Source organism: Falco rusticolus, chromosome 9 (assembly GCF_015220075.1).
Source record: "Falco rusticolus isolate bFalRus1 chromosome 9, bFalRus1.pri, whole genome shotgun sequence".
NCBI lineage: Eukaryota > Metazoa > Chordata > Aves > Falconiformes > Falconidae > Falco > Falco rusticolus.
In genome coordinates this window covers 26,695,360-26,839,538 of record NC_051195.1, presented here as the reverse complement: position 1 = coordinate 26,839,538, position 144,179 = coordinate 26,695,360, and the positions used below count along the sequence as shown (strand labels likewise).

Below are 144,179 nucleotides of genomic sequence, written 5' to 3'. Positions count from 1 at the left end.
TATGTTTGAAGTACTACCTTCATAACTATGGATGCTGACCAGAACAGGCTGGGATGTGAGGCAGGCATTTCCAAGAGACATCCTAGCAGAGCCTGTCTCCTGGCATCCTTGTGTCCAGAGTCCCCCTCCATGTTCTCTTCTCCTCCACATCTTTCTTTGTTGTTCCACTTCCACCCTCATCCAGTGCCCCCTGCTCAGCCCTTGCCCCCTCCCAGGTGGGCAGCAGCAGGATTTGGCCCCAGCTGCCCCCTGCTTTGCTCTTGGTGGGGTTTAGCATAGCGGCACTTGCTGAAGGCTTGGGCTGAGGGGTGACACAGGGCTGGTGCTGGGGCACAAGCACTTTCAGGTAGGCATTCATAAAGCTTGCAGCAGTATTCCTCAATTCCTGTTTTGACTGTTGTCTACAGATATTGATGAAAAGCTCCATTCATGACAAAGGCAGGAAGCTTTTAACATGAAAACAGTCAAACTGTTGTCACAATTCAAAGCAAATATGAGGCTTGGATAGAAACACAATATAAACATTCCCAGGAGAGCTTCTTGAGACTTGTTATGCGGAGCAAAGTTGGCACAGTGTCTCATTTGCAACACTAAAAATCAAATGTTTTTGTTTATTGTTTTTACAATATTGAAGTGACATTTTATTTGCCTTAAGAATAAGTTGCTGACGCACAAGACTTCTCTGCCCACTGAGTCACACCAGATGAGCTCTCCTGCTGTAGTCACAAGTGTCTGCTCGGCAGACTTGTTTTAGCAACTGAAAAATCAATAATTCATTCATAGCTGAGATAAAGAGCTCAAGCCCATTACGAGATTACCACCACTGTGAAGACTTTCAGTTGTATTCGTACTAAAAGAGGAGGAGACTGAGAGTGTTTGCTACTTATAGTTTGGTCTACTACCTATTTTCTTTTTTTGTAAGGTGCCTATCATCAGGCTATCTAAGTAACAATAAAATAGTCACTCAACTGTTATACTAAACACTGCTTTCAAGATAACTTAGTATAATGAAAATGAAACTTGTTTTGATGATGATAAAAATGTTTGTTCAATAATTTGTACCATAATTCCCAAGTGAACAAGTAGCCCTTGAGTTCATGAAGAAAAATAATTTCATTAATTGTTACTCGATAACATCTTGCAGCTGAAAAATACAAATCACTATGTAACTGATTACACTAATTTACATGCAAGAGGAATCGCTCTAGAGGAGGGGATGTGCAAAAGTTCAGAACAAAATTAACAAATGTATGATATTAAAGCGAAGGCAGCCAATTTTGAATTGGATTACAAATGAGCAAGTTTCCATATTTGCAATATATTGTAGAAACAATGGAAATAGGCCAAAATTGGCAAGCGTTTGTATATTTTTCTCATTTATTTAAAAACTTTTTACCTGTTACTACCACTATGGTAGCTACTGTCTCTTCAATCTTAAGAAGCTTATAGTCATCCATAGCATTTGGTTCTTCGTCTGAGTGTATAGCTAAAAGGCTATGGGAAAAATAATCCTTGTCAACTCCTGCTATGGTGAATCTATTGAGCATGTGAAAGACCAGTTTTAGGCCTGGTATTTTCTGCAGACTGTTACTCTGACGGCATAGTCATCGGCAATCACTGGGCTGTGTTTCCATTTATAATTTCTTCAGAGTCAAATCTCATTGTCCTCTTCTCCTTCCTGCCTGACACCAGATTACTGCTGTGGCTGGTCCCTGTTGGCGTGGCTGTACCCTAACCCAGTCTTCTGAAAGAATCCAATTAAAAAGGCTGCCGAAAAGATGTTTTGGTTTTGTTTTTAATAAATTGGTATTTCACAGACAGAGCGCGCTGTATATCCCTGGCTTGATTTGCCTGGGCTCAGCACAGTTGCACCAAGGCATCTCCAACACTGAGCGTAGCTCGCTGTAAGGTCTAGGTACGACCGGCAATGTGTGGGGTCCAAAAGGTACCAGAAGAAATGCTGACATGGTGGCTCTTTATGTGTCAAGAAATGCTGTACAGCGCAAATCTCTGGGAAGATCACCACAGAGATGTCACATTAATTTAATCGATCATTCTGTTTCCCCTACTACTTCACAAACTTGCAGCAGGAGCAGAAGTTTTAAAACCCTTCAGCGATAGGTAGCATTTGATTGCTTTTTAATATACCTCAGTTGCTTCTCTCCTGACTTGCTACACAGCCGAAGCTCCTCAAAAAAAATTATAAACTAAGTATAAAAAGAAATGCACAGAACAGGCAAAAGTTGACAAATACCCTTTCTTTATATCAGAATAGATTGTAATGTCCTGAGTCTGGAGCCCTTCTGGTGTCTCAGGAGGACTCGATGTTGGGGCCGGTTCTAGGACATCACCATGTGAGGGTGGAGTAGATGTCTGCATAGTAGGTGAGCTGTTGTGGAAGTCCCTGTGGAATCTCTTGCAGGCTGTAGTGATTTGCCTGTGCTTTTGACAATGAGTAAGTCAATTTTACAAATGTTAATCCCTGCCCCCCCCCCCCCAACAACAACTGATAAATGGTATATTATGAATTCCTGATATTTTGCATTAGAAATTGCATGTGCTTTAGACCTTCTACTTCCATAAGGTTTTATTTTGTTTTCTAGTCAGTTTGTATATGAAGAAATACCTCCATATTTTGAACATTTTCTAAATTCTGATTAAAAAAAAATTTGGTGTATGTTAAATACTCACATTTAAAGCTCACTTCCCTCACAACTTCCAGTGTGAGGAAAACTTGGCTGCTCAAACATTCACAAATTGAACTCAAAGTAATTATATTAAATTTATTGAAGTTTGAGGTGACGCTGATGCAAAATTGAGAGGAAATCTTGTTATAAGGAATCACATTTCCTATAGGATTTCTCCCTCATTGGAGACAGCCTAGCCTTATTTTTTAAAAATCCTTCCTTATTTCTCCATTTGGCTAAACTTTTAAATTTAGCTTTCTTTAAAATGTAACTAAAAATATTAGCTGGGAGGTTTCTGAGTTGCAGGGCTCCAGCTGCAGCATAGCTGCCTTCGGGAGAACACAGATCTGGAGCGAAGAATTAAGTGTAAGTTCCTCAAAGAATCATTTCAGAAATGTGTGAGTAGAACTGCTCCACAGTGTACTGAATCTTAGTCACTTGTGCTTCGGCTTTTGCAATAGCCACGTGAAAAAGAAAGGGTTATTTATTAAGAGCAGAACAGTTCCCTTTTAGTTCTGTAGCAATCATGTCTCTTTTTTTCCAGTCCATGGAAAGTGTTATCTCAGGCAGCTTTGTGCAGGAAGTTCTGTTTATCACTTCCTCACAGTTGCAGTTTGTCTAGGACTTAAATATATGATATCAGATTGCATCAAAATGTGGGCCTTTGTGTGCTTAACTCATCAAAGGAGTGGACCCTCAGGACTTGATATCACTTTGCTGCATATGCAGTCATGTAGCAAAACAAAGTCTATCTAAACAGGACAGGACTATTTCTGTTGGTAGTGTAGCAAAGCTAGCAGAATTGGTGTAGTTTCAGGTATCTGCACTGTTTCACTTCTTGTTTTTAAATTTATCACTTTTTTTAAATGTGACACGGTTTGCCTGTTTTTACTATGTAAACTACAACGAAAACCAAAATATTACTTGTACAATCAAAAAAACAAAAATACAAGCCCAGCTGGGATTCGCTTGGTGCGCATTGCTGTGCTGCCTGCTTACGTTACAAAAACACTCTAAAATTTTGTATCCGCGTGTTTTCCGCTGGCTGCTGTTCCTGCAAATCTGAAATGATAGATGGTTATCTAGGCAACTATGTGTCAAATCAACTTAACGAGGCTATAACAAATAACACCAACAGTTACTGTAGGAGGTTAGCTACGGCTTATGAACCTGCTCTCCCACCTTTGTGGTTATGTTTCTATTTTCTGCGCCCGGGCTAAAGGAGGTCCCCTCTTCACTGTAACAGGCTGCATTGCCAGATGTTCGCCTTTCTGGGCAGCCACAGGAAGCCTATTCAAACTGTGTAGCAATACTTCTGCTCTGAGCAACAGCTCCTCTACGGGGACTCTGGTTTTTAATACCACCCTCTCCCACGCCCCTCGCGGTATCTTACTTAACTGTATTGGCCCTTTTACTCAACGCAAGTGGGTTTCGTGTTAGCTGATAAGTGTCCTGCCGTTGCAGAGCCCGATACCGCTTGCCAGACCTGGAAGCTGCAGCTTCGGGGCTGTTTCTGCATCTTCCCACGTGCTTCTGGTGTGTGTTTTAACCATGTGATAGATGCAAAACTGAGAATATGAAGTTAAGTTGGTATCCGCCCTCAGATTCATGATGTAACGTGCTCACTGTTTACTAAAATCTGCTAGTGCTATAAAAAGGAGGGAAAAAAAGTTTAAATTACTCAGCAGTAAAAGATAAAGTGCAAGTATATTCTCTCTTGATGCATCCTTTCTACCTTGTGAAAAAAACCCACCATATCATCGATAGGACATGGACAGAAACTGGTTGAAGGGTTTTTTCCTCCTTTTTCTCACTGTTTTAACTGCTGTATGGGCTGATGAGCATGATTAAGAGATTACTCCAAATCCCATCAAGCAACTGCTGGGGGAGCCAGTCAGCGATGTGACCTGAGCGGAGCCATCCCACCTGAAGGAAGGGGCACCCCAGCCCAAACCTGTAGGGATGACTCGCGCTTCTGGCAGACCCTGGCAGGCTCTTTTCTGTCAATCTTGGAGAGTGAGCTGGGAAATAATCCAGTTTTCTAATTCCGCTGTTTTCGACTCTGCCTTGCTATGCCAAGGAAACCCTGCGAGGCACTTTATTTTGTCTTCCTGCCTTCAGTTGCTGCCTCCCACCACTTTTTCCACAGAAGGAGCGGTGTGGGCCCTAGCAATCACTCAGTGGAGCTAAGGAAAACTTTGAGAGGTGCAGGACGTGCTGGGCTGTGCTGTAATTTAAAGCATTGTCAGTCCTCTGTGGGGAACGAACTCTCACTGCTGGCTAGAAAAGAGGAAAGCACTTAAAACCAAGGATTTTTTTAAAACAAGCTGAACTTTCCTCCCCTTCTCTTTCAGTCTGATTATATAGCAAAAGTGAAAGTCAGGATCCCACCTTAAAAACTGCCCTGCTGCTCCAAAATAGTTTTACTTTGAAAATAACAATACTTTGCAGGAAGCAAATGCATGCTGTTGCCTCCTGAAGCATACTTCCATTTTCACCGTGGGGGGAAACCCCCTGCTTTTGTTAGTCAATGTGGATAATCAGTGCTGTGAATCAAGTTCACAGGTACTAATCAGCCATGTAGCTTTTCACATGCACACCTTTGTACAATGAAAACTAGAAGTTTTGTGTAGTTCTGCTTTGTGGAACCTCATACCACCCCAAAACTACCCTCTGCAACACAACTGCCTTTTGTGTGCGTGTGCCGACGACGAGATGTTGGCAGTTAACGGTCTTGATAATGTTGGTCTTGTCTTGATGTTTGTAATTACAGATGTTGCTGTTGTCTATATTGATTAAAGCAATACATTTTTCTTTTCTGTATTGGTAAAGCGTTAAATGTTTAAGTAGGTGATGGTACCCTATGTGTCACTAAGGATGTCTAGAGAGTCCAGGTGTCCTGACAGACTATGGTTTGAGGACTCTAGTGGGTGTGAATGGTCTAATCAACTGAATTACTAGATTCACTTTTCCAATTCAGGTCATGCTTTTAAATAGAATTCCTTCTTTTTTGTGTTTTGGGTTGTTTGGTTTTTTTTTTCCCCTCTTGGTCCTGATTCAAGGCCCATGTCTCTGCTCAGAAAAGCATGTAATACAGCATCAACTTGAAAGTTCTGCTTAAATCCAACCAAGATGAAGAAGCAACAGCTTAATGATTTCTTGGCCTGGGGCTGCTGTAGGACTCCCAGGGATGCTAATAACATGTTAATTTAAACTTCTTATCACTACACTAGCAAGACCATTCACACATTTTCCAGACACACCACAGGATTTAGGCTGTTGTCCTAATTGCTATTGTTCAGGCTGCTAGCTATTATATTTACCACAAGCTGTTTTCATCTTGTTGGGAGCCTGGTGCTAAACTGAAGAAAACCTCTCTTAGCGATTTGTTGCCTTCTGGAAGCTGAAGGAATTACAGTGCAGACGAGCTTCTATACAATGTGTATAAACTTTGGCTGTTATTTCAATAGATGATAAATCTGGTTTTAGGGAACCTTGTACCTGATTTGAAATGTAGGGCTCCATGACATAAAAGCACAGAACACAGTATTTCTGTAACTTTTTAAAAAATTTTTTTAAAGGTTAAACATAGCTGATTAACCAAGATATATGGAATCATGGTTTTCATGCCTGATCAGGTCTGAATTTATCCTACAAGGTCGTCTAACGGCGGATCCACAACCTCAGTTTGTGTCTCTTCTGCATCAATGACTGTCAGAGTTGAGTTTCTCTATGCCATAGAAGTTTTAACTGCTCAGAAGACCACAACATTTGCACTGTCATGGTGGTACCAGTTTGGAAGTAAGTCTCCAGGCAAGTAAGAGCAAAGGGGAGAGGCCCTTCTTCCTCTCAGTCCAAAAGAAATGGCTACCTCAATCTGTGACCAAATTTTCCTCGTTTAATGTGGTTTGGTGTTAGCTGACCTTTGCTGTAGCAGCTATCTGTTGCTGAAAAGCACAGTCCCACTTCTCTGTCTGTGCTGCAGTTTTCTGCCCCTTTTCTGGCACCGGGAGCCGTGGTTGTCTGACCTGGCAGTCAGCCAGTTAAGAGAGAGTCAAACCAGAAGAAAACCGATTCTATTGAGAAATCAGATTTATTTTCTGCTATTCTCATTCCTTAATCCAGTCTGGGGAGAGGTCAGGAAACTTGTATCCTGGGCAGCAGATCAAACCTTTGGGCAGCAACGCTCCATAAGTGGAGCTCAGTGGTAAATTAAGATTGAACCTCAAATGTCTGACTTTCTGAATAGCTTTATTCTCTTTCATATTTTTAGGTACAGTTATTAACCTGCTTTAAAAAGGAAATTCAGATCAGAAGTCATAGACTTTTATTAAGGGATTGACTTGCTTTGAAAAAAATTTTCTTGAGGATAAATCTTAAACCAAGCTTGAGGTTGCAAAAAAAAGTTTGGTTATGCTTGTATTTGTTTCATTTTTCACATTCTTCTCCACTTCCTTCTTTTGCTGGAATACTTCCAGCCTCATCAGAACCTGGAAGTACCAGAAATAAATCGGAGGCACCCATTTTTGCAACGCATGGGTTGTCTTATGCTGAAGGTCCTGGGCTGGAGTCTGGGAAGTCTGGACTCGATTTTCTGCTTTGCCACTCATTTGCAGTTTAACATTGGGCAAGTTTTTTAGTAAAATCAGCCTACGCCTCAGACTCCCATCTGTGAAACAGCCAATATCTCCTCACTTCAAAGCACAACAAGTTCATTTGTGATTCTGTGATGCTCTGATACCGTGGTGATTGGAGCCATTTGCAAGCACAGAGAGGCTCTTTTAGAACAACAACAAAATGCTGTTGCATTGAAAAAAAACATAGGATTTGGTTTTGTTTCCCAAATCACTATTTTTATCTTGTTTTAACCTGCTGGAGAACAAGCTGCTGTGTGTGTTTCTGGAGACATATATTACCTGAGTCCTAAGCAGCTCTGTGTGTGTCTGTTGTGGCACCATCACTCCTGGCCAGCTAACCTGGAATGGGATGTGCTAGGCAGCCTTTCTGCAGTTGGGGCCCTTATAGGAAGTTACTGAAGGTGTACTATTTTCAGTGAGGCATTCATAAAATGGGTTTTCTCTTTTAAGACCTAAAGGTTAGTAAATCTTGAGCAATAAGCAATAATTTCATGCTTTTATCTAGCAGTGTGACTTACTGGGCAGCGCGCATATATACTATATGTCTGGCTCCATATTTAAGCAGGGAAAGAAGCATTTGACCCTAATCTTAGAGAGTCTGGCTCTGTGGATCAACTTAGCATCTCACATACGCAGTTTCTGATGACCCTCTCTGACTCTTCTGCATGTACAGAACTGTATTCCCAGATGAACAAGACGATTACTTCATCTGAAGGGTAGCCACAGATCTAATCAACCTTGGCCCCAGTTAATGATCTGAAGACTATGCTTTTTAGGCTGGAGAATGGTAAATCAGTTCACTTGCCAGTTTTAATGAAGGATTTTTGCTCTCTAGATCCTTTATTTACAAAAATTAGTAGAATAACTGTAGCACAGAGCCAGGTGTTGATAAGGATTCTTCAATGCTACAAGAATCCTCAGCTATGACATTAAGACCACATGGTCTTAATTAAGGACCACAAGTCACATGGTCCTTCTCCAGTCAAAAGATATTAGGAGGCAATGATGTAGCTTATCGTACCATTATAGATAGTAGGTATGGATAACAAATTATTAACATGTTACCCCTTTTGCAAAAGTAAAGTATGTTGCAAAAGAAAGCCCTACAAGTAATCAGTTTCCCAGGAAGGATTTCATCCCAGCTGCCTCAGCAGCTGTCAGATGCCAATTCAAGAAAAGACAAGTATTAAAGTTTATTACAACATTTTTACAACATTATTAAAACGTTACTAAGTAATCGTTTGCATATTGGCTTCTCCCTTGTGCTTAACAGGAACCCAGGCTATTACAATTATTCTCAAGCGAATGACTAAGCTCTTTCAGTGAGTACAGCAGCTACTTAATAAAGATAATCCTTTGTCTTTGCTATTACACAATGAGTAAGCTGTCTTTTGAATCATAGCTACATACCTATCTAAATATATTACCATGATACAGATACTATGCTATTCTGTTTTTAATTTTTCATAGTATTCTCTGCTTTTATATTAAGTGGTCTTTGAAAAGACTATCTACAACCAGGAAGAACATCTGTATGCACATGTGAGTTTACATAGAGAGACTGAAGTTGAACTCAGAGGCCTTTTCATTGCAATATGCTCTAAAGATGAATGAAAGGTTACCTTGAACTTGAAGCCAACCCAACACCCGAAATTAAGTATTTTTTATTTTATATGGAAAAACTGGAAACTAGAATTGGTACTAGCTGCTTCAGAAGTACTACGAGAACCAGAAGCTGAGTAAGTTGGAGCAAGAAGATGTCACATTTACCATTCTTAGGTGAACATTTTCCAAAGGCAGGTATGGTTATTGGTTACTGTGGTACTATGACGTTGTATACAATTGACACAAGGCTTTTCAATATACAAGCTGGTTTTGAGTATGATTAGCTCTGTTATGTAGGCAGTCTTCTGAAGAGTTGCATTGGATAAATAAAGTAGTGGATGAATTTCTAAGATTGGATTCAATATATTAACTTTAAGGACTTCAGAGTTAGTTGCACAGTTTTAAAGAGCTGGACAGTAGTCCTTATCTGAGTAAATTCATGTCTTTACTTCCTTGCCTGGGGAACGCTGTATTTGATTTAGATAGGCCAATTCTATTTTAAAGGACTGATAGAAAGAAGGAGACCTATGTCTGAATGGCTGTGTAGCATTTGTTTTATGAAAATGTGGGGGTTTACGCTAAACGAGAGTTTTCTGTGGGTAACAGAAACACAAATGTTCTTCATGCCAATCATTGTTTCAAAATCTTCTTGTAAAGCTGTTTTGAGGGTTGGGATGGGAAGTTGGTTTGTTTTTTGAGGGTTCTTTTCACGTTGGACTAGATGTCTCTACTTTCAGCTTGTAGGTAGGATGCTCCTGAGTCCATAAAAGCCAGGACTCTGGTGAGCACTGCCTTCTTTACAGCCTGTCTAGACCTCTGGATATTGAGACTGTCTAGTGACCTCTTAGCTCTTTAACAATTGGTGTGGAGTGTATGGGTATAGGCCTTGGTTAATGGCATAAATGCCACAACTCACGGTCCTCACCTCTGAATTCTTGGCACTAGTCAGTGAGTGATTGACTCTTAAATTAACCAGCAAGTGCAATGAGGAATATCTCAGCAGGTCTGCTGTACTGTGCCATTAGCAGGAGGTAAATACAAGTGCACCAGCCAGACTGATGTAATTGTCTTTTGCTGTGCTTCGTTATATTCAGTGTAGGACTTGCTTTTTCTCTCTCTAGCTATGAGGTACCAGCTGTGTCCCCTTGCACAACTGTGCTCAAGCATGACATCAAAATAATCTAATTAAAATATGCTCATGTGTTACCTATAAGGGACTTTAGCAGAGTGGAATAGTTCTGGTCTTGTCTAAAATATGTCAGCTCTACATACATACCCCATCCTGTTTTCTTGGCAGTTGTCACCTATATGAAACAGCTTTCTTCATTGCAATGCCTGGGCACGTCTCAGGGCATGGCAGAAGCCACCACTTGGTTTCCAGAAGTCAGAAAGAAGGAGGCCACACAGCTATACAGCAGGAGATGGGCTAGGTGGGTGGATGGGAGCTGTGCTGTGACATTCGCCCACAAAGCCACTGAAAAGGTCCCGACCCCAACTAGTTTCCTAGTGTAAGTGCAGGCTCTGATGCCTTACAGAAAGAGAAGTCAACTGTACCTTGACACTGAGGTAAGCAAAATATGCAAAACAGTGTTCTGTAATTCACTAGCTGAAACCAGCAAATGTTAAAACAGTACCATGTGTGTCTCCTCCCAGAATGTAACCTACCTAAATGCAAAAGGAATTCCCAGGTATGGTATGTTCACCCTGTGAAGGACGGAGAATTGAAAGGCTCAGCAAAAACTGCTTCTGAGACTCTCTCAACGATGTTGAGTGCCTATGGCATGGCACTTTAAAAGACTCTGACAAAAGCAGCTCTGTGTCATACTCAACTATTTAAAGTGATCTTAAAATGCTTGCTATCTTGCAGCCAGTAGGAATGATGAAGTAACAGGCAGGGAGCCTAGGCCCCTTATTTCTTTGGAAGTTTTGGAATTGTTTGGGCTGTAATGAAGCAAATCCCATTGTGAATCATGAGCATCCTTTAACTCTGCTTGAAAGGGCTCACCCTAAAATTGAGAAGTAATCCTGTGTCTGGCCCTTTGTTAAGGTTTGCTGTGTTTCAGTCCAGTCACCAAAATACGCCCAAAAAACAAACAAAAAACCCCATTAAAAATGTTCAAATGACCTTTTAAGCACTAAACTGCCTGGATTTGACCTAGATACTTAGTAGCCAAGGGATTTTTTTTTTCTTTCTCATTTTTAATCCCATTGATGCTGAACTATTTTAAGCAGTATTGGTTAATGCCTTCTTTCTTATTAGAACATTAAGTAGTAATTTCCCTTCCTCTTCTTCCTCTTCACCTCATGCTTTATATATGTACTGAGAACAGCAGGTAACAAGGCAAGCCTGGCATCTGACCAAAAAGCGTTTTTAGCTAGGGATTCATTAGTGTGTATAAAAATAGCTAACCTTGTTTAAAGGCACTTCTTACACAGCAAGAAAGGGGTTCAATTACCATATCTCATTTAAAGTGAAGATTAAACATCTTTACCAGGACAGTGCACTAATCCCTCGAATCCTATTTATGTCAAAATGTAGTGCTATTGGCAATAAACAGCAATTTGAGAAGTCATAACCCAAGAAAATAATTGTCAAGTGACTTTAGAGCTCCCTATAAATTTCCTCTTCATGACTTGGGCAGTAGTGTTCAACAACAGAGTTAAATATTTGTATTAGGTGCTCCTGCCTTTAACAGACTAATTAAAAAGATGGAATTCTTTGATTCTATCTCAAATCATTTTAGTTCTAATCTCTCTCAGGCAAAGTCAGCTCTATAAATTCAACTAAATGTATTTTTTTTTTTCTGAATAGAGACTTTACAGTATAGCAATAAATTCAAGCACTGGGAAAGTAAATGCAACTGAAGTACCCTTAATGATGCTATTGTGTAGTTGTTAAGGTTATAATCCCATTACACAGCCCTTTACCTTGAAGGTTATAAATTCTTTGAGAAATTATTCTAATGGGAAGGGGCATTACTTAAAGCATTGTGTTTAAATATGATGAAAAAGGAGATTATTTAAGTTTGAAAAACCAAGTCACACTAACTGAAGTAGTAATAATGGAGGGAGATTAAATTTTTTACTATCATGCAGACCTTCTAAATTTTTATTTCCTAAGAAACTACACAATGGAACTGTCCCCAGGGTTAATTCTTGTTATTTGCACCACAGGCATACCTGGAACTTGCCATTAAGGATCAGGACCTCATTCTGCTCTATACCTGGAAACTTAAAAACCAGTACCTGAATCAAGAATTGTCAGTCTGAAAACCTGACCTAAAGCCCAGTGAAGTCAATGGGAGACTTCCTGTTGATTTTAATGATTTGGTTCAGGAGCTAAGTAAGTATTTCTAAGACAAAAATCAATATTGTCCTACAGTGGTAATGTTTTCATGTGCTCCTATTGATCCTTTTGTCATAGATTACCTTGGCACTGTCAACACATAAGGTTTTAACAAACTGATTTGATTTATTAACAACATTTGATTAAATCTGCAGTAGCAAGTATTTATCAGATGTCAGCAAACACAGGTTCAGCAGAAGGATCACCACAAAAAATGAGTTGTTGCACAATGCAAGCTGAAGTTCAATAGGAACAAATTTCCTTTAAAACCAGTTCACGTCAGAGCCCTGCTTGGTGTGCCTAGCATAAGTTGGGTATTCAGAAACTTTTTTTTTTAACCAACTGTACCATCAGGTCTAAGAAAAGGTACGCCAGGAGAGGTAAGAGCTTAACTTGCCTCCTTACATGATCACGGTGAAAAGAACATTGCCATGACAGTGTGGTTGTAAAAATTACGCCAAAATTCTCAAATCAAATTAAACTTCTTAGTCTGCCAGTTATGCTTTGTGATTTAATAACCCATCTTCTTCTAAACAATTCCAGTGAAATGCTTCATTCTGTTTCAGAAATACACTGCAGTGCATTGCTGTATTTACAGCTTCTGACTTACAAATGTAAATCCTGGGGCATCGCCAACCGGACTGCTTGTGCCGGTAATATTTACAATGTGATTGTTCAGTTGACAGCCCTGTCATTTAGCTTTGCCACTTTATAAAGGGACTAAAACCCTTCAGTCATGTCTTGAGAATGATTCTTTGAAGTCCAGCCCTCTAATTCAATTTGATTTTTGTATGGCTATTTGAAAAATAAATGGTTCGTACAATTGAACAATTACATACTAGTGATCTAGTGGTGCACAGCTTTCCTACTACATGACCGTAATCTCCTATTTTAGTACATCAAACTCCTCCACATGATGTTTTTTCTCAGTTTACTAATAGTTACTAGAAAAATCCCCAAGTTTAAAATATCATTTTCTCCCTTTGAAAGGATCTTTTTTCTGGAAGACTGTTGGAACCCTGTCAAAATTTTCCTGATGCAAACCCAAAACTACAAGTTCTATCTGACATAGACTAGGATGGGTTACATCCATTCACGTTTTCTAAACCAATGTAAAGCTTAATGTGCTAATTGAATTTGTATTCATTTATCTCATAACCTGTTACAGTATGAATATCTCGAACAGTTCAATCAATCATAACAAAAATGCGGATACCATGTAAATCTTATCAGGATCACTAAAATAATGGGACTTTTGTTTACAAGGTGTCGATTGGTTTTAGAAGCTTTGATAATGACTCCAGACAGTCAATAAATACAGAGACTTTTACATTGCCAGTAGGAGCCAAACTAAACTATCTAATCTTTTTTAAATGACAGACAACACAATGAACTCTGAACTTAATCCCCTCCAAACACTAAGGAGACAGTTTAGTGCTTAAAGTACCATTCAAACTCAAACTCTGCATTTAAAAAAAAAATAAAATCATTAAGCATCTAATTTAAACACACAAGAAAAATCAGAGTTAAGGCTGGTTTTCCTTCCCATTGTGCCTGGGCAGTGGTCTGTGGTGGCCTCCAAGTCTGCCAGTTGCTTGTCTTGGGCAAGGAAAGCACCTGTGTGCCTTTGTAGTCAAAGCATTAAAAAAGCCCAACAAACCAACCAAAAAATCTGAAGCCTTAATTACTTTGTGTCTCTATTGAGCAAATTTTTCCCTAAGAAAATGGAGGGCAATGTTATACACTACATTTCAAGTGACAGAATTTACACTGCTGGGCTCATAACCTCTGAAAATGACACATGGCCTTCAAGAGGAAAAGGGAACTGTAAATGAGAGATGGGGGGAGAAAGGTAGCAGGTAGTGGCTAACATACAAGTTTCTTGTGGGACAGCATCTCCAGGAATAATTAGTCACCAAGAAGACTAATCATGGAAAGCGCATTTCTCCTTTACTTGAAATCTAGGAAGCAAGTCAAGATTTGTTTTATAAAGGGACGCTCACCGTGATGAAGCATTTCTCTAATGCCTGTTAATACAGAGAAAAGATAGATATATACTTGTCTGATAACTACCTAAAATGATAAACAATAAAAGTATAAAAATAATGAGTATATAAATATATTAAATCACCTTTTACTTCAGCTTGACAATTTTTCAAACAAGTAATAGGATCGTCTGACTGCAGGACGGTTTCTTCTACTAGTAATAAAGTAAGAGAAGAGAAAATCAAACTATCCTTGAGTTATCATTATCAATTCTAGTGACATAATTGCTTTTTAACTTCTTTTGAATCTCTATGCGCAGTGCAAATCTGAATCCTCCCAGTACTGGTGAAGATTCAGTATTACCCTGTTTTCAATGGATTGCATCTTGCAAGTCTCTTACTGGTTTGTCTTATAAATGTACCTCTCTGGCTGACGAATGGAGGAATTAATCCATGCTGACCTTTTCAGTGCATCCCTCTTGCTGCCTAACGTAAAGCCTGACATGACAAATGCTTTGGTTTTATTCTTAACATGACCCAAATATCTTTATTGTCTTTCCTGGGTAATTGCAGATAAATTGTGTTAAATCTCTGCATTTGTAATTAATTATTTCCACTGAATAGATAATATTTCCTGAGAGCTTTTTTATGTGTCTCTATATCTCAGGTAGATCACTGTATGCAAAGGGGAAAATACAATTTAAATCATCACTTGGACTTTAAATAATAGGTTTTTAAGTACTAAAATCTGTTTACTTTGTTAAACACAATTTGTTTTTCTGCAATTTTCTAATCTTTTTTGGCTTAAGACAATCTCATTGCCTGGTAAGTTACAGAATTTGCAAGTGAATGGTTTCAAATATTTTACATTATTAACAACTGCTTCTCAAGTCAGCGATTTCTCGGGTTCCCACTATCTGTGTTTTGCCATGATTATTAATTAAGCTATACTTTCCTGCAGTGCTCATTGGGCACGCTGTAGCTACTTGTTGGTTGAGTTGTCACTCAGATGAGCTACGTTATCAGGACAACTTAAATCTTGTAATGGATTGTTATTGAGAGATGTGATGTCTGTGTTCTCAGGATGAGATCAACCAGCAGAGGTGAGAGCGTGAGTATTCATTTTGCATCAATACCTGATATTTTAAACCATTTTCTGAAGTCTGTATTTACATTAATTGCACACAAGCTGTATCTAGATTTTAGGCTCCAGTTTTGCTAATTAATTTTGCTGACCTATCACAACACTTAAAGATGTTCTAATAAAAAAATTTCAAAATGCTTTCTTTAGAATCTTTTTAATAATTTTGACTGACAGGATTTTGGTAATCAGTACTTTCTCTGGTGGTCATTTGTGGTAAAATTAGTAGAATTTCATGGCACTTTATTTCATGACACTATTGCTTTGCAATAGTATATAATAGCACAGTTGCCCAATTAGTATTTTTCCTGAGTCAGAAAAAAGCTATATATTTTATTATGGGAGAAAAAAAAAAAAGATGCTGAACCAGCACATTGCCAGGTGCTGTGCTGAATGAAAATCCCCACCTGTTAACTTATTTGCATTCTATTTTTTTCCTTCTTAATTTCTTTAAAACCTTTATTAGTCGTTCTAATAGATTGCTTCCTAAATCTGCCCGTTTAATTACTATGCATTTAAGTACTGTAGAAAATCTTATAATGGGAAAGTTCCTGTTAAAGAGCTACACAACTGCTTGTGAGTAACTTCTAACTGGTATCCAGTTAGAGTAGAACCTACAAGTGCCTATAAGATACACTGCAGCACCTTTTACTCTCCCGGGCAACTTGGTACATGTTCTCTCCCCCATCCTCTTTTCTCCACCATGTGCTCCCAAATGCATTGTGTTTGGGCAGTCCTATCACAATTGATGTTTTAACTAAGATTAGTTATAGGCATTTGTGGGTTTTGTCTCTTTGTACCAGTGGTAGCAATTAAAGAGTTCAAGAAAGCTGAATGGTCCCTGCTGGTGTTGTGGGCAAAGCATCCTTGGCATGGGCCAGATGGCACAGGACTTGTGGGCTCGCCATGTTCACCCACTGTGGATTAGCTATAATGCAATATATACATAACACAGCCCTACCAGCCCCTCCTCACCCTGGCAGAGTGGCAGGGACCTGCTTGGCTCACCGCGCTGCTGTTGTAGCTGTCCTGCTTGCAGAGCCAAGCTGCCACCGTGCCATGGCGTGTGCCCTGTGAGCATGCTGGGGGCTTGGGGCTCGCTTGGTGCCACCCCTGCCCCGGGTGTTGGATCTGTCCTGTTGCCTTGGATCTGCCTGTGGTGATTCAGTCTCAATGTTTAAAGCATCAAGCTCTCCTGTCGTTCGCAACAGCCTCCCAGCGCGCTGCTAGCCCCCGGCGTGGCTCAGCTTTGGTGTCCATAGAGGTCCTGGTCTCCTGAAGGGGAACCATGTACTGCTTTCTGGAGGAAATCCCAGCCATGACACAGCCAGTAAGATTCCTACCGAGAAGGCAGATAAAGGCCCAGACTACTTCTCCTCTGCAAAGAACAGCAGTTACTGTATCTTTAATTCCCAACTGTGCAGCAATTTCAGAAGGAGTACTTACCAGCTTTCCAATTTTTTAATTGATCAGACCCTTCCCTTACTTTGCCAGATGGCATGGGTATTAATAGCCATGTAACACTAAACCAAATCTGCCTTTGTTTTTGTGATTTATGCTTTTTTTTTTTTCTTAAACAGGAAAGCATTCATTATCAAATGTTGTGAGAACAATACAGTAACTGGAGGTTATTTTATAGAAAATACTGTTGATTGTTCCTCCCCTAGAAATCTTTGTTGGCAGCTCACTTCCTGCCAAATGAATCAGCAAAAGCTGCTCATGAAAGTTGTTAATATATAATACAATCACCCAGCACTGCACTTGCTCCTTATCTGTGAAGCCCTTTTGTGATCAATGATTCACATCGCCTTTTGATTATAGCCTCTGAGCACAGTTTCTTAATATAAATTAATGGCCTTGGAATTTCTAAATAAACATTCCCTTTTGTTTAGCATCATTTCCTATTTTCTTACCAAAACAGAGTCTTATTCAAATTGTTCAGTTTTCACTGGAAAAAGTGTCTGTGGACTGGAATGTTCTCAAAAAACAAGGAGTTCCTTTCAGAGCTATTAGTGTTGATTTACAAGGTCTAATCTGCTACGTTAATTGAATATAGCTAGGAAATATTAACAAAAAGCAGCTAGTATGGTGTGATACTGTAAGTAATGGTTCCTGTATTCATTTACTGTAAAAAAAATAATAAATGTTTTCTTTTGAAATATAGTGCTATTTGGCAATGGGGCTTTTTTTGATTTTTCACAGTAATAAAACCCAGGTTATCTAAGTAGGAGACATTGTCAAGATACCTGCTCTGAATTTTCTTATTGTTGTTAACACTACTCAATAGTTAGGCATGGGCTCTTCAGCAATATTAATTCTGAAGATTTCCTCTGACCAGATCTGACTAGTAGGGTAATTAAAATGCCAACCATCATGCAGTGGTAAGCTAATATTAACTGTCCCCTCTTGCAAACTTCAGTGAAGCACAAGTGGAGAATGTAGCAGAAGCCTGACCTGCAGAGAACTGGTGCAAGAAGCTATCTGATAATATTCCTTTTTTTAAGGCAGAGTTGTTTCACTAAAGTCAATTAGGTGGAGTTCTAACTAAAGTGAAGTAAGAACCCGAGAGACTGAAAATGCCTACAGAGACATTTAATTTAATTAATTGCTAGCTAAAGTGATCCAAACTTATATTCAGACAAGGGATTTATTTTTTTTTCCCTAAAAGCATTTAAAGAATATAGGCCATGCTAAAAATTATCAAACTTCTGAGTGGGTTGTTCTTGGTGCTTTCAATTAAAGCACTTTAGTTTGCAGTGAGGATGGGCTCAGAGCACACACGGTGTCTGTCAGTCACTGTGGTCCAACTGACACAGTAACTTGCCAAGCTGGGGTCACCTGGCCACCTCCAGCCAGATGTCCATCATACACTCATGCTAAGCTCAAAAGTCATTTTAATTTCTGACTCGCTCATACCCCAAACTAGAACAGGGGCTGGTTCTTTCAAGAAATTTCTCCTGGGTTACATAAGGTATTTAAAAAATAATTGTGGCTGTCTAAGACTAGATGCTCTTCATGTGGGGAGAAAAAAAGCCCTTCTGTTCCAGAAAAGCAATGTCCTCCAGGGCAGCATCTGTAATGTAGCTCCTCACTGCCTATTAGGAAGCAAAGCCCTCAAATTTCTGGAGCACATCCTTGACTCAGTGTTAAAATTGATGCTTGTTCCTTAAAAGCACTAGTAAGCAGAGATATTTTTTTTTTTTTAATGCATCAGTGTTTTTTTCTGGACAATGATAAAGAAGCTACTTCATAAGCTATTACCCAATGTTATTAAGCAGTGTCTCCAAGTCAGAAATTCAAGCATTGTGTTAAAATATAGTAGATGTATTTATTTAGTCTGGACTGTTAATTACTTGTTGCATGTGCCTGGAGCTGGGACTCAGCATTTTTTCATGGTCTGTACGTTGCAATGAAAATGAAATAGCACTTGTTCCTCAATGGCACCAAACATATAAACACGTATGATGAGAGTGGTTCTCCTCTTATTCCTGCTGCTGTCAGAAGTGCCACTGTTCAGCCAGGAGTCTCGATGGCTTTATTGACTTACAAAGATAACATCAGCACCAGCTGAGGATCTCTCCTGATTTTTTTAGGCACTTAGATGTTATGAAATGTCAAAAGTAGCTAGTGATGTGCTGCTCTCCTAATGGCAGAGATGTGTGTTGTTTTGAGCAATTTACTCTAAAAATAACAATTTTTAAATGTAAATGTGCAACAATGTTATTTCCTCAGTCTTTTGGTGAAGTTTGTTATATACACCGTCCAATTCTTAAATCCAGTGTACTTAAACCAAAAAGCAATGCATTTACAGATTTTGACTACAATTCAGGAAGTATAATTCACTTAAATGCTCTGAAAAAACAAAGTCATTTCCTTGCTGGTATGTAATATACTGGCAGTATGGAGTGATCAGCAAAGTCAGCAGCCTTAAAAGAATACATTTTACCAGATGCTTGCTAAAGAGATTTTGAGTAGTAAGGCACTGTAGAGAGACAGTAGCAATTCTGTTTCAGGAAAGTCAGATTTTTAGTCACGGTAGTGCTTAGAGCACTAAAACAATTCCTAAACATTTTACTTGGCTTATGATGTGTATGTAATGCCTGACAATAAATGCTATTTTTAAACAAATAACAATTTTATATTAAATAAACCAAAGCACAGTTTGTCCTGCAAACCTTTACCATAACAAAATGCCTTTGGGACAATTAAAAAACACACTCATCTGCAGCAAATGGCTGTGAACTATACACAGAGGCTTTCTACCTAATCGGGGAAAGGTTATCTTACAGTTTCTAAAGGTTAATACTAAATTTACTAGTGTCCAATCTGAAAAAGTAGTGGATTATGAAGATCACAGCATAGGATGTAGGTAACCACTCTACTTTTTATTAAAATTACTTTTAAACTCCTGTTTCATACACAATTGCATGGTTTAATCTCAAAAAATAAAAAATTCCAAGAATAATTTTTTTTGGTATAATAAACAGAGAGGTCTAGAAAGGTACCCAAAGACCCTTTTCATAGAGAACAGATTGCTGTCTTCAATGTGTTGCAGCCAGCTCAAGCTGATACTTTCCAAGTACTCCATTCAGCCTGGCCTATGTTGTACATAGGTTATTACTGTATAGGTTACACTGAACTACCTGCTCCTGCAGAGCTACCCTTGCCATGTTTGCTTGGGTAAAGGTGCCTGGTTCCTGGCAGCATAGCTTTGAGCGCTGTATTAGTCTGAGCTTCCCATTCCAAACTTTCAGTAGTATATTTGAGAAAAATCATTTTGTCCTGTTCGAATGGGCCAGGCTGAGCTAGATGCAGCGCTACTCTTGATGGTGAGGTACAGGTAAGTGCACGTTGGTGATTAGAGGTATTTGTGGGTGGGGTGGGTAGAGAAAGGAGTGAGACACAAGTTAGAGTTCCCTTCTTCCTCCTGGTAAATCACTGGTGACAGTGTCCGCCAAGAAGCTCAGGTGGCTATTCAGGTTTCAGATTAAATAAAATTTCTTAAAGCACATCTGCACCAAGGCAAAATATGGCAGCGGTAATTCCAGCAGCTCCCTGTCTGTCTGTCCCTCCCAAGAACCATCTGACAGGATTGTTGCCACCATGCTTCATCCAAAAGGCAGGCAGAAACAGGTCTGGCCACCAGAAAAGAGGCAGGCACAAGGGCAACAGGAGCAGCTGGCACAGGTTCTAGGGAGAATGAGCTGGTTTACAAGGGTCCAGTTTGGGGATGATCTCGGGAAAGGAGGCAGCACCAGAGCAGAAGATGCCAGTGAAGTGACTAATGCCGTTGCTGTCCTTGCAAAGGGACTTAAAGAGGAGATATCTGGGCAATGACCAATGAAATAATTTGTTATGGATGGCATTGCATGTGAAAATTATCTATAGTAATTCCATTTGAGGTGGAACGTTTTCCCTCCTTCCCTCTTTTCCATGAACCATTCAAAATGGATTCCAATTCAACTGGGAAAGAAAAGTAAACAAACCTCTGATGACTTGATGCTGCTAATCTTTCATTGGTAATTTAAAAGAAAAAGTAATCTATGCTGGAATTACATATCCAGTAGGGATGACTATATACTACAGCACATGCTACTCTTGTTGTAATTGGCATGTGGGTAAAACATATTTTTAAAGCATTTTTAACACAGGCAGGCTAGATTTAAACCAGGAGTTCTTGGCCCTTTGGTATCCCATTGGGGTTGGGGAAGAGTAGGAATTAAGGGAGGAAAGAGGGAAAGGATGTGACAAAAGAGGTTTTGCTCTAGATAAGCCTCTGCATCCTCCTTCACAGTCTCGTTGATATTTGCCTCAATTTTCCCTCTTATTCTATACAAAGTTGTGAACCATTTTTACACCTTCAGCAAGAAATAGATGCTTTGGTGTATTTTTTCAAAGGAAAATCTCAGGATGATTGGAAAGATGGCAGCAGCTGTCTTTACAGCTCACAGGCCCTGAGGTTCTACCTGTCCAGGCAATGAGATACCTCCGTCACAGAAATAGCGAGAAATTAACAAGCACAGAAAATATTTTCCCTTTTCTGTCAGGGGCTTCCAGCAGACTAATACTTTCTCAGGCTTCTTGACCTGGTTAAATTGCAACTGGTAGAAGTATGATGCCTCAGAAATGGTAATTCCCACTCTTCAGCATGGGGAGTACCATAAATTAAAAAAAAAATTTAAAAAAAAAAAATTGAATACTTAGCACGGTCGTTTTAGCTGCGGCCTCTAAGCATGTTATGTATAGTTGTGAAGACACACTATTTTGCCAGAAGTTGATGAATGTATCAGCTTGTGTCACGTCACAGTACTGAATTTGCCCTTTTGGCTTTTTGCAGAAAAACTTTATTTCCTTTGACAGGTCAGTTCCCTAAAGCCTTTTGGGAGTAGCCCCAAACAGAGCTGGAAAAAGGAAAAGCTCACATACGACTGAAAGATGTAGACTTTGGGCATGTCTAATTGGCACTGGGATTATGACAAGGTGGGGAGGAGCAGAAGACAAGAAACAGAAAGGGGGAGCACAGGTCAGATGGACAGCTTGGGGAAGAAGCAAGATCACCTGCAGCAGAAAGGGCTTTTGGCAGGCATTGATGGACTCCTGCCCCCCGATCGGCGGTCAGCGACAGGTCCACCACTACATGTTGCATCCTTCTCCACATGTCATGGTCTTACACAGGTTCAGCGTAGGTGTAAACCACTTTGGAGAGCCAAGCAGCTGGGCCTGCTGCGGTTTGGTCTAACTCTTATACAGAGGACCAAGGCGCCTCAACCCCCACTTCCACAATGGAACAGACTGTGGCACCTGGCTATTTCTTTGTCATTTTCACTTTTGTATTTGTTTGCTTCTTTTTACATTGTTTTTCTTTTGTTATTAGACATATTTATTTCCAGGCAGCTGTGATACCTGCAACATCTGCACAACAGATTCAGAGTATTGTTTATTTTTGGTTGATTTATTCCTAAAGCAAGCTTTGTGTGGGTTTTTGGGAAAGAAGAAATTGTACCTGAAGCCTCTGTAAGTATCAAACTCACTCAAAATAACATAAAAACATTCTCAAAAGCTCTCTGTATAAAGCGTCATGCTCCCATTGCTGCATCCTATTTTTCTTGCAAGCCATGGTGTGTGATGGCTGGGTGTAGACGTCCAAGGTATCTCGGATCTACCTGGCCTGCCTGTGCCCTGCCACCGTGGCAGCAGATGTACTTTCTTCTACCGCAGGAATAAGCTTAAGCTTCAGCTTAATCAGAGTAACAATTTTTGCAGTTTACTTTCACAGTGTCACCTCATAATTGATAAATTAATACTCAATCTGGTGTCTGTTAGGATGGGAAGGAGTGGTTACAATATCCTTTCATCTGCATTTGTGTGACATCCAGCGGCTGGATGGGTCAATCACAGGCTCCCATTTCTTGTGGAAGCTGTAAAAATGGCTCACAGCTCTCTTCAGCACACGAAAGCAGGAAATGTATGGGATATTAATGCTAACAGCGCAACTGTTTAATCTTGGTTTAAAAATAAACAGGTGATTAAAGCAGCTTGTTCAAGGGAAGAGGTTACAGATTTGTATGTGTCACTCATTGTAGACTTTCGAGTTCTTTCCCACTGCTACTGATGAGAACGCATCTCCTCGGTGCTCGTGCTGGGCATGGAGAAGTGAATAAACAATACATCACCCTAGTCAGAAACGAGTAATTTCTGTTTTCCTGCATTTAACTGTTGATTGCACCATGAGTGTCAAGACTTCCATCAATTTTGTCAGGAGCAGTACTGAGACAGGAGCCAAATTTTAATTATAACCTTTGAAATAGCCAAGATAACCAAATATAGTAAGATTGACTATACCATAATATTGAATTAGGCTTCTAAAAAGTTGTTTAAATTGAATGATCTAGAACTCCAGTCTTAAGTTTGAAATAATTACCTGAAATTAAAGCAATTGGCGGCAGTTGTGCAAAGTATTTTCTTTGCCATCATCATAATGACGACTTGACAGCAGCACTGCTCTTAGCTTTGTAGTTTATCCATTTTATTTTTCTTCCATGCAGGTAATGAATTAGTTTTGTTTATTGCACACTCATATAAAAATCACAGTTATTGCAGAGCATTTTTTTGCACTCTGTTATTATACAAATGCCAAAAAGGAAAAAGATGAGAACATAAAAGTTTCTCTGCTTTTCCAGTTTGCTTTGCAAGGGCCATAAACCCGCTTCATAAACCCAGCTAATTTCTTGTTGTGTGCAGGCTTTTTACACAGCAAAAGGAAAAAAGCACTATTAAAAAAAAAAGATTAATCTCATAAAACTTAACAGAAATATTGAGCATTAATATCTAGTGTCTGAAATTACTTTAAAATTGTGTTTTCAAACTGGCTAAATTTCAGGGGTAATATTTATTACTGGTGAACTATTTCCAGGATGTCAAAACATTATTTTGGTAGTAAATTTCATGTTGAGATAAATAAATCTAACACACACACACACAAAAGATTGTGCAGGCCTGGGTACTGCATACGAGACAAATGTTACCAGCAGAGACAGGAAAGCAGCAGCTGTGCACCATTCTTGGACACAAAGTCCTCAGGAGTCACGAGGTTAGCGCAGGATCTGTTTTTTCATGCCTGGTTTTGCTGACAACGGAGTCGCTTAGTCAACGATCATAATGAGAATGAAAGTCGTCTCCTAAAGTGAGACTAATTTTATGCTAATCTATGGCAAGGAAAAGCAAGTCAAATCTGTCAGAATTGTATCTAGAAGAAAACAAAGATCAGATATATGAAAATGCCCTTGCTGAGGTCCAGTCCTTTGAGCTGCCTCTTGGAACCACCCTAAGGTATGCATCTTTTACATAATATTATATAGTTTATGATGGGTTTGTTCCATTCTATAGCTGTTCTTTCGGTCAGCCCAATATATTAGAAACTTTGTTTTCCTGACCTTGAAATCCACAGGAAAGTTGAACTTAATTTCAATGTGATTGGTCCTAAATGAAAAATACAAACCAAGGTCACCTACTCAGCTCTTTCTTTTTAACCAGGACAAAGCTATCTGTTTACTGAAGGCTGGCTGCAGATTCTCTGTGAAGGAAGAAATTACTTTTAAATATGAAAACAAGGGGAAACTTGCTCTTTTGTGTAGCTGTGGTTTTAGTTTGAAGTTAACAGCTACATTTTTAAAGAATTCATTGCTTCTTATTCTTAAATTTTTAATAAATGCAGCTTTTTTTAATCACTAAAGACACAAGTACTTGTTTTACTGTTGATATTCCTAAATACCTGAAGATTTTAGTATTTTTTTTGATTTGCAGCTTATGCAAACTGTTCAATGGTAAAAGTGCAAGTGAAAAAACCTTCCTCTGCATATTCATTCCTACAAAAAAGTAATGCATAAAATATACTATGTGTCTAAGTATATTGTCAGTATCTGTAGAAGAGTTTTAAAAATAGCCTGCCTGGCACCGTGGGTGTCAGGTTGCAGTGACTATTAGGCTAAAGAAAGAAAACTTAATTTACCGTGAAAATGTATGTATCAATCTATTACATCAGTAATTTGCTGATGGGAAAAAAAAAAAAAAAAAAAAGGAACATGGGAAGATTGTTACTGCATTTGAGTGATTTCTTGAAGAAAATACTACTGCAGCAGTAGCCTGTAGGATTTTTCCTATTATCACTTTGCAGGCATTTGTCTGCATTTGGAATATTTGGAATAATCCTTGTTGATTTAGTAGGTGCCATCAATAAATTCATCTGAATCAGCACTGAATATTATAAAACCACAAGCGCAGGCAAGGTGTACGCAGTCTGCAGTGCCATTTATTAACTAGCGTCCAGGTGTAGTTGCACCAGGGTAGCGGAGCCGATGAATTTGATTACAGTAACTGGAAGGGTGCCAAGCGATCGTAGCTGGCTGGTGTCTATAGACTTTGATGTATTCGCAGTTGTAAGCTGCTGTCAGTTCCTCACTGGAGAAGCAGCCATACATCACCTGAAGTTTTACACTTGAGGCCTGTTTCTTTCATGTTGGTTTCCCACTTGTGGACAGATAACTTTGCCCAGAAAGCAGGTGTATCCTGTCTCCTGAGCATGCAAAACCCAAGGACTAGCTCATCTTTGGCCACAAACCACAAAGTGTATAATTTAAATAGAAAATGGGCTATTGCTCCTTCATTGAAAAATGAAGTACACATTCTCAAGGGCACTGGGAAGCAACATGTCAGTTTCTAGTAACACGGCAAGCCAGTGCACAAAAAGGTGCACTTCTTGGTGGTTCTACCCGACCCCCAGATTTCTGTCACATAAAGAAAGGAAGGCGAGAAGCCGGTGACCTAACCCAAACGCAGAAGCTCCCGCAGAGCTTTCGCCTCAGGGGCCGGTGCCGCCGCCGCCGCCGCCCCCCTGCTGGGACTGGCACGGCGCGCGTGTACGGGAGCGGCAGCAGGTAAACGCAAAGCCAATGATCTTTTTTTAAAAAACACCTCAAGAAACAAAACAGAAGTAGGCTAGAGGAAAAGGTCAGTTTTGACCCTATAAGCCTTCAAGGCGTCCCTGCAGCGCGGTGCAGCGGGCGGCGGGAAGGGCAGCCCGCCCGTCCGCAGCGGGGCCGGGCCGGGGGGTGGGTGTCCCGCTTCCGTTACAGGGCGCTGCGCGGGTGCCCCCTGGCAGGGCTAGCTGCCCGCGATCTCCAGGGGACATCAGCGCCCGGAGGTGCCCGGGGGATGGAGGAGCTTTGCCGGGATCCCCCAGAGCAGCCCTGCCCCTGACAGGGGCCTCAGGGCACCGGCGAGCTGGGGCGAACCGGGCGGGCGGGACCCGGTGCGACCTGCTCCTCCTCGCCCCAGCCCCGGCCGCCCGCCCCCCTCGGCGACGGTAAGCCCTCCCCAGCCCTGCCCTCCCCAGCGCTGCCCGCAGCCCGGCTCCGCGGCCGCCTCCGCCCCTGGTCCCTCCCCGGCGCCTCTCGCAGCGGCGCGGCCGCCGGGTCCCTCCCCTCCAAGATGGCGGAGAGTCTCCCCGAGCATGATCGGATCCTGCAAGAGATCGAGAGCACCGACACGGCCTGCGTGGGACCCACCCTGAGGTGAGGGGTGGCGAGGGCCGCGGCGCCGACGGCGAGTGGGGGTTCCCGCCCCGCCAGCCCGGGGAGCCCCGGCCCGGCCTGGCCCGGCCGCGCTTTCTGACAGCTCCTCCCCAGAGACACCGCGGGGCCGCTCCGGCGGGAGAGGCCGCTCCGGGCCCGGAGGGGATGCGCAGCCCTCGGGGCTCACAGCGGAGACCCGGCCGCTGCCTCCGGCCCCGGGCCCTGCGGGGGCGCCGCGCCCCGGCCCCCCTGAGGTGCTGGAGGGAGAAGGTGCCGCCGCGGCGCGGTGCGGTGCGGGCGGGCGGGCGGGCGGGGAGCGGTACCGGCGCGGCCGCGGGCGGCTGTCATGCGCGGGCCGGCGGCGCTGACAGGGCCGACGGTTGCTGCGGCCGTGCGCCAGAGCCCGGGCTGGCCTTCCTCTGTCATCGTCTGCCGGGGAAGCGGAGCGCTGCCCGCCTTCCGGCGGGGGTGGGCGCGGTGGGCCGGAGCGGGGCCTCGACACGGGGCGCCGGGTCTGGGCCCGCCGGGGGCGGCCGGGTGGGGGGCCCCTGACGTAACCCGGCGCCGGCCTCTCCGGCGCCCGAACGGGGGAGGCTCCTGCCCCGCGCTTGGGCACGGGGCATTTCCCGGGGTTGTGCCGGCACCCCCGGGTCAGCGCCGAGAACGGGACCGACAGCGTGCAGCGGGTGGGTGTTCTCATCCGTGCCTGCGGGGCTCCTCTCTGTGCAGCCGGAACCTCCTGCCTCTGCCGGGTTCCTTCAGGAGATGTGTGCAGAGCGCTTCTGAAATGCCATGACTTCAATGGGTTTTGTTTATTTTTTGTTCTTTTCCCTCCAATTCCGTATACCGCCAAATGGCGTAGCCTGCACGTTGAAGAAAAGGTTTTATTTAACCTCTCCTGTTGGCAAGGAAGGTGCTGGGGAGGGAAGTACAGGGCCTGGAGGGGCTGGGTCATGGCGGAGGTGCAGGGGGAATGGGCATCTTCAACCTGGAGCTGTGCTGGTGCTTCCCTGATTAGAGATCTCTGAGAGAAGTGGAAGAAGTACAGACTGTGAATTTGCACGTTATCTTTTTGGGAAGATGTGGAGAGCCTGCATGCAGGCAACTGGAAAAGGCGGTTTGTGTGGCAGCATGATTCGAAGAGGTGAGCACCATGGCGCTGCTGGCTTTCCCTGCAGAGGGGATGGTGCCTGCTGGAGAACGCGGGTAGGGCTGGGAAAGGACGAACGCGGCGTGTGCAGATGGGGAACCCAGTGCCAGAACTGATGGAAGAGAAATGTACATTGCACGTGAAATGAGTCCCTTTGGATTTTGCAGCGAATGATTTTGTGGTTGTCTGTGTATCTCTGCAGCAGGCCTCCAGTGCTGAGGGCTGTGTGGGAAGTATCAGTCTGGGCATTTCTGCGAGGCTGGGCTAATCAGTCTTCAATGTGGTGGGGTGGCGCAGACATCACCCAGGGGCTGCTTGTTGGGTCAGCCTGATCTTGGGGGCCAGCCCAGAGCAAACTGCGTTCTGATCTCCCCTTCCTGTTCCTTAAACACAGCTGGTATTGGGAATACAGTGTTAGGTGTGGAAGCTGAGCATCACAAGATGCTTCACCTGTGAGAGTTTGTGATCTCGGGCTGAGAGAGAGTAGCAGAGATGGTTTCAGACTTGAGTTGTCCCTGAAGGCAGTTTAGCCATGTTTCAGCTAACAAGCCCAGGCAGGTTGAAGCTGATGTCTGCAGAAAGCACACCAAAACAAAAAAACTTAGCAACAAAATATTAAATAGAATTGAAATCTTGCTACCATCTCCAGTATAGAGCTTATATCAGAGGAACCTACGTTAAGGGCTTGCAGAGATCAGGCTGCACAGTAGAAGGCAGCATGTTTAGGAACCACAAATGATGAGGGAGGGATGTAAAAGGGGGAAGGGACAATATGAATCTCTTAGCCATATTAAACATTAAAATGTGTCAAAATTTGTATAAATATGAACGTTTAGTTTTTTAATTTCCTTGCGTGTTCCTGTCCTTTCTTTTCCTGTTAGTATCTCATCTGTCTTACCAATTTTGTTATTATACTGACTTTGTAGAAGGGGAGTTTTGCATTGCTGACCTTCAGAATTTTTAGAAAAGAGGTGCATGTTGGTCTGATTTAACCTCTAGTATTCATTTACAAATCAAAAAATGAGGCTAAAAAATGGTTACACCTGGCTGAGTGTCTTGAAAGAAGTCCGGCCAACATCACAGAAATATGCTGCTATTTTACAAGAACAGCAGTGTTTAAAATCAAAATTGTAGCAATCTCTTCATCTATGTATGTTAAAATTTGTGAATTGCTGTGTGAAACTGAAAAGTCTAAAATCCCACATCTAATTTCAAGACTTGTTTCAGTGAACAAAAGCATAAATGTGAAATGGAACATTATTTTCTGCATGAGATTTAGGTTTTACGTGCTAAACAATATAATAAATCAAAGAAATTAAATGAGTAATTCTATGTACAGTTGCATAAGGCTACAACATAAAGTGATCCATCGATTTCCAGTCGTAGAAGACATTGATGCCAGTTTTCTCATGTAATGACTGAAATTGCATTCATTTCATTACGTGAGATGGAATGTTTTTGTAATATATGGTCTGTAATGCTGGGAGAATATAGCATTGTGACATGAAATGAAGTACCAACTTAATGTACTTAAACAGCAGAACAAAAGAAGGGGCTCAAAGTGAGCAGTTTGGATAAGTAGCATGAGGTAACGCTAAATGCTGAAGATCGTAGGATATGCAAGATCTGACTTATCCTTAATTGTTCATATCAAGATCTTAATATCTTCCTAATGCATCCATGCTTCACAAAGTGTAATTTTTTTGTGGGCCATGTGTAGATTCCATGGAAACAAGTTTCTGGTCTTGTTTTTCTTTAGTGTTTTGTTTGCAAGTTTGGTATAGCTGTCTCTGCCAGGGTGTTGTTTCCTATGCTGCTAGAAGAGCAGCATCACTTGTGCTTATGATATAAAAATTAATAGCATATTTTGACACATAATGTTTTTGTGTGTAACTTACAGATAAGGAACAACATACAGACTGACCCTGCAGGTGATTTTCTAGGGCTGAGATCCATCCATGTATAGGAATGTGAAATGCAGGTTCTTCATAGGAGGAATGAAAGTACAGCTAGTACAGTTGGGCTTATTAACTATTTAGGAGCATAAGTTAGCTCCTAAAGATTGCTCTGCATCTCAAGAAATATAAAACGAAGAGATTGTATTTGATTAATTTGTATTTTATTTTATTAATTTTCTTTTTAAATTTTAAGTGGATGAATTTATTGACTTGAAATTTCTGGTATTTAACCTGCATTTCTAAGTTTAGTGACACACACTGAATTGTTATAAATAAGACTTAAATCAACTGTATAACATAACTTTCATTAAATAGGCAGACTGTGTATAAAACAGACCAGGACTGACTTTTTCAGCAGACTCTGTGAAGCTTTTATCAACATCTTTCTAGCTTTAATGGCTAACTAAATGAGATTAATGACAACACTTGTTAAAAGCTCATCACTCTCACCTTTTTATATAACGTGTTAATATCTTACAATTCATGTCATATACATACTGTTGGGCTTTGCAAAACCAGGGAGAGTTGTCAGTGCATTTCTAATATTTATAAAGGAAAAAGACAAAAAAGAAAGTCAATGTCCATATCCTTCTCTCGCTCTCAAAAAAAAGATAAACACATTAAAAAGTTAACAACAAGAAACTTCCAGGCCCTCACTGAACTCCACAGAAATACCTATTAATAAAATTCCAAGAATCATTTTTTAAGAGTGTTTTCCATACTTCTTAAATACTCTGTCAGACATGCCAGGGTAATTAATAAGATAAATTATATTCAGAAGAAAATAATTGACCTTGCCTGCTGGTTAGCTATGTTGGTTGAAATAGGTCAAAGTGGAGCTCAACGGTGTAGAAGACTCTGTTCTGCCAGCATCCTGATATCCTATACTTATGAGTCTCTTTGACCTTGTGGTAATGTGTAATATTTCAAAGCCCATTTTAAAAAATTAATTAATTCTTAAGCTCTAGCTTGGCAATGTATTGCATAAGCATATGGTAGAATTTTTCTGAGCACTTCATCTCGTGAGCTGCACATTGAGTTTGCAGTGTTCTGTGATCCCCATGCACTGCCTGTCAGAGGAGTACCTCCATGTCCACAATCAGTTGACTAAACAACTAATACAAAACTAAAATAAAATTTAAAAATTATAAGGGAATCTATGATGGCAATTTTGTAGCTAAGGTGAAGTCGATGAGGAGGTGCTATGTCTATTGATGTATCTGTAAGTGGGATGTACTCTGTGGCTTTGATCCACAATCGGAGCTCAGAAAGTGCTCCTTGACAGTCAGTGTAAAAATGCTTTGAGACAACCTCTCTTCCTCTGCTCCTGAGATCTGCCATCACCGAGCTGTTGCCTGGTAGATGTCAGAGCCCCTTCTAGGTTGCTGGAAGTTCTGCTGGCCATGAAACTTCTTTGCAGAGTTATTAGAGGGTTTCCTATGAAGACATGTCACTGGCATGTTGTCTCTGGCTACGGGAATCACACCGCCAAGAGATGTTAGGTTGATGAGTTTCTGTCTGATGCCGCAGTATGCTGCGATGACCTTCCACTGACCTAGGACTGCATTGCACTGGTAAAAGCTGCACTGAGCCACCCGGCTGCAAAGCAAAATCACCTCTGCATGGTGCTGCTTTTGTAGGTTGAATAGAGTTTGGAGGTAGGATGTGTATTTGTTGTGAGCCTTATAAATGTGTATGGATGAAGTGTTAGAAGTGATTGATAACTGTTCATCCTGAACTTCTGTCCTTGTGTTCTAGAAAAGCTGAAAGTAAAAGGCACGCTTCAGTAAGGCATCGTTAGAGGACCAAATCAAGGAAGTGAAGGTAGCAATAGTGGTCCAGGCAAGACTGTTTTGTCCTTTCCCGATCAAAGTTTCTAAGAAAATTTGGAGGCAGAAATACAGAGTGAGAATCTCTGCTGCTTGAGTTGTGGTACACTTTGCAATTGCAGGTGTTTTGCCCGGACTGGGGGCTATAATTTGTATTTTGGAAATACTCATTTGAGGGGGGTCTGTCCAAAGCCAAATGAACAAATACCCTTTGGAGTATGATGGGATGCTCTGAAACCTCAGTGTAACTTGTTTTACTGAAAGCATACATTATTATTACAAGCAGGTATGATTTAGTTGTATGAATCTGTATCTTTAACAGAATGGTTACTAAGCAGTAGCACAGGCAGACTTCTCTAGAAGTGGGAAGACAGTACAGTGTTAACACAGTCACAGGCTGGGAAGTATTTTTTCTGAGCACTTGCCAATGGGCTGTGAGGATTTGTGATGTGGTTATCCAATGACAAAGTGTGGTTGCCCTCATTTTTTGCACTGTGGTCTTACTTGTCAGGTATGGTTGTCTAAAGGCATTTTTCTGTGTTTTCATTATTTTGGTTTTGGACTGTGAGCCAGTAACTCACCTTTTTCTCTATAGTTTAATCTTTTAAATATAGAGCAAATGTAAGAAGAGTCTGAGATCATCAGCTGATGCTTTGAGTCAAAACTGAAATAGTTTGATCATGTATTTCAATTTCAAATAGTATGATAATGTTTTACAGTATTGTAGGCTTTTTTTATGGTTTGAAAATCAGTATACTGTTTTTTATCTCCATCAGTGGTCTGTCTTTAAGCCCTGCTCAGTTTTCAAATTGATGTGTTCATTCTTTGTTCCTTTTCAAACTGAAGTTACAAAGTAGCCCAGAGGAACTAGAAATTCTGTGTGTGTTAGCTGTGGTCTTTTTTTGGATCAGGTCGCGGAGTGTACTTTGATGTATATTTATTTATTGGTTTACCTTTACTGTAATAGCTAACTCCCATTTTGCAACTGGGTTGCTATAGAGTAAGGAGAATGACCTGCTGGCTTGTAGTGTCAGTTGCACATTTTGTTACTTGGTGCAGGATCTGATGATATCCTGAGTGTTTAAGTTGAAAGGCAGCAGTCAGATAAAGCAACTGTCTATGTGAGCAGGTCTATCACCATGTATATTGCTATAAAAAAGCAATATTTTTTTTATCGCTACTCCATTACATAGACTCAAAACAGTGTAAGAAGAGTGCGTGTTGTAGGCTGATTAATCTGGTATTTATATATTCAGCGACAGAACTGCAGTTCTGATTTTTCTGTAAGCTAGCCTGATAATTCAGGCAGATCTGCTGTTGGTGGCAGAAATATTTTAGAAGAAGGTGAGGATTTGCTTCCATTGCTGCAAGTTTCAACATAGTACTCAACTTTTTAGAAAGCCTGAAACTGTTTGTGGGTAACGATACCTGCACTGCATTTTTCTGTTGTGCAAAAAAATCTTTAGGTTCAATGCTGATTAAGTTTGTCATGAAATACATGTCTGCAAATCAGGTTATCTTGATCTTTTTAAGTATTCATGCATCAGCTTCTGACTCAGTTCTTGCTGTGTATTCCAAATGGGCAACTGCCAAGTGAAGGTTTAACCTAACTAGTAACCTATATGAATAATACTTCTGAAATAGTTCTCTCCAGTTTCGCAAGCATTACCAAAGAGCTTGAAATTGTTCCCGTGTTTAGGAAACATATTTCAAAATACAGTAAAGCTTTTAAAATAGAGATCATCTGCCGAGAGATCCAGAATAGTGTACTTGATACGTGGTTCATGCAGTTTGTATTATTGTGTGTCATCTAAATTTAGCCTTCTCATCATATGAATGGCTGTTCACTGTTACATCAGTTAAATTCAGGAAGGCCAATCGTTATTGTTATTCATGTTGTTTCTTCATCAACTTATTCCTCAAGCTGATTTTATTTAGTGTCTGTTGACCCAGATTTTGGACCTGCCATATGCATAATTTTACATCCTTCACAAATGCCAGTCACATGGGTGCTTTGTTTCTTGCAGATTTTTTGGTGAAGCTAACAGCATATTCTGTACTCTATCTTTCTGTGTGCATTGCTGAGCCATTGCTCTGAGACTTGGCAGTTTCCTCAATACAGATGTCTACCTGGGGAGCCTTAGCAGAATTGAATTAAATATAAGCCTGTTTCTGACCTGTAAGTGCTAGAGCGTTTGCACATACAAGGCTGAAATTACAGCAACTGCAGTTCAGCAAGTTTTGTCATGTTGCATTTTATGTATTATACTACTAAAACAAGCTCATAAAAATCTATGAGGATTGATATTTCTTAAATAATGCTTCTCAGATAATGCTAGGAATAGGATACTATTTCTATGGGTTGTAGTAAACTATTAAGTACTAACTTGTTCAAAAACATCAACCTAGCTTTGCATCAGCATCAAGTAATCGCATCAGATTTTATCTTACTGAAGGGCTTGCTATGGCTAGTTGTAAAATCCAGCTGTTGCCAGTCTTTCTGGCTATTATTTGGCGATGCTGGAAATGCTCAAACCTAATCCCTGTCACCACATGTTCGATTTAATGTTCAGCTTAAAGTGTGTTCAACAATGCGTCTCTTCCTCATCTTGTCAGTGCCTACTAAGGAATTACTTGTATGCCTGACAAACTGTTCTATGCAGGAAGGATTTAATGATCTCTCCTGGAGCCTGGCTGAAGCCCTTCCTGTACCTCAACCTTTGCCAGTAATACCAAACTAGTAGGGAGCTTAATCACTGACAGAGGTACTAAGAAGGAAAGAAGCAGGTTTTAGAGTGCATGAGCCTTGATGGAAGGATTTGGGGTTTGACAGAGAGGAATTAAAAGATGTCTTTGAACAGTTGTGCACTAGAGACCTGCAGAGAGGGCTGGGACCTTTTTTTTGTTTGTTTTGCCAGAGCATGAGAAAGGCGTTCAGCCCTAATACTGTGAGTTGGATTTCCACTGTCTTCAGAGGAAGTAATTTGCTTGCAAAACTGCAGTGTAACTTGCAATTCTCCTATGAAGCAGAGTAATACACAATTAATAATGCATATACTGTAGTATGTTTACCTAGGGGGATAATTTTGAGGCATTTCAACTTAAGAAAGAAGTGTTTAAACTTTCAAGTATTGTGTACTTCAATTTTAATATCCTCCGCTCTCCTTTCTGTTACAGACATTTAGATGTTTGTGTTGGTAGCAGCTTTCACTGGGACTTTCACAATTTGCCCACTTCCTTATGTGCAGAGTAACTTTGAAGGATCTCCACCCCACTGATTTCAGCGAGGCAATGTTTTATTTTGGGTTTTGGTTTTAGTTAATTTCAGCATAAAAGTAACATAGTTAATACTTTTTTATACTGTATGTTTGCTCTGTTTTGTTTCATAAACTTAGGAAACTCCTAATTAGGAAGACAATGCATGCTGCCGCCTCTTGAAATGCGGAGTTTCTGTGGGGTGCATGAACAGATATTCTCTCGGGCATGAACGGATTTTCTGCCGTGTAGTCTGTTTATTGAGCAGGTAGAGGACTGGAGTAAGGTAACAAAGACTAGTGGAAGTCAGTTGCTTCAACACTGTTGGCTGCTTCCTAGCAGGCAGAAACATTGTGAGTTAGTTTTGGTTGGGCTTTTGAATTAAAAACAGACTTTTTTAAAAAAATCTTTCATTTTCTTCAGTGATCCTGGAAGATGTGCATGTGCAAAGGATGAATAGTACAGACTGTTGATCTGTATGTATTATATAGCCTATGCAAGCTCACAGTGTTAACAAACGTTAACAATATGTTTGCAGAGGAATGTGACACATCAAATAATTATCTGGTTTGATCTGTGTTGTAATATAATACATTCTTAATCCAGCTGGTTTTGAAACTTTTTTGTTATTGGATATTTCATTTAATCTGGAACTTCTTGATTTCTAAAAGAACACATTTACATCTGTGTAGTGGTGTATTCAAAGCTTATTGAAATAAGCAACTTAGACATTTGTGTCCATTCTATTGTGTGTTCTATTTTGTATGTCTCGTGAAGGCTCTACTGAAACAATTGGTATGTATTTATCTTGAGGATTATGTCTAAAGTGCCGCAGATGAAGAAGACATATTAGCTATAGGTTGTACTAGATGGCAAAGTAGTATTATGTGTAATAGTGTCCCATGACTGGGACATGTGTAACAGAAATCTGATCAAATCTTTAAAAAGAACTTCAGAAGCTCACAATTTCATTTATAGATGAATCCATTGCTCCTAAAATGGAACAATTTGTGTTATAGTCTGTGAAAATTAAGGGAAGATGAGAATATTGCTATATGGAGTTCAGTTTCTTATTTTATTTTCTATGAAATAACATAGGTTTCACTGTATTGTTTAGGTATATGAAACAAATGGTCAAACTCGATCTTTTGTTACATGGCAATAGCTAATACCAAAGTGAATGAAGCTGGCATTTTCTTTTTTTGTGGTTTTTTTCTTTAAATCTACTATTACAACACAAAATTTGATTAAAAAAAAAAAAAAAAGAGTAGCGCAGCACTTGTTTTTCAGTTTCTTGCTTCATACATCAGTAAGTCGCACAAAGGCTTAGCAGGAAGAGGCATCTCCTTGGTCAGCAGTGCAAAAACAGGAAGGAGGAAGTCTATTGCAAATCTGGGTTTGCTGATTATCAGTTCATGTTTCGCTGCAGAGGATGTCCATTAACAGCCATCAGCGTGATCCATTGCTTATCCAGCATGAACAATGACTGCTGTAGTGCTGCTACTACAGAATATGGGCCCTACTTATAGGAAGTAATGTTAACTAACAAACTGTACTCAGCCCTTTCCTGCTCATAGAAACAGGATACTATTAGTGAGAACAATTCACAGAAATTGCACATCCAGGAAAACCAGGCAAGCAAAGCATAACAGCTAAACTAAGATTAATAAAATCTTTTCTCTGATGAGGGCATAGCTTGAGTTCTACATTGTTCTGGCATGTAATACGATCTTTTAAATAGAGCGGTAAGATGTAATTATGAATAAGGATGGCAGAACTGGACCCTAGGTAGCCTGGCATAGAAAGGCTGCTTAGGTTTTAAGAAATGTGCTTATTACCATAACTCCAGTTGAATTACAGGAAACACCTGGATATTATTTTATAAAGCTTTTTAGGGTGTATGCAGCAACCTATATAAAATTACTCCATGGAAAAAACCTTACAAAGTTTGCAGTTTGTGTAAACAGAAAATATCTTTGTATATTGTAGGACAAAGGAAGTTTCTGCAGTGTTTCCTGTGAAAATGCAGTTTAAATGGAGTGTGTGATACAGTATCGTGCTTAGGAATGCCATGGTTATAGTCACAATGACAGGTCTGTTTTAAGGGCAGAATCTAATTTGCATGGTCAGTGTTTTGTGCTTGCATTGGTCCCACTGAACTTCATTGTGCAAATTTGAATTTTAAATATTATTTCATTTTATAACTTTTTTTAATATCTCTTTCCCACCACCCCCTACACCCAATCAAATCAGAAATGGAGGGAGAGGGCGAACATCTACCGGGCCACTTCTTACAGCATGTATATGGGAGCTAGTTGAAAGCATTTCTAGCCTCGGTACAAAATTGGCTTTGGTAGCAGGATATAAATTCTAAAAACATGATTTTCCACAAGCATAGTTCCTTCATTTTGAGAGTTGGTTTATTTGTGTGTGTGTTTTAAGTATTACTTTGAAAAATGGAATAAAAACTGTATGTCTAAGTTTCTTTATTTTGTGACTTTGTTTCATCAAAGTGATCAGTGAAATTTATTTCTGCGCCCCGCCCCCCTCCCCCCAATGCTGAATCTGAGGCTCTGCAAATGAATCTTTTTCTCTTGCATCCTTTGGAACTCAGAAGTTGCATGGTCAGGCTTACGTTCCGTGTCAAACTTATACAACTATTGTGCAGATATGTGTAATTCCCATCATCATCACAGCATTCATGGAGATGTAACTGATTGGCACTTACTAAGTGATTATCAGTATCGTGAAAGGAATGTATACAAAAAGTTTTTAATTGCTTCATATGTCTTGTGTAATCAGGAAATAAAAGATTTTGTGGCAATGTGGGCAGGGGTTGGGAACCTGCAATTCATCCTAGGAATGGGACAGAACAGGATGTGTTGGGGATGTGTGAAAATGGTGGAAGGGGGCAAGTCACTAGTGAGGAGCTACTTTGTCCGGTAAAGAGGTTGATATTTTTCTCTGTTTTCTGACATGGGGTTTTTTTTTACTATTTTTAAAATACATGATCTGTTTTAAGAGTCTTTGCTGCTGTTAGAACCTATTATTATAAATGATTAATAGGAAAAAAATTGTTCACTCTAAAACTTAACAGTAATGCTCCATAAGCTCGGAGATGTTTCTCCTGAATATGGGTTGCAATTAAAAATTGAATTGTTGCCCATTTATAAAAACAAACACACATACACAAAAGCAACCCCCAAAACCTTCAAGAAATAATAGAATTTTTTAAAACCCAAAAAAGGGTTGTTAAATATTATTTTTTTTGTTATCTAAGAGACCATTTTAGTAATGATTTTTAATTGCCAGTTATTTATCCCCAACCAAGAATTCATATTATCTTCAGCATCGTTATTTTCTTAGGAAAGTATGGAGCTTTTAATTTTAATAAAATAGGCTCTTCAAGTTTTTGCCTGAAGCCTGAGTACATGAGTAGTTCTGCTTACCTTTGAAAAATTACAGCTATTACCATAGATACAAGGGACAAAATTACTTCAGTTTTCATTTTCATTACTCTTGCAATTCGCTTTTCCATGCTAAACTCCCACCAAGTAGCTTACAGTGGAAATTGTGTTCAGGGTTCTGATTATTCTCATTTCCGAGTGGGAAGGTAACATAGATGTTGAAGACTGGAGATGAGGAGGGGAAAAACAAATTTGGGGTATTTACTGAACTCTCAAAAAGTATTTTTAGGCTCCTCTCCTTTTATACTTACTCGTCTATATGCACATCCTTTGGCTACCTTTCCGGTAGTCTGGTCAATGTATTAAATTAATTTTTGGGCTTTATGATTTTTTTTGGACTGTAACTTTTTATTTCCCTCCTTAGTGAAATGCAGATCCTTTCTTAATCCCATTTGCACTCAGGCATTTAATGTCGTGTATCCTGGTTGCGTGCCCAGAAAATATTTATATGAAATGATAGCAGAAATATATTTTTGAAGCAGTGCTGTAACTGTTTGTGAAGTTTGTGGCTTAGAGTGATAAAGCATATGTACGGAGTTGTCATCTCAGACGATTTGAGGATAATTGATTTTTTTTTAAATTACTATTTTGTGAAGGGTCAGGTTGAATTCATGGCAGGTTAGGTTTTATGATTCTTCGCTGAATTTTAGCTCTCTGGAGATTAGCCTTTTTGCTTACTCAGCAGCTGGTATTTTTGTGCATAGGATGGTGCCCTCTGGTGCTTTGATAGACTTTTACATGTAAACACAAAACTGTCAGTAAGACCTATTAAGTGCTTACTTTTCACATTGTGTTTCAGTTTTCAAAATAAAAAAATTAGTTGTTTTTTTTTTTTTATGGTATAAAGTAACCTTGTTAGATTCTCTTCAATTAGAAAATGGTTGCATATCTGAAAATTCTCCTTCATTTTTTATTGAGATCTGAATTAAAATCTGTTTATGCTTGTCTTTCTCCCTTCAGCCCAGCTGGTAAGACAAGATCAAGGTAAAAATATTCCTATTACAATAAAACTAAGTTAGCGACTGAGACATCTTTCTGCTTTACGTTAAGCTGTTTCTGACTATTCCTACTTAATTTTTTTTTCCTCTTTCGAATACTTTCTGCACTATCTGGTATTTATCTAGAGTGGCATTAATATGACTCATACTGTCCAGTTGTTGGGGTGAGTCAGAAAAAAAAAAAGTCTCTGTCTATATACAGATTTCTGGGACATACAGACAAATAGCCTGCTACACATCACCAAAAAATCCTTCAGCTCTGCTTGTGCTTTTTATGGGTGCCCTGCTTGCCCCATTAATTAGGAATGAAAATAGTACCTGCCCTGTCACTGATTCACAGTACTGTTGTCTAACAAGTCACTCAAGTTAATGGTCTCTCTTTGTGCCAAAATCAAGTACAAACTTCTGTCTCCAACATCAGCAATTTTATCTTCTTCTTTTTTTTTTCTCTAATTGCCCCCCCACCCTACCCCGAAGACTCATCCTGCAGAAAAGCTTGCTTTTCAGAGTTTCATGGTGTGAATCAATCACTAGTAGTCTATAGGTTCCTATAGTTGTTTAGATCACAAGTTGAAAGCAATTGCAAGACAAACTGATCACTTTTTTCAGTTTGGCTCAGTTCAGGTCTGCACTGTATTTCAGACCACCAATGTCCACTTTAGGAGTTGGTAAAGCTGAAGAGGATCTTGGGGCTCTTCATTCAGACGTGTATAAGTGTAAACAAAAATAGAAAGAACTATATATTACACAAGTAAAATTTCTCTTGATAGCCTAGGCATGTTTGCCCCTTTTTATGACACTTCCCACTGATGTATGTGTAGCAACTGGAAGTGAGAGAGAGATTTTTAGGGTAGGTATAATTGCATGCAGTAGTCGTCATCTGAAGAAATGCATCTGGAAGGGTTACCACTTCCTTACTGTTTTCCCAGCAGAACTCTGTGTATGTGTGTGTGTATTGTAAATTCTGTTACTTTTGTCTTGTAATTTAAAAGAATTAGCTATAGGATGCTTTCAGGATTCCACCTCTCTCTCCACAGTATAATAATATTGGGGATTTGTCTGCCTGATAGTTTAACTCTGAAAAGTGTAGAATTGCTGTCAGGATTGCTTGCAGTGCCATAATCTGTTGAAATGTACACCTTCAGACAATTATTCAAAACTGGCAATTACTTTATTTAGATAAGTGTAAGTAATCTTTGAAATACATCTATGGAAAATGAGCTTCAGTATCAGAAATAAACCATACTGTACTATGTGTGATGTTCCGTAACGGGTAGATGGGGCATGCATGGCCTCAGTTTTGTTTGCAGTTTTGAAAGTAAGTTTAATTTCTGTCCATGGCCAGAGGTGGCATGGGTCTTCTGAATACACTTGCAAAAAGGCTAGTGCTTTAGGTCAGGCTGCCTTCTAAAGCCTCTGAAATAGCACGTGTATAGTGTCCTAAGAGTACAGCACCTTGAGGAAGTTAGTAAACTTAATTAATCATCTTACTTCTCACCTAGATCAGAGAGTTGTGATACAAACTGTGAATTTCTTTTAAATACTGTGATGATATATTTCTTTAAAGGTAAGCAGTTCTGTCTCAGGAGTTTTTTCACGAGTGTGCTGAAGAGGGTTGATTTGTTACTGTTCCCACAAGATGGAGCTGTCTACATATGTAATTAATTTGAAATTTATACTACTGGTGCATCTTAAGGAGCTCTATCAGAATACTGTTTTAGATGACAGATCACCATTTTATTAGTATCCCTGCAGAAAACAGTACAACATAGCACATAAAATAGTAACTATTATTTTAATAAGGTAGGGTAATTCTGTGGTTAAGGCAGTGTGTGGGGATGTGTGCAGTATTGATTTCTTCCCCCTCCAGTGTTAAACATTTATTCTCTGTATGATTTTGAATTAAATATTGTGATAATACCCCTGAGAATTATCAATCAGTATTGCATAAATTATCATTAGACTGAAGTATAATTAGCTTTCATATTGAGAAAAAAATAGTAAATACTGATTTTTGTAACAGTGAGTCCTGTCTTGCCTATGCTATATCTTATGTGCTTCCAGAATTTCTGGCTGTGTTGTCTGGAATTGTTTGATAACATTTTAAAGAGAGATCTCCTGATCTCGAATTATTTTCCTTGGTATTTTAATAGCATGTTTGCCAGTGTTAGCAGATCTGAAATTGATAGAAAGGTATCAAGACAGCTATACTGAACTGCAGCTAGTGGATATGCCAAAATCGTCAGGCTATAATTAAGCGCAAAAAGATGTTGCATTGCTACCACCAAAGAAAGTTTGGTGGTACAAACTCAGGTATGGAGTTCCTCTTGTACCATCTTTTTACAGTCTTGTTCTCATTTTAGGTATATTTGGTCTACTGTGCTTTACTACTTTTTTCACTTATGGTTACGTTGCACAACTCCGTTATAAGTACACAGTGATAGATTGAAGTCTCTTGTCTTTGTGATAATGATACTTCTCTCTCACTTCCCTTTGAAAGCATTGGAAGGAGACCTAAACTTGGAGACTTCTTCCACCCTTAAATAAAAGGCTGAAGGAAGCAGTTATAAATTGAACTTTTCTTCTGGTTTTGCTTAGCATCCAATGCAGAATAGATGGTGAGTCCAGCCCATTCAGAGGCAGCTCATGCATGCCCAGTATCTGTGAAGGCAGTATCTGATGCTTCTGGTCCTCCTAATGTTTTTATTTGTTGCCAGGAACAGTACTCTGGAAACAGATGGGTGTCCCTCTGTCCACCTTGTAGTGGACTCTTACAGAGACAGAGCAGCACTTCTGTAACTGGCTTGCACTGTGTATTTTGGAACACTGCAACATCAGTTGTTGAACCTTTTTATCATCCCTTCCCCATTTCTTTACAGGTAACAGTGGTACGGTTTACACGCTTCCCCCTGTGCCTTCAGATGCAGAACATTAGGTTGCCTAATGAGAGCTCACTCAGTGCTGACTGTGTGTCTTGCACCTTTCTTTCTTCCCAGGCCAGTTTGCTGCTTTTCCATCCATCCAGCACCAGGTTTTGTGTGTAGGTGTATCCCACTGGCAGGTTTGGGTCACTCATGATCTTCCACCACAGCTCTGAGGTTTAAACCTCAGTCATCCTGGGCAGCCTTGAGGGGTCTTTTCCAGGCCGTCTGACAGGAACCTTTAGGAGGAAAAGCTGACTGTCACACATTTGCTCCTTCCAGGTGTTATTTCGAGCTGTGATGGTGGAAAGGGTGAGGGGTGTTTTTCCTTTTGTGAACTACTTCATGGGTCAACAATCTTAGATTTTTTTTTACCTGGTGCACTTTGGAGAAAAGAGCCTGCCTTTCAGTACCCTAGCCTTATTTTCCTATAAGTGAAAGGAGGATATTCTAGCAATATTTTATTGAATAGATTTTTCCCTGAGAAAATACCGATAGCAAGCAGGCAATCAGGAATTGGCTCGCTTCTTTTGGCGTGTAGGACAGCTTACTATCTTTCTCATTTCTCTGATTTGTTGCTTCTCTGAGTATTGTCAAAGGGAAAAAGAACTCAAAAAGGATGAAGAATCTAGTTACAAGAGCCCTTTCAATCTCTTCTATACCCTTTTCTTCCTTGGAAGGTCAAGTTCTTGTCAGACACTCAGCTATAGGCTTGTTGAACGGGTGCTGATGACCCCAGATCTTGGCAGAGCACAGCTGTTTGGTTAGAAAAGAGGATCTTGAAGAATATGGGAAGTCATACTTCTCTGAGAAGACTGGGAATGAAGTACTCTCTCTCCACTCAAGAGTTTTAGAGACTTTGACTCCCTGTTGCCCAAGTGTTGAACTTAAGACTGTACTTCTGCAAGCAACACTGAGAGCATTGGAAGTTAAGCTTCTTTCCCCTCCTACCCAACTTAAGATTTTTTTTTTATATATATATTTTTTATTTTTTTAAAGCAGCTTCTCCTTACAGATTTCTGGAGAAAACTTTGTAATTATGAAAGGAAATTAGAGGCTAAAAAACCAAACAGGTTTTTGATCTCCTGACCTTATTGAACACTTGTAGTCTGCAGTACAGGCGTGTTTGTCTGTGTGACTATGTCATAGAATCATTTGGATTGGAAAAGACCTTTAACATCAAGTCCAACTGTTGACCCAGGACTGCCAAGTCCATCACTTAACCATGCCTCTAAGCATCGTATCTACGTGTTTGTTGAACGCTTCCAGGGATGGTGATTCCACCACCTCCCTGGGCAGCCTGTTCTTCACCACCCTTCCAGTGAAGAAATTTTTCCTCCTATCCAATCCAAACCTCCCCTGGTGCAGCTTGAGGCTGTTCCCTCTTGTCCTGTCGCTTGTTCCCTGGGGGCAGGGCCCGACCCCCCCTGCCTACAGCCCCTGTCAGGCAGCTGCAGGGAGCGATAAGCCCCCCCGAGCCGCCCCCTCCCCAGGCTGAACAGCCCCAGCCCCCTCGGCCGCTGCTCGTGCCCCAGCCCCCGCCCCAGCCCCTCAATGTCTGTCTTGTAGCGAGGGGCCCAAACTGAACACAGGGCTCGGGGTGCGGCCTCACCAGTGCCCAGTACAGTGGGCAATGGCTGCCCTGGCCCTGCTGGCCACGCTGTTTCTGATAACAGGCCAGCATGCTGTTGGCCTTGTATTGCCACTCATTCCATCTGAAAAGCTGCCTCAAAAATCACCTGTCTTTGCTGTTGTTGCTATGTCAAATTATTTGGAACTGCCTGTGCCTTACCTTTCTTGGGAGACTTCGTACCATTGTTCCTGGTACAGTTCTCTGTAATACCTCTTTTCTTGCTTCCTCTGCTAAAGTCTAAGGCTTGTAAATTGCCCTCTCTCTCCGTTGCTCACCCTCACACTTGAGCGTTTTTCCATGCAGCTTTCTGTGTGTGACACAGCTCAGCAAGCTACGCCCGTGATTTCTCCAGGAGTCATGTTTCCTGCTTGAGGTTTATAGGTGTACTATTCAAACAGTTAGTAAAATAAACCAAAAGACCTGATTTTAGCCATTCCTGAAAGTTAGGTCCTATAGAGGCAGCAGCTTTAGGCATGTGCGTGTCATGGTTTTGGTTTGGGTGATGTTCAGCCAGGCAGGCGGCAGCAGGGAGCAGTGGGATTGCCTTCTGCCAGGGGTCCAGCACAGTGCTCTGGTCATTCTGGCTGGAAGCACCTTACCCTGATTTAGTGAGATAACTCTGGTGTTAGGAATACCAGAAAAGCAAGTTTGTATGTTTGCACTTCTTTATATTTAGCAAAGAGTGGAATTTGATGGAAAAGTGATCCATGCTATTTGAGGTAGTCAGAGAAACCAATTCTTTTGTACCCATATTTGAGCATTAGGGCATAAATAACAGACCAGTGAGACTCAGGTCAACCATGATGTAACTGGTTAAGCACCTGGATTAATGCCATAAGGGCTGGGTTCAGTTCTCAGTTTTGCGCCATCTCTTTCTTTTAATGCTGATTTTGGTGGAGTGGATCACAAATGATGCCACTGTAACATCAAGTTTGTGTGCTTTTGTTTTTAAGAAGTAGATTTCAATAAAAATCCTTACGTACTGTTTTTAACTGGGGGAAAAAGTAAACTTTGATTTTCTTATTTGTATTTAAACAGGTCTGTGTATGATGACCAACCAAATGCACATCAGAGGTTTATGGAAAAACTAGATGCCTGCATACGTAACCATGACAGGGAGATAGAAAAGATGTGCAATTTTCACCATCAGGGCTTTGTGGATGCTATTACAGAACTTCTTAAAGTTAGGGCTGATGCAGAAAAATTAAAGGTAAGGAACTAGTTTTTCAGAGTTTCATGTATCATTGTCTTTGAATTTAAAAGAAGGATCTTGACTCTTCTACTGAAGACTAAGAGTTGAGTGATTATCCATACACTCTGATGTTTGCAACAGTTTTTTGAAAGTGGATTATTTATGATTTGTGATTGGAGCTGTGTTGCTTTATCCAGTAATTTACATTTACAAAGCTGAATATTTTATTATGTCTAATTCTGATTTTTTTTAAAATGTACGCTTTCAGAAAATGTTACCGAAATTATTTTCCCCTTTTTAAAGGCTTTCACATAAGGTAAAGAACAATAAATGGTAAACCCATTATTTCTTTCATAGGTCTTTTTCTAATCATGTGTTTATATGTCAGACCTTAGAAAATTCTAAAATCTTGATTAGAAAAATAAAAATATTAGAATTATGCATGAAAAATAAATTTTCTTAACCTTGTAATGAGTAGGAGAGTAGGTGGAATTAGTAGTTTTCATTAGAAATGAGAACTAAGTTTTACTTCCAAATCAGAATGCAGAATATTGAATTATGAGATCTGTCCCTTTTAGCTCTCTTTACACTTTTGAGAGCAAAATATGCACACCAGACAGAATGAGCATAGTTCATCAGAGGTTATGATTAGAAGAGCATTATATAAAGGATATTCAGATAACAAGAGACCAAATACAGCGTCAATGAGGTCATTGAGCATCTTTGTTCAGAAATTAATGAGATTTTTAATAAACTAGAATGTGCTTCCTTATTATGATGACCTAATGAGTCACTTACTATGTGGGAAAATCTGAGGTCGAGCTTTGCCTGCACCTGCAGCATTAAAATGTTGCTGTGGTTTGGAGATTTCCACGTTTGATGTTAATCAACCACCCAGTGTTTGCATTCAGCAAAGTATGAATGTTTAATTACCATAAAATGCAATCACCATTTCTTACAGACAATGAATGGCCCATAGAGCTCATTGAGGTTATCAAAAAGGGACCAGTGGTCAATTGGGTCAATGATTTGAATTGTTTGACAGACCTACAGAAACAAGGAAAGTTCAAAAATCCCAAGTAAATTTGAGAAGTTTGCCACAGAATCTGTTAGAAAGAACTGTCATAAGTAATTGAAGTTAACAAAAGCCCTTTGCGATCAAAAGTTCAAGTTCAAGCTGTAGAGTTAATTTGAATTTGCATTTCTTTGTTCTAAGTTTCTCATGAAGCATGATCTGATTACAAGGGTGAGCAGTCACATCAGGGCAATATATGCATATTTGTCTAACAAAGGTGAAATTATTTTTAAGGTCCAAGTTACTGATACCAACCGAAGGCTTCAGGATGCTGGGAAAGAGGTGAGAAAATGATGCTTCCTATATGGGCATTATGAGTATTTGTAGCAAATTAAATTTTTTTGCATAATCTAATTGTGAATTTCTTTCCTTTTTTTTTTTTTTTTTTTTTTTTATTTAATCTCTAAGGTGATAGCCCAGACAGAGGAAATCATCCGATGTAGAGTTCAGCAACGGAATATTACAACAGTTGTGGAAAAACTACGGTTGTGTCTTCCAGGTGAGCGTGACCTATAGCTAAATATGATAGCAAATGAAAAAAGTAAGTCACAACAGCCAAAATGGAAAATAATTTTATTTTTTAAGTTGTGGTCCTGTAATATCCAGCTTAACAAAAAAAGTAATGGGTTTTACAAAGTTGTCAACATGTAGGTTCCATGTCTTTCACAATATTTGACGTAGAGCAATTATGACACCTTGGGAGCAGGCAGCGAGACAGATGCAAGTGATGCAAACAATGTAGCCACCTACAGCTTTAAATGTTGTAATATTTTTAATATGAAAACTAATGACTTTGTTGCTTAAGAACGTGGTTTTAACTGTTTGAATTCTAGTGAAAATACTAATGATTCTGTTTTGATGTAGTACTTACAGCTCTGTGTCATTACAGGTGTTTATTTAATAAAATATAAGGGCTCTAAATGATGTTTCAGAAAGGTAATGTTGGAGGATTGCACAAAGCTCTACAAGGGTTTTATTCTATTTGTGATATTGGTGTAAAACGATTTGAGACTTCTTTGTAAAGTCTTGTTGACTTGTTATGGGTACAGTAGGTGGTACTGTTGCCATTTAATGGAGACAGGTCATAGACTGGTAATGCAGATAAAGTTATGGTATGTAGTAAGTTAATGCATATGCTTGATATATATGCTGTCTACTGTTTTGTTTCATCTTCATTCTTTTTTATTTAAAAGCTGTAAGAGTTCAGTTCTTTTTTTTCTTAGCTGCATTCTGGAACATTTTTTTGCTAGTTTATTACATTTATGTTGCAGTAGGAATTAAATAAGGTAAAATTAGCATATCCTTTTCTATCATTTGTTTTGTCCTTTGCAGTATATATTTTCCTCTTTCATTAACTAAAACTGCAATAAGATCCATGGCTTAATCTGCTTGTTTTTATGCAGTGCTGGAAATGTACAGCAAACTGAAAGAACAGATGAATGTAAAAAGGTGAGTGAACTTATTTCTATGAGTAAAATACAACATTTGTAAGTAAATGGATGGAATAGCAAACACAGATGTAAACAGGTAAGTATTCTAAGTCCTGTAGCTTGGTACGTGTAGTCTTCTTTTCATAATACCTTGTCTGTGTTTCAAGACTGTAACCACAAGTGAACAAATGTTATATTAAATATACAGAGTTTTAGGAGCTTAGTGATTGCCATGAAAAATAATGTTTACGTAAATAAACATGACATGCAGTGAAATTATGATTATAAAATGCCAAGGAGAGTATATTTTTTTTAATACTTGAAAAAGTTTAAGGAGCAAGAATAAGATCCTTAGGGAGTAAAGGTCTTTCAGAATACATTAATACCTAATTAATCTATCATCATGTATTTAAATCAAATTCATTTTTCAAGAAAAAAGGACATTTCACTCCAGATAACTTTCTTTAGCATAGAGATACCAGATAGGTCTAATCTTTTGTTCAAATGGAACTATGAGAATGAAGTGCAGAAAATATTTTGTGGTTTGTTTTTTTTCCCCTTTGTGACAGCTGGACTTGTTAAAAAAAAATAAAACCATAATTAAAAATAAATTGTTAGAAGAATAGTTTCTAACTGATGTGTGACCAGTTGCTCCTTCTTCTGTTGTGTCTTCAGTTTCCATCTTCTCAGAGAGCCACACACTGCTGCTGTAACCCCAGTATCCCCAGTTCTCTCTCCATGGAAGCTTGGCTGCCCCTGCCCTCTGTAGCTGTTAATCCTATCCCACTGGGGCTGCTGCTACTCCCTTGCACCTTGTGCATGCCCACCCCAGGAGCACCACTGCTGGTGTTTTCTTCTTCATGATTTCTACAGCATCATTACCACCTTCATCCGTGCCTTCTTTTCGTACAGCCTCAGTCACACCAATTGCTCCGTGTCTTCCCTTGCTGGATTTGTGATCATTGTCATTGCCTCTTTGTGCACCTGGCACCACTGCAGCAAGCTCCTGCTAACAAGTCTGTCTGGACCTGACTGTTTCCGTTTGGAACTGGCTATGCATAGTCAGGTGTCTACAGGGCTACTGTGTAATCTAGATTTACTTCTGGACTGTTTGTCTGGATTTCTTTTGTCTGGGTAGCCAACACCTCCAGCCATACCACCGGACATCAGAAAATCCTCAACAATGGGTGCTGTATATGAGTAAATGAGCTCTAAAGCCTGTGTGCAGACATGTCCAAAATGCATCAGATCTACTGTACACATCAAATCAATCCACATTGCAGAAAATCTGATGCATCTTTGACAGTGTTATGTATGCTACATGATACTTGGGCACACATGCTGTCTGGGAGGTCTTCTGCAGAAGAAGGCTCTGTAAGAGCCTTAAGAGTAACTTAATAGCTATGGCACTATTCTGTCCCCTTATTACAATCAAAACTTGCTAGACGTGAACCAGTGTGGTAGATCTTGTCAGCTTGACTACTATATGCTATTTCCTCTGAACAGGACACTGGTTTGACATCTGCTTAGAGCAGCTGGCAGCACATTGTAGTGTTTTTGAAGCAGCTCAGCAGACAGCTGTAAACAGTCCTATGCCCTTGCTACTGTGATCAGAGAACAGACTACAGGGTGTGCTGCCTGAATTGCACTGCTTCCTTCTGCAAGGTAGTCTGTAGTGTGTGCTACCTTTAGCGTGTTGAAAATACAGAAGCACTGAGATCAAGGCTTGCATTCTGTCATTCCCTTGCTGTCAGGCAAGACAAGCAGCATCCCAGTTTTACAATTGAAAGGGAAGTTACAGTTCCTAGTGTCATTAGGACATTAGGACAAATTCTCATCATGCAGAGATCACTTAGGTTAGATAAACTTACAGATGGCTTTTAGCATTTTGATTCCACGTTTGCTAGCAGTTTTGTAGAGTCCACTGATGGTTGATGTGCTTTCTGAGAAATCATCAGCATTCTTTAAATCTAAAACTAAGTTTCTATTATTTAAGAGATTCAGATCTGATAATTTTCCTGTGGACGAGTTGCCAGACAGGAAGTCTTAAAAGTCAAAGGACGATACACTGAATTGAGGGGTTTGGACATGTCATTGTCATACCATAAGAAGATCTAAGAGAGAGGGGACATGCCATAGCTTTGATGTATCATACCTTGAAATCACATGGAGTGCGGAAGGTTTAGACTCTGCTGCAGGCTACTGCTCCAGCTGAGATATCTCTTTCATTAGCTACGCTACAGTTACTACTTTGCTTGTGACTTACATTTCCCTATAATACAGCCCAGAGGTGGCTATCCTGTGAATTACTTGCAGGTAATTCAAATGGTAATTTCCTTGTGGCTTAGCAGGCCACAGAACCAGAGAGTATCCTGGCCTTTGTCACTATGTGATTGAGCAATAGCAAGTACATCCATAGCATCAGTGCAAAGACCTGATAGCTGATGTGTGCAGATACAAGGTGTTTCAAAATTGACCTTTCTGAGTTTTGCTGTGAAGCTTTCCCGGAAGAGTCATAGAGGCGCATTCACAATCTGTGTCTTAAAACAATGATGAAAGTTTATTTTAGGCAAAGATGGTTTTTGGCATATGCCTTTACTGAGCTTTGTAAATGCAGCAAAGCTTTCATTGGTCTTTTTTAAAAAAAAGACTGCTTTTATTTTTTTTAACTTTCTCTGCAGCCTCTTAGAATATATCTTCATTTTTCCATTTTCTTAGTCTTGCACTATGAATAAAACTAACATTTCTAATGTTCAAAGGCAAGGAAGACAGAAGTGTGGATATTCTGTTTTTGGGAGACAGTTGTTCTAGGATAAAGATTGGAATTCCATTTCCTTTTCTCCATGGCAGATGCCTTTTAAGATAATGCAGGATTTTGGGTCTGGAATACATACTGGTTTATGCAGATGGGATGGAGGTTTACTGAGGAGTCCGAAAAGCCATCTATTGATAGCAACTTACGGTCCCTACAAACATGTGCTAGATTTGAACTGATGACCTAGAGGTGAAAGTCTCTGTATCCTATTTATCTGTCTCTTGAGCCATGGATAACACAAGTTGACAAGAACTATAGTTGTGAGAGGAAGTAACTGTGGAATCTGCTCCAACCAGGCACAATTGGCTGGAAAGAGTTATGGAGGGTTTAAAGTCTTAGCTGAGGAAGCACAAGGGAGAGGTGTGGTTTTTCTACTGCTGTCCAAAATACCCAGTAGGGACTATGCATTTAGACTGAACAATCTCAATCTTTAATTTTAAGACAGAGATAAGGTCTCACACATTTTATACTGCTCTGTTACCATGGTCTGTGCATTTGGATTTTGATATGTGTCTCTGGAGAAGGTTCCCAGCTGCTTCAAGTGATTGTGGTCTAATTGGGAATTGTTAGAACTGGTGGTTTTGCAAGTCTTCTTCCACAATAAGTATTACAAAAAAACCCCAAACCCTCTATACAATGAAAATAATTAAATAAATCAATCTGCTAGGGTTGCTGTTGAACCTTCTCGCATCTACTGTGAGAAGAACTAAACAAAGAGTATGGTCTTTCAGAGTGCCCTGAAAGCCTTGGATTTGTTTTCTGACCTTACTATAAGCTTTCTTCTAACTGTGGGAAGGACAGAGTTGATTAGTTATTTGGGTTGCTAAGTCTTACTGAGAAGGTCATGCAGCCTTCCTGTGCATAAACCTTCCAAACATTCAAGTAAACCTTAAGACATAAAGAATGCAAATAGGAAGACTTAATAATTTATATAATTTGATTCTACCCATGTCTGTCTGGAAAGATAATGGAACAGAGAAAACTGTGATCTGATTTTGGTTTTCTGCATTGTTTTGGAGCCATGTCAAAATGAAGCACTGGATTTTACCAACTGCAAATCGATATCCCCATAGCCATCATGGATCTGGCAAAAAAACCCATCAAAATATGTACTTGATACTGAGCTGTCAGCTGCTTGCTTTCTCACCATTCTCATGACCCTGTTTGTTTGACAATTTCTGTTTTTAAAAAATCTCTGACCACATCATTATGAATGAAAAAGGTAATCCACAGATCTTGGATTTTTCACACAGCAACTTTTTAATCTGATTTTCAGAAATACTAAGCTTTTGATGCACTTTACAGAAGTTTCAGAGTTGGTAGTGCCCTGATCTCAGTTCATGGTCCTTTGGGGAAACTGATAAAATTGGTATGCTGGGGAAGTTTGAAAATTAAGCTTAGACTTGTTAAGGCAACTAGATTTTTAAAACAAACCAAGTAAATAATTTTTCTTGTGGTGGAAGGTCTTCAGTTGCAATTTCAATATATCATCTTCAAGATCTCTGTGAATGTGACTTTTCCACAATATTATTCCAATGAGCTTCCCTTAAATTTGTTTGGTAGAATACAAAAAGTTTTTCATATTTACTCAATGGAAATGCAGTAAGCAGGAATATACAGTATTTGCATTTGAGGGAAGCACAAAAGCTGGAGTACACTACTATTTTTTCTTCATAAATTAAGTTTGTTTCCTTAATTAAAATAAAGTAAGAATTTTAAGGTTATTGTCTGTCCTCGTGTTTTTTCAGCAGGAAGTTTTGGGACATGGCTATACATTTCTTTACTCAAAAGGCTTTTGTGAAAATACATTATGTTCAATAAAATTCACAGCCTTTGAGTTAATCTGGCTCCTGTCCTGTGTAGCTTCTGGATTGCTCCAGTTTAACTTGATGTGGCTTACTTAATAAGTTGTGGTATTTCTCTTAATGATACTCCACTGATAAAAATCCAGTCCTGCTTCTTGCTAGTTTTAGAAGCTTCCATTTTTATAGTTGGAGATGTTAGAAAACTGTAAGATCGATTTTACTGGTTCTGAGGACAAGATGGATCAGTCTTATCATATGACCTCTACTGGTGTTTCAAACTTGTGTCTTCAGTTGCTAAGCTTACATTACAAATTTTGCGCTGGGGAACATATTATTTTAAGATTAGCTCAGAAGAATAGACAGAGGACTGCTATATTTATATAAAAAAATAACATTGAAGATGCTTCTTTAACTTATTTGTAGTCAAATGGGTCATCCTCACCTTATATATTTGATAATATATGATTGGAACTAATAATATTGTTGTCAAAATTTTCAGCATAGAGTTAAATCTATGGAATGTTTTTAAAGCAAAACATACAACTACATCAATCCATGAAATGATAACGCAAAACTTTTTAGTTTAAATCCTGACCTGCAGGTGACCTTCAAATTAATAAGACTTCGGTGCTTTATCAGAACAGATGTTAAAAGGGCAAGGTCCCGAGCTCCATATATATATATAATTAGTGGGGGACTCTAGAGTGGATTTAAAATGGATTATGTTAATTTTGATCTCAGAGGCAGCAGTCAAAAACCTTCCAGATGAACTAACAGTGTTCTGATAAGCTGATCTGTATAATTTAAATAAAAACCTTTTATACGATTTTGATGCTATTATGGTTTTATTCCCCAGAAGTCTCACCATGTGGCACTCCTTGTCATTTACTATTTAAAAAACCAAAAACCACACACACAAACCTCCCAGACCCCTTCTTATCTGCAACATTCCCATTGCCCTATGTATATTTTATATAAACCAAGTATATATTAAACAAAAGCTCCTAATTTGCACTTGAAACCTCTTTATTTGCAGTCTCCTGAAAGCAGTTGTGTTCTGGAATAAAAGAGATTTTTCCCATCCTCCAACTGTGCTGAATTGTTAGCTTAGAAATATCTTGATTGAGAAAACTGAAAAGAATTTATTTCAGAATGGAACAAGAAGTTACGACTGTAGTATTAATAATTTTTTATTGCTCGTCTACAGAAGGGGAGCCAGCAGCTTGAATTGTATTTCAGTTTGAAAGTGTTTACTCACTATATCTGCAAAGTAATATCCAGAAACAAAAAAACTGGAAAGGACAGTTTTCCAGGTTTTCTTGAACATTTGAAGGGACTTTGCTTATATCCAGCTTTTCCCTTTCAAAATGGTTTGGTAGTTTTCCAGTACTGATTGTGTAGGACTTTCAAAAAGAAAAAGAAACTAAGATTCCAATACAAAAAGCTAAAAACAGGCTAAGGATATTATTCTGCATTTGTGGAAAGAAAGGATTGGAACTAACAGCAAGTTAACTCAGTCTGATCTCAGTTTTTCTACTTTTCCCATTCAAGACCAAGCTAGAAGGCATTGGTTCATCTTATTCTGTTCTAATAAGCCAAACTAAATGCATTTTTCCAAAAGCCTCCTGGGCTGAGTGGCTGGTAAGAATACTGCGTGAAGGAAACTTACTGTCACATCTACAACTAATTTCTGTCATATTCATGTTCAACCTGTTTCCTGCACCTCTCTTTAAAATGCTGTCAACATCATGGATTTGTTGATCATGGTGCTTCTGTTTATTGCCTTCTTAGTTTAGCTGTCTATCTCAGAATTGACTCACTTCTGTTTTGCTTCAACTTTTCAGTAAAGTAAAAATTTTCAGAAGCATTCTGCCTTAGGAGCCTGTGTGGCATTTCAAAATGAAATAGAGAAGGGAATTGACTTCAGGAGCCTGACAGCTCTGAATCACCTCCTCATGGTTTTTAACTCTCTACTGATTATAAGAGGGAGCATGGGAAATCAATTTCCCTCAGTTAAAATTTCATTCTTTAAATGTTTCCCTAAATCAGCTGCAAGCATCAAAATTTACTTGTATGCTTACAGGCCTGAAGTTGGTAAATGGTTTTAACAAGTCTTGGCCACAACCGCTGTAATCTATGAGAGAACTGAGAATGAAGACAGATAAATAACTGTAGTAGTAGATAGAGTTGATGTCTTGGTGTTTGGTAGCTTTCTGTTGTCAAAATTGTTTGAATCTGTCTGTGGGTTTTTTATATTTATTTTGCAGTCAAATCACTTTTTATGCTTAGTTTTAACGTAAGTATTTCTTTAAAATCATAGTCCCTTATGTAAAATTTCACAAGATAGCTATGATCATACTGTACAATATCTGCATAGTGTATGGACATGAGAGGAGGTATTTCTTTCTGTTTTGGTTTTTCTCTCTCTCAGGCTGTATCTTCCATATTTCTTGTACAAATGGTCTGTAGACTAACAGAACGTGGCATATTAGAGAAAATTACGCAGTCTTTGTTGTTTTGGGGTTTTTTAAAACCCTCTGACCTTAATGCTTATTCAAAGTAGTCGTTTTCTTGGTGGGATATACTGTATTTTGTCAGAAGAGTGAATAGATTCATGATTTACAGCAAAATATGACATACTGCTGGAAAAAATACTGCTTGAGATAAGTGTATATGTATCCTCCCCAGCTATGGATGGTGGAAAGAGGGTGGGTGCAGATGTGTGTATATGTTCACTTATACCTAAAGAAGGCAGATAGATTCAGGCACACTTTTCCAAGCTTTTTTTCATTGTTTGGTGCACATACTGCAATGTTGGGTGATGGGCAGTTTGTGTTTCAGAAAAAAGAACTCATAAAAAACCCTAATAAATTCAATCTAGAAGGGAAGATAATTGTTATTACTTTAGTGCCTCTATTTTGCAGGATGCTCCCTGTGGTGTTAGGACTCTGTTGATCAGAACAGCTAATACCATAGGAGTCTGTTTGAAATTTTGACTTGACTGAGTCACCATAACAATCCAGTATTTTTTGCCAAAATAAAGCATTATATGGATGATTTTTTATTTCTTAATTTTTCTAAGAACAGAGTAATTTTGCTAGATTTATATTGATTGCATGTATTATTGATACCCTATATTTGATGAAGTATTTTATTAAAAATTTATAAGAAGGTACATAATTTGATTTTAATCTCTTTGTAGATACTATTCTGCTTTAAAAACAATGGAACAGCTAGAACATCTGTATCTTCCTAGAGTTAGCCAGTACCGGTTCTGCCAGATAATGATAGAAAATCTTCCAAAGCTGCGTGAAGAAATAAAAGAAATATCCATGTCAGATCTCAAGGATTTCTTAGAGAGTATTCGAAAGCATTCTGACAGAATTGGGGAGACTGCCATGAAGCAGGTAAGCTGACCTAACAGGATGAGTTCGGTCCTGTTATCTACTGAAAATATCAGTGTTGATAGTCTCAGATTAGCCCAAAAGATTTGTCTAAGGATTACAGTCATCACATAGATCTCTGAGTGAAGGTGAAGAGTTGTGAAATGCTTGCTAATGTCTTGGCTAGTTTCTTCTCCTGGACGTGAAGTTGTCAGTTCTAGTGGTCCCTGGCTAACACAGGAAGCAGCAGTGTGACACCTCAGTAGCATCAAACTTTCTTTCCAAATCTGTATTGGCATCCTGGACAAGAAGTAGTTTCCTCCCTGGGAAAGGAAGGAGAAATGCTATATATCTCAAGTTGCAAAAAATTGTCAAATACTTTGAGTAGTCAACTAGACAAGTCTGTAACCGAGCAGCTACTACGCTAAAACAAAGAGCAGCCTGTCTGGCCAGCTGGCGAGGGTGAAAAAGACTAAAAGTGTTGAGATAACTGCCTAGTTCTTTCAAAAGTACTACTAATACAGAGGGCTGAGGTGAGAGCCAGGAGGAGACTGGGACAGCTGGAGCCCTTGCCTATTCCATCACAAAATAATTTGCTACTTCAAAGCAGTGGTGCTGGGCAAGCTTTAAAGCAGTTAATGCTTTTGAAATTTATTTGGAGAGCAAGTAAGGTTTTCATTTCACTTTTTGTTCAGCAGAGCTCAGGTTGGGTTGCCATTTTGTCATGTAAGGTTCTTGTAAAATGCACTGTTGATTATTATAAATTAAACTTAATTGCAAGATTATGCTGTGCTGCCTTGTTGTATTTCTTTCAGTAGTAAGGACAATATAGTGCATTTGGCTTTTGCAGCTGCCTGCTTACTAAGGCTTAACTGAAGACAGCAAATAAAGGGCTGGAAGCTCTGTGATAACTGTACATCATTGACATATTGGTTCTCTGTTTGCATTTTATGATCAGGAAAACTACAGATTACTTTAAAATTTTTTTTACCTTTAAAATTGTGTTCTGGGGATTAGGGGAAAATTATGCAGAAATTCACTATTGAACTCATTTATCATCCCAAATCGATTAAAGACAAAATCATTGGTTTAGGCTGAGGACACGTATCTTGGAGTTTTACTGATGTGTGTTCAGTAGCACCACCTGTTTTCCATGTCAAAGCATATACTTAGCCATGATGAAATTTGCATTACACCCCTCTTTATTGGTACTACTCTTAAAACAGGCACAGCAGCAGAAAACCTTTAGTACCGCTCTTCAGAAGCAGAATAATGTAAACTATGGTCGGAATATGCATTTAGGTAGAAGCAGAATTTTGGAATCCAAGAATGACATTACATTGAAGCGAACGTTTGAAGATGATGATGAACATGAAGAAGAGGTAACTTTATACTAAATCAGTACATCTTATTTAAAGTGAATTTTGCAGGTTTATTGAACAAAACTTGCAGTATACTGTCTGTAGATGGTCAACATTAGTCAGGAAGAACAAGAGAACACCAGTCCAGACAGCATTTTGGAGGGAAAAAGTGCTGCCAAAATATTAGTTGTATTAATGCTAGCTTTAGCATCATGTTTGGCAACATTCAGTTGTATAGGATTGTAATTATTCTGGAATTGAGTTGCAATTTACATTATACATTACCTGCCCACTGGAATATTCTGCTATTGCTAAAGCCAGCATTTCTGTGTTGAGGTCTTCAGCTTGTGTTAGTAGTATTTACGCTATCAAATAGTCAGTCTTTATAAACTGAATAAAACAGCGAGTATTTAGACATTTAATTCTGGTGCTCTGAAAACAGTGAAAGGAGTCTGGTCTTGTAACAAAATCTAGTACTGCAGTACAAAGGGAGGGGAGAGTTGAGTGATTAATTTACTCTTTTGTGATGTAACTCATCCATTTTTGGGTCCTTATTAAGTGGACAAGTTCTATTGGTAATGTGTCATGTTTTGCAGATGATGTGCTTTTTATGCTTCATAAACTTTTCTTTTTCCTTTCCTTCTTCAGGTTTTAACTGCCCAAGATCTTGTAGACTTTTCTCCAGTCTATAGGTGTTTGCACATCTACTCAGTTTTGGTATGTATTAAGGTGACCTCCACAAGATATTTTACTTTTGAAGTTGGATGTTAATTCTCATATTTTTCATACTCTTAATAGTTTCTAAGCAAGCAAGCCTGTTGCTTCTCGTAGTAACATTTCTGGATGAATCAGCTGAGATGGCATGTTTTATTTTATGTGTATAATAAAGAACACACAGCAAGACATTAACTACTTAAGTGTTTTAAGAATATATGTACCATATGTATATCTGCCTCAATAGTGGTATCAGCACTTTTGCAGTTTCCCCAGGTGTTTCGTGTTACCCAGATGTTTGGGGAGATCTGATCAATATTACAAAACAGGAATATTCAGTCTGAATCTTGTGGAAATCAGAATAGTAGAGCAAAGGAGCAAGCAAAAACTGGAGACTGGGACAGGCTGTGCTCAGGCAGATTAGATTGGATTCAGTGGTAGAGACACAATAACCCATTTTAGCTGCTGTAAAAGGGATACTAACAAGGGCGAAAACTTTTTTGGGAAAACTTGGTAACAAATTACTTCTTATTTTCTCACCTTTCCTATGTCTCATTTAATTTTGTAGTCAGATTACTTACAGAGTAAGTATCAGGAGCATATAGATCAAATACTTTTAAGTATTGCTAATCCTACAATCTCAGCTGGACCTGGCTTCAAGCATTCAGGCTGGGTTATCTTCTTTTTACAGAATCCTTGCAGTTGTGTAACATGGAAGCTTGTATTTTGAAATAATGTTTAAAGTGTTATTTCACTGTTACTTTAAAAAAAAAAAGGAATACAAACAAAAGGATCGCTAATGTCAGTGATTGTTCATCTCAATGAAGGAACAGGAGGGGCAGAAAGACAAGCTGCCAGAACTATTAAAAAAAAAAAAGTAGACCATTTATTTTTACAAAGGAAATAAGCATGAAATAACATATAAAAAAGAATGTGCAAAGTTAAATACATGAATTGACAACATCTGCTTTTTCTTCTGTTAGTATAATAAAAGAACAGGAAGTAAAATTGATAGATGACATTTAAAAGTAGTATGTGATTTTCACCTTGACAAGGATCCTGATGTTGAATCCTTGATCCAAGGATATGCTCTTTGGGTTTGCACAGAAAGTTTACCAGCCTCCAAATTTACTGGAGACAGAAAACAATTTGGAGTGCTCTCTGATATAAAAACACCAGTTGTTGATATCTTCAGAATAGGCCTTCTGTCCTTCCTACCAATATAACCTATTTAATAAGCCATGGTAGCATTATCAAGAATTGTGGATTAACCACTTCTTGGAGTCCTTCTTGTTTACTTCCTGGTGTAAACCATCTCTTTTGGAGTTTAGAGAACTTCATGATGACACCAAAGGAGTGGAGTTGATACCAGGTGGTTTATTCATTACATTTTTATATCAAAAACTTATCTCATAGCAAATGTCACCTTCATAGTGAATTGTCTCTCTTCTACAAAGTTGCAGAAAATACTCTATTTTTACAAAGGGCAGAAATTTTCTACTCTGCTGTTTCTTGTTGAAGAAGAAAGCAGGATTTTATATACCTCAGAATACTACATAGTTTGTGATTGCAACATGGTGATTGCGAGATACATAAATACCAAACATAGCTTGTGTTTATTGATTGGTAACCTTTCTTTAGACTAGAAACTTCTGGACAATATACATAAAGAGCTTTTTTTAGCCCATATATTATGTGAGAAGCTGTATATTTAAATTCTCGAGAAAACACCCTTGATCCATTTGGCATGTAGTGTTACCTTTTAACTAAACACTGTATAGCAGTACAAAATAAATGTAAATATGGTGTGAAACAATATTTGATACATGAACAATATTCCTAAAATTTAAAACCCAACGTGAACTCATTTATTATTTCTATTGATATAAACTCATAAATTTTTTTGAAGCTGGGTGAAAGAAATGCATTGCTTCAGTATATATTATCTTGCCTTTCCTTTGCTTATTCAGTGAGTGAATCATCAGGGCTGTTGCTGTGTTCTACTGATTGTTTTAGAACATCTGTTTAAAATAGTTGTTATGCCTGAATTGCTGATCTTGACCCATAGGATAGCACAGTCTATAATCATAAGATATTTTACATCTCCATTTTCGGTGTGGATTTGAGAAGAACAGCTACTTTTTTTTACTTGAGAAGCTTGTGTCAGGACTGAGTAGAGATTTGGCATTGGAGGTATAATTCATATATTCGTAGTGGCTTTGTGCATCTGAAAACTGCATATTTGGGCTGGAGGCGAATGGTTAGTATGTCTGATCAGTATGTGTAAGTACGAATTAAAGCACCCTGTGTAAAGTTTGCTGCAACAGAAATGTTCTGTTTCATGTTCGTTTCACGTGGATTTTTTTGCTTTTAAGCCAAGTATCTTTTTTACTTTCAGATTTTGTTAGGTTAGCAGTATTTCTAAACATGGTGAAATATTCATTATGAACTTAAAAGTTCTAGATTTAAACTTTCTTTGTTATATCTTATAGAGGTAAGTATTGCTGGCTTAGTAGTATACAATCTCTGTAATAATTTGATTTTAAGATTTTTTTGGAAACCCAAGTAATGGAATTCTAAATAGCACTGGCCTAATCATAGGTTCATAAAGTAAAAACAAACCTTAAAAATGCTGATCTGCTTTATTCTGCTTGCATACAAATTACATTGCGTTCAGTAGGTAGATGAGTCAGTGTAGCACTGATTTCAGATGGACAGATGGTTTCTACTGAATAGTCGTCTTAATGAGATGAGTAGGATGTCACTTGAATTCCTCACAATATAATCGTTAATCACAGGGGGTATTGTATTTTTTAGGACCATGATCGGAGAAAAATCCAAATCCATGCTCATTATATTTACCAATTCCAAAGAGAATAAGCAAATATGAAATAAATCTCATGTGGTTTTTTTCCCAGGCAAAGCTAATGCAGGCAGTGTTCAGATGTATCATATATTCACAGAAGCATTTTTGTAACTTAACTTTACAATGCAGTTAGTTTCTTGAATAACCTAGAGAAACATTTTAGGAGACAATGGGTTTTAGTTGTAGAGTAATAGGTAATATGTCTTGTCTATAAACATTAATATACTCTGAAAGCTGTAGTTTAAAAACATAAATATTGCTTAAAATGCATAGTATTGTTTGACAAAATGTGGGCATATGAGCGATTTTTTTTCATTTACAGTACATTCTGTAGGCGACTTTAAAAAAAAGATAATTTTAGCATATTTCCTGCATGCGAAACTTTGCTGGTGTCAGCTGGAGGTCTATGTGTGGCATAAATGCAAAATATGTGGCTTAGTTTAAGAGAATTCTGCACTTGAGTGCCTTTTTCGTACTCAGATAATGTTCTTGTTTTAACTAGTTTTGTCTTGTTTTAGGGTGATGGAGAAATATTTGAAAATTACTACAGAAAACAAAGAAGGAAACAAGCAAGATTAGTTTTGCAGCCACAGTCAAGCATGGTAACCAATACTTTTGGTTTTGCATTGGCTTGGGTTGCAGCTAATTCTTAGTGGTATTTCTATTCCTAAACTTGTTTTCTTTTTCACTGAAAGCATGAAACAGTAGAAGGCTATAGAAGATACTTCAGTCAAATTGTAGGGTAAGTTTTTTAAATGAAGATTTATTTCAGTTTTACTATATTGATTCTTATTCAATCTCAGTTCTTCCATTGTCAAAAAACTTTCTTCTGCAAGATGCAGTTTCTGCACAAATCATGTGGGTGGTTGTGGCTGGATCTAAGCAGGGAAGAGCATCCAGACCTACCAGTATGATGCCCTACAGGGACCCTTCAGCAGCCTGAGCTCCAGCTGGTGTGAAATAAACTTTTCACATTTTGACTTCACACTGGGCAAAGCAGAACACCAAACTGACCAAAGTGGCACTGCTCGAGTGGAGAAGGGTTTGACTATGCTTGTGCGTGAAAGGGTAAAATTTGCTCTAATATTAGAAACCAGTAATTTAAGCATTTTTTTGTTTTAGTTTCTTTGTAGTAGAAGACCACATTTTACATGTAACCCAAGGACTGGTAACTAGAACATACACTGATGAACTCTGGAATATGGCCCTTTCCAAGATCGTTGCTGTTCTTAGAACACATTCAGTAAGTGAGAAGTCTTTATCAGTATTGCAGTTTAAATCCTCTTACTTCAGAGCTGTGTATACTTAAAGCTGGGGTAGTAACAAAGTGAAAAATGACGTGCCTCTCATGTTTTCTTTCCCTTGTGATTAAAAATTGCTCAGATTTGGGAGGGAGCCTGCCAAGCTTTTGTTTTTCCCAACAGTATCAGGCCGTGATCCGCAGCCATGGGCTATTTGCATAATCCGCCACTGATTTACAACTCACTGGGTCTTCCAAACCTTCTCTTAGTCCAGCAGTTTAGAATATGCAGAGTTAATCTGCTGTTATTATTGCAATCCGTCCTCATTAGTCTCAACTGACCTCTTCATTAGATCAGATTGAATAGTTCAGCACTGAAAGCACCACCAGGAAATAGTTCCTAATTATCATTCCAAATGCAGTGTTTCCAAAATAAACTCTCACCAGCAAAACCCTTGGAGCTATCTCTTCAATGCTGTAGTAGTACTACATTTATGTTGAAATAAAAGTACTAGAAAAATTCTGTATCAGCTGAGTATTTCAGTACATTCAAAGCGTGTCTCCTAAAATTACATTTCTACCTTAGCTCCAATGGAATACTGTTGTTTACTCAGACTGACTGATGGTAAATTGCTTCAGAGTGTACTATTAGTATAATTTTTACTATTGGAAAAAACAGAAGAATTTTTATCTTTCCCTTTTTAATGTTTGCTAGAAGCAGTTCCTTTATGCAATGTTATTTTTATTTTTATTAAAATTGATCCTTAATTCAAGAAATATTTTAAATTTCGTATGTACTGATGAAAAACGGGGAAGAAGTTCAGGTTGCAATCACAGTTTTATCATAGGACTTTTACTGATCACTGGTACATGAGATGTTGTCATACTTTTAAAATCATTTGACAGGATTGGGATAAATTGAGATATATTAAGCATTTTTTTAAGCTAAATACTTTGGAAGTTAATTGTCGATGTGTATGGTTTTATACACCTATGTAAGACTATGGTAATTTAAGGACTAGCAGTAATGTAATCTCTGAAGAACTCTACAGTGTCTTGTCGTGTAGTTGATCACTATTTGATCACAAAATACGTAACTCCCATCAAAACCAATTCTGTCACAATCTCTTGCTAACATCATCCTAGTACAGACTAATGTTTTGGTAAGTGTATATTGTCTTATGAGGTATCATAAACCAAACCCTTACTTTAATAAAGTATGCTAAGGGCAAACATGAAAGAAAGGTGAAACTGGCATATATAGTCTCTAACCAATACTATATTCTCATGCTACTTTGAATTATTTTAATATCAATATTTTTTACTTTATCCAGTATAACAAACAGTGAGGCTGAGGTGAAGACCTTAGTTGTATGACTCCACATCTCTGAAAATAATATTTCAGTCATTTAGCAGAGTAAATAAAGTCTTGACTTTTTACCATTACATTTGTAATTTGAACTTCTTTAGAAAGTGTTTTATAGTCTTTTCCCCAAACAGCTGGGAAACTGTCTGATGTGTCACAGCTAGCACTAGTTAGATCCAGGCTTGGTGTTCATAAGAACATCCTGTGGAAATTTCTCTGGTGTTGATTTAGCTAAGCATTTTGATGCGTGGTTATGTTCCACTGAAATAAATGTAATTTGCTGATTTTGAATCTCAGTACGACATACTGATATTTATTGAAACTCATGTTTTAGTTTACTTTTTATGAGCATTTATATTACTGATAGTTTGTATAAATTCAACAAACACTTTTACATAGCTAGACTAAGCGAAGACAAGTGAGTTAGTTATTTTTTACTAAGGCACTCAGTCAGGTAAAAGGATAAGGCTGGAGAACAACCTTCTGTGCTTTAATACTCTTTGAAAACGTATGTCCCGTATTTTAAATCTTTGTAACAAACCCAGAATTTCTCACTTTCAGTCATATTGCAGTGATCCCGACCTTGTTCTGGAACTGAAGAATCTCATTGTAGTATTTGCTGATACTTTGCAGGTACATACTATATTAGTAATTTAACTGAAATTCCTAGAGACAGATTTTTCCTTTAGGTGAGTAAGTGCAATGCTTTGAGTTTTCCTGAATCGTATATACGAATCAAGAACAAAATCACACAATAATATTTTTTAAATATATTTATTTCTTGCCTTGGTTCTTCCTTTTCAGTATTATCAACTTAATGTATACATTCTGGGCTATCCAGCTAGTATCCAGTTATTCATATCTGTGCAAAATTAATGTTAGCTTTGTAATTTGTGTACATTTTTGTCTTTCATAAATGGTTTACTTCTGATCTTAAGCAAGAATAGCATTGCAGTCATTAACTTTAGCTGCAAGACTAAATGAACATCATTGGCAAGTATTCTTGCAATGTTTAATAGAGTGATAAAAAAGATTATTTATATGCATAAATAGCAAGTTAAAATGTTACAGAGAAATGGGACAAATTTCTGCTTGAAAACTGAAAGTATAGGATAAAGTATTTGGCAAGAATTTACTATGTAATCTTCTAATTGTAGTGGTGTGTTGAAAGTACTAGAATTTATTTTATAGAAGTAACAAGATGGAGTAAGTCTCATCTCAGAGTCATGAAGTGATGTGATAGGAATAGAGTGTATTCTTGAATTATGCACTCTTTTCATTTTTGTACCTTAGGGCTATGGTTTTCCAGTGAATCGACTGTTTGATCTTTTATTTGAGATAAGAGACCAATACAATGAAACACTTCTTAAAAAGTGGTCTGGATTGTTCAGGTGAGTATTTAAAAATAATGGTGCCTTTTGTATTTCATCTGTTGGTTTTGTCTAACTGTAAGGGGTTTTGTTAGATTGAAAGAACTGATTAACTCAGTATTGTGTATGAATTTGGGGTTGGATAGGAGTAAGATAATCATCACATGTAACTAATATTTAGGAGAAGATCCATCAAGTACTGCTTCGGTAGTTAATGGAGAGGAGAGTCTCCAAAGGGACATTATTGCAGAAACATGCAGGAGGCATGTCTTTTTTTCTTCATTAGGAACCTAACAACTGTAGGCTACTGCAATAGGGGCATTAGGATCCTAATTTGGATTGTCTTAGTGTTTACAGTTAGCTGATACGTGTATCTCCCTGACAGACTACTGACATTGCCAGTATGTTTTCATGTTTTTTTAATGCAGGTTGGTTTCCACCTATGCCTTGGAATCATTTGATGGAGTAAATTGCAAACCCAGGAGTACAGCAGCCTGGGACTGTGCTCCAAAGCTTGTTTGCAGATAGGGTGTGATGTCTAAATATGCAGGAATTGATTACCATAAATATGTTACATTGTATTAGAAAAACCCTTAAAATTAAATTGGCCACTTAAGGTTCTCAAGCTCTCTAGACTCCTAGCGTAGTCATTTGACTAGTAGAAAAGTCCAGAAGGTACTTAAATAACACTGTGGCCATAGACCTAGTTGAAGTTCTCTGGATCATCTCCATTGACTACATGTAACTGTCGTACCTAAGTGAGATGCTCTGAACATCTGCTTTAGTGTAGGCTACCATAATTACTGTGTATCTCGGTATGGTTTATCCTGGAGTAGACTAGCTGATCTAAAGTTCCTTTGCTCTATTATGCTTTGAGTCATACATATTAAAACACTTTCAGCTATTTTTTCCTCTGTGATTAGACATTAGTATAAAGAGTGAGCATATACGAGGTACTTTCAAATTAAAACAGTTTGGATCTCTGAAATTACAATGATTGCAGCTCATAACTTTTTAAAGCTGCACACCTAAGTGTGGTAGTAAAATTTATATTTATTTATGTGTTTTAGCACTCAAAAATACTGTAAATAAGTTATATATGTCCTAAATTTTTTTTCACTTTACTAATTCACCAGGGATATTTTTGAAGCAGACAACTACAGCCCTATTCCTGTAGCAAATGAAGAGGAATACAAAATAGTTATAAGCAAATTTCCTTTTCAAGATCCAGAACTTGATAAGGTAAGGAAAAGTTTTATGCTATTAAAATTTGCTGAAAACCAATTAAGGACACTTGGGACAGTAATGATTTTTGCAATTAAAAAGCAATTAAAATTTGAAAAGCTAGGTAGATTAAGAGGCTAAATCACCTCCTTTGTGTGTAATTGTCTAGTCATAAGTAAATATGAAAATTAAAGCTTTAGTCATTTGCTCTGGTGTCTAAGTGAATAATGAAACCCATTGTTTTGTAAACAAATTAATAATACAGTTTAATTGATACATCTTTATGTAATTATAATACAGTCTGTCTTTAATTAGTTAAATTTTGTTGCAACTCATTGGGTTTAGTAACTCATAGTATGTTATGTGCTGTATTATTGCAAAAATACATGTAAAACAGGGATCAGTTAGAGACAGCAGCTTTTGTATTTCACTTTTAAATTAATTATTTGTGTTTGAGCATGTGGGGCAAAATAAACGTGAAGGGACTGTAAATAATTCTGCTGTACTAGCGTTCCAATAGGATGTTCTTTCGTAGCCTCAGCCATTCTTTCACTACAAACTCCAATCACAGAATGATGATTAGTATGTTCTGCTATTCAAATGTGGTTTTGGTAATACTGATGAAGAAATAACAGGCTCATGATGCAGTCTGTAGAGGGGAACTAAATCTAAGAACCACATGACAGTGGCGGTAGCTTTTGTAGAGGGAAGCTGGTTTATACATGATTCATCACTACAGATCTCTGCAAAAGTAAAAAGATACCCTGATTCTGTGATTCAGCAGGGATTTACCAGGCAAATGTAACAGCTGCATGTCATTAATACAGTATTGCAGTGAAGATGAAAAATTAAAGGTAGGTTTTGTGCTGATTTTTGAATAAGACTCCAGATTGCTTTCTAGAGGCTTTCCTCCATTCAATTCATTTACTAGGCCATTATAATACTAAAAGAAGATAGAATGGAAATCCCTTACAGTGTTGGACACATACCACACCCCAGATACTGTTTAGCATGACATATTTTGCTAATAAATCGCAGAGATTTTTAACTTGCTCTAAATAATTTGATCTGCTAGCCTCTCTCACTCTATGTATGATGTATTAGCATGTGGGTGTGGACATTACTTGTGTAGGCATGTGTAGTTACACATATGTGCTTAATACAAAGCTTTGACTCTTATTTCACAGAAGGGAAATATATTCTCTGTACCCAACGATTTTCATTTCTATTTATGACAGACAGAGATATTTCTGGTTTGTAGTTAGCAGCTCTTTTTGTAGATACTTTATGGGCAGAATCTCACTGCTGCTTAGTTTTTGGGCTGGTGAGCTTGAGAATAAAGCTGGGAATCAGATTGGATTCTGTTCCCAACTCCATCATTGACCAGCTGCATAGTGCTGGTAAGTCACTTAACATCTCTGTGTCCCTGTTTATTCATCTGTAAAGCAGGGAAAACATTTTTTTTTGTGTATCTCTGAAAAGAGCTTTGAAACCTGTATGTAAAGCAGGACATGATTAGAAATAAGGCAGTCTGAGACTTTTTTCCTGTTTCCTAGCAATTTTTGAAGCAGTTTAGTTGACTTCAAGCAATTTTAGCAAAGAGGCAGAAGCCTCAAAGATAATTGGCTTCCTAAAAGTTTTGTCAACTAGACAGTGGAATAGAGGAGAAAGAATCACTAAGTGACCTTGTTGAAAGAAAGGCTGCGGTGTTATTTTATGTGTTATTAGATAGCAGGGAATCCACATGGAGGGGAAACTTTATAAATGCTCCAACGTCACTTCTGTTGGCTGCTGTTTATAAACCCATCCATTTCACCTCTCTGTTGTTGCCTCAGGCTGTAAGACACTGGGAGATCCTATTGGGTGGCTTAATTTAAGCTACATTTTCACGTTTGTGGTTTTTTTTTTTTAAAAAAGTGTAAGTTCAGTCTAGTTGCTGAAGGAGCCTGCGTAGTTGATAGAGAGGAATAGACACCCTAGAGGGCTAATTTCATTTGATGCATCTCTAATGCCTTTTACAGATTAAGGGGAATTTCACCTCTGAAAATGTCTGTTTCTCTCCATTTAGTGTAAAAAGAAACAAATGTGTCTCATTTTTAACTGTAGGTTAGGATGAATCACCCTCACATCTTACAGTTAAGTTTATCATAGGAGTTGCTTGCAGCACATTAGGCAGAATTATGACCAGAACCTACTAGATATTTAACACAGCAAATCCAGTCTCACCAAACAAAAGTGACTCTTTTGTTTAGATTGAATGTGCCAAATGGTTTGATTATGTCATCTAATTTTACTCCCTTTCTGTGTTCAGAATTTAAACAGTTGGTTGTAGCTTTGTTGTTTTGTTGGGGTTTTTTCTTGCTGCCTACTCTAATAGTCAGACAGAAAGTGGCGTGTCCTTCTGTATTGGCCAGACACTGTAGAGGATAAAGAATCACTTGTCTTAGATCAATGAGTATATAAAGGTTGAAACTCAAGCCCTGCTGACAGCATGTTGTGATGATCTGAAATAGTTGTATGCAATAACACTTGTTTTATCTGTAGAAATTAATTGCTTAAATCAGATATAAAGATACTTGAAGTAAATCTTACTGTTTAAAAAAAGTTTGGTATCATTGTTAGTCAGGCACTTACAGGACATGGTTGTCACACCACCTAATAAAGAGGTATGATTAGGAGAATGTCAAGGTGATCTGTTTTGTCTGGGGTTTTAATATGCAAATGTTGAGCTGCTGTTGCTTAATGCTTTTTCTTTTTTAGAGGGAAATTGAATTCTCCAAGGAAGATACCAGTTGTTAATCATTTTTCTTATGCATTAGTCATAAAGTAAATAGAAAATTGTTTTGCAGATGTAAAAAATTATGTATTCAATGCAGAAATACCTATTTGGTATGTTTGGATTTAATTTACTTCTTTTTATCCTCCTAAATACAATATCAGCTGTAAAATTGAAGTAAGCAGCATGGTTTTATTCTTACAGACTACTAGTATTTCCCACATGTTAATTCAAATTATTGAAAAGTATTCAGACTGCTTTGGTTTGGTGAATCATCAAGAGAAAGTAAATACATTACAGTAAATATAGATGCCTAAACATTCTGAAGATGCTTTGAAAATCCCAGATACACTGAACTTCTCAAACCTTTTCTTTTTCTTTTGCACTGCTTTCTTTGGCAGAAAAAGTTTGCATTTTTGAACCTGTCATCCCACTTACATCTATCTTGTTCGTTCAGATTAAAAGCAGTTTGAGACCTGTTTTTTAATGTGTGTTTGTAAATTGCTTTCTACAGACACATCCTAAATTACATGAAGTCTCCAAACTTTACTGTAATTTAAATAAGTGATAAAGTTCTGTTTTGCTTATAAGCTATGTAAACAGATGTAGAAGTCAGTTCAGTGCATACCACTGTTTGTATTTGATGAAAACCAGAACGGCTTAAGATAGTTTAAAATATCGATATTGTTAAGTGGCTTTCTAATTCTTGCATTTAATACCAAGCTCTCCTTAGAACCAGATTCAAGTGTAAGATTATCTTTTATTTTCACAGCAATCCTTTCCAAAGAAGCTTCCAATGTCTCAGTCAGTGCCTCAGATTTATATCCAGGTTAAGGAATTTATTTATGCAAGCCTTAAGTTTTCAGAGTCACTTCACCGCAGGTAAGCTTAAATTCTCAGGAATGTGACTATAAGGTAACCTATAACATCCAGGTGACCTGAAAATATATAGTAAAATGAAAATACATTTTCTTGTGCACTTGCTAGCGGTGTTTGTTTCATAATTTACATATAATTTAAATATAGTATTCTTTATATTTGTGATTCTCAATTCTATAACATATATTTTGTTTCTCTGTGTGTGTATATATATTGTATACTATATGTGTAGGTCTGTAGGGTTTGAACGCTGCTTGGCATGGTAAGCAGTCTTAAAACACTGCTGGGTTTTTTTTTTTAAACAGTACTGCCTGGATTGAATAATCTAGATATTTATTTAACAAAGCACATAACATTTGAAAAACGTACTTTCATACTCACCATTTCAGAAGTAATTGTGTAGCATCCCTGATTACTTTGAGTGGTCTTTCCCTCCTCAGAGCTTTGAGTTTCCTTAGCAATGATTTCACCAGCAACAAAACGTGCTGTCTCCATGCTCATTCCCTCTTCCACCCCACCTTTTTCTGATGGAAAACATCATAATTCTCACATTCCCTTTTCTCTTGTAGCCTTCAAAAGCTTAGTTTTAATTACACAAAAGAACATTTGTAGATCTGAAATCGGGAAGGTATTTGTGGACAGTCACCCACTTCTGCACTGTTAAAGATGTAAATGACTCGTTTTCACACATTCTTAATTGATACTGTTTATAATTTACACGTACTAATGAGCGCATGGTGACCTCCTTAGTAACTCATTAAAACCCACAAATTACTCTTTCCAAACTGCTGTGTCAATAAGCATGCCCAAAATCTAAAAATAACAGATTTTGCTTCAGCTTTGAAAACCAGTTAATGGATAATTTAGTAGGTGAAAGAAGTGTTCTGTGTGTTAGATCACAGAAGACTTGGAGCAACGAGAAAATAAATTCACTTAGGGAATTCTTAACGTTAGAAGTTACCTTTAAGGGAAAAAAATGACAATACTTTGACAGTAATACTTAATATTTCTATGTACAGCATAGTTACAAAAATAAACTTTTTTTGTCAGCTCAACAGAAATAGATGATATGCTCAGAAAATCTACAAATTTGCTGCTTACAAGAACTCTGAGTAGCTGTTTACAGAACCTGATTAAAAAACCTCATATAGGTTTAACAGAGGTAAGTTTTAAAACATGCTCAGAACTGTAATTTTAAAGACAATGAAAACTAAAACTATTCTTGTAAATGTAGGTATACTGTGGTATTAAGATTTGTGTAAGAAAAACAAGTAGTGTTTGCTTTAAAGTGGAAAATTTAAAGAGGTGAAAGATGAAGTATAAAAAAGCATCAATGTCTGTTACGTAAATAATAACAATACAATATTGGGTCTAGTTGGAAGTGTATTTACACAGAGAGATGACAATGGAAGAGTTCTCTCTCCTGTATGATAAACAGAGGTATGCAAGAAATACGCCAAAGACTCTTACTTCTTTGGTTGCATACTGAGCATAGTTCATGTGTTCTGTTCCTGTCCAGCAATTAGTAGCACACTGTTGAGTTTCTTTTCCTTCCTATAAAAAAAAGGGGAGGGGGTGGTGGAAATCTCTCTCATGTGTGTATAAACCTACTGGACTCAGAAATTTCAAATCTCAAGTTCACTCTAACACATGAATTTTTTTCTATAGTAATTGCAATTAAAATATTTTGGTAGGTTTCTGCATGTTGTTTCTTCATCGGGACTCTCGGTTTAACTTGTTTGTTGGACAGAATAAGGCGTTGTTTGTTGGAGAGAGTAAGGCAGGCTCTGAACATTCACTGGCGGTACCTGCAATGCCAGGAGGCAGCAGGTACCTACTGAAACATGCTGAGGAGAACTTAGACTGTTGCCGTTAGAGCAGTGTTATGTCATACTGGATGTTGGTTTTAAACTGCATGAACCTCTTGCATAGATGAGACAATTTTTCTGAGATGTAGTTTTCTATGTTCTTGAAATTGGTACAGGAATATTTTCAAAGATAGGAAAATAAATTCACTGGTATTTTTTGCGGTGTTTTATTATGAAGTCAATATGTTTTATGAGAAAAATGTTAAAAAGAAAAAAACTTTATTTTACCAAGCATTACGTTGTGTTCACTAAAACAGACAGTATGCAATGAGAATTAAGATATAATATACTGATATTTCAATTAATGTGCATTATGTACATTGTCTAATTTGTGAACTGGATGCAAATGCAGGTCCTGCTTATAAAAACATTTGTGTCATGTATAAGCAGGTTGTTACCATTATAGGGGAGGGAAGGAGTTGACAAACTTATATTTGAAATTCCCTAACTTCAGAATGCATCCTTCTGCAGACAATATTGTGAAATCCTTTTTTGTAATAGCAGTATTTTTTAAAATTATTTTAATGATAAAATTAGTGATTTACTTTTGGCAATGTATATTCCTCTTCCCTTTTTTAATTCTAAAATATAATTTGGATTTATTTCACCAAGTACATGTCTGCAGACTAAATTTTTAAAATGTTATCATTTGTATGTAAACTATAATATTACTCTGTAGTGGTATCTGAAAGCAGACATGAAAATTAACAGGTAATACGCGGTAACCTGAAATACTGTAATTAATTTCTAGTAGTGTTGTTGCTGAAAGAGGTAATCATTTACAAAATCAAGTAACGGTGGGGGATACAAAAAGGATTTTTTACAATAATTTTTTGCCTCTTGCAGCTTGTTCAAATCATTATAAACACAACACACTTGGAACAAGCCTGTAAATACCTTGAGGATTTTATATCTAACATTACAAATATTTCACAAGTGACTGTTCACACAGCAAGACTTTATGGACTTTCTACATTTAAGGTATGGTATATGTCATGCTTTATATGACTATGTCTAAAAAGTTACATTAAAATCACTGTAAATGAAGCATTTTAAAACAAAAGGGGTGAAGGCAAAGCTGCACGCTTTCTCATTTTTTACTCAAACAATTCTGAACTGTTAAGAATTCAGTTGTAACACTGAGCAGATAAACACTGTTCTTTGTTATCAGTATGATCTGAAATATGTCAGTACATCAGAAGCATCAATATTCTTTCAGATGCATCTTTTATTAAGTTATGAAATTACAAGCTAAGCTTAAGTGCACCAGAAGCTTTCAATAGGTTAAGCTCCAGTTTGTGTAACATCTCCCCTTTCTGAATGGAATCAAGCAAAACAGCTAGTTTAATCTAAAATGTTTGTATTATTTATTTGATTCTCTACAATAGAAATATTTTGTGGTATATTTTCAAATTGTGTAATTTAGTAATCTAAAAGCAGTATTAACCACAATTCCGTTATCTTTTTAGAATTTGTATTTTATTCAGATGTCCTTTACATACATAATAATACTTTACATAATAATAGAAGTCCTGTCCTTGGTAGAACAAAAACCATAACCTCGTCTGTGAAGCCCCTCTCCACAATATTAGTCAAAAGGCCTTAGTCCTTTTCCAGTGGTAAGGCAGACACGTATTGTTAATGAGAAACCTGCACGTAAAATTGAAATTGCTGAAGACAACTTATATACCTAATGTCAGGTAACTCAAGAGGACTGAGATTTATCCCTGAGATAAATTAGTAAAAAGTCTGATCCTTGCTCAGGCTGTTTTATGTCATAATGACCCTAGTAAGCTCCAAACCAAGATGCCAACAACTGGACTAGCTATGCCTAGTGCAAAGATGGTGTGGTCTCAGGCCACTGAATGGCCCTACAGCAGAAACCCTGGTGCTGTGGCACTGGGGCAAATGTAAAGATGGTTGGAGATCCTTCGTGTTTTGATGGTGGTTAGGCACCAGGTACTTCTTTCAAGCACCAGATGGTTGTGTACATTGAAGAACCAAGTTTCAGCATTCATATACATAAAATATGACAGAAATTATTTCATTGACTGAGTAGCTTTTTTGGTTTAGAACAGAAACAAATGTGCGTACTTGGGGATGGTTGGGGGTTTTCTTTCTGAAAAAAACATTCTCACAGAAGAATGATCGTGTATAGGTTACCTTGTGCCATTAATTCAGCCAGTGCATTGCTGACTTAGTCGCTTGGGGCTTCTATACAGAAACTTTTGAAAGAGAAACAAAACAAAACAAAAAGTCATCAGGGATTCTAAAGCAGCTGCAACTTGAACTTTAGGAGGTTTTCAGTGTACACTGAAACAAAGGAGGGTGATTTCTTGTATTTATGGGATAAAGAGGACTAATCCTATTGAGAGTAGGTCTGTTTTCTGTACTGCATTTTTTTTGTTGATGCAATGTAGCCTATCCTATTATAACATCCCCTCTGGCATAGATGTTAAAAGGTGGGTGAGGTGGAATAAGACATCATCATTGCAAGACGCTTCATATTTCCAGTTGATTGCCAACAATTTTCTCATTAAATGTCATTTGTTTTGCTAAGAATTTAATGAAGAAAGCAGGACAGAAGGGTTCTAGCCTAGCAGCTGTAGTTAGGTTACCATTGCTCTACCAGTCATTTTATTAATTGTGCCCTGTCCCTAGAATGCCTAGTTTGCTTATGATGTACCGATAGTGCAGTGTGTCTTTGGATTTGCACATCTATAGATTATTTTCAGGTAAGGTCAATCCATACTCTTTTTAACATTCAAACAAACACTTAATGCAGCCATAGTCTTAAATTTCATTAAAAAGTAAGTTATCCTTTATCCTTCAATTTAATTTAATAAATGCAGTTGAAAGTTTGTATTATATTTTGTGCCGATAGCTTATGCTGTAAGTTCTGTTTAACTATCCTATAAACTAAGTTGTCTTCAAGAGAATCACAGAATATTATAATCTGTGCTTAGTGAGCTTAGTATCTATGCACCTTGGAAAAATACAGAATGAATGCTCAGAAACACGTAAGAATCTTTTCATTTTTTTTTTAATGGTTTCTCTCCTGTCTCCCTGGAGAACTTGTAGCACAATGTTCTCTATTTATAGTAGAAAATTCTTTCTTGTTAATCCCTCTTTCTTTTGCTCTCTGTTTTAATGAAAAACTGCTCATAGTTCCCCAACTGCGCTCTCACAGAGTTTGGTATGTTCTACTGTTATTAAATTTATCTCCTGGTGGCAAATCATGTCACCTCCATTCTTTCCGAGTGGTCAAAAATCTCCTTTTATTAGCAGTATTGATCACATTCACATTCCATGAGATGATTTTATAAGTAATTTTTAATAGAAGCCTTCAAAACTATTTCATGGCTACTGTTTTAGAGGAGTCTTTTTCTCATTTTATTTTTGTATATAAAATCTCATTTTAAGATGTTCTTCAGACTTTCCAAGCATTGTTTCACATGGGTGGAAATAAAAACCAAAACAAAAATCACCACCACCACCAAAACTTGTTTTGTTTTATCATATAAAAAAATTGTGTTGCTTTCAATATTTATAGCTACATTTTCCAGCTTTGGATGAGCATTGTTTTCCTTTGTTTAAATCAGCAGTCGCACTAAGTGTAAATAAATGTATTTGCAGATCTAGCTGATAGAAGTTTCTGAGCCCAGGGTCTTAGCATTAAGCTGTGTACTGGTTGTTGGAGAGCCAGAAATGCAGCATCAAATCCTGTGCAGGGCTTCAGGACATCATTGAGAAAAAAGCCATTTAACAAAACTCTGTCATTTGCCCTTTTCACTTTATAGTGGGAGAAAACCTGGTGAGCTTTCAAAAGGTTTTGATGCAGTTCTGTCACCACGTTAGAAGAAGAGATGGAGTTGATTCATCTGCCTCTGGGAGTCATCCCAAACCAGAATACTGCTAACACTTTCTTGACTTGTGTATGGGATTCACAGTGCTGCTTCTCAGAAGTAACTTCTGGGTTTGAAATCCAATTGCTCAGCTGTTCACAGTTTTCTCAGGGAACTGAGGAACACACCTTGCTTAAAGTACTGGCAATATGCTGCTCCAATTATAAAGGAGTAACCAAAGCAAAATAAAAGATAACCAAAAACAGGCTTTCAAAACTAAAACCGAAGAACTAATCTTGCCATTGCCTGTTTATTATCTTAACTGGTAAAGATGATACAACCACTCCATAAATGACTTAGTTTTAAACAAAAAAACCCCAAACACCCAAACCCAAACAAACAAAAAATTTGAGCAATTGCACTAAACCTAAACAGATATATTTGCAAGTCCTGTCATTATAGATTGTTGCAACTGAGGTCTTACTTTTAATAGCAACTTTAAATTTAGACTTGACTTTAAGCAAAACTTTTATAGGCATAGCCATCTACAAAAGTGTGGATGTCAGCATACTCCTTTATTTGACATATTAACAGGTTGTCAGATTCTTGTGTGTTGGATTAGGAGAGCTGTTCAGTGGAGGCTTTTAGAAGTTGGTTTGGCAGTAAAAATGCTATTTTTAGGGAATTGTACTTTGATATTTATACATGGCAGGGCACATGCTTTCTTGCTTCCTCCTGAAGTGCCTCATGGCCTGGGGCCTGAAGACTGCATTTGACATACCCCATGTGATGCCACCTTTAAGCTCAGTGCATCTTGAATTTTTTCTTTTTGCCATTCTTATTTACACCTTTCTGAACTGCCGTGTTTTGAGACTGCTTTCTCCCAGAGGAAACTGGCAATGGGAATGTCATCCACCTTTAAGTTGCTCCAGTATATCCAGCCTATTTTTACTCTCTAAAAACCTCCAGCAACTGACCAGTTCACTTTAAATCAAATGTCTTACTTGAATCATTTCTCAAGATCAGTGAAGAAAGTTTCAAATTGAGCCCAAATTAGAACATAGACTTCATCAAGTATCTTTAACCTCCTGGCTGGCAAAAGCATGCTTTTCCAATACAATATGCCTTAACAAGAGTTTGTACGTAGATCCCATTGCATCTATGAGGATGTGTGCTAAACGAACAAGGTAGATAGATCGCATCGTAAACACACTTCACAGTAAATGTTAGACTTTTCCTCTTTACTGTTTCAAAAAGTAGAATCCAGGTGGTGGCAGAACAAAAAGTAGGGGCAGGAGGAAGTAGGGGAGTGCTCTGAATCGCAGTGGTGATCAAGATATTTAAAGAGGATCAAAAATGATGAATATTCTTCAGATGTGCGGCTTTAAGAGATGAATTACGTAAAAAATCATATGTTTGCTGGACTTCTAGATAAAATAATCAGATTATTTTATTATTTTCTTTGTAAAAGAGGGCAAATAAACTTTGTGTCAGGGTTGATAAATTTGTAAGCTGAATTTAAGGTGATTGTGAATAGAGTAAAGCAATTGCTTTGTTCCAAATTCAAATTAATTTCATTTGTTTCTGAGAATTTAGACTACCCTGTAGGCATATTCTGTTATAAACACTCTTACAGTATACATTATGGGAGTATTGTAAAAACCATAGCCACAAACTTAGTGTAAGACGGAAGTTAAAATACTGATTTAAATATTTTTTGATTCTAAGACAGACATGAGTTCAGTTTTGTGGATGAATATAATTTTATCTGCATTCTAATAATATTTTAGAATTCTGATGATTGCACATGACTTTTTTTCTAGGATGCAAGGCATGCTGCAGAAGGAGAAATATATACAAAACTTAACCAAAAAATAGATGAATTTATTCAAATTGCTGATTATGATTGGACAATGTCTGAATCGGATGGAAGAGCCAGTGGATATTTAATGGACCTTATTAACTTTTTAAGAAGCACGTTTCAAGTTTTTACTCATTTACCTGTAAGTGTTCAAAATTAAGTTTAATTTCAAACTATTGGAGCATCATTTTATCCTTAAGTACTAAGATTTTGAAGATAGATGTTATTTTTGCACTGTGCACATGCTGGCAGATGTATTTTTTAGTACAGATGTATTTTCAGATGTGTTTCAGTATGTTGATGATGCTCACCCACGGTAATACTTAGAATACCTTCAAATACTTTAGTAATACTGTTAACAACAGCTAATTTACAAATAGTGTAAGAACTCATGCAGTTTTTTAGAGCATCAGATAGCCTCTTTAATTAACCATATTGCTTCTGCGTGCACATGTATTCGTTCAAATAGCGCAGAATTCATGCAAATCCTGCAGCTGTGCATAAGAATATGGAGTTACTGGATGTTCCAAGGTTTTTTTTTAGCTAAATAATTTTGATTGTAATTCTGAGCTTCATGGGAATGAATCCTTGTTCATATTCAAATATATCCTGTGTTAGTTTGTCCCTGGTAAAAGGGAACTGTAAACCTGTTTTATGTACCAATTGTTACATTCCGTTGTTTGATTTCCCTCTGCTTTAAGACAAAAAAAACTATTTCTAGTTTGATTTATAGTAGTTTATAGCTTTATGTCTGGAGTAACTTTCAAGCTACATCAGCTTTTCATCAGTTTGTCCTTGGTTACTACTGTCACAATGGTGTCCAAGTGCTTTACCCACATCTGATGCCTATAAAGAATAAGTCCTCAGTACATAGAATGTTTTGCGGCTCCAGACTGGAAGTAAAAGATAATCTATTTACATGCACAACAAGGTGTTGAAATTTCTGGTATAGTGGACTTGCCCGGTGTTCCAAATGTGAAGAGGCTGGGGTTCTTCAGTCTCCTTTTTTCTACTGACTCAAAGACATAACCCATTCAAAATGTATCACTTAATATTGATGTGAATGTGGTGTATGAGGAGGTATGTTTCAGTGAATAGGTTTTGATAAAGAATAGCACATTTGTTAGATAGTTAAATTCATTGTAACAACATAAAATCAGCGTAAACAAACGGCACTGCTTCTCAATGGTCATACGCAGCTAAGGGATGTGCAACTTCTAGAGAAGGATGTACAGAAGTCTGTTGTGAGTGTGTGTGGTGATACAGCTGTTCAGAAATGAGCCACAGACAGAATGATGTAATGTATTAAGAGGGATGGAAAGAAGCAGCTGTGGCATTAGGACTTGAAAAGTGGGAAAGGAATAGAAATATGTGCGTGGGGGCACAAGTCAACCTTTGGAGAAAGCTAGTACCTGTGAAGAGGTTGTTCTGTAATTTCAAGCTCTGGTCAGGTACCAGGCAGGGTGTAGAACTATATGAACAACTGGTCTGGTCTGGCAAGAGGATTCTTGTAAATTTTGATCTATCCTACATATTGCTCCCTATTCTGGTTTGGCCAATTGTAGAAATGTACAGTCCTATGAATGCTGTTGTGCGTGAGATGTGGAGTTTACGTGGAAATGTGTATACAGTTTCATTACAGTGATTCTTGTTAAGATTTGTAACAGTAAGTTATTTTCATTAAGAGAAGATTTATAGTGAAAGCATTTTCAAAGATAAGCCCAGAACTAGGTTCCATAACTTATTAAAATACTAAGTGCTTTGGAGTGCTAAACTAAGCTAGATTCTCACATGCCATAGTTAAATTTGGAGTAGTTTTAGTATTCATTTTCAATTATGAATTATTCCATTATTGTCACAGTGTCATTTCCATAATAATTTTTGTATGGCTGGCAGAAACATTCCACTGCTGAAGACAGTTTCTCTGAACTTTTTCTGTAATTAGAAATCAAAGAACAAAAGTTCTAGCCTCTGGCCATAATTCTAGTAAGGAAAAGAGCAGGACAGGTAGAGGAATCGTTTCTCTTCCTACCTTTGCACATCTGATCACGTTGGAGGGCACTGTGCAAAGGCTAGAGCACTAGTCAGCCGCACTAATTCTCCATAGCCTCGTTCAAAGGTCAGTGACTTTGATATTGTTTCAAACTTGAGTCTTCTTGCAGAAATGTTTTATGTTCTTTAGCAATTTCTGTTGCTGTCATTGGGTTTCTGTCATTAGAGTCTTGTTCTATTTTAGCTGTATGTTTAAGCTGTGTAAATGAACAGGAATGTATTTCCTTGTGTGCATCCGTGTGGGGCTATATTGAAGTGTTTCTGTACCAGTGTAGACATAACTTTTAAAAAATGCATCTTATGTTACATACATGTTTTAATGTTCCAATAAAAGTAATGCAAATTGTGTAGAGATCTAAATCAGGTAGACAGTGATTTCTGTTTCACTGAAACTACACACTTCGTGGCACAACTTAGCTGGGGTATGATATCTCCATTGAATCACTGGAAATGTCTTGCGTCTCTGAAGCTTTTTTTTTCCTCTCAAGTTTTATATCTTAGTTTTCTCCTCTCTGTGTGTTTACTGTACTGAAAAAGTGGTTTTGGAAAAGAAAATATCTTTATTCCACTCTGCAGTTATATTACCATTAGATTTATGTTAAAATGCACTAATGGATCATGTTATATTTAGATTCTTACTGTCCTGAGCCATTCTAAGTCTTGCTTGAACAAAGTATGTTAATGAGGTACAGATAGCCTCTGTAAGCCACATGGTAAACATGGCATTTACTTTTTGATCAAAGCGTTTTGGAATATATTATTTCTTACCATGAAAACTTTCTGGAAAGGCATACAAACAAATGCTTCATCATTTGAAGTTTGCTACTTTGATATTTTGGCATACAGTTCCTTATTATAGAAAAACATTTTACTGACAAATTAGTACTATTTAAATTATAATCTCTTTGGTATGCCTCAACAAAAAACTATATAAGTTCAGAGGTTTAAAAAAAATAATTTAAGGAATTATGTAACTATAATTGTTCTTTTTGGAAGTTTTTCCTTACCTTTTATTGCTACCAATTTTTTATTCTTTTTTTTTTTTGATGTTGACAGTACATCTTAATTTTTTTGTTTTGATTGCCTTACTGGTTTCCTTCTCAGAATAACAACAATGACCATGCAGCTATGTCGGTAAGTAAATGCAAGATGAAGAAAAAGCATGTGAACTGAAAAACTATGAACTGCCTGCAGGCTTATTGCTTCGATTTTTAAGTAATTTAATTAAAAGAGCCTTCTGTTTTGCTGATGACTTGCTATGTACCTTGTGTGGTTGCATGCAGGGATCAGGTTATTGACTAACATTGGGCTTTCATACACTAGGACAGCAGGAGCCTTAAAAACCTTGCAGAAGGTTGGTAAGGTGTGCCTTGCATCCCAAGTGAGATAATTTAGAGGAGACTATGAGATCTTTTGGAAGAGAGGTCAGATATCAAAATGCAGCTATGAGGCATGCATACAGAATAAGAGTAGAATGATAAAATAGAATAAGGAATCAGTGAAAGTTCCATCATTTCTCTGTTGCATCTGCCTGGGGTCAAGGGGAATGTATGTGCTAAATTTATGTATATTTTTTTTAAGAAGATGATGGATTGCATTTAAGAATTCTTCCATGCCCTGATTATTTTCAGGTCATCAGTTTTTGTATAAGGAGTTTATTTTGATTTGGCATAAGCATTTCCATGATAATTAAAGTGTTAATATTATGCTGTTGAGTGGCTTCTGAATACTGAATTTCTGAACTTACTTTTACTAATTTTTTCCAATAATATGGTTGCATCTTGTTCATTTAAGCAGTGTACAGCAGCAAATACATACTGTGCTTTTCACTGTTCTAAGTGAACAAATGCGTAAGGCACGTAAGAGTACACAGTGTGGGAATAACCTCATTCCTTGCTACATTCTGGAAGGCAATTGGCTGAGTAGTAGCTCTGTGGATCTGGAGAGAAGATCTAGCAGTGGACTTTCAGGTTGTTAGGAGCCTAGAGCACATGAGTCACAAATGGAGGTTTAGGAAGATGGATTATTTAGTCTGTTAAAGAGGAGGCTGGGGAGAGATCTAGTGGCAGCCTACAGCCTCTTGATGAACAGACACAAAGGTGATGAAGCCAAACTCTTCTTGGTAGGACTGACAAATTCACGTGTGGCTATGGTCACAGGTAGAAGCTTGGGAGGTGAAGCTTTGACGCTATGGAAGAAGTTTGCCCAAAGAGAGTAGTGTGGTGTTGGAGGAGTTTACCCAGAAAGGCTGTTGAATTCCCATCCTTGGTTGTTTTAAAGGCTCAGCCAGAAAAAAGGACAATGGACTTGAACTACTGTTGGTGATAGTCCTACTCCAAGTGGGAGGTTGGACTAGATGACACTGGTGGTTCATTCCAATGAACACCTCCATGATTTGAATACTCAGCCTCATGTTGAACTATCAAGCTAATAGAATATTATGAGCACTACAAGTATTGAATATTTTGTGTTCATAACTTCTGGTTAATGTTGAGCTGGTGTCAGTGTGCTGGTTGTGTCCTGACCAAGCCCTAGCAGAATTTCAGCAATGCAGAGCACAGACTGCATTTGCTTTTGGAAGGTTATAATTTGAGTCATGGAATTTTTAACGGTTTTGTTTTCTACAGTTATAACAAGTTATACAGTCTTTTGAGTTTATTTCTCTTTTCAGGTTCTTTTACATCCCCATTTAAGTTCATATTGCAGTTTATAGTGCCATTAGATACTTCAAATGAAAAAGCAAATTAAAACTTTATTATACAGCCATTAATCTCATTAAATCAATTGGGTGATCAAATGTGCTATTAAGGACCTGTATTTTTGAGGTTTTATTTTGAACAGTTAAAGAAATAATTTACCTTATATTTTCAGCTGAGTTAATTTGAAATTATAGAGGGTGCATCTATATATATATATATATAAAAAAGTGTTTTAATCTAGGTTTAGAATTAACTGAAGTTTTATTCCAGATAGGTGCTTTACCAGTAAAAAGTTAGTGTTGGAGTACTCTTTGGAAAAGAATGACTATTGACAATTAATACAAATTACTTTCAAGTAGGTATTTTTTATTATTTTGGTAGAATTCAGGGCCACAACTGGAAGTAAAATTGATTCTTAAAAATTGCATTGGTGTTTTTTAGTGTACTTACATTTTAGCAGTAGTTCAGAAGTTGGGTTTTAGGCCTGATGTTAAGTAATAGAATACTTCAGTTATTATGACTGCTAAAATCTGTGTGTTCAGTTTCTTTGCATTTTCAGAAAGTTTTTCATTATGTCATTTCATATTGTTAAATTAATTCTTCAGCTTAACTTCTTAGGTTTAACAGATAAGTTTTGTTATTTCCTTTTATGCTGAGGACGGCAGTTTGTGTTATTTTATTGTGTCTGTGATTGGCAGCAAAAGCCTAATTTCACAGCTTGCAGTGAGGGTGCAGGGGTGGTGGTTTTCTGCAGCTATATTCAAAACCTGTCAATCAGCAGCCTCCACAGGCTACTCAGAGAATGGGTTTTCTTACTGATTTCTCCAAATGCTGCTTCATGCTGTCTTTGATTGGCACAGCCTGGCAGGGAGGATGGATGAATCTGTCACTGGCCAGTTAATTGTGTTGCTGGTCTCAGCCTGACATCAGGTCTTTGACTCCTAAGTGGCTCAATACAAAACAAATTAGCAGATTGTAGTCATATTTCTCATTCTGTATGCTTTGACTTTGTTGAATGCAGTCCATAAATCATATTGACTGACACCGTAGTGAACGATGAAAGCTGCTTTTGAGAACTAGCATAGGTCTTAGAAAGCGGTACTGCCAAGGTGCCATAGAAGGATGCATATGGCTGACCCTTTGGGAATTTCCTAGGAGCCGAATGTCTCTTTACTGCAATTGTTCTTGGGAGAAAAGCTTTTGGGTCCTATAAAAAAGGATTTAATATGTCAGCAGATTCTCTTTACAAGCTCCTTTGAAATATAAGAAGTTTGTCTAAGGGTTTTCTCTTTTTGCAAACTTGTATTTCAGCAAAATGTGAAAGCTGGGTGAAAAAACAGTTGGCTTTAACACTGTTAGCAGGTGTTTTTGCTTGTAGAATAGGGTCCTTGTTTCTTAAACTTTGCATTGGTTTAGTGGAAGAATAGGTTTTGTAGATAGCAGCAATTAGCATAGGCACAGCAGAGATAATAGTAGTGTCTCTGAATGGAAGGCAACTGGAGGGAATGTGAGAAACCTGCTGCATCTCTGCATGCTATTGAATATAGGCATTTAATTGCTAGATACAGTAACCACAGCCACCTCCCCCTTAAAAAATAACCATGTAATTTAAAAAACCCCAAACTGACAAATAATAAATATCAAGAATTAGATTTCTTTAATTCTGGAAAAGAAATATGTTATTGCTATGTTCATGAATCCTTAAGTTTCCTCTTCAAAATATTTTATGAAAAAATGGTAAGGAACTACTTAGTGGATGGCAGAAATCTAGAGATCGATTTTTAAACAGATCTCATTTGTCAAACATGAATTTGAATTTCATTCTTTTCTGAATATCGTACATCCAATGTATTTTGAACTGGGAAGCACTGAATTTTGGAGAGGATAACAGTAAAGCTCACATTTCTCTCAGTTAAAATTCAGCATTTTGATTGATATACATAGCTTCGTTTTTTCTCTAGATTTAAGAAAATGGAGTGATTGCATTGAGTAAGTATAAACTGTGTACAGAAAACTTCTATTATTTGCTGATATGTCATGTGAACAATAAGCCTGTAGTTCAAGTTACATAGTTGGAAATAGTTTAAATGTTAGGATGTTTCCATTTTATGAAATTTAAAAATAAACATTAAACATACATGTATCGATACTTATTTAAAGTTCAAGTGGCTTTTATCATGTCATTTCTGTATTGTAACCATTATCTTGTGCTCCAGTACTATTGATATTTGCCAGATCATAACAATTAATTACAGATGCTTGTTAGAAATACAAAATTCTGTTTTTTATTTTAAATAAGAGGAGTACACATTGTTTGCATATAAACTAAGCTGAATGTTAACATTTTTCTTGATAACCAATTAATCTGGTTGAACTTTTATTACATTGCAGTGGCAGCATAAATAGGACATGGAGCTGATTTGATGGAGTAGTACATTAAACAGATGCACTAGTTGTTCCATTAAATCAAAATGACATTTCCATTAAATATTTCAGACCTACTACACTGCAATTAAATGAATTGTGGCACGTTGATTCCCCTTCTCACCTCCTTTTTTCCTTCTTTTTTCTTTTTCTTTCTCTCCCACCCACTGCCCCCCCCCCCCCCCCCCCCCCCCCCCCCCCCCCCTTCATACTGATATTGTTCTGCTTGGGGAATAGAGCTGCATGTCTCCCGGTGTAATTGCCGTTGGGTTTGGGAGACTTTTAAGCATGCTGTTCTTGCATTGTTTCTTACATTCCTTGTTGTCAGTTCATCTATTTTGGTCAAAAGTGTTATCTGTTTCTCTGAGATTTTCAATTAAGAAACTGACATCTCATTTTAGACATAAAGCTCCTAACAGTTCAGGGTGTCCTAATGCTAAAGAGGTATTAGCAAAAGCCACTTAATGTTTCAGTGTGACGTAAGGAGAGTGAACACTTTCCATTGTCTTGTCTACATTTTAATTATGATTTAACAAAAAATGAATTTTTGAAGTACAACATGAAATGTCAATGCTATGAGCAAGTTGTCTTATTAAGGGCAAGATCTGGCTCTTCAGATCTTGGAGCAGAACTTTCCAAACTTTTTGGGACAGTGAACTGCTGTCTGTCCTTATCATTTTTCATTGCTTGTATGTGTTTCTGTGAGTCAACAGTGACTTGATCAACCTCACTTTGCAGAAAACAGCTGGGGAACCATTGCTTTAGAGAAATAGGTGTCATCACTTTACTGATGGATATATGTAAAACAATAGGGGTGTGTGCTTCAGCGGGTGTATTACATAATTACGATTTCTTTTGTGTAAGCGTGTTAATAGTTACCTTTGTTTCAATACATATTGTAACATAGACATCCGTTGAAAAGCATGGTTTAAGTACATGAAACTTCAGAGATTCATATAATTGCATTTGAAAGCCAAGATCACTCTGCTCTAAAAGATTGCAGAGCTATGAATAGAATGGTGCCATCTGATCAAGTATCTGGTCTTAATTGATTTTCTTAATTTTAAGGCAGAATTTCCACATCTTTCATTTTTTCTGTACTAAATTTTTAATAGCTTATCAAATTAATGTCTGATTTTGTGCTTTGTTTTTTGTTCTCATGTTTGGAAAGTAATTTGTCTCGATTACATACACAATGTAAAAAGAAATGCTACTAACTAAACTGGTTGGAAAATTATTTCTATTTTCTACAGCAGAGGGCTGTATTTCATTTTGTAAGTAGTTGATTACTGACAGCACTAATTTATTAAACACCTGAAAAGATGATGGATAAGCATAAATATTTTAAATAATTTAGCTACAAGCTTTGAGATGGAATTCAAGCAATTAAAGTGCCAATAATTAGTACAAGCTGTTATGAGAAATGCCCCAACTGAAAGCACTGGTTTTGGTGTGTATAAACTGTGGAGGTTTTTTTTACTGACTGTTGTTAAAAACATGCAGCATGTTGATTTTTATTGCATTCTTGCTTTCATTCTATTTGGGTTAAACAAATTAAAATACATAAATCCACAAAGCTATTGAGCAACTTACATTGTTATTATTTTGGAAGTGTCCTTGTGTCCCTGGAGACTGTTAGATTTCTGGAAGAAATATCAATAGTTGCTTTAACATGTATTCAATTTAGTACCCTGATTGATTTAATAGAAACCAAGCTAACAGGTCAAAGGAATAACAGCAAGTGTGATCTTTCTCCTTCTAAGTCCTGCATCATTAAGTCTTCGAATGTATATTAAAATCAAATCCAATAAGCAATTACTTAATGATGTGTCATTTGTTTCTATCTTAAAACTTGTTGCTCTTTCTACTAGGGAAAAGTGGCCCAGACAGCTTGCATGTCAGCCTGCCAGCATCTTTCAACATCCCTAATGCAGATGCTACTGGACAGTGAATTAAAACAAATAAGCATGGGAGCAATTCAGCAATTTAATTTAGATGTGATACAGTGTGAATGTAAGTAGATGTTCCAGAATTCCTTTCTCTATCTATCTTAATACTGCAAAAAAGTTCTTTAAGTCATATAGTGATATTTTTTCCATAATCTACTAAAGTTTTGTCTTAAAAAAAATGTTACAGTACAGCTTCTTGTGAAGTTATTTATGAGTAAGTATGTTAACATCTCTGGGAAAATTTTTTATGGAACTTTTTCAACTCAAGTATCTGAGAAGTACATCTGTTGTTACTCCTAATGGGATCATAATCACTATATGCAGTAAAAAGACTATAATCTTGTACAAAATTGCCCAAACCCACTACATAAATATTGGGCTTTTATAGTTCAGCAAAAAAAAAAGTCAAATGTCTGTGAAATTTTAAGTTTTCCCTCTTGAGTTCATTCATTATGATACATTTTTTAAATGTGCTGTTACTTAGGGTTTCCTCCCTCCTAGAACTACTACTGCCTTCCTCACTGTGCAGAATAATAGTACTCATTTAGTACTCATCATCAGATGATGTTTTTATTCTTGCTTTTCAAAATATGGCATCAACATTATTTTATAAAACTGGTTCAGTCCAGCACTGAGGGCAGGATTAATTTCCTCATATTTTGCATGGAGCTCACCACTGAGGGTGAGCTGTTAATCTGCATGAAGTAAGTTACTGCTGTAGCATTGTTGTCATGCATGAATAGGTTTTAGGTCTGGTTTATAGTTGATGACTGAGATACGGTGAAAAGGCTCACTAGCATTTTTTTCAGTGTATATTTTTAAATTCTTACACTCTGTTTTTTTGAAGTATCTTTCCTTTATGGGTTTAAAACATGGAACTCAATGATTTTGGTGACAGCTGTGAAATGGGACAGTTCTGCAAGGCATATCCTGAGGTTTTTAGTTTGGACACATGAAAAAAGTTGTTGACTACTCAATTAGCAGCCACCTGTGGGAAACTGGTAATTTGCTTTCAAGCCATTTGGTTAGATTCACAAAGGTTTCTTGTGGGAGTCCAGGGACAGTTAAAGGGCATTTTTGACATTTTAACCATACACTTGTCTTGCCTTCTCCTGCCTTATTTGTTACATTCCAGCTAAACTCTGTAACAGGTAGAGCAGACATCTTTCTGACAGTCCTTTGTTACACAACCTTAAGGCCTTTCCAGTGTGTGGATGGAATAGACTGATGGGATTATCAGGGTCCAACTGAAAAAATGTTTGTAATCATGACGTTAAAGTTTGTTTCGTGATTGAAGAAATTGTCCAAACAGATGATGGTTTGACTTTTGTTTACTCTTAGTACGCTTGATGTTGCAAATTTAATAGAGTTCTTTTCAGTTAGGTAGGTATGGGTACGTGTATGTGCATTTGTTTCCTAGATGTGAAAAAATACCAGTTGTAAATGCAGAAATTCCGTAGTATTCATAATACTGACACCGTAATCATTCATCTAGACAAGCTGAATTGGTGCACCCACTAAACGGTCATCTGCCTTCCAAATTAATAGTGTAACAGCAAAGACAGCTTGTCCACTACCATATTATTCTATATTCTATAAATTTTCTTCTAATATTTAAAATACCATCTGTGAACACCACAGTACTTCAGTACTCTGTGTAGATTAACCAGTGCACTGTTTTGCTCAGGAATTTCTAGCGGTACAGGGGATAAAATGCATGCCTTGCAGGTGACTTTCACAGTATGAACAGTATGTTCATAGTAAATTAATGAGAAGTCCCAATGAATCTGTCTGTCATCTGGTCTCTGGGTTGTTTTCAGACCTTTTCCTTCTCAGCCTTTGTCCTGTTATGTACCATCCTAACTTCTGTTACCACTCTTTCTACCATGTTGGGTTGATGCACAGTGGAAACTTCCATCAGTGAGGAGATCTTGGTAGAGTTTTATTTCATATAACTTTATCACATTTCATTATTTTAAGATTAAAATATAACCTTAAGACAACATATTTTGTAATATGTAGCTGTTACACTGAGCATACAGCATGGACAGGACATGGGAAACCTTCAGCCAAAATGAGAAAGTTTCAGAAAACTAGTAACTTGAAGACTGAAAAACGCATTCTTTGCACCATTGCATAACTTGTAGCATAGGCTGTACAGATGCAAATAGAATACACTTTAATCCTGGCTTTTTGCAAAGCTTTTAAAGCATATTAGAAAAAAATTGGTTTTGCACAGAAACCTTTTGAGTAGTTTAAATATAATTATGGAAGCTTGTCAGAGTAGTATGTTGCAACAAATGACATCTTACAATCTGTGGAATAAGGGATTGACACAAGATTTTGCTCAGACTGCTTTGCTGTTGTGGTTTCATTCATAAGGTCCATCACAGACACATTCCAGGCCTCACTGTGGTGCCTGTGATTTATGTTCTTGCTCATCACCCTCCCCCAGCTTTATTCTTTGACGCTTTGGGATTAACGGATACGTCAGTGACATTTCAATTAGTGCTTAGAGTGTGCGAGTAATTCACAACTGTTGGGAAGTTTCCTACTGTATTGTATACATGGGTTTGACATTTTACTTATAGACACAGTGGGGGATACTCAGATTTATTTTGAATTACGAAGTTATGTGAGGTGTAGAAAGTTATGAATATCTGAAGATATATTTTTTAAAATTCTTGGCAATATTCTAGATATTTATTCTGATCTTTAACATTGCATTTTTATACTTTCAAATATGAGCTGGAAGAGATCTAAATAAAAGCAGGGAAATGTAATTACTTGTCAGACTTTTTCTTTTCCATTAAAAAGCAATCAACAGTTGAACCAACAATCCAATCTGTTAATGAGCAGCAATCTGTTAAAGTCAGTTAAGTGCTGAAGTTCTTACCCACAGCAAATAGGTAGAATAAGTGGACTTCCAAAAAGGAAGGTGGAAGGAAAGGCAGTGATATTGTGATGACCTCTGGGATTTCATTGTCCTGCACTGCATTTCTGTGTAAAGCACCCAACTTTAAAAAGCAGAGCAGAAAATCTGGAAATATCTGATACTTTTGCTCAAGAAGAGAAGTGGTATCAGGTGGTCTTCCCTGATGGTTTATTAAAATAAAAAAAGTTATCATCTTCTTGCTCTGCATCTAAGTTTTTTTTATTTTCCTTCAAAACGTTCCAAAAGCTTTCAAATTTATATCAGATTGTCCTGTTCTAATTGAAGTATTTCTCCACTTCCTCTACATATTTTATCACTTAAAACAGCATTTTACCTCCATATTTTACACCATTCTTTTCAGTGGTGATCTTCCACTGGGATAATAGGGATTCTTACAACAGTATTCAGAAAAATAGAATGTACTAGGTCCCATTGAATAAAACCCAATGAATAGTCTTTTGCTTGGACATTGCATTTCAGTGCCCTGAGGAGAGGAATGAGTTGGGGAGGGGAGGTTTTTGCTCACTTTATGACAAGCAAGGTGTACTAGAAAAAGAACTTTTCAGAGACACCATCCAGACCTAGATACTTACATCAGATTTTTATTAAGGAATTAGAACTTGTCAGAAATTCTAACTGCTGGAAGAGTTACGTGTAATTTTTATAATGTATGTATTTTAACATAGGTGAGTTGTGAGACAGGATTAATTGGCAGAAGAGGCGGTGTGGTTGAGTGAGCATCCTTCCTCACCCAGACGTGAATCTGTGCAAGGATGAAAAGGTTCCGAGTCCTGTCTGTAAATGAGCATGGCTAAGCGGAGAATTAGCGCAAAGCAGGTTGCACTATACCTTCCTAACCAGCCCTACTGGCTTCCTGCCAGTCCCTCCTTTTTCACCCAAAGTATGGAGAGGTGCAGTATGCAAGAGCAAGGGAGATGTTGACCCAAGTGCTCTCTGTTGAGCATACATGAAGGTAACCTTCAGGTGGCCATGCCAGAAGCTGAGGAACCCAAATCCTGGTTTTCCTTGAGAAGGCTTTCTACTCTTCTCTGGAGGCCCCTCATTTTACCTGCCTCCTCTTCCATCTGGGAAGTCAGGTTAGCTTAACTCACTTGAGGCCATCCTTCATCTGCCGGTCACATATGGCAGCGAGGGAGTGAGGGAAGCAGGGAGATCTCGCTGGTGCTGGGGGCAGGGCTAGGGGCTGCTGCCCGGCCAGCTGGCAGCTCCCTCAGCAAGGCTCCCCTCCAGGCATGTTTGAACAGCTGGAGCATCCAACAGGGCTGCAAAGTGGCTGCAAAGCTGGGCTGCTGAGATAGTCACCTGAATCTTCGCTCTTCCTTTAAAAAGGCGTTTGTGGCTTTGCTGTCCTGCCTGTGAATCAGTGTTATGAGGCTGAAGTAGAACTGTCCTAATGTAGCTTTTGATCCACAGCCTGGGTCTTGATTTTTAATTTCTGCCATTGAGCAGCAAAACTGTCAGGAATTAAGTACTGAATTCCAGGACCAACAGAGAGGCATAGCCAGAGGATGGCTAAAAGATGGGTTTGGAGAGAATAAAATGAAAAGACCTGTTAATAAATCTAGAAGTGAGAAATTCAGTACAAGTTACAGGTCAAGATGTCTTAAATTCCATTTTAGCAGACACAGTCTTTTCCTTAAGATATCCATTAACACATACATACATCAGTTCACATATATTCTGTATATAAAGTGTAATGAAAAGATCAAAGCATTCAAAAGAAAATGGGCTGAAGTTATCTTTACAGTATTTAAATTTACCATTCTCGCATATGTGTTACCTCCCCAATGTCAGCAAAGTGCAGGGAAAGAAGATGTTTACAAAAACCTTGTGAATAATAGATTTGTGTCATGTGTATTTGCATTTAATTTTCCTGAAAACATTGACGTTTCTGACTCAAACTGCCAGGCAGCCAGTTGTTTGCCCCTATGTGTGACAGTTTAATGGTGATCTTTGCATTTCATTCTCATACATTATAAAATTCCTGAATGCTCTTACGCACACTATAACAACCAACGAACCAGCCCCCTACCCCTCCAAATCCTCTTTAAGTCTAGAATGAATGTAGGGGGTGAATATTTTAAAAGATGTATATATGACAATGTTTCATTACTATCTGGAAAAGGACCCTTAGGACAAAGACATTAAGAATGTTAATCCTGTTCTTATAGTATCTTCCTAAAACACTGTGCAGTAGAAAATATTTAATTAGCTTTTAAAAATTGTTAGCAAAACTTAAAAGCTCTGAGCTGATGGCGGAGGGGGAATTGTCTGACCGTTACCGTAAGTAGATTATCTTTTTGCCCTTTGAACTCATGAAATTGTAATAGTGAAACAAATTCTACTGTAGTCATCTGTCAAAAATGACCCAAATGTGAGAATAAATGCTTGTGCTATAATGAGTGTCCATGGTGTTGTAAATGCATTCGTAGCATAAAATTGTGAAGAGAGCAAAGCCTATACAATAATTAAGTTTGGCACCTTTTGTGTTTCTTGTTCTGTAGCTGCAATGGTAGTAGGTACTATGCAGAGAAGCTAAACCATACTCCATTATTTAATGCATTAGGATAAATTCCAAACTGTGTTAGCCTGATGAGCTGCAGAAAGGATGCAAAAATTTGCCCTGTGGCCTGTAAAAGTATCCCGCTGTAGGAAGGTATCTTGCAAAGTATAAAGTGCCACTAGCTAACTGAAAAGTTTTGCTGCAGGTCACACTTTTCAGTTCTGTAACCATTCCTTTGCCGTAAAGCTGCCTTCTCCCAGTGCTACCATTGTGGAGGGGCTGGAGGAGGCTGGATTCTAGCAGGGGAAGCTGGTCTCAGTGTACTGTGTGTGAACGGGAAGTTACACAGGATCAGATACAGGGGGGCCTTTATCTTTCGAGAATTGTACAGGTTCTCTTTCCTTGTTCAGGGGATGGAGAGAAGACCCCTTCTGACCAGCACACGCTTACCCTCAACCCATGTATCTCTTTTTAGCTGTTTGCTATGGGGCATTGCTAAGAATGCCCTGCTATAAGATGGTGTTCCCAATTTACACGCTATGTTTGGCTGACCACAGGGGCCAGTGTCATAGGCCTGTCTGTCCCTCCCAGTGGCTGTGAAATACCTGCAGAAGACATGATGGAGACACCCAGCCCTTTAGCCTAGGGTGTTCAGAAGGCTGCTTTCATAGGCCTGGACTTGTTTTGGTTTTCTGCAGGTTGGTGCTTGTACAGACTGTTTTCTCTTTGCTGCTTTTAAAGAGTTTATTATTAAGCAAACTCTCTCCATAAAATGGTGGGTTTAAGATACGCTTTTTCTACTGTCTTTTATTGGCCATCTTTTTTAATTAAGAAAAGCATCTTTGTGGTAGATTGAAACTCCCTGAAAACTCCCCTAGAACGTTGGCGTTACTTATAAAGTAGGAAAACCAGACAATTTGAAATTCAGGCTTGAATGCAGTAATTGGTGAGCATTTCCCAGCTGTTACCAATACTTTTCTGTGACATTGCAGTGTTCTCCCTAGGGAGTTTGACTGCTATTGCTTATTCCTTTAGTTGACTGACAAAGAGTCAAGTCATATTCCAATCAATTAATTCTCCTCTTACATGACTGTCCATAAAAAAATTTGCGGTACTATAATACAAGTAATAAATTCTGCCTCTATCCCTAAAGCTACTACTTGGATACTATATTCATCTACTGTTAAGCTGTTCTTAGGTACTCTGAGATGGTCTTAGCAGCTTCTTGTACCACTTAAGTAAGAATCTTTTATTTTCATTTACAATTGCATACCATTAAAATAATAATTTTTAGACTTGTGACTAGTCTATCTAAATTCGTATTAGTCTGCTTTAGGCTGAAACTATACATTCAGAAGTAAATGATTGAGCCCATTATTTTACCATCATGTTAGCTCGGACACCGATGTCTTTCTGGATGTTACTTTCACATAATGATCCAAATTTTCTAACTAGCCATTAAAGAAAATTTTATTAAGGATTTTGTATTACTTTTAAATGTTAGTAGGATTCCATGTGGCACAGTAGAGTTGAGTACTGGATGTGGAAATATTTTTGATACATATGTTCTGTTTCCTCTACCATTGAATGACCTGTTTCTCAAACTGAGAAAAAAGTTACCTTTCAGTGCCTCAAATGATACCTCTCGAAAACTATTACAGTAATATCTACTTTGTTTTATTAAGGGATCTAACTAAAGAAAAATTCTTTTAAACTCATTTGAAATAAGATGTCTAACTTGAGTGGGGATGTGAGGCAGTGGGTGTTTGTGCAAGTTTCTTTGTTACTAACGTGACTGGGATAAGAACAACAAAAAGTATATTTATATTTAAGTTTGACTATCATTGATAGTTTCCTGATTTAAACAAATAGCTGCCTTTTTTTCATTTCAGTATTTTTTTTGTATTTTGAATATAGTTTTGCCTTCCAATTTTGACAGCCGATTTTGGGGTTCAAAAAGAGCAGAGTTTTGTTACTGATAGGCTGGTTAAAAGATGTGGATGGGTATTTCAGCTCTGCTCTGACTGTGGCACGTAGAGCTTTCCACCTGTCATCTATACATTAAACTAACTCCCACCTTAGTGTTTGTCTTTTATTGGTGTTTGGCTGGAGGTGGGGTTTTTATAGTGCGGATGCTGTAACAGAAGCAGATGTTTGAAAATATGTTGACAGCATGAATTGGTATTATTTTGAAATTCTTCGGTAATCATTCACCTCAGGCCAAAAAAAGGTGTTGGCTTCTGTGGTTGTAGCATTACTACTGGATTAGAATTTTATGTAGAATTCTTAATAATACTCCTAAAGCTATTATTCTTTGGGTTGATTGGAGAAAAGATGGGAAAGTTGTCCGTCAGTTTGTTTGGTTTTGATCATTGTGAGTTTAATCTATTTCAGTTTAATCTATTTGTGAGTCAAACTAGTTTCATTTTAATACTAGCTAGTATTTATATTGCATAGAGCTTGATTTTCTGTTCGATTTTTTTTTACCAACTCTACATCTGTAATATTTTTAAACTTTCTTTGCAGTGTTTGCTAGTTCTGAGCCTGTGCCAGGATTCCAGGGAGACACCCTGCAGTTAGCTTTCATCGACCTCAGACAAGTAAGACACTAGTTGTTGTTTTTTATCCTACTAATTTCCCCTTTTGACCAATGCTGAAGTTATTAAATTCAAGAACCTTTCATGTTTTTGCATTCCCATGTAATTAGTTTTGAAAAGCAGCTATTTGAAGTGTTATTAGTGGCACTATTCCCTGTAATTTAGGATAAAACTGTTTCTCCAATGTGTTGTTAGGGGGCACTGTGCTACTGGTGGTACTGTTGCGTGGCTATGAGATTGAATTCTGGTCCTGACAATTTTGTAAAGATCCTGTGACGCCTTTTTGCAAGAGTGTACATGTTGCCCTGGTGTGTGCTGGCCAGATTCCATTCTGAGCAATTGCTCCTGTCTACAAAACTACTCCCTGGAGAGCAGATTCGAGCATGGTATTATTTAGCATTTCCTTTCCTTAATTTGTTACATAGAATTCTTTTAACTTTTAAACTGTTAGAAAGCAGCTTTATTCCAACTGGCTGATCTTTATTCTATATCAAATCTAATTTTAAATGCCTGAATATTGGAAGCACTTTTCCACGGTTCTTGCTGAAAGAAAGGTTTTTCCAGACTAAAATCTACTTACCTTATTTTCACGTAGTTATTTCTATTCCCTGCTCTCTGTAAATTCTGATCCTGTATCCACCTGTAGCAATTACTTTTCAAAAACTTTTCATACTTGAAGTAAGCTTTTAGAAAGGATTTATTTCACAAAATTGCAAGTATAAGTGTCATTTAAATAGTGAAATGAATAAATAAGTGCGCATGGAGGGTCTTTAGCTTTCTATGCGTGTTCGTGATATTTTTCAGCACCATTATGAGCCTGTCAGTCATCAGAAGAGAAATGTAGAAAGAGTTCCATACCAAATTATCTATAAAATAAGAACATTTTTGCTTTTAATAGCTTAGTAGGTTTTTCACAGCAAGATTATGACAAAGAATTTCACAAGGGAAAATTCCTGAGGCAAAAGTATGCTGGTTTCTCATAATAGTTAGAAATGACGTGATTAGAGTGTCTTTTTAAATGAAAAAGTTAAAAGGTAAAGATGTCTGTCACATCCTCACAGTAATACAACAATGCACAATATCTACAATGGGATAAGCGTGGTCTACGTGAGGAGAATATAGAATCGTGACCATAAGATTTGTTCACGTGATACCAGTACATTAGGCGTTCCAGAATTCAGTATGTAAAGATGCACTCTGCCAGACTTCAAATACCACAAGTCTTGCCTTGACTAGCAGCCTTCCTCATTTGGATTCTTTTTTATTCTCCTTTTATTGTCAATGTTAGAAGTGACTAAACATCTTCCAATTTGTACTAAGTCTGTTTAGTTGAAGGGAAAGGATGTTGAGAGATTTTGGCACCATTTCTGTCGTCTAACTAATGGTATAAATCCTTGCAGAGCCCATGTTTGTTTCAAGGGAAAACATGATTTCCAGCTATGCAGGAGGGCAGGGTGTGTACATACTTGCTACAGGAAATAAATAATATTTTTGTATGTTTTAAGCACCAACTGTCGAGCATGTCACATAAATAGGGATTATGTTGATTATGATAGCTCTCAGTTTATGTTAGCAACTTATATTTAGAATTCTTTTGATGTAGGTAATGCTTTATAGAGGATGCTCTGTATGCCATGTGAATCTAATCGATTTCAGATACTTTATAAACAGCAAAAGTCTAGGCAACTCTCTTTATTGGGTTGCAACTGGAGCTTGTAGATGTAGAATAGTTCTAGTGTATTTGTTTTGTTTTTACTGTATTATTGCATGCCTCACCAAAAGGTATTGCAAGCACACATTAAAAATGTTTACCATTTAGTAAGGACATGCAGTGTTTTCCCTCTCTTCCTTATTTGTGATCCATTTCTATCTTAATAGAGCGGATGACAGTTCTTTTCAAGAATACTTAGAAAGGCAACAGAGCCTTTTTCAGAAGGTTCTTATAAAAGGTCATGCTTCTGTTTTTTAGTTTGAATTTGATACTTCTTCATGAATTGCAGGATATGAAAGATAAGGAAGTAGGTCCAGTGGTCAGGTTTTACCTGCCCACCCGGACTGTGCCCTGAGGTCAAACTCCTGATATTGGCTGTTTGGTACAGAGGAGCTGATGACAGGTAGGGGCTGATACAAGGGGAAAAGCTTGAACCATATCAAAGCTAAAAGGCAGGAGATTTGGGACTCAGTGAGAGACTGTAGCTAAAAGATGGATCAGCAGGATTGCCCTCTTCTTAAAAAGCAGCTGACCTGCAAGGGAAAAGACTTTATCGTCCTGCCAATCACATGGTTGCTAATGGAAGCCAGTTATCTCAACAACGGCTTACTCTCTCTCTGTTGTACTAGGGCAACGTGTAAGATTAATGAGGATCGGACAGTAGAATATTGTAGCGCATTTTACTAAAGAAGTCGCTTACAAGGAGCCAATTTGGAAGACAAGAGAGGGAAGAGCTACACTTGCATGATTGCCATGGAGAGAGGAGCAGCTTTGTAAATAATTGCCGTAGATATTTTTGTTTTAACCATTCCTGATCCTCTGTCTTTCCCTGAAGACAACGTGTGGACAGCATGTTGTCCCCCGCAAGCCCACTTCTCTCCTCCTTCCTTCCACAGACATAGAATAGTAAACAGAGAAACAGTTGGCATGAGAAAGAGTTGCTTCTGAGAAGAGCAGTTAGTAGCAGGAAGCTCTGTAGAAACCCAAGTCGATAAAGATTTTTGTGCTGTTCCCATAACCATAGTATCTCAGTGTCTTACATAGGTGACTCGGTGTGTTTGGCTAATCATACATAGTGCATACTAATAGAGAATCACATGGCCATGGTCATCTATAAACTTGCAACTCCAGCTAGTTTAGCAGCTCCTAAAGCAGCAAGCAACTGCTAAGAAAACTGGGATAGATTCATGGTTCTCTACAGCTCCAGTAATTGTGTCATGCCTCATGCCATTTGTCTTACTGTGTGACCCGAGGTCATACCTACACGCACCCTTTCACCCCACTTAATTTAAAGCCACTGAGAGGCAGCCAGCTCAGCAAGGCGATTATCGAAGTGGCATGTGCTGCTTTGAAGAGACTGGTCTCTAGCATCTTGTGAAGATGACCCAACTCTCCTGTGGCCTGCATCGCTCTCTGAAGATAAGCTTTTGCTACTGTCTATATAGGGAGCCTGGGTAAATACTGCAGTGGCCCAAAGCGAGGTGGAATGAACTCTGGGGATTTTGCTACCAGTTCAGATCCTAGGTCAATTGGAATTAACCTTCAAAAGTAAACAGGTTTTAGTTCGTCCTACTTTAATTAGTCTCTGAGGAAGCTCAGCCTCAACATGAATTAGTTTTGTCCTGGTTATGATCTATTCTTCAGTGCCTAAAGACTAGAGTTACAGTTCTGGAATGTCAGGCAGTTTCTTGGATGTCCTAGACACTCAAAAACTGTGAGGAAGAGGCCTGAATCTTACAATTTGTGCCTTGCTCTTTGGAGAGCTGTTGTAGTGTGTAGTGGACAGGAACAATAACCTTGTGGGTAGCCTGAGAGGTCAACAGTTGCTGTCCTACGGCATATTTCCTGATTCTTAACCAACTGTGTTGTAACAAATGCCTATTCTTGAAATCAAATCATTGCCTGCAGTGCTATAACCTAAGCTGCAAATGTAGCTTGATTTTTTTTCACTTTTGACTTCACAAGTTGTTTCTAGTGTTTCTCCCCACCCCAAGCACTACTTCAGTTTTAAACAGGCCTTGTTCCTCTACTGTCTGATCTCAGACAAGTACTCAACTAGCTTGATGATTGTGGAATTTCCTTCTTTTGCCAGGGGTGAGGAGAGCTGTGTCTCATCTGTGTTCTTTTGCCGCTTATGTACACGTTAACATCCTCCAGTTGCTGTCAGTGCTGATCCTGCAACAGGGACAGCCATCTCAAGTGACCGTAATCAGGTGCTGTTGGCAATCCCAGAGTTAAGCAACCACCATATCAGTATCTCCATCCACATGGCAACATAGAGTTTGCAAGTCTGATAGTGGTGTCCCCTAGTCTGGGAGACCAAGGGCTGTGAACCACAAGGTCCATAAATTCTGCATAGGTATGGGAAAAAATTCTCAAAAGATTTTCAGCAATTTCTGGGTTTTGCTAGCATTAGAGAGAAATTAGGCATAAAATCATAGTACAGTTAATGTGATTAATATATAACGTGCCATGGAAACATTAGAAGATATGTTTTTGACAGGCTTTTGTTTGCTGTCTGTAAATAAGCATGTGGATAAGCACTTCTATGAGCTCAAGTTATTGGTAACGTACAATATGTATTCCTTCTAAAAATCGATACCTGATATTTAAGAGCATAATACATTTTCTTCTGATTCAAAGCATAATGGAAATTACATTGATAGTTTCTTGGATTGCTTGTCCATTTACTTGGTAATGTATTTTCTGGCATATTGTTGGTGAGAAATAGTGCTAACCTTCTGAACTGTAGTGTTGCATGCGACAGATGTAAGTTTATTTGAAGGAGAAAATTTTTGCTAGTACTTAATATAGTCCTCCTCTTTCTTCTTTGCTTCTCATTCATCACTGAGAGAGGATACTTTCCATCTGATAAACTCAAAAGTAACTTACTATATGTAGGAACTGTAACAGATCACTGGGCTTCAATCCCAGCCACAGGATTGTCTGCCACTAAAGGCAGGCTGACAGCTTGGTCTTCCCCACTGTTTTCTTTGCAGTGTTTAATTTGAATTAATTTCCTGTGGTAGGAACTGCATTTCAGCTCTGGCTTGTCTCCGATTCCCCCAACATGCAGCATGCCGAAGCTTTCCCCATCTGTGTTCCTGTGGAGAACGCTCCTGAGCCCTTCAGTAGACCTCAGAGAATAAGTTGCAGCCTGTTGCCAAACTTGCTCACCACTCACTCTCGGAGGTCGAGGGCTCTAAAGGTGTGCTGTGGCTTCCTTCACAGGCTGCCAGCCCACACAGTGCCTGGACTTTGAAATTAGTAGGGTACACCCCCCCAGCCTCTACTCCAGAGAAGAGTCTTGAGTTGAAAAAAAAAAAATCAATTAAAAATCAGGATTTTCCAAGAGGGAGAAATCCCTAACAGTATGTTTAGGAGAAACTCTTAAAAACTTCAGAGTTTAAAGATAAAAGTAAACCTCTTTTTCATAAGACAACAGTTTGAATTTTTAATTAGCAAGTAGTATAGAATATTTCATCTTTCGCTTCCTGAGGGAAATGGTTGTTGAGACTTTCATCTTCACAGAGGCTCTTTCACAATGCTTACTGATCCCTTTCCCCATGCCATGCACTCCCTAGCTTCTCTGAACAAGCAGAGGAGCATGTTACATCTGTAACATGAAGCCCAGCCTGGGGGTGCTATGTAATGGGATTTGTGCTTCTCTGATTTTCAGTGCAATGCTGCTTATTCAGCTAAAGAAAGGAGCTCAGATTTCAGACAGCAACAAAACAGGAGTTGCACCTCGCTGGATTTCAGACCATAGATCCTCACGTTGCTGGGGCAGGAAAGCAACAGTCTTACTGGCCTTCCCCTTCTCCGTAAACTGACTCTGCACTAAAGCAGGAGGGCTTGAAGCACACTGTGAGCACAACAGGGACACTTAAAGGCTCAATATCTCATGTGTTTGCATCATACAGGGGTAGCATGCGTATACATACATACCTGCATTCAAGATGACAGTTTTTTTAGTATAGGATTTGAGTATAGTGTTTAGCACGCTAAATGTACGTTATCAGCTTGTGGGGACACACAATGTCTTTTCAGAGTACTACATTCTTACAGGTAAATGGGAATTCTTCACACAAACATGTTGATTTGATGTAAGCACTTATATTCCCCAATGAAACGTCTTACCTTTGATTTCTCCCTTTCAACTAAATTCTGTGAAGCCTGTAGGTAAATCACAGTAGTCTCAGATCACAAGTTGTGTGTATAGATATTTGCAAGGAAGACCTCAATCAGTGCTCTGTACACAGAAACAAGCCAGCTCATTACCGGGATGGGATTTATACCTGCCAGCTGGTAAGAATTAGGAAGCTTTGGAAACAAACGCACAGAAATTAGCAGCGGGAGGTCGGAAACAAGCAGGGCTTTGGATACACTATCTTGATAAGGATTTGCAGAATCAAAGCAGGATGGCAAGTCAGTCATTTCCTGGCAGTAGGTATTTCTACCCTGTTACTGCCAGGAAGTAGGAGCACACGTGCCAGGTATTAGATGCATGTTCTTTGGGACATAAATCATTCATCAAATTCAGTGCATGACAGATTGTATCTAGTTCAACATCTGAATGCCCGCTTTCCAGCAGAGAAGGGCAAAAAACATGCCAGTAGCATACCAAGTTTTTGTTCTAGATCCTCGCTTACTGACAGTGAGGGGGCATACCTGAAAACAGGTTTGAAAAACTCAGTGTACAGATGCTGTTACTTCACTTCAGTAGCCCTATCAATACCTTACTTAACTAAGATGATACTCATATGGCCATTTAACTACAAGATACAGTACTCCATCTGTGGCCAAAACTGTACCAGTTCCTCCAGAGGAAAGTGTAGTAGATTAAGCATTATACCTTTCACCACGTAGTCTGTTGTGCACAAACTGAATGGCATCTCCTAATTGACAGTAAAGAATGCTGTAGGTACCTCAACCATGGAGGTTATAAAAAATAAGAAAATAATTTTCTTGTTTCTTTAAGCTAGTTCATCTAAAGGATACAGTCCTCTTAGGTCTCTGCTTACTGAACCAGATATACACAAGAATTAGGTGAGCTGACAAGAAATGTGTACTGTATATTTAGAAAATGACAGAATTTGTGAAGCACTGGCTCAGCTTGACTTAGAGACCTGCAGATAACAGCCTTAGCATAAGGACGTAAGCCTTAGTTGAAGAAGAAGGGGGTTTTTGTTGTTAGGTGAATTTATAATTTTTGGAACTGAGACAGGATATGGCATTTATTGATCTCATTTATCATGTCAAGTGTTTCAGCTGCACTTCTTAGAGCAGTGCAGGGGAGTTCCAGCTTCTAAATATTACCATCATAGAAATTACTAAGAGTTACAACCAAAGGGGTTGATCAAAGCAGATTATTACCAAAAAAAAGGCAAAAGCTGCTGTCATGACTATTTAGATGGACATGTCTGAGTCCCTATCGAAGTATTACTAGCTGTCACATTTAATCAGGTTTCAGCTCTTCTTAGTCATGAGTACTTTCACAAGAACAGGTTTAGAAATACTTAATTAATTCAAAACCTACAGAGCTATTGTTATGATGAAAACTTTGTATTTGTAGAAAACCTTTCTGTTCAAGAAGGCTCATCCCATAGTTACAGAGGAAGTTCCTGTAAGATCGTGACCTGGTTGGCCCTAAAATTGTATCCTTGGTAGCTGAAGTACATATTCCGTTTATACCCTGACTTTATACCTGGCCAGAACCCAAAGGCTTCACTTTTCTTGGGCAAGATACTACATTTCTTCAATAACTGGCATGCTACGTGTCTGGGAGACTATTTATGAAGCAGCCATTTCCAAGGACATTATGAGAGGAGACAATAAATAAGCTTTATCTGGAGGTTTTATTATTTTGCAGAAGGACCTGTTGGTATAAAGGTTTCAGAAGTTTCACTTTCAAATAATTTCTCAATTAACAGATCTCTTTCTTGAATTAGGAGTAATAGATCCACATGCCTATATTTGTAAAATCCTACTCACCCTTTCTTTGAGTCACTGATACACATCCCATTCAGTGGAAGTTCTTCAGAATCATTCAGTTATTCCAGTTTTCTTCTACTAGCAGTTTTGCGCCCCATCTGATCCTCGCCTTTATCTTTGTCATGTAAGAAATTATGTAAATGCAAGGAAGGAAGGTTTGGGTGCCTGACTTCCCTCAAGTTTGTAAATACATTATATGAAGCCATTGTCATCCTGCTGACAGCCTGTTGCTGGAGGATCTCTGGCATTGTGTCTGGGCCCTTCTGTAGCCCTGAGCTGATGGATGGAGTTCAGTTTTGGAGCCCTCAGCTCCACAGGACTCCCTCTGAATCCTGCGGGTGGTATGTGGCTCCTATGAGTAATGAACGAGCATCGTTAATTGAACAACACAGGAGAAGAAAATTACTGTTTTCCTTCAAATTACTTATTATTTGTATTCTCTTAACATCTGTGCTTCCTGGTGTCCCATCAGGGAGCCGTGGGACTGGTAGCTGCATTAGCGTGTTCAGTAATTTCTACCCCAAAATTGCATACATCCTCCAGCCTTAGCTAAGCTGGTAGTATCACTGGTATGTGGTTTGTATTGGGCAACGCTACTAAACCCTTAAGCCTACAGATTTGCCTTCAGTATTTTTTCAGTCGCATTGATATATTTAGGTTCCATTTTTCTTCCCTCAGTTATCTGTCAATCACAGGCAGCAGTGACAATATGCCACTTTTTTCCTTTTGCTAGTTTCTGCTGTGAAAAAGAAAATTAGTCTGTCTCTTCTTTGGAAGTCACTATAGGGCAAATGTAAAGTCCAGTAAAATCAAAGGAATCTTTTACAATGAGAAAACAAGAATTGTTCTCTGCTTCAGAACAGTAACAACACAAGGAAGGAATTACATAGACTTAGTAAGGCAAGGACTTGAGTAAATGAAATGTAGCTGAGTGTTTATTCATTTGGATCATAGTGTCTTATTAAAAAAGATGTATGTTCGAAAGTGTTTGTACAGTAGGTACAATAATGTGACACTGATTTTCAGCTGAGTGTTTTAGCACTGCAGAAATACAAATGAAAAAATATTATTCTGACTATCTGACTGCCTCCACTCAGTCAGTGAAATCTGGGAGATGAAACCCTTTTTTTCTTTCTGTTAGTACAAAGATACTAACAGGTGGCAAACGAAATTATTTAATTTTGTACTGTTATGTAAATAACTGGTTTCTGAATTAGATGAACTAATTGTACTAGAAGCAGTATGGCTGAACCAGCATGTTCTTAGACACCGTTTTATATCATACTGGCTTGTACCATGTTAACATATATGGCTGTTGTGAGTGTGTCAGGTCTGGAGCAATTTGTCATCTTACAAGTTGCACTGATTTAAAGAATATTGAAATAACAAATAAAGTTTACATAGAAGATTCACATATAGGTTATTTTTTAGAACCTAAAGAAAAACTCCTGGAGAGGACTTTACCTAGAGCATTAGTAGCAAAGGAGCAGTGCAACTTGGAACACCCTGCAATCATAGAAAGAGTGACAGTGGGAGAAAAAAGGAGGAGTAAGAACAGAAATACAAAGCAACGGGAAGGGGCTGGGGGGAAGTCAAAAGATTAATAGACGGAAGCAGTAGATGAGGGGGAGAAAAGAACAATGTAAAGATACGGGATGAAGGACAAAAAGTTCCTGTCTATAAATTGACTTCATTGTTCTTATCCTTTTCTTTCTATGTTCATTTTCCATGGTTTGTGCTGAGACCCATTAAGAACATTTCTTTTTTAAACAGTAGAAATTTGAAGAGATGTTTTTAACCAAAGGAAAGAAAGGACTTTCAGTACAAGTTAATGGTGTATAAAGGCCATGAAACCATCAGGTTGCCTTATTCCCAGGAGAGCGAAGCTTTCCCGGTTTCAGTGGTGTGCCTCCAGGAAATCATTCCAGAGGACACACAATTAGCCCACACTCTTCCAGAGTACACAGTGTAACATGATGCAGTTAAACCAGAAGACAGTTTTCATCTTTTGAGCCTGTGTAAAACATCAGTTGAGTATCTTACCCGAGATCTGTAAGAGAACATAGGCCATCGGATATTTTCCCATAGAAAGGAACGTACAGTAGATACACACCAAAAAATGCAGGTTTAAAACCTGACTTATTTTCGAAGTAACCTGAAAAAATGCAGAGCCAGCCTTTTTAAGTGGCACAACTCAATGCATTCAGTTTCTTCTTTTCGCCAGTCTAAAGTTTAAATAAAAATATTTGCCCTTGCTTAGGGTGTGTGAGAAGGGCATTAAAAGTGGCTCTTTCATTTTAAGCACTAACAAGATATTGAGCCCTGTGGAAGGATAGATTTAATAATATAGTTGAAATGCACATCCAAATGATAGTTTTGGGAACGGTAATATGTTCATTGTAGTGTCTAACTCTTGCATGCATTGACATAGAGGATAGTAGTTTAAAAAGTTCACAGTGAAACAGAGTAATATTGAATGATACCCAGGTAACAGTGGGGGCAGGGGGAACCTGCATAACTGGTAGATTGAAAAGACACAAGCTAAAAACTCAAATGACAGTGTAAAACAGTCCCTGTAGCTTAATTAAATAAAACCAATAATGTGATTTAAACTTCTTTGAGTTAAAATTACTTTAATAAGGGTGTTAATTACTAGAGGATTAACACTGCTTACATGTGATAATAGATGTGGTCAGTCAATAAAGGGTGAGAATAATGTTCGTTTAAGAAGCAAAAGAATCTAGCACAGGATTACTCACCAGAAAGGGATAACATTTCAAAGTGACAAGTAAAATCAGAGGAAGAGGTTTTCAAATTGCAGGAGGCATTAGAGGCTGAATTGTGCCAGCGTTACTCAGTAAAAGTTCCATCTATATTGGGATCTGTTGGAGCTAAAATGGGAAGAGTAATTATTACAAATTACTTATTACATAGTTTGGAACTATTCTGTCTTCCAGAGCAACTGTAACAAGTAATTTTTCAGATTAAACATTTTAAGAAAATACTGTCACCTGAGAATTGAGGAGAAAAGGCACGTTCTAAAGGAAAAAGATTAACTTCTAAGAGGAATTAATTTCTTGAAGATGTTTTTCATAGAAAAGAAGTAATAATTGAACTATTGACATTAAGCAGAAAGGGGTTTTCCTCATCTCTTTGCAAATGTAGCAGCAGGAGAAGTAATATCTTTTGCAAAAAGGCCACTAAAGACAAATTCTGAGTTGTCCAGGTTTCTAGTTACTGCAACTTCCTGGGCTCAGAAGCCTTTGCTAAACCAGGCTATCTAGACAAGAAAAGCAAAATCAAGTACCAGTATTTTATATGGGCTGTAGTATTTGCTAAAACACTTTTAGATTAATTTGATAGATACAAATGTTGAAGTAAACACCTTGTAGTAGCTGAAGAAGAAAGTGAAGGTTGTCTGGGAAAGAATATGAAACTTCTGTCTAGTGATTATGGCTTTGCTTTTAACTTGTCTGTATTTACATTCCTGAGCTACTGATTGTGGAATTCCTTGTCCAGTGGTTCCCAGGTCTAGTATAGCTTTCCCTAAGGGGTGTAACTTCATCTGCTATGGAGGGTGGTTATGCAGCCATACCCTGAATGCACTACTTGGGAAGAAATAACTATCTGTTTACAGTAAACTCATGACGAGCACATCTGTGTCTGTGCCTTATGGATTGCATTAGATTTTTGTTTCTGGATGCAAAGAAAATTATGCTGGTTTCTGGCCCATTACATCTTAGATTTCAGTGACTTTCCACATATTCTAATGCAGCACTCAAGATCAGCTGAGGTACTTTATTGAACAGTTGCTATATTTATATCTGCTTCCTCCATAGGCTTTTCAGAGAGATGCCTTGTATATAAAAAAGTGTTGAGGGCTTTGATGGCCACCTAAGAGAAGAATCTGGAGCACTGAGACAGATTTATTGATTTATTTATTTATTTTACATCTGCAGCTTTTTGAGAACCACACAAATCTTAAAAATAAACCAAACTAAAAAGTTATAGATTAAAAAATAATTATTCTGTTGTGTTGAAACAAACTATTTTCCCCTACCTCCCAGAACCCCAGGTTACCTCAGTAGAGATGTCTTTCATAGTGCACACTAGAGATCATGGACCCTTATGGAGAACAAATGCTGCAGATTGAAGAGATTCTCATAAACCTGATAGACCTAATGTTCATCCTCTTGTTAGGCTGGAAGCCTCAATCTCTGTAACAATGTAATTTCAGTATTTTTCTTACACAAAACACCTCTGGTGTTTTGGTCCAAGTCAGAATATGACAAGAAATAAATGGAAAGCTAGGAGAAGGAGATATCCTGTTGCCACTGAATTGCTAATTCCCAGTAGCCAAGCTGGCAGCTTCCTGGGTCAGTTCTGTGAGCTGAAGTCTTCATCTCCTTTGTGAGCACAAGGCTGAGCTGTGGAGCTGTGCCATGCTTACTTGTCTTCTGATAGGCACCTGTTTACATTTGCACACCAGGGCCATGTTTCTAAAACTCCTTCCTTCAATCCTAGAAGTAATTGGACTGAAAACTTGGAGTTGTAATTATACTTGGGCAGACCACTACGGATGTTTAGTTCTAGGGTACAGCAGCCTGATTTTATAGATTAGATGTGCATGTCGACAAGGAGAGTTTGGATTAGTTAGCTCAAAACAGCATTTGTCAGTTAATGACTTTATGTGGTGTAGTATATATACTGACCTCTGGTGAAACTGCAGGCGTCTAATGTTACATGGATACTGCTAGAGTATTAAATATGGCAGAAGGGACAAGAGTGTTCAGTTCCAGAACATAGTATAGAAATTGAAGTGAATGTGTTTTGTGACTAAATTTTATTCCAGTTACACCAAGTTAGATGACTTTTAGTTAGTCCCACCTTCTGTAAATCAGAGGTGGTTAAAATCTAATTTTAACATAGGATTTTGAAAATTCTGAATACATCTTTTTAGTGAAACACCTCAAATGGATTTTTACAGAAAGGCTTGAGACAAATGATACAGTTTTAATCCCCAAGAAACTTATTTTAAGGTACTGTGCCACATCACGTGCTATTTATGGCATTATTTTGTAGATGAGCAAATAGTTTAAAGCAAGCCTGTTATAAGTCTTGTGCAGCTGAAAAAACGGCTTATAGAAAATATAAGTTTAAATAAACTGAAGTGTAAAAATTGCCATTTAAATTAGTAATGATTTTAGTAAATGTCATTAAGTACTACTGGCAAACCTGTGTTTAAAAGAAAAAAACAGCAGCCAAATAAAATGACAGCTTAAATTTATCTATGGGACAGTAAATGCTTCATAATTTTGACAGCTGAAGTTCTTTTTTCAAAGTCTCATTCAGGTCAGAGGCAGATGTCCTGTTCTGGAGGGCTGTACTTGTCACCACTGTGTGCTGTTTGAGCATGTACGCCTCTGCATCAGAAGCTCAAAAACAAAAACAGCTGAATGACCTGACCATTGCATAATACACAGTTTTTAATCCACACAAATTTTACCATTGACATAGTTTTATGCTTTGTCTAAAGGGACTTCGTGTACAGGCTAACGGGCTTGACAGGAGCAATTTGGCCCAAGCCCATGCCCTCTGGAGCCTGACTGTCTGCCAGGCTCCTGCTTTTCAAACTCTTCCCTGTTTCTAGACTCAAAAGACTGTTCTTTTGCTACTAGTCCAGCTTATTCTTTAATGATGTACAACACCACGCTTCATAATAAACATTTGCACTGTAATTAAACAAATCTTCTTTGAAGACATATTACTTGTTGCTATATTGTGTATTTCGTAGGGCCTAGCTGTTTATATTTGCCTCAGTGACTGTTTTTTAGTGAATTTCTTCAGATGATACATCTTGAGCTCCTTGAAGTTTTAAGGGGATTTGTAAAAATTATACATTACAAGTGTTTTTCTGGTTATAGTAACAACAACAAGCTTTTTCATGTGACTTCAATAGCAAGCATGTTATTTTATAGGCAGGCCTAAGTTCATTTGAACTGCCAAAGAATAAAAAATGTATTTGGGCTTGCTCATGAATATAACAGGACCAGGCATCTCTCAAAGTGTACCTCAAGGTCCAGATTTTAGGAAATAATTCTGCCCTTTGGAAGAATGTAGATTGTAATGGGTTTATTTGAATACAAATACCTTCTGTTTTTTCTTGACATAATAACAGTTCCCAGTGGTTCAGCTGTCATAATCTCTGAATTTATACATTTTACATTATGAATGTGTTAAAGATTGTATCCCAGCATTCATGATAATGAAATATATGATTTTTCACTTACAAATTTGAAACAGATGGAAACATTTAAATGTAAATGCGTTTCATTCTTGTGAGCATTTAAATGTCCCCAATTTAGGCACAATTTCTAAATGCGTAGTGCTTTTAAAAAAAAAAAAAAAAGGCACGTTTTTAATGCAGTGGCTTAAAAACTGAAAGACACTGCCTTTCTAACACAAACTATCCTTCCTTTGAAAATCCGGGGCTCAGTTTTCAAAGCATTGCCTAGGAATTTAGCCTGCGACCCCCATTGACACTAATGGGAATTGCATAGCTAAGTCCCCATAACATCACTTTGAAAATGCATTTGTTATACCAATCCAGAAAAAAGGCAGCATAAACTATAGGGAGACATTCACAGATCAACAGATCAATTTACACTTTGAAATACAAGACCGATGTGTGTTATTCCAGTTATGTGATCAGTAGGGGGGATTTTAAAATTCACCACATTCACAAAATAAGTCACCAGGAGTAAATAAAACAAAATATTTTGGCAAGTGGTGGGCAGACTTGCTAACCAGGCTAACAAGGTATTTGTCAGCAGTAACGAACACCTACTGATTGAGTGATAATGGCATTTGGTTGGTACGCTGTTATTCTACAGTTAGCAAACTCGTTGTCTTTTTTCCTTGTAAGCTGGACTTAGATATCTGTATTTTAAATACTTCAGTTGTTCCCTTGTGACCAGGAAATGTTTGGAGTGAACAAGACTTGTCTTTGTCTGGTTCTGATTCTGGTCCTTCACGTTTTAGTTCCAATCTAGTAAGTGCTTTCATGGTGTGCATGCTTTAATAAACAGGGAAATAACATTTGGTGAACTAATGGGGGGTGTTGTCTTCATGTTCATGCAGGGGGGGTTGGTTAATTTGTTGGAAATAAGTGTATACCTGTGTGACACACATTAATGTGTACTTGTGCATGAAACGTTAGCAGAGACTAAAAAGAAAGTATCATCGTTGTGTAGCCGTGTTATTGCAGTGCCTGTGAGTCCCAGTCATGGACCATGGCCCTATTATGCTGGGCAGAGTATAAGTATTTTAACAAAAGAAAGACAGTGCTGCCTCGGAGTTCACAAACCGATGTGATCATAGCTCCACTGAAAGGTTAACACTATGTCAGAAATTATGAAACAACAATGATTCTGGTTGACAGGCTTCCTCTTCAGTCATCAAACCCATTTGTTCTTCTGAATACAAGGTGTGTATAGGTACAGCGTGAGCTCATTTCAGTGGGAAATGTTGAGGAGTGGGATGTTTGTGGGTGGCTTTTGTGAGTTTACTGCTTTTAAAATGAAAAAATCTCTTTCATTTTTGGAGCATTTTAGCTCCAAACCCCAATAAAAATAGTAATAATTGAAATATTAATGTATTTGCTATCCCTTTATCTTAATGACTTAAATGATACATAACTAACAACAGTCATGGAGGTTTTTTCCTGTGTCAAAAGCCATGCATCCTCAAGGAAAAAATTGTAATGCTATTTCTGTACTCTTTCCTAGGAAAGGATTGGGTATAGCTTGCAGTTGTGTATGCTTGGCACTGTTCATTTCCCAGAAGAGTTCACCAGTATTCTAGGCCTTGGGATTTTTTTAATTAAAGAGGTCAAAATCCATTATATCAAAATTTCAAAGAATTTACCAATTAGCTGTAGTCTGCGATGCCCAGCAGGTGGCTTTTATACTATTAAAGGGAGATTGTTTCCATCTCTGATCAAAGCAAAAACAAAACAAAGGAAAATATAGAATATTTTGCTGTACACAGTGCAAACCACATGCTGTGTAAATTATAGGTGAAAACTGTACATGAGACACTGTTCAGTCATACCACTTCAAGAAAAAAATTAATATATTTTCACTGTTCCTCATGAGGATTTTAATGGTAATGTCTAAATCTGTTTAGATTACTAATTATCTGAGAAGATTAGACAGCTGAGAAGATTAGGTAACTTGCTATTTCCTAAAATGAAGATTTTAGCATTTTCTTATTTAAAAGTAAAAGTAATAATACACCATTAATTAGATTAATGAATTTGCTAGAAGTGAAATTGGTAAAAGCAGAGCATGCCAGAACGCCGCAAGATGCAAAGAAGTTCCAATTTGCACCTTTCAATGAATCTAAACTTCCCCGATTTTTGCCTACTTAAAAGAATGTTTGTGACCTTTTGACCCTTTTTGTTATCCCTTACTCAGAAAGGCCTTTATTCTGTAAGGCTTAGGTATAAAAAAATAAAAAGAGCGTTAATGGCATAACAGTCCTTTCTGATCACCCTGTGTAAGATGTTTATGCAAAGTGTCAATAGAAGCAATTGGCCTAACAGTGTGACAACCTGCTTTGCTTGGAAATGGGCTAATCTCCTGTTTGGGTTATCCAGAGGTCAGGTAAGGATTTCTTTTTTTGCACTCCCGTAGTGCCTGGGTACGTAACCTGCAAACACTGCAGGGCAAAAATCAGAAGCAACTCAGCCCAAGAATGCCACAAAGCATTTTTTTTTAATCTTTCTCTTTTTGCTTTTCCCGATTGTTTTTTTTTCCCCTGCCTTAGTTAATTTTTCCCTTCCTGGTCCCATCCCAGAGCATCTGAGTGTACAGCACATGACGATGACAGGGACTCTGCCAGTATCGTTATCTGCTGCTTCACTTTGTTGGGTTGGTGTGTTGAGTTTGTTGTTTGGGGGTTTTTTTTTCCCAAACAGGCATCATCATCCCGCTCTTTTTTGAAGTTCACGTGGAAACCTACTTTAAATCTCAGTTTTTGAGGGCTGCCCCTGTTGCCCTGTCACAGCAGGCTGGAACTCAATAAGCACTCAGGCAAGCATAGCGGGCCAGGCAGTGGGCCTTGGCGGGCTGCATGCTGTGAACTCCTGCCTCACTGAATCAGCTTCTGTGTGTTTTTATAACTGCTTTTTTTTTCCCTGTTAATTATGCCCCAAGGCTGTGGAAAGACAGCATTTATCTGTTTCAACAGACTAAGCAGCAAGTGTTCTGACATGTTTATCAGGCAAATTGTACCTGACAAAAGGTAATTACACATGCAGCAAAGTCCAGAAGTAACTGGGTGATTAGGGGTTAATAAACTGTTTAGCATAAGAAATATTTGGCTTGTATGCAGAGAGAGTGGGCCTGAAGGACATAACTGACAGCGACAGGTTAAAAGAATTACTTTTCTTTTGGTGAAACGCTTGACTTTCCTTAAAGGTAAGCGGGACATTAAGCGTACAACACCTGGGTTTTATCCCCAGCTCCTGAATCACTGGTGCCTATGGTACAGCCAAAGCTATTTGCTGACACTCTTGCTACTTGAGATAACAGCACCATTCCTACTTGTACTAAGGTACCTTGATAATTTACAATTAGGATTTTTGTAGTATAACCAACACAATTGGTATTGTCCAATGGACACTGTCCCCATTTCTATCTGCAAAGCCCCCATCTCCTCTGTCTCTGTTGCTGTGTTGACTCTATGCATAGCTAGTCTGCAAAGTTGCATTCTCTTCAAAGATTATTCCTGACAGTTGCTCAAAAGTAAAAAGGAAAGGGCATCTGTATGATATCTGAGGATGTGACAAGAAGCTCAAACAGCATTGAAAGAGCCGGATGGTCAATTCCAGCAGCTCCCAGTGCACAAAATTCTCACGTAATTATAAGATGGCCTAAATACAGGACTGCAGCTAAGCTGCCTAGGCCTTTAGGTAATATAAGACAAAGCTTTATTGAGCAATGATTACCAGTAATTTCTAGCCGGGCGTGGCTGTTATCACATAGATACTGGGAAAAAGAAAGAGAACTAATGTTGAAGAATAAGTGTAGGTGTCCTGTTTGAAACCAGAATTCTGACCCTAAAATCTTAAGGATTCTTGAGAACTTTTTTCCCCCTGTGGCATCAATATTGTAATGTTTTGTGTTAACAAACCCGTTAGGTCTTAAAGTAGGAATTCTTTTAACAAAAAAAAAATAGTTTAGTATCTTTTACAATAAAATAATTGTGTCTAAAATAAAAGTATTCTAATTATAAATAGCAATGTTACCTGTATAATGTAAGAGATGACTCTAGCCTTTTATGTAAGTATATAGGAAGACCTTTTTTTCCGAGTGGTGTTTATTTCAAGCAGAAAGAGCTAAAGTTAGACATAAAAGGCATTTAGGAAATAAGTAGGCATGAAGAAAGTTAGAAAATCACAGTATTGTAGAGCATCATTCAAAATGCAAGTGCAGAACAGCCACCAGAAGCTGAAGTTACCTCTAATGTTAGAAGTGTATGTGTGACTAATAACATGGTTTGAGAAGGCAGCACTGTTTCATATACAGTAAAAGGAACATGCTGCTCGCTGATCATCAGCCTGATGATTCCAAGATGTTGGATAATGGTTCCACTTCTGTCACACCTTTGGAAGAGACAAATCCTCTAAATAAGGCAGAAGTGTATTACTATATCTATCTTGTAAATATAAGTGAGGGATTGGACAGTCTACTGGACACTGTATCTGCTTTACTAGAAAGAATATTTAAAAAAAAAAAACAAACTCGGAGACACACACCTGATACACATGCTTCTTTGCAAATTATTCCTAGTTAGAAGGGCTTCCCTTGCTTGCATGGAAGCAAATCCTGCTTCATTATAAATAAATTCTCAGGTATAGCATTGCCTGTCTTAGCTTATTTTTCATGGCTGTTATGGGATAAAGAGACTACAACAGTGCCATTGTTCTGGCATAGTAGAATACGTATATATCTGGTTTGTTAGGTGCTTCACAGTGTTTCAGCTGTGTGATAAGTGGGTTCTGACAGAACACCCTCGGGTGTTCCTTAGGTGGGGCTGGGTGGCTGACTAACAGCTAATGGTCTGCACTGCCTCCAGACTCTGAGAATAGTGGAAGAGTGCCTTTCGGTCTGGTTTGAAGTATTTCCCATATATGTTAACTTTGGAAAGATGCATGCACAAAATAAACATTTTTCCTGTTGTAATTTCAAGGCAAACAACGTACTTTCTAACCTCGAAGAAGTCACAGCCAAGTAACACCAGTGTCATGTGCTACGCTGTGGATTTTGATTGATTTTTGAGGCAGGAAAATATTGATAAATATTTTTTATTTTATCAACAGGATCTGCTCTGTGCACGTGTTTCTCTTACTACAGTGTACATCAGTGTGGACCATTCCTTGCTAGACAATAAATCTCGTTTTCAGTTATGGTCTTGGTAATAGCTACAGTTTTAGTGGCTAAAATAGTAATAGGGAGATGTTGCTTTAATTTGGCCTTCAATAGGTTGATTCTAGTTGTCACAGTCAGTAAGAACTACTGTCACAGAATCAGCAAATTCTCCTGTACTTAATGCTTCACAACTGAGAAGCCTTGGGGGGGGTGAGCTCATCTGAACTTAAATCCCCTAATTTTTTTATGGGTTTTTTTTTTTTTTAATTGTAGCTGATACTCTTTTTGGCAAAATTAACACTTTTACGATTAGACTTGCCCTTGATACAATTTTTCTTTTTCCACATTAGTAGTAATCACAGTATTTAAAAATGTGGAGATTTACAACCTTCTTTTATTTCAGTGGAACATAACATTTCCCACATATTACGTCTCTGTAGTATGAGTCACGTCAGCATGTCAAGCCAAATCCAGAAAGTATTTTCATTGTATCTCCACCCTGAGTACTATGTAACATTACCAAAGGCTGTTCCCTCGCTTTGTGGTTTCGCACACACCTAGTCCCTTTCACAGTATAAAATCATTTTAATATGCATCCATTGTGAATGAAAATACAGCAAAAATACAGGGGGAAAGCTGGGGCTTTTTTCTTTTCATGAAAACGTTGGCCACGTTTTCATGATGAATTTCATGTAGCTATCTGCTTGCATAAGCTAAAAAAAGGAATTCTTACATCTTCATGTTCTTCTGTTATTTTCAAGAATCTTTATGTATGAATTTCAAGATAACTTTATCCTTTACTAAAATACAAATCATCTATCAAAGGATTAGGTAGGCCAGTGTTTCATTGTCTTTCCAAAGGTACGTTCAAATCACATGAGGTAGCCAAAATATTTTCTGCATCTTTGAATGAATGAGCTGTCTTCTAGATCATCTGCCTATGGCCAAGACAGTCCCACTTTAATAGAGGCCTTTCTATACAATCAAGAGGAATTAAAGTGCTTCGTTTAAATAAGGCACACGTTTTTGTAGAAAAGGCAGTGTAAATCAGAAAGGAACAAAGCAGCAGAAGCTGAAGCAGAATAGAGTCAATAATACATCTGCCGCATGGCCGCAGGAGTGAAGGTGAATTTGGTGTTGTGCTCAAGGGAAGCTTTGTGTGGGTAGATTGAAGTTATTTCCCATACACATGTGACGGTCCTGGGACCAGCAGCTCATTTCTGCTAGACTGTCCTTGCTGCCATTGGCTACTCGCCAACCTGCTCCCGTTGCAAAGTGCCTGCATTGACTGTACATCCGCCAAGTGCAAAGTCAGATGCAGGTGGTATGAATGGCCAGGACACAGATCCGAAGAGCTGCACACCAGGCAACTCTTGCCCACCCACAGCGTACAGTACATGCTGTCAAAGCCCATTACATACAGCAATACGCCACAGCACAGAACTGCAGCTGTGAGGGGGACAAAATGCACAATGCATAATTGTGCACAGCAGCAGTCCAGTCCCAGCAGTGTCTGCAGCTCCCTGTCGTGTTTTCTCCAGCAGCAGGGCACATTTGTCACACTGCAGCCCCTGAATACATATGCAGAAGGAGGGAAGGGAGCTATGATTGAGTGGCATGTGTCATTTGATAGCATGTCCCTGGTCCTTCGTGTCATGTCATGTCACATGTCGTGACAGCTGCTTTAATTTAGGAGATTAATTAGCATGAGGCTGGTTGTGAGCAGCTCTTTGACCAAAGAGTGTGGAGCAGGGAAGAGGCTCTGAGTACATTCCCCCTTGCTGACAGTGGCTTTCAGGGTGTTAGCTCTTCAGAGCCAGGACTGTCTTGGAGTGCACAGAATATGCTTTGTGTTCTCTTGGGGCATGGTTTTACCTCCTGTGTTGAAAAGCAGCAGACTCCGTAGTCTGTGTAGAGCCTTACATGCCTACCTGTGTTTGGTCAGGTGATAAATGAGGTGCCATCTCCCACCCCAGCCTTCGCTATCACTGGGGTGTCCCAGAGCTATGACACAGTCAGAAGGTTGATTCAAGCGCTGGAAGTATGGTACGAAAATAGCTCGTGCAGTATTGGCCGGGAAGTTTCTTCAAACTTGTCAGCACTGTAATTCTATCAGTCATCAATGGCTTTGGCCTGCACGTTGCTAACAGCATACAGAGCTTCAGCGTTGCTTAGGATTTACCCAGAATCCTCAATTTCAATGTTACAATAAGGATAAGAAATGAAATCTCTCACCTTTGATTTACTGAACACGACTGCTGCAGGAGCATTGGCACAGTCCTTTATTAAGGACTGTGTCCCATGCAGAAACCATGACAAGTGGTGTTGTAATTAGTAGTAATTTATTAATACGTTCAGTTTGCTCCTCTGTAAGAGAGAGGGGAGATGAAGTCTCCAGATTATATCGTTTGGGTTCCTGTGGTTGTCAGCTTTATCCTCCCAGCTTGTCTTGTGCGTCTGCCTGTCCTATCATTCCACGCTTTTAATCATGCTTCTGAATATATCAGACAGCCCCTGTGAGGACTGGGCACTACTGACTGTTGTAACACAGGTAATTAGAAGTGATAAGTAACATGCAGCAACAACTGAGGCAGTTGGTTTCACAAATGCCACTAATTCCTGAGTTATCAGAGCCTTCCCAAGTCTGTTTGCTTAGTGACTAAAGGCATGGCCTTTTCAGCTCAGTAGTGCCCATCCTGAGAAAGGTCCACTTGCATTTGACCTTGATGGCTATCATGGATGTGTAGTCAGCAGAGAATGAAACAGCTTCCTTACTTTTTATACACCTTTCACCCATGTGAGATAGCTAAACGTGAAATCTATATGGCACTCAGGTTTGTAATGAGCCCTAGAGGACAACTGTCAGAGGTTGGTTATAAAGCCAGGGAATGTTACTACATTATTTGTAAAAAACTATACTACAAGTATAGAAGGAGTAATTAATTAGAAAATAATTTGTTTAAACTTGACACGTTATTTGTAAATAAGAAGGGGATTAAGAAGTGGAAAAATTTGGAGAAAAGAGGCATATAAATTTGAAGATGTGAAGACCAGGTGTATGCTTTTAAGTATATTGTAATTATAGGTAATTGAGTTGGTGTTACAATTTGGGGGATGAGCATTCCTGGAGAGCTGTGATGTTTTATCAGACTGAGAAGTTTGAGCAAGGCTGGGCTCTCAGAGGTGCGGTCCTTCTCTTGGTGTAGTCTGAGAAGCCAGAGGAGCGGGCACCTGCTGCTGCCCTGCCTGCAGGCACCGGGGCTGTTGGTGGTGTGCCCTGGCTGTATCCGCTCAGGTCTGGCCTAGCAGAAGCAAATGTTTAAAGTGAACAGGGTTATTTAAATAGCAAAATGGTATGACTTGCAGTAGCCTGTTACGTTTCTTAAAGTGGTTTTATTATAGAAAATGCTGTTCCACCCCACCTTTCTGGCATTACCGAGGCAGCGAGTCCTCCAGGCAAGCAGGGGCTCTGGGTTACGCTGACGACCCAGCTCGGTGGAGCTGCCGCGGGCGCTGCGAGCCAGGGGCAAAGTGTTGCTAATGGTTCCCCGCGCTGATGTGAACAGTAGGTTCGGCTAACACAGGGCAGCCTGAGAACAAGCGGCGTTTGCCCTCAGCCGCAGGACGAGGCCAGGCATCAGCTGCCAGGGGAGCTGGAAGCACCCCACCACTGCTGACGTCAATGGGAGCGGGGCCCGCTGGCCGGCAGGTAGCCGTGGGAAAGGCTGTGCCACCCGCGCCCCGGCCCCTGGCAGGGCGGCCGGCTGGGCCTGGTCTGCACCCCGGCGCGGTGGAGGGGGAGTTAGGCTCTGAGGGCGGCGAGGGTGCTGGCCGCTGGAGGCTGGGCATCGCCTCTGCCTGCCAAAGCAGTGTGTTTGTGGAGCAGCGGCTCCGAGGGGGAAGGCCCGGCGGGGAAGGGCAGCCGGGTGCAGGGCTCTCCCTGGGAAGGGTGGCCGGGTGCAGGGCTGGGAAGGGCGGCCGGGCACAGGGCTCTCCCTGGGAAGGGTGGCCGGGTGCAGGGCTGGGAAGGGCGGCCGGGCACAGGGCTCTCCCTGGGAAGGGCGGCTGGGCACAAGGCTCTCCCTGGGAAGGGTGGCCAGGTGCAGGGCTGGGAAGGGCGGCCGGGCGCAGGGCTGGGAAGGGCGGCCGGGCACAGGGCTCTCCCTGGGAAGGGCGGCTGGGCACAGGGCTCTCCCTGGGAAGGGTGGCCGGGTGCAGGGCTGGGAAGGGCGGCCGGGCACAGGGCTCTCCCTGGGAAGGGTGGCCGGGTGCAGGGCTGGGAAGGGCGGCCGGGCACAGGGCTCTCCCTGGGAAGGGCGGCCGGGCACAGGGCTCTCCCTGGGAAGGGCGGCTGGGCACAGGGCTCTCCCTGGGAAGGGTGGCCAGGTGCAGGGCTGGGAAGGGCGGCCGGGCACAGGGCTCTCCCTGGGAAGGGTGGCCAGGTGCAGGGCTGGGAAGGGCGGCCGGGCACAGGGCTCTCCCTGGGAAGGGCGGCTGGGCACAGGGCTCTCCCTGGGAAGGGTGGCCAGGTGCAGGGCTGGGAAGGGCGGCCGGGCGCAGGGCTCTCCCTGGGAAGGGCGGCCGGGCACAGGGCTCTCCCTGGGAAGGGCGGCCGGGCGCAGGGCTCTCCCTGGGAAGGGTGGCCGGGCGCAGGCTGCGCTCAGGGCCGCGCTGTTCCCGCCGTGGGGGTGCTTGGGGCTTCTCCGGGCCAGGAGCGTGCCCGGGGCTGGGGCCGAGTCACTGGAGCAGCCACCACGCAGAGCACAGCGGGGGTTTTTTAATTCACTTAGTTGAGACTACCCGAACCTCTGGTTTAAATTACTGTGAGCGGCAACAGACACGAGTATCCCCTGCCCGCTCCCCACGGTACCGCAGGCTCCCGGACACCGGAGTGTGAAGCCGTCGCGGCCCCTCCGAGGGCCGAACCCGCACGGAGGGAGGCGGGCGGGAGGGGCCGGGCAGGTGCGGGGGCGGCCGCCCTCCTCCTCCCCGCAGGGCCGCTCCGCGCCCCCTCACCCGCCTCTGCCCCCCCAGCTCCTGGACCTCTTCATGGTGTGGGACTGGTCCACCTACCTGGCCGACTACGGGCAGGCCACCTCCAAGTACCTGCGCGTCAATCCCGGCACGGCCCTCACGCTCCTGGAGAAGTAAGTGCGGGGCGCGGGGCGGGCGGGGTGCGGGCGGCGCGGGGCAGGGCCGGGCCGGGCGCCGCAGCTGCCAGCCCGCATCACCGGGCGGCCGCGGGGCCGGGGCGCCCGCCCTCCCCGGAGCGGCGGCGGCCAGCGCCCGGCGGCGGCGCGGCGCTGTCCCGGGGCGGCGGGCGGCGCGGAGCTGCGGGCAGTGCCGGAGCCCCGGGGGCAGCCGCGCCCACCCGGGTGGCCGCTCTCGGGAAGGGTTTGGCGGCGGGGAAGCCGGTGCGGGCGCTTGGGGCGGCCCGGCGAACGGGGCGGACAGGGCACGCAGCCGCAAACCGGGTGTCAACCTGCTCGTAAAAACTGCATCGAAATATGCCGTGAGTGAAAGGCGTTCTCTAACGGTGTTTTCCCTCCTCTCCTGCCTGCGGTGAACGCGCATCTTGCAGAGTTCACAGAGGGTACGTATCGTCTGTATCGTCACAAAATCTTGCTTCCCGATTTTCGCTTCTGAATCTATCGGTACGGGAGATCGGCGATAACGATATCGGGTGATTTGACGGTGAACAAAACACGCCCGTTCGCTGAGCCTGAACTTACCGTGGAAGCAGAATGATGCTGACGGGGTTTCTGGTTTGCTTCTGTCCTAACGCAGTTGGGAGGGCCAGTTTCCTGCCGAGGTGATATTTGCTTAATACTTACGGGCGATTTGTGTAGTAATATCTGTTAAAACGAGTTCTGCGTTGCGGAAGTTGAAGAACACACAGATAACGGGTTTTGTAATCTTTCAGTTCTTATTAGCAGAGAGACCAAAAGAGGAACAAAAGTAAACCTGTTTAAATAGTTTGATTTTTCCTTTTCACATTTATGTTTCTAACATGTCTTGCATCATTTGCTTTTTTATTTCTCCAGAATGAAAGACTCTAGCAAAAAGAACAACATTTTTGCTCAGTTCAGGAAGAATGATCGTGACAAGCAGAAGCTAATAGAGACTGTGGTAAAGCAACTTAGGAGTTTAGTGAACGGTATGTCCCAGCACGCATAGGCCTGGTAAATCGACGATATCTCATCACACCAAGAAGTATTTCTTAGCCACTATTTCTACCAAGCAAGCGGTGATGCCAGTTAGGACATTCGTTTGACCAAGTAAAGGAAAAATGCAGTAGATGGCTTGCATACAGAGTCTTCAGCAAACAAATCTTTGTACGTATTTTTAATGGATCTGATACTATTTTGTATATTGTAAACAAATGGTGAAAATGAGACTGTACAATAAAAACCAGGTCAATCGTATTGTACATGGAACAGCTGAACTGTAAATATGTTATTTAAATATCTACGAACACGGTATCCAAAATTTTGCTCCGGGTAGGAATTATTTGAAAAATGATCCCTTAGTTGCTGTTTTCTGGATGAATCCTAATTTAATGTTTTTTAAGCATCGGGATAGTTGCGTTTCAGATGCCGCCTATCGTTTTCCTGCATTAAATGTATATTAGCCTTAAAGTGATTGGACATAATTTTGTATACCGGATTTTGTAGTCTGGAGGTATGAAAGAATCTTTTGATTTTTAGTACCTTTGAAAACTACCTGAGAACTAGACTTGGTATTTATTTAGCATTAGGGCTTATAGGCTTTGTTCTGCAAAAGGGTTTAATCTCGAGGTTGTGAATGTAAATAACCACTTAAGTTCTTTATAATGTGACATTTTGTTTTGGTTTAGTTTTGTTCCTCAGGGTTACTATTTCTAACTGTACTTTTGTAAGATCCCGGGTTCTTTCCCCCAGGTTGCAGTGAGGAATAGATTTGCCACTATTGGTTTCGTGCCGCATCTGTTTGTCAGTATGCGCTTTCTGCCGCAGACCCAGCCCAGCGATTAGCGCTTCGTCCCACCGCCGGTCTCTTCGCACTGTCCCCTCCTGGCTGTTTTAGACACAAAGAGAATGTCTAACAAATACAAACCAAATGGAACATGTAAAAATAATGTACATTTTCGCTGTATTTTTAAGTTATTGACGGTCGAAATACAGTAATATAAACCTCCTCACCCGTATTCCTGTTTAATTTCACGCACTGGAAGGCACCTCAGAGCTGGTCTCCTTGGGACCGGTACGGGTCCCGGCTCCGTGGTGCTCTGCCCCCGGGACAAGCGGGCAGGGGTCCGGGCGGCCCCGACGGCGGGGTGCGGGCCGGGGGGCAGCGGGACCTGCCCCGGGCGGCCGGGGGGCGGCGGGGCTGGGACGCTCCCCGCTGGGGGGAGCCCGGGGCGGGACTCGCTGCCTCCGCCGGGCGGCGGGAAGGGCCGGCCGAGGGGGCGCCGGGGGGCTGGCGGCGGGGACACCCCGCGCCCAGGGGCAGCCGTCCGGCCGCGGAGCCGGCGCTGGCCGGGGCGGGGGGCGCCGGGGCCGGCCGTGCCGTGCCGTGCCGTGCCGTCGGGGGGGCGCCACGAGGGGCCGGGGGGGCGGGGGAGCGGCGCCGCGGCCGCAGCCTCGCGGAGGCGGGGGCTGCCCCGGCCGCCCCCGCTCGCTCTGGCCGGTCCCCGCGCCCCTCAGTCGCTCTCCGCGGTCCGCCCGCGCCAATCACCGCACTTGGCCGCGCTGCTTAAATATGCAGCGGATACGTCACCTCCGAAGGTGGATCGGGCGTAAGTGGCCGATATCTATATAAATGTGGCCGGGGGCGAACCGGCAGCAGGAGGCGAGCGGGGCCGGGCGGGCAGCAGCCGGCAGGGCCAGCCGCGCAGCGCCCGCCGCCGGCAGCGGAGTCGCGGGGCGCCCGGCCCCCCGCGTTTGACAGCCGCCGGGGCCGCCCCCCAGCCGCCCGCGCCCCCAGGGCGGGGACCCGCCGCCGCCCCGCGCCCGCCCCGTCCCCCGCCGCCCGGCAGGAGGATGCCGGCGGGGCTCTCCTGGCCCGAGGCGGCGGCGCTGGCGCTGCTGGCCCTGGCGCTGCTGGTCGCCCTGTGCCGGCACCTGTGGGCGCTGCGCTGGAGCCTCAGCCGGGACCGCGCCAGCGCCCTGCCCCTGCCCAGGGGCTCCATGGGCTGGCCCTTCTTCGGGGAGACCCTGCACTGGCTGCTCCAGGTGAGGCGCGGGGGGACGGGCACGGGGTGGGAGGGGGTTGGCGGGAGCCCCGGGCTGACCCGCAGCTCGCCCCCAGGGCTCCCGCTTCCACAGCTCCCGGCGGGAGAGGTACGGAAACGTCTTCAAGACCCACCTCCTGGGCCGGCCGGTGGTGCGGGTGACAGGCGCTGAGAACATCCGCAAGATCCTGCTGGGTGAGCACACGCTGGTCAGCACGCAGTGGCCCCAGAGCACCCAGATCATCCTGGGCTCCCACACCCTGCTCGGCTCCATCGGTGACCTGCACCGCCAGCGCCGCAAGGTGAGCCTCGTGGCCGCCCTGATGGGCAACGCAGCCCAGGTGGCACCTCCTGCCCAGGCTTGGCCCTCGGCGGAGTGCGGGAGCCCCAGCTTTAACCGCCTGCCTCTGTTCCCCCCCCTTCTCCTTCTAGATCCTGGCCAGAGTGTTCAGCCGTGCCGCCCTGGAGAGCTACCTGCCGCGGATCCAGAAGGTTGTGAGCTGGGAGCTGCGGGGCTGGTGCATGGAGCCGGGCTCCATCGCAGTTTATTCCTCCACTAAAACCTTAACTTTCCGCATTGCAGCTCAGATTCTGCTGGGGCTCCGCCTGGAGGAAAAGCAGTTCAAGGACCTGGCCAAAACTTTTGAACAGCTGGTGGAGAACCTCTTCTCCCTGCCCCTCAACATCCCCTTCAGTGGGCTGCGCAAGGTACTGCCGCCTGCCCTGCTCCCTCTGCCTGGGGGCAGGGGCCCGGGCCCCGGCGGCACAGATCCCCTGTCCCCAGGCCTACCAAGGGGCACTGCCCATGGGCCAGGACGTCTGCAGCATCCCGTTCCGGGTCTGAGGGCCTGGTGTCTTGCCCAGCCCAGCCATCTCCCCTGAGCTGTGCGCTTCTCACCTGCTCGTGGTTGGCTTCCAGCACCTCCAGGCACTGGCTGCAGCTCATTGTACAGCGCAGGGCTCCTCTTCTCCCTCACCCCAAATGTTGCCTCTGTTGGCTCTGGTTAGTCTATCACACCTAATCCTGTTCCATCTTGTCCCTCCTGGACTCATGTCAGCCCGCAGCAGATGGGGCTGTGGGCTCGGGCACAAAGGCAGCTGGGCACGGTGCACCTCAGGTTAGCACTCCCTGTGCACCTCAGGGCAGGCTGAGGACCTGAGACCCTCTTATGGTCCTCGGTCCCTTGCCCCCCAGCAGCAGAGAGACAGTGAGGGGTCCTGGAGGGGAACATGGCAGAAGGACAGTCTCCTCTGCCTCTTGCATCCTGCAGTTTCTTCCCTGCTGCCCTGCCACTCTTTGCCTGTCTCCCCACACTCCTGCTCTAGGTATCCGTCCTGTGTCCCACCCCTCCTCTTCCATTTCAGTCTGCTTTCCCTCCTCTGACTTTGGGTTCTCCAGCCTTACCACAGCTCAGGTCTCCTGCCCCTTTTAGCCAGGTCTTGCCCAATCTCTTATTTCCACAGTGAGCTCTGCCCCACCCGGTCACCTTACCCAGCCAGTCCCAGTTCTCCCCCAGCCTCCCTGCTGCTCTTCTCCACCAGTTTGAAGCTCACGTTTTCCCTGTCCAGTTTCCCTTTGCAGGTTTTCACCAGTGTGAGTGTTCAGCCCCCATCTTGTCCCCCCCTGTCCTCTCTCAGGTCACCCACAGCCTGTCTGGCCCCAGACTACACTCTTCAACCTGCATTTAGGTCCCCTCGTCTTTCCCCTGGCTCCCTGCCCTGTTCCCTTTGTCCAGTCCTTCCCACCCCAAATCTCAGCCTTTGGATCTTCTTCCCAACATCTAGTCATGGCCATTTTCCATCCGAGTTCTCTGGTCCTTCCGGCCTTTGCAAGAGGCATCTTGATACGGAGCCATACACTCTGTGACTCCATCCATCCCACCTTGCAAAGAGATCGCTGATCACTTGACTCGCTGCGATCTCACGTAAATGTTTTGCTGCACAGGAGTGCAACATAACTGGAGATGAGCTGGGTATGATTGATGTGTCTTTAGCTACTATACCCTGGTAAAGCCACTTACTTGCTCCTGTCTCAGATGTGCCTTGCTGCTTGGACTCGGTTTTATTAAGTTACCTCTTCTTGTCCCTCTGGACAAACTTCTTTTGGACCTGACATAACTGTGGGTTTGTTCAGCGCACGTGCCTCTGGACTCGGTACCGTGGGTTTACTTTGCCTCTCAGAGTGTTTCTTGGGACTTGTCATATGTGATTCACAACAGCAAGGCAAGAGAATTTGCAGCGTTTTCTCCCAAAATGCTGCCTCTTGCAAGGCTCTGGGGCTGGGCAACAGATTAAACAGTTCTTGCTGTTACAGATCCTGGGATTAAGGATTGCCACACTTGGGGTCCCCCCGTCTCTCTGGAGAGGGGGGCGGTTCCTAAGACTCTCCTGAACTGTTTCTGCCTCCTGCAGGGAATCAAAGCACGGGACATGCTACATGAGTTTATGGAGAAGGCTATACAGGAAAAACTGCAGAGAAATAACCCAGAAGATCACAGCGATGCTCTGGATTTCATAATAAACAGTGCCAAGGAGCATGGCAAAGAATTCACCATGCAGGAGCTAAAGGTAAGGAGAACCCCTGCCTGCAGTGTCCCTTCTGACTCGGTAGCTATTTGAGAAACCTGGGCAGAAGGTCAGGAGGAGGGTTGTGTGGGGACCCACCACTAGCTGCTGGCTCCTGCCCTCCTCTCACCGTCTCTGAGGACACCATCTCCTGTGCAAGTGAGAAAGCTCGGGCTCTGCTTGCTCACCTGCTCTTGTAGGATTGTGCCTCTCTGCATTAGAAGAGAGCTGGTATTTAAAGAGGGATTCAGTGCCTCTTCTACCCTTCCTCTTCATGGCCTCCAGGCTTCAGTCTGTCTTAGGGTGCTGGTAGGGTTATTTGGCTGTGCTCTGTAGGTTGGTATGGACTTCGTAACCTCCAAGATACTGTCTCGGAAATATTTAGAGCTAGTTGCGTGCTCCTCAGACACCCCCAGCATCTGGCATAGTGCAGCGTGTACATCACATCACCATATTCCTTGAGGCTGTGAGCCCAGAAACCTCTGAGACAATACATCAAAATGGGTCCAGGGACGGAATGATGGATGCTGGGTCATTCCCCATCACCTCATCATTAATTATATCATCTAGTTTGTGGATTGCTATGATGCAACGTGATGCATCGCTGTGACTTAGGGATGAACCCAGCACCCTTACTGAGCCAGAACTGCCAACTCAATGTGAAGAGTATGTTGCCAAAGATCTTGGGAAAAAATTGTCCCTGGTACTGCGTCATTCATAGCTCCAGGTCACTTGGTGTCAGTGAATGGCAGATAACACTGCATTTATATAACAGGTTTTGAAGCAGTTTTGCGTGGTTCCAGCATCTGAATATAGTTTAAAAGTGTTTGAATATAGCCTAAAAGTAGTTTTGTCATTTATTTAGATATTTACAGGAAGCTATACAAAGATTAATGTTTTATAAATATTTTGTAAAAGTGTAATCTCTAAATCTAAAATATTTGGAAAGCTTTACAGCAACTATTAGATACAATTAATACCAGCATATATTCTTAAAGTAATTTTATTTTAATTATTATATTATTTATTCTACTGGGGTGGTTTTTATTATAATATAAATATTCTTAAAAAATAATTGCCAGATTCAAAATGTGATCAATTAAGATTTATTGATCTCTTTTGGTATTCACATGGACATTACATACAAATAATTATGTGATCTTTCATCATGGTCCTGGCTCTGACCACAGATGGAATAAGGGGATATGAAATGTAACACGGAATGACATGGCAGTGACCTCAGGCCAGCTGATTCAAATGGTAGTATGTCCATATGCTATCCTGTACCTTTACAGTTACAACATTTCTACCTTGTCTGCATTTAACAAAATGGCTTGCAAACCAAACTGCCTACGCTTGCAATGCAATTATGGCAATATTCTCCACTCTAATAAAACCGTAGTAGAGCTCTCATCCAGTGAAATGGTGTAACTGGATAAAAAGTTCAAAGTTGTCTCAGAGTTGTGGATATATCTGACTTGGAGAGACACTCCAAACACCGGCACACACTAGTTACCAATTTGCTTTGTGTTCAAATGATTTTGAAGGACTGTTTTCCCAGAAAATTTCCTAAATATTTTGCACTACTGGCATGAACTCAGCAGGACCCTTGAAATATAAAGGTCATTTAAAAGATATCACTCTGCCAAAAGTACTGCTTTAAAACATCTAAAACCTTGGAAGGATTAAAAAAACCCCATCCCATCCGACGTAATAATGCTGCCACTGGCTGGCTGTCAGTCCTGCCTCCCAGGACAGGGAGTCGGGCTGTAGCACAGGGACAATACTGGTGAAGCTGTGGGAAGATGCTGCCTCCCAGTCACCGGTTATGTTAGCCTTGTAAAAGCAGGGAGGGAAAGTCAGCAGGTCGGTGTCACAGTGCTGTCAGAGGTTGGTGCAGGAAGTCATGAGGGCTGTTATCCCAAGCTGCAGAGCCTGCCCTGAATTCCTTGCATGGTATTGAAATGTCTTGGGTTTTAATTGCAAGTGGCAGAACTGAGATGTTTCTTTTCATCTGCGTCTGCTGCCTTGTGAATGTAAAAATTCCTGCTAACGCCTGCAGGTGTGATAGGGGTTGACAGGGATCTGTTATTTCAGAGGTTTTATTTCAGCTGAAAGATGCCCTTGAGAGCTGTGCTTGGGCAAAAGCCTCTAGCCCAGCCAATATACAGTGCTGGGGACAGTAGCAAAGAGTAAAAGTCCTTGTTACATTACCCTTGACCTTACCAGACTTGGCTCCAGGTACCTTCAGGTGTCCTTCCCTGTGCTTTTGCCTTCACCTCTCCAGAAACCGGTGGTGTCGGAACCATTTAAAATCCAGACACATAGCTGTGTAAAGGAAACTGCTGTTTCCCCGAGGGGTTTCGCTCCGCTTTGCCCCTGCACTGGAACAATTTGTGCTGTTGTGCCAGCCAGGTCCCAGCCCCTCCCTGGGTGGCAGCTCCATTGTGCTTCTCCCTTGGGCTTCTCCAGTGGGTTTTGGCTCTGGCCTCTGGCCTCAGCAGTCCCAGCTCTGGGCTACGGACCCGCTGGCACCTTCAGATGGTGCCGTAAGTTTGAGCGTTATGTTTGCTGTCAGAGACATGACATGCCATGACCCAGCTCCAGGCAACCCTTAACTTCTGGAAAACAATTTCCAATAGTTAATAACAGCAACCTGGCATGTGCTGTGCCATACAGACCCTGCAGACAGTCCCAGGAAAACTGGGAGGCTGCGTGGGGATCCGTGAGCTGGGACAAGGGACGTGTTATGAATTTGACTGTGCTGTGGTCTGTCTGAGCTGGTTAACCTCCTAACTTGTTATGGACACATCGTCTATGGAGCTATCAGGAACACTGCTGTGCTTCAGGCTGTAAAGCTTGAAAAGCAGCAAGTCCTTTGCCTGGTGTGTGCATCCCGGTGGGAGAGCTCCCTGCGGGCTGCAGCACCTCCTGGGCTGAGCTGCTATAGCAGGGAGGGCTTTCTGCTCTCAACTCTGTTGGTTGGAGTCCCCTCCCAGACAAGCAAGTGGCTGATTATAATTGGAAGTGGATCAAATGCAACCTGTTTTAGCTGCCAGCGCATCTAGGATTTATGCATAAACACACAGCCTCATAACCCCTGGCTGGGCAGAAAGGCAAAGTTTGGGCACAAAGGGAAATTGGCAGATGAAGGTAAAAAGTGTAATGCTTGAAATGAACTTCACTTGGTATGCTAAAATGCGTGTTAAAAATGCTTCTCTAAAATTTGTAAAACCTGGGAGGAAAGCTCAGAAGAGCTGGATTGGAGGCGATGTGTACTCATCTCAGTTGCGTTTCTGCATCAATCGCTTGGCAAGTGAATGTCCAGTTTGCACAGAAATGAAAAAACAAGGGTGGCTTGTTTTGGTCTCTGCCAAAACAGGGTTTGTGGAGAGCAGAGGGGGGCCAGGGCCCTCTTCACGGGCAACCTGCAAAAGGTGAGAACAGTCTGAACCACAGCCAGTTTAAAATGGCATTCACACTTGTCACCTTCCTTCCTCTCCCAGGAGTCAGCGATTGAGCTCATATTTGCTGCTTTTTTCACCACGGCTAGTGCCAGCACCTCTCTGATCCTCCTGCTGCTGAAGCACCCCTCAGTGATAGAAAAAATAAGGCAGGAGCTGATGTCCCATGAGCTGTACCAGCAGTGTGAGCGTTGCCCTGCGGGACCCTGCCCGGACACCCTGAGCGCCCAGAGCAGGGACAGGGAGAAGCCACTTCTTTGCCCCACGGCCAAAGATGCTCGCGAAGACCAGAGCCAGTCCCCGAGCCCGACGGAGGAGGGTCCCCTCCAGCCCCATGCCTCGCTGGAGCCCACCCTCCCCCAGAGCTGTCCCTGTGCTGGCCCCCAGCTGCGGGCACTGTCAGGGCAGAGCTGCTGCTGCCCCTCAGACATCAGCCTGGAGAAGCTGAGCTGCCTGCGCTACCTGGACTGTGTGATTAAGGAGGTGCTACGGGTGCTGCCCCCCGTCTCTGGAGGCTACAGGACGGCGCTGCAGACGTTTGAGCTGGATGTAAGTGCCTCGCATGCCAACGGGCTGCTGAGGAGCTGCCGCCTGCCACTAACTGCGAGCACCCTGTGTCCAGGACAGCGGTGGTGCTTGGCAGTGTAACTCAGGGGGAAGTGGCACCCGGCAACCTCCATGGGTCCCAGCTGGGCTGGAGAGGAAAGGAGCTGTGGAGCAGATGGGCAGTGTGGTGGAGCTGTCTCCATGCTCCCTCTGCTCACCCTCCACCAGCACAACTGTCTGCACAGGTATGTAATGCTCCTCTCCTCCCCTCTTCTCTCCCCCTCCCAGGGCTACCAGATTCCCAAAGGCTGGAGTGTCATGTACAGCATCCGTGACACCCACGAGACAGCTGCTGTCTACCAGAGCCCCCCTGGTGGCTTTGACCCAGACCGCTTTGGTGTCGGCCGGCCGGAGGCTGCAAGCCGCTTCCACTACATCCCCTTCGGCGGCGGGGCGCGGAGCTGCATCGGCAAGGAGCTGGCACAGGCCATCCTCAAGCTGCTGGCCATTGAGCTGGTCAGCACGGCCCGCTGGGAGCTGGCCACCCCCAGCTACCCCGCCATGCAGACCGTGCCCATTGTGCACCCTGTCGATGACGGGCTGCAGCTCTACTTCCACCCCCTGCAGCCCGGCCATGGCAGCAAGGCCTGAGCCAGGGGTACGCTGCCCCCCCAGCCCTGGCATCAATGCCCCTCTGTGGCTGCTGGGGGCAGATCTCTGCTGCCCCAGGCTGGGTATGGCACTGGGTCACTGCAGAGCAAAACCCCAAAAGGCTTTTTGTTTTTCCTCTCCTTGTGTGCAAGCCGGTAGGGAGGGTCCTGCAGAGTCCTGCTCCCGAGCACCGGGGTGAACCTCAGCCCCAGCCTGGGGGTAAAACCTGCTGAAGCTGCTGATGCAGAGAGCATCCCCCCATGGGGGCTCAGCTAGCCCCTTCCCCATGCAGGGCTCCAGCCACCGGGGATGGGGAGCAAATCTCCCAGCCCCACAGCTAAGGCTCCCAGAGCTTTTCTGTCCCAGGGTTACCTCCTGCGGGTGTGTTACAGGAGACACAGGGTGATCGTCCCGCATACTGTAGCTTTCTAGATGTAAAAAGAGGGAAGCTGGGGGGGGGGGGGCTCTGCAGGAAAACACAAGCCAGGTCTGCCCAAGCTACGGCATCAACTGTAGCTAGACTAAAAGGGCGTAAAGTGGCTTTTATTGTAAATATTTAATCTCATTCCTGCACTTCCCATTAGAGCTGGCACAAAGAGTATGTGTCGTGTTCACCCAGTAGTAGTAGCTGAGTATGTTGTGCCTGAGCACTGCGCTGCTGCTCGAGGTCTGCCATGAAGCGTCCCTCCGGGGTCCCCACAGGATGCGCTCCCCAGCCGCAGCCTGACCAGGGGATTGGGCTGAAGAAGGTAAGGGGGCTTTGGGGAATAAACATTTGGAAAATGGACATTTCTGAATGTCTACTTTGTGGTAGAAAATCCCCTGTTCCTGATGATGCCGTTTATGTTGCAGAGGGGGCATTTGTAAGGTGACACAAGCCCCATGGTGGCTAGCTGGTCAGAGACTGACCGTGTCACCTCCTGCAGCCTAGCTCTGCCAGGGAAAGTGCCTGGACAGCAGCTCTGTAGGTCCGTACAGAAGCTGGTACCTGGCACTAAGCCTGGGTGCTGAGGGCACCTTTTTACGTGGCTTTTGAGTGCTGTCTGCCTTGCTGAGACATGGGGTATTTCTCTCCTATGTAAAATGAAGCGAGTCCTGTTGCTTGTGCACTGGGAACAGAGTTGGGCTGAGTTCCTTGTCCCACTGCAATGTGTTTGCCAGTTCCTTTGAGCTTCACCACTGCTCCCCACCGTCACACATCCTGCAGGGAAACAGCGGGGGAAACCATCTACCTTGTTCCTCCAGCGCACCCTGGGCCCGGTGGCACGGCGTGCTCCATGTGAAAAACCAGCAGCAGCCTGACCTGTGAGGGCAGAAATTGGCCTGAGGACAGCGATCCTTTGCGAAGGCTCTGGGGAGCTCCCCTACCCCTGCCTCTCTGTCATCGCCCTGCTTCAGCGCCAGCTTACAAATGACCTGGCCCTGGCCGGTTCCCCTCGCATGCCTGTGCTGGGGCACTGCCGCTGCAGCGGGGCATCGCTGCTGCCAGCTGTCAGAGGCTACCTGGGGCAGAAATGTGGCTCCCAAATGTGACAGGTCAAATCTGGAAGAGGTTGAGTTGCAGGGCTGAGTTAAGTGCTGTTGGCAGGTCGACCCCGTAGTGAACCGGAGCCTCTGCCCCTCCTGACCTTGTCCTGAAAGGTGAATCTTTCTGGCTATCAGAGGTGAATCGGTAGGTGGTGGCTGCAAGTGGCAATGACTAACTTTAATTAGCAGGAGCTGCTGGCGTGGCTGTGACCCGCAGGCTCCCAGCGCGGGCAGGGCTGCGGGCAGGGCTGGGCCTGCAGCACCCAGTGCCCAGGGCCGGGGCTCCTCCAGCAGCGCGCGGAAAAATTACCCCGAGCGCTAACGAGCCCCGTAGCCACCCGCTGAAAAATGTAACGTGAATCTAGTTTAAAAAAAAAAAAAAAAAAAGACTTGAAACTGATTTTGTTTGCAGATAAACACGAGCATTTACAAATGAAGTGTAATAATTGTTACTTGTAATCAAAGTTTGTTCATATTAGGCTGTTAATTTCTTGACCCCCTTCCAAGCTGTTTTTAATTATCCCTTTCACTCTTTACCATTTGATTCTTTTCGAGCCGGTGGCTGGGGAATACACAGCTGGGGAGATAATAAAGCCTTCCTGTGGCAATTATCGGTGCTCAGGCCACCGTATCTCGTTATTTTGATAGACAGTGAACTTGGCGCGGTTGCCGGCCGGGTTCACGCAGATGTCACGGTCCGTGTTGTAGGTCACAAGCGGGTCAGCGCCCGGCGAGGGGAGAGCGCCGGGTCAGGCTGCGGCCGCCGCTCCGGGCCCGCGCCGGCCGGGCCCCGCCGTACCCCGAGGGGCGAGGGAGCACCGCCGGGGGGGCCCTCTCGGGCAAAGGGCCGCGGAAGCGGGCAGCCCCGTTCCCGCAAGGCGTCGGAAGAGGCGGGACGGTCCCGCGTGATGCGTTGTTTGTCAGAAAAATAGTAATTAAAAGTGACGTCTCCCCCTTCCCTACACAAACACACACACAACTTCCAGCGTTTATTGAGCTTTTCTGGGAGCAAGAAAAACCGGAAAGAAAAAAGGAGGAAAAGCGAGCACGGTAGTTTATTGGTAGCGGAGCGCTCCGCGGCCCCGTCCCCCCGCCCGCGGCCCCGCAGCCGCCGGCCGCCCCTTCCCCAGCGGCCGCGTCCTCCGGACGGTGCCTCCTGTGCCGGGAGCCAGCGGTCGCCCCAGCCAGCGCAGCCTCCCCGCAGCCCCGGTCCCGCCGCGGTCCTTCGGGCCGGAGCCGCCGCTCCTCCCCGGAGAGCCGCCCCCGGTGCCTGCCCGCCAGCTCCGGGAGGGTGGCCCTCCGCGCCGTGGCTGCAGGCGGGGTGCCCGGTCGGTACCGTGCGCCTCTTCCCGGCCGCGGCAGCCCCGACGGCCTCGGGATGCCGGCGAGTCGCGGGCGAAGGCGCGCAGCGGCCCCCGGGGCGAGGAGCCGAGCGCGGCGGGTTCGGTGTTCCCTTTCCGCCCTCACCTCCCTTTCCCTCGGTGACCCGCGCTTGAACCTGCCTCGGGCGGCTGAGACGGACGGCTGCCCGGGGCTCCTTCCTCCGCGGCCGGCAGAAATAGAAGCCGGGCCTTTCGAGGTGAACCAGAGGACAGCGGACGCTCCTCCGCCGCTGCGGCGGCACAGCTACGGCTCTGCCCGGCGGGCTACCGGGCTCCCCCGCCACGGGGGACCGCCCGCCCCGTCCGGTCCCCGGCACCGGCCCGGCTTCTCCCAGCTCCGGCCGCTGGCTCGCCGCTCCTGGCCGGCGACAGCAGCGGGCGAAGGAGCTCCGCAGCTTGCGGAGCGCGTCGGCACCGGCCGGGGAGCGCCCCCGGGGGTAGGTGTCGGCGGGCAGCCGAGACCCCGGGTACCGGAGCGGGGCATTTCTCGGAGCAACCTGCTGATCGTTAACGAGCGGCGGCGATAAATCCGAGGAGGTGGCGGGCTCCCGGCCGTCAGCTGTCGGCGGCGCCCCGCAGCCCTCGCTGAGCGCGATGCAGCGGAGAGCGAGCCTGCGGCGCCCCGCGGTACCTTTCCCTCCGCCGCTCTCTGCGGCGGGCGGGATGCGCCGCGCAAAGCAAATAGTTAAAGATTTCGGGGGGAGGAGCCAGGCCGCAATCCGCAATTAAAGATGAACTTTGGGTGAACTAATTTATCGGACCAAGGTAGGGTGGGCAGCAACCTGGGAAGGGTATAAAAGGCGGCCCGCGGCGAGCCCGACCCGTGCACTCGGAGCTCCGGGGGGGCCGGGCCGGGCCGGACTGGACTCGCTCCCCAGCCATGGGCTTCTCCGCCCTGGTCGCCAGCGCGCTGTGCACCTTCCTGCTGCCCCTGCTGCTCTTTCTGGCCGCCGTCAAGCTCTGGGACCTGTACTGCGTGAGCGGCCGCGACCCCAGCTGCCCGCTGCCGCTGCCCCCGGGCACCATGGGGCTCCCCTTCTTCGGGGAGACGCTGCAGATGGTGCTGCAGGTAAGGCGCGGCGATGGGGCGGCGAGCGGGGAGACCCCGGCCCCTCCTCTGGCTGCAGGGGCGGGGGGCGAGCAGCAGCTTCGCTGGGCTCCCGCGCCCAGGTGGGAAAGAGTCGCTCTCCCTGCCCCTTCCTCTTCTTCTTTTAAAAACTTCTTTTATTATTTCCCGCCCCCCTCCCCCGTCCAGAGGCGGAAATTCCTGCAGATGAAGCGCAGGAAATACGGCTTCATCTACAAGACTCACCTCTTCGGGCGGCCCACGGTGCGGGTGATGGGCGCGGAGAACGTGCGGCACATCCTGCTGGGCGAGCACCGGCTGGTGTCCGTGCAGTGGCCCGCCTCGGTGCGCACCATCCTGGGCTCGGGCTGCCTCTCCAACCTCCACAACGGGCAGCACAAGCACCGCAAGAAGGTACGGCCCCGACGGCGGGCGGGGAGCAGGCGCGGCTGCCCGGGTGCGGCGGCTGAGCCTGTGTCCCCTAACTCCTCCTCCTCCCGTCCCCCGGGCAGGTGATCATGCGGGCCTTCTCCCGGGACGCCCTGCAGCACTACGTGCCCGTCATCCAGGAGGAGGTGAGCGCCTGCCTGGCGCGCTGGCTGGGCGCCGCCGGGCCCTGCCTGCTGGTGTACCCCGAGGTGAAGCGCCTCATGTTTCGCATCGCCATGAGGATCCTGCTGGGCTTCCAGCCCTGCCAGGCCAGCCCCGACGGCGAGCAGCAGCTGGTGGAGGCCTTTGAGGAGATGATCCGCAACCTATTCTCCCTCCCCATCGACGTGCCCTTCAGCGGGCTCTACCGGGTAAAGGCCTCTGGGGGGAGAGGGGCGCCCCTGCAGCCAGGGTGGTGGGGAATGGATGGGAGGGACGGCGTACGGCCTGAATCTCACGTTGGTCTCCCTGCCGCTTGGACAGGGCTTGCGGGCGCGCAACATCATCCATGCCAAGATTGAGGAGAACATCCGTGCCAAGATGGCCTGCAAAGAGCCTGAGGGCGGCTACAAGGATGCGCTGCAGCTGCTGATGGAGCACACACAGGGCAACGGGGAGCAGCTCAACATGCAGGTGAGGTTCTCCAGCACCAGGTCCCTCCCTTTCCCCCAGCCCCTGTCTCAGCAGCACGATTATCTTTTGGGGACAAAAGGAGAGAGTGGGAAGTGTTCCCTCTCTCTCCCTGTGAAACAGACCATCTTGTGTAGCACCCTGGGGTGCAGACGGTGCAATTGGGCTGTTGGACAGGGAACCATATCCACAGGGGGCATGAGCACCAGCCCCATCCTGGCCCCCGGCTGTCTGTTCCAGTCTGGGAGTGATGTGCAGCGCTGTGGTGGTGGAGCAGGCCTGGTAAAAATACTGTGTTCCAGACCTGTTTCATCGCTCCTCTGTCTTCTGTGTAAGGAGCTGAAGGAGTCTGCCACAGAGCTGCTGTTTGGGGGCCATGAAACCACTGCTAGTGCTGCCACATCGCTGATCGCCTTCCTAGGGCTCCACCACGATGTCCTGCAGAAAGTGAGGAAAGAGCTGCAGGTGAAGGTGTGTGTCATCCCAAGAGCCATTTCTCAGGAGGGGGCAGTGGGAAGGTACCTCCAGGAGACTGTCCTAGACAGGGCTCCCCTTCACCCAGGCGGTGCCTTTTAGGGGGTGGCAGGAAAATGCCCCTCACCAAAGTGCAGCTGTTTCGCCATGCTGGGAGCCCTGACTGCCTGCTCCATAAATGCCGTGGTGGCATCTTCCTTTCCAGGGGTTACTGTGCGGTCCTAACCAAGAGAAGCAGCTAGACATCGAGGTCTTGGAGCAACTGAAGTACACTGGCTGTGTCATCAAAGAGACCCTCAGGCTGAGCCCACCTGTTCCTGGAGGATTTCGAATTGCACTCAAGACCCTTGAGCTAAATGTAAGCGGGGTTTGGGCTCAGCTCCTCAGAGCAGTCACAAAGTACCAGTGCATTCCTGTAGCCTGTCTGCCTTAGAGTGACCTGCAGGAAGCCCAGCGGGGAGGTGGGGTACACCGACATGTTCTGTGCTGACACTTCACCTTACCTGATGTGGCAAGGCTTGTCATGTCTCCTTTCTGTTCTTTTGATAGGGTTACCAGATCCCTAAAGGTTGGAATGTTATTTACAGTATCTGTGATACCCACGATGTGGCAGATCTCTTTACCAACAAGGATGAATTTAACCCGGATCGCTTCATGTCTCCATCTCCAGAGGATTCCTCTAGGTTCAGTTTCATTCCTTTTGGTGGGGGCTTGAGGAGCTGCGTTGGTAAAGAGTTTGCAAAAGTCCTTCTGAAAATATTTACAGTGGAGTTGGCTCGGAGCTGTGACTGGCAGCTGCTGAACGGACCTCCAACAATGAAAACGGGCCCCATAGTGTACCCGGTGGACAATCTGCCTACCAAATTCATAGGTTTCAGCGGTCAAATCTGAGATCCCAACGCTTGCCTCCAGCTGGATTTCTATATAGCATCTAATGTGTACATAGTAACTTCTGATAGTAACGAAGGACTTTAAATATTTAAACTTGTACAATAGTTATTTATGTCTTCTAAATATTTCAAAAGGTTATGTATTTTTTCCTCAAGCACTACAATTATGGGTCTCTGATTCATAATTAGATAATGTTATTTCTATAGAAATAAGTTTCCCCCTATTTAAAAGTCTTATTGAAAGCTGGCCAGCTAAGCATTTGAAGACATTTCACGATGGTGTATGTTTTAAGAAATATTCTTAAAGGCATTTGAAACAACAGTAACTAGCTACTCATCCAAATTACCTACAATGGTTATTGTTTGAGAATGTTTTCAGTATTACTTGTGTCTAGATCTTCTGTTTAACGTGTGAATTTTAAGTTTGTAATAAAGTTTATTTTTTATGATCCTTTGTATGAAGATTTGTGTTTATGCTAGAGAGTAGCTTAACTAGTGCATCTAAAAGGTTTTGATGTAAAGTCAGACCTGCTTTTGTGAATGAGCTATTCACTGTTTGTAGGCTCATAACTCTTCCCTGCCTCGCCTACTTGGGAATAGTAAATTGTTTTAAGTCTTAGCCTGTAAGTGGCAAGAGCCGTGCAAAATCCTACATGCTCAATGAAAACAGTACAGAGCGATAGCAAGTGCTACAGGTCTCCTTATCAAGCACATAATCTTCAGCCTTAGTAAATAAGAAAGTAAAGGGAAGCACAAGAATAATGTGTCATGTGAGTCTTACTCTGCAGCTAGGGAAAATAGGTTGAGGGAAAAAAAAAAAAACCAACCCATAAACGTCCTCTCCAATATTACTGCTGACCTGTGTAAACAGACCACTGGATCTTGTTCTGTGTTGAGTCTGCTGGCTATGACTCTTTACTTACGAAGGTGTCTCTTATCAACTGGTAGAGCAAATAAAGTCTGCTGACTTCTTGAAATGCAACAGCTCTGACTAGAGCAGAGATAGAGCATGCATTTGGCTAAGAACTTCTTTCCTGGAATTCAGCAAAGTGAAAACTAAAAGGCAGGCACTAATGTGAATTGATTAACAGGGAATCAGCTGTTGAGATGCAATTCCCCAGGGGTGTGTAAGCAGGGCAGATAAAATGCCCTAGGCATGACCCCTGTTTTGGCTTAACCATAAGGGGGTTTGTGCTCTTCCCGCCCCCGCCCCGCCCCCCTTACTACACCTATTAGTCTTCCCTTAAAAGTCAAACAACATAGGCTAGCTCTAGAAACATCTATAAAGTAAACCAATGTAATTCAGTGTTGCAAACATAGCACCATATAGACTAATTTATTTTTTTGTTTGTTTCTGGAAATCAGTCACTATTTCATTATGTTTTTCCAAGGTCAAAATTAAGGACGGAGTTAAGTTGCTCAAAATCGCTGCAGGTGTTTAATAGTATCTATGAGGTTTTAGATTATTTCTTTTTTTAGGAGGGTTTCTGTAATATAGTTGATGTTTCCAGCTAGCATTTTAAATACCTAAGCTTCTAATGTCAAACCTTAGATACAACCTGTGCATGAGCGTAACTATCAGGACTTTCATATTCAATTTTTTGTAATCTTAAAATACAGAAGATATTCTTTTTAGAATGTGCCTGACTCTTCTTGGCAATGCTTAAAATCTTAAATTATTTTTACTATGCAAACCTCTTGCACCATTATGTTTTTCAGGGAGGTGATGAATAATCTTGAGTTCAAGATCCGTTTATTAACAATATAGCAGCAGAAAACTGCAACCCTTGATCCTGACTTGGAGGTGATCTGAAGTCTGGAGAACAAGAAGACTCTTGTCTTGGTATCCCTCATTAACATTTTCTTCCTTATCATTACAACATTCTGCAAATCCAAATAGATGCTGATATTCTTTAAACGTTTTGTTTATTTTTAATTGACGTGTTTTGTATGTGGGAAGTTTTTGTATGGTCTTTGTGTTAATTTAGTTTATATTTTGTTTTTATAAAGAATGGGAATCTAAGTGCTACCTGGAGAATATGGAGAATACGATCACTCTTACAGCGTAAGTCTGAGGTCATACACATATTTCTTTGTTTCCTTTTTTATTTTTGAGTCAAGTTTGCAAGGCTTTTATGTTTGGAGAAAAAAAAAATCATATACTTAATTTGATTTTGTCTGGACATCTTGGGGCACATCCTCAGCTGTTGTAAATCATTACAACATAACCTATGTTAGGCACTGCCCCTGCACAATTTATCTCTGTAGTTAAAACGGTCTGTCATTGCTGTGTAATTTAGGCATCTTGGAACTAGCTTTAAACAAGCTATTCCAAGAAATGGTAGCTGCAGTAATATGGAGCTCAGTGTGGGTTAATTGCTAAAATATTTGCCCAACTTCTTGAGCAGGTTTTACAACCCCTGCTAATCTCCTCTACGCAGCTGTATTTTGACAGCTTAGATGCTGGCTGCAGACCAGTTTCAGGTGAGCTCTGGTGTGATTATGCAGCTTTGCCTGCTCAGCAGCGGCTGGTGTGGGCACACGCTCGGACTGTGGCTGCTCTTTGGGGGCTCACCCAGCTCCTGCACCCCTGGCCCCTACCCCTCTTGGTGTGCTGGATCCAGGAGCTGATCTGGCTGAAAAATCATCTACCAAAAAGCTGTCTTTCGGGCAGCCCCAGTTCTCGCTCTGGCTCCCTGGGTGAACGCTGCTAGCGCTGGGGTGCTGCGGCGAGGATGGAGATGCAGGCAGGAGAAGCGGCCACTCCAGCCCGCTGTGCTGCGGTCAAGTAGTTCCCAGCACCATGCCCCAGCTCTCCTTTTGCAAGCCTTACCCTGTGCTACGGTGACTGCTTGCTTCAAGGCTCATAGGCTGCCACGCATTAAAGGGCCTGATTTGGTGAGGAGCACTCACTCCCTTTTTGTAACTGGGCCTTTTGGGGGCATTTCCTATTCCTCCTCTTAGTTAACCTGTCGTTTAAAAGAAAAAGCTTTAATTAGGTCCGTCAAAAAAATTGCTCACAGTTTAGTAGGTGCTGTGATTTGGTGCTGGAGTGAAATGCCACGATTTGTATATAGCAAGCTGGTTCTTCTGTGAAGGTAAGGTGGGTTGCTGGAACATGTGCTTCTCCTGAAGCCACGTGAATAATAGCTCCTGCCAGCCATCAGCAGCTCTGGTACTCAGAATTCCTGAAGTATCTATGTGATGCTGAACGTGTGGTTCTTAACAATCCTCAGTTTTATCAATTCCTGAATAAAAATTACATTAAAGAATGACATGGGTGTAAATTGATATTGAGGAATGTTACTTGATAAATCAATTCCTGATTGAAAGGCAATAGAGTTTCCAGGTAAGTTCAGAACAGGTAATAGCAAATTTTGGTAAGGGTTATATGAGTAAGAAAAAATGTGCAAAGGAATGGTGAGGACTCGTTGGAAATAATAATTTGTTCAGATTTATTTATTTTGCCCTAGTGAAACGAGAGCGTGCTACATTCATGTTGCTTTTAGCAGGTAGCCGGGAAAGGAATTTTTTTCTTTTCGTTCATAAAAGCACCTATTGAAGGGACAGTATAATTTAAAGCCTCGTATGTTTAAGGTTTTGCACTTTTCTGACATTTTATTTTATTTTCTACCTTTACTATGGGAGTTTTTTCCTGGACCTTGCAAGAGGAGAGGCTGACAGAAAGGTTGTCCTTCGTTCTACCACATTTCAGTCTATTGCATGTTTTCTTATTTTATTCTGGTCAGTGATTTAGAATAACCTTTGGAGAGGTACCAAGAAAAATACTTAATAACATGTAGAATATTCTATCCTTGACTTTCAAGTGGTACTTCCCTAAGTGCTGTTAGGAAGTTTTTAAATATCTATGTCTGGTAATCTTTGAGAACAGAACACTGCTGTGTTTTGTTAATTCTACACATTGGCAGAGGTGTTCAGGGTGGATACTGATAAAAGAACATGCCTTGGTCATTTAACACTAATGTGCATAAAATTAGACCCCTAGATCCACCTCTTTCTTTTTTTTTTTAAGCATTAGAATTTATTTTTATAATGTATACATTTTCAAAATGTATGTGCAAGCTGAAGGGGAGCTGCACTGCTTTGGCTCCCTGAAAATCCAACTACTTCCAATAGTAGTAGTAGAAAATCCAACTAGTTCCAAATACGATTAAATAGCTCAAGTGCAAGCAACCCATTGCAGAATTTCTTTACCCCAAAATTATTACATACTATCTTTCCTAGAACAGTCTAACAAGATCTTATGCAAAACTACAGGAACCTATACAAAGCTGTGTCTGTCTGCACATTCTTGTAAACCAAGCTTCAATCTATTGACTTTTGGCAATGTTTCTGAAATTATAAAAGGCAGTCACAAATCTTGTGTTGGGGACATACTGCTCAGTAGGGTATGTTCCAGCCCCAACTTACTTACTTTATTTATGGCTTAAAGGTACTATATTGCTTGTAGTTGTCTTCTCTGTTATATATAAAAAGAGTGGGTAGGTTTGGATAGCATTTATTAATCCAGATAGTTTTATTTGCCAGGTGGTTTGTATTGTGAATTCTCTGTCAAGTTATACATCCAGCATGCAATGCAAAACGTATACAGATTAGCAGCAAAGATTCAAAAAGTTAATTAGTTGCAACCATTAGAGTGATAAATTAGGAGAAAGGAAACATAACTGGCAGCAAGTTTAGAGAAGACTCATTACTAGACTGGCTTGCTTCACTTGTTTAATAATGTCTTATGAAAAATGTTATATGGGAAGTTCAATGAATAATGCAGCCTTCATTAAGCTATGTAAAATAATGTAACTTCGTGGGTGGGTTAGAAATAAAATATTTAACAAATCTGTTTATATCCAAACAGTAAGAGCAGCAGAGACAGCTTTTAAAGAACCTCAGATGAAAACATTTAAAAGGTGACAGTCAAGAGAACCTTGGTAGTAGGACATCATAGTGCTGTTTTAATAGGTGTTTACAGCTCATCTTTCAGTTGCAACATAGCCAGGGCAACATATTAAGTATTCTCAGTTAATTAAAGTGTTATTTGTTCCTTTATCAGCAATCCCAGCAATGCTGTTTCACTTGTGTATACTGTTAGTGCCCCAGATGCAGAACTTGTGTATTTTGCGAGGTTGGAAGAATAATTTTAGCAGAAGTGACTTATGGTGTACTGGTTTGCCAGGTCATTTTTTTTCATAAACACACAATCATTCATACACTGGCTGATTTCAATGCATTTTTTCCCCCAATTTATGACCATTTAGAAAAGCCTAAGTATCCACAGGTTAAGATTACACTGCCATATCGGATAACAGCCACAACATGAGAAAATTATAAACCAAGGACCAAATCAGCTATTAACAACATGCTTTCCTATCACACCCACAAATGCCAACCTTCCTTATGCCTCTCCCAGAACAAATCCTTGGATTTGGGCCTCTCAGCTTACCCAGAAGGTCAAAGATTGTTGGAGGCTTTTTTTGAGCAAAGGGTGGCATAAATTCCAGAGCTGAGGGCCCCTCACAGGATCCCTCCAGAGATAAAAGTAACCAAAAGGCAGTCCCATTTGCACTCTTTCAGGCAGGAGGCAGGCCAGTGACTTTCTGAGGTGGTTGGAAGCTGAAAAGATTGGGGTCAGTATAGAGATCTGGGTCCTGAGCAGCAGCCTAGGTATAGCTGCCACAGTTTAAGGAAGAGATGTGCATGGCCACACAGAGTTACCTGCGTCAACACAAGACTGCGTTAAGCCATCTTTGTTAATGCTGCTTTAAATGAAATCACTTCCTCCAGGAAACACTATTTTGAGGGAAAAGCACCAACTTAGTTTTTTGTTTGTTTTTTTTTCCTGCTTTAGATGTATAGGGCCAACATTAATATATCTGTATCTCAGGAATACACTGCTTTCCGTGTAAAATGTCAGCAGAACAAACATCTTTTCAGGATTAGATCTGAATTTGCAGTGGAATATAGCAGGTCTTGGTTTTCTTGGCTTGCTGACTTAGTTGACTGAAAGAAGAAAGGGGCTGTGGTATGCGCTACTTAATAGCCTTTATTTTATATACAGGCCCTTCTGAATTATCAACCTGTCTGTATCCTGTGGGAAAGGAAGGAGGGAACTGCTAGCTACAGTAGTGCCAGCCTGCGTGAATAGGGTTGGGGTTTTTTTTGCCTCTTACTTACAAGTCTACATCATACACCTACTCATAAAACGCCCTGCTTCCCTTGGAAGCCTAGGGACCACAGAGTAGTCAGAAACTGCTCCCTGACCTGGCAGTAGCCTCCTCTTTTGTGAGTTGTCCTTAAGGTTGACAAGAATGGAAGGAGATAGGGTGGGAAACAAAGGGGAACCACCAGCGAGGCAGACAGCATCACCACCCTGGGACTGCACCACAGCCCTGGCTGCGTAATGCACAGGTGATTTTCACCCTAGTGTCACCCTTCTTGTCCCAACTTCTCTTGCTCTTTGGTGTTATTATATTAAATATACATTATTGATGTTAATGATGCTGCCTACAGCACTGCAGCAAGCTAGCCCATGCATTATAAATCTAGTAGTTAAAGAGAAAAGTTCATTAATCTTATCAACAGATTGCTTGAAGTAACAGCATGTCATGACCTTTTTGCTCATTGTATGAAATGGCTCAGATTTGTGACGTTTCTGAGGGAACCTTTCCTCTAACCGGGACTGAGAGATGCTGGTCACTGAAATACACTAATCGTCAGTCAGCATTTCTAGAAAAATTCCAAATTTCAACCCCAGGGGCATATAAAGAAAAGTACATTTTACAGAGAAGTTACAAGTCTGCGAAGTGGAACCATCCACTTTTTATGGAATTGTCTTATTGTTCTCCCCTTTTGCATAACGTTAGTACTTTTTTTTTTTAATCAGCGGTTTACAGATGTGTTTATAAAAGTGTTTAGAAGAAGAAAGAGAGGAGATGCTGAGCATGCTGATGAGGAAAACTGAGAATCCTTAAGCACTCAAAGGTACCACTTGTTTATTTGGGTGGCTCTTTGGTGATTGTTCTTTTCACCTTTTATTAACCTGCAAATGGATTAGTCCTCATAAACTAAAGAAGAGAGACCAGTGCACAACCCACTGCCCTAGAGATAAGGTCACAAAGAGGGGACGTGTCCTGAGTACAACCTCAGAGAAGAAATAGAAGTCTGAAGGCATTTACACTAGGCTGCCATTGCGCTTTACTAGCCCTACTGTGATTTACCGTATCAGTTCAACTGCTGACACCTTTATGTCCCTCCCTCCTATCCCAGCAGGCCACAGAGACACAGTCCATGATAGATGCTGGTGAACTTTTCCTCTGATCACCTTCTGAAGAACTTTCCCATAATCTATTGTTTTCTATCACAGTGGAAAACAAAACAAGGGTTTTTTTGACTTTCAGTTACCAGCTATTTTGCCCTAACTTTAAAGCAATGTACTGAATTTATTACATCAGTGTGAAAGAAGTTTTAAACTCTTGTCTCTTTATCCTACTCCCTGAACTTAACATGGTCCAGAGTAAATCAACGTAATTGCTGTTAGACCTACATTGTTGCGGGAATGTTTTATATTCCATGTTGTCAGTTATTTAGAACAGTTAATTGAAATTGCAAACATAAAAAGAGGAAAGCTACAGTTAAGAAATTAACTTTTTTTTTGTGCCTGTGGCTACTGTATGAATTATATAAAGAACCAACATTAACCTTAATGTAAGACCAAAAGTGTCTGGAATATCTAAAAGAAAAAATACGGTTGTGGATTCAAGGCAAGTATTTCCTTTAATTGACCACATAAAAATATAAGAACTCATTCTGGACTGAGAGAAGCAGCTGACCTAGCATTCTTCTGATAACTCCAAAATATTTACCAAAATGTTGCATTTGCTTCTAAATAAATAAACACCACAGGCTGCACCTGGTTTTGTCTCATCAAAATTCAGCACCAGTATTACAGCATGGAGGGGAAAAGAAAGTCACAGCAATGTTAAGAAGGGGCATATTGAAGAGAGTGCACTTGGAAAAGGGGGAAACTGTGCTGCAAGTGCTCTTCCTCTGAGCATGCCCTCAGCTAGCTCCCGTGCTACTGCAGCCTGTGGAAAGGGTGAGCAGAGGTGCATGTACAAGCAAGCTTGTCCGGCATGCAGAAACATCTGTATGTGTGTAATAGGGAGTTAAGGAGCGGCTGGTTTGGGAAGGAGATATCTGGGAAAGGCTGAGTCAGCGCCTGCCAGTAATGTTCTGACTGTAGAGCTGATCAGCTTTGTCCCTTCAGCCCAGAATTACATTTGAGAAGGTCTACGGTCAAAATGTTCCCAAAAATGCTTTTCTCTGTCTTCCCCAAGGTGCTCTGTTCTCTCTGGGTTGCGACAGTACAGTGGTGCATTAGTCTTCTAGTTCCTGTACATTGATGGCAATGAACAATTTCTGTTAAAACAGGATTTTCGTTGCAGTGGCCCACGCCAAAAGATCCTGCTCTGTAGTTGGACTCTGAATGTGCGACCCGGGTGAGTTTAGGAAAGGGGCAAGGAGGGGAAGGATTGGTGCGAGAGATATGGGCAGGATGCATCATTACATCTTATCTTCTACAAAACCAGGCAACACTCACAGCTGGTTTTACTAAATCAGAGACTTTCTCTGAACATGCCAGATTACTACCATGTGTCCTAGCCCTTGCCCCCCGGGTGGCAAGAGAGGTGCCATTGCTACAGCGTTCTCACTGACAGCTGCTTCCCAGCAAACCCTCTGCGTTAGAAGAGAGCCCCAAGATCAGCCTCCTCTGCAGGACTCACCCCTGACAGCTCAGCTAGCTGCGCAAGCAGCTGTGCGGTACTGGGGGGGTTTCCTCTCCTGCTGCCTGGGCACTCAGCTTTGTAGGGCCAGCAGCCTTGTTTCAAGAAAGGTGCAACCTCACCCTTTACAGAGAGGTTTGTTTCTTACCCCCAAGAAGAGGACAGCAGGGTTGTAAACAAAACTCTTACAGGAGAAAATAGTAGGTTCAATCCCCAGGCTGGCTGCCTTGGCAAAGATGCTTAGGAGGTCACTGTTGAGTTATTTTACTTTACAGCTATCGTACTTGAGCTGGCTTACAGTGATGCAGACTCAAAGTGGTTTCCTTTGATTTATTTTGAGAATTGCTTTCTTACAACTAACACTGCTATAGAGGAAGATTTGGCCCAATGTCCTTCAACAAATTAAGTCTTTGTCTTGCTATCCTTTCTTCATATACTGAACTTCATACTTCTTAAAGCCCTAGTTCTGGGTTC

At 40.9% G+C, this 144,179-nt stretch overlaps 3 protein-coding genes across 12 annotated transcripts; all 3 read left to right on the top strand.

The window, feature by feature from the left end:
- The first annotated feature begins 24,019 nt into the window (after window positions 1–24,019).
- Window positions 24,020–120,251, top strand: EXOC6 (exocyst complex component 6). 10 transcript variants are annotated; one of them, XM_037399020.1, is made up of 24 exons: window positions 24,022–24,230; window positions 44,720–44,891; window positions 46,183–46,230; window positions 46,357–46,447; window positions 47,352–47,397; window positions 55,201–55,405; window positions 56,608–56,763; window positions 57,391–57,459; window positions 60,841–60,924; window positions 61,018–61,064; window positions 61,445–61,565; window positions 63,490–63,561; window positions 64,222–64,319; window positions 65,435–65,540; window positions 69,071–69,180; window positions 70,228–70,339; window positions 71,892–72,026; window positions 76,714–76,893; window positions 79,908–79,937; window positions 85,798–85,939; window positions 93,861–93,934; window positions 118,106–118,218; window positions 118,653–118,664; window positions 119,116–120,251. In XM_037399020.1, exons 1-24 carry the CDS (start codon window positions 24,109–24,111, stop codon window positions 119,246–119,248), a joined length of 2,478 nt encoding a protein of 825 aa, XP_037254917.1. In that variant the 5' UTR covers window positions 24,022–24,108; the 3' UTR covers window positions 119,249–120,251. The 10 variants fall into 10 exon arrangements, with proteins under 10 accessions (XP_037254923.1, XP_037254924.1, XP_037254917.1 ...); XM_037399028.1 differs by lacking the exon at window positions 24,022–24,230 and adding an exon at window positions 26,340–26,470; XM_037399025.1 differs by lacking the exon at window positions 24,022–24,230 and adding an exon at window positions 27,444–27,614.
- Window positions 120,252–121,081: 830 nt separating this feature from the next.
- LOC119153662 (cytochrome P450 26C1) lies at window positions 121,082–129,258 on the top strand. Its single transcript, XM_037400359.1, has 6 exons — window positions 121,082–121,284; window positions 121,361–121,585; window positions 121,716–121,991; window positions 123,696–123,851; window positions 127,355–127,861; window positions 128,147–129,258. The coding sequence occupies exons 1-6, from the start codon at window positions 121,093–121,095 to the stop codon at window positions 128,507–128,509; spliced, it is 1,719 nt and encodes a 572-aa protein (XP_037256256.1). The 5' UTR covers window positions 121,082–121,092; the 3' UTR covers window positions 128,510–129,258.
- A 2,898-nt stretch (window positions 129,259–132,156) lies between these two features.
- LOC119153551 (cytochrome P450 26A1) lies at window positions 132,157–135,356 on the top strand. The gene is made up of 7 exons (XM_037400147.1): window positions 132,157–132,487; window positions 132,674–132,898; window positions 132,997–133,284; window positions 133,397–133,546; window positions 133,880–134,014; window positions 134,223–134,375; window positions 134,567–135,356. Exons 1-7 carry the CDS (start codon window positions 132,299–132,301, stop codon window positions 134,906–134,908), a joined length of 1,482 nt encoding a protein of 493 aa, XP_037256044.1. The 5' UTR covers window positions 132,157–132,298; the 3' UTR covers window positions 134,909–135,356.
- The last annotated feature ends 8,823 nt before the right edge of the window (window positions 135,357–144,179 follow it).

Coding starts and splice junctions, on each gene's coding strand:
- EXOC6 (XM_037399020.1), top strand. CDS start 24,109: ATGGCAAGGAAAAGCAAGTCAAATCTGTCAGAATTGTATCTAGAAGAA. Junction 60,925..61,017: donor TGCAGCCACAGTCAAGCATG/GTAACCAATACT, acceptor TTTCACTGAAAG/CATGAAACAGTAGAAGGCTA. Junction 72,027..76,713: donor ATGGACTTTCTACATTTAAG/GTATGGTATATG, acceptor CTTTTTTTCTAG/GATGCAAGGCATGCTGCAGA.
- LOC119153662 (XM_037400359.1), top strand. CDS start 121,093: ATGCCGGCGGGGCTCTCCTGGCCCGAGGCGGCGGCGCTGGCGCTGCTG. Junction 121,586..121,715: donor TGCACCGCCAGCGCCGCAAG/GTGAGCCTCGTG, acceptor TTCTCCTTCTAG/ATCCTGGCCAGAGTGTTCAG. Junction 127,862..128,146: donor TGCAGACGTTTGAGCTGGAT/GTAAGTGCCTCG, acceptor TCCCCCTCCCAG/GGCTACCAGATTCCCAAAGG.
- LOC119153551 (XM_037400147.1), top strand. CDS start 132,299: ATGGGCTTCTCCGCCCTGGTCGCCAGCGCGCTGTGCACCTTCCTGCTG. Junction 132,488..132,673: donor CGCTGCAGATGGTGCTGCAG/GTAAGGCGCGGC, acceptor TCCCCCGTCCAG/AGGCGGAAATTCCTGCAGAT. Junction 134,015..134,222: donor GGAAAGAGCTGCAGGTGAAG/GTGTGTGTCATC, acceptor CTTCCTTTCCAG/GGGTTACTGTGCGGTCCTAA.